We start from the raw sequence: 115,394 nt of genomic DNA, 5'->3' as shown, positions 1-115,394 counted from the left end.
CAGCTTCAGAAGACGTCCGTCCCCATTCCCAGTTGCCCCAATGCCACCCTATTGTTATGCCACCTAATATCCAAAAGAAAAAGCAAGGGTCATATCTGAATAGATCTTTTATGTTGGCATAATATTTCACCTTTATATAATAAATATCTCAAGATTCTTGTCTACCTCCATAACTCAGTGGGGAAATGCATCTTATTATGTGCATACTTGTGTTTCTTGGCCACCTAAAGGTGGGGCTTGGGCTTAATCCAGGCTCTAGCAATCTAGTAACAGTGTAACCTCACCTTTAGATTCGAGCTCATGAAGATCTGAATATTGAGCCTTGCAAAGTTGTTACCCGAATAAATCCAAATGTTCATCCCTATCAAAAACATATTTAAAATGTATGATGGACTGTTGCTCAAGAAAGATACTACTCATAAGCAGGAAGGTTATAAACATTTTAGATCCAAACCCAATTACATGGTTAAAAAAACAATTAAATTTGATCCAAGGGAAATTTGCATAATTGAATCATTTCGACATTTTCACAAAGCAAAGTCCGACATCATGTCATTGAATAAAGCAGCTGTAAAAATTTAACTTTGATTTACGCAAACGTATTCCATCCTAAACTGCATATGAAGAACAGCAAGGACTGCACTTACACCAGTTATTTCCTTATTGGGTCAAAGATCAGCAATTTAGTCTCAGATAGCTTTATCAGACACGCAGTGCGCAGACATTTTAAATGAGCTATTGCAAAAAATTAACCTCTATATAAAGAAAGAACAAACTTGCATTTGTATAGTGTCTTATATGTATAACAGTGTAGTCACTGTTGTAGGGAAATGTGGCAGCCAATTTTCAGAAAGCAAGGTCCCACAATCAGCAATGAGATAAATGACCAGATAATCTGTTTTAGTAATTTTAGTTGAGGGATAAAAGTTGATCTAGACACTTGGAGAACTCCCCATCACTTCTTTAAATAGTGTTATGGGACCTTTTACGTCCATCCGAGAGGGTAGATGGAACTCCGACAATGCAGTACTCCCTCAGTATGGGCATTGAGGGGTCAGCCTAGATTATGTGTTCAGGGCTCTGAAGTAGGACTTGAAACCACGGCCTTCTGATTCAGGGGTGAGATTGCTACCACAGATCCAAGGCTGACAAATGTATCAAATATACTATTTAACAGTTTGAATTGTGATTATGCTTTGCTGGTGATGTCCTGCAATTAATATTTCTCAATCTCTGTTGCCATAGAATTAAAAATGAGAGTTCTTAAATAAACTACAGTTAATGATAACTGAAAAATTTACCTTGTATATGTATTATACTTTTCATAATTTCATATATTTTTATTCAGATTTGTTAAGGCTTCCTATTTACATTATAAATTGCTGGGATATTGTATCACTCCCTCCGCAGTCAAAGGCTGCCAGTGCTCGCTGTCTATGCCCGTATACGAAGAATGGGCAATTGGGCAATGTAACAAAGGGTTGCAAAAACCATTGCAATGTTGCATGTCACTGCCTCCTGGACAGGAGGAAGAAAAAATGTGAAGAAATTAGGTCAATATTACCAGTTCTTGATTAGACTTCAGATTTTCCTTGCAATTTTTGCTGTGTACTTCCTTGTATACACACACACAACTGAAACATTCAAAGAAAATTATATTAAGTTAACTGTCAAGATACAAAGGAGCTACAGAATAAAGCTCTACAGGAAAAGTAAACTTTATATATAATAGAGCATTTCTTTATTTGCACCTTTCTTGCTTTCGATATTCCTGTTTTGTTTCTCAATCTCTTTTTTTGTTTTTCTCTCTTTCTTATCTTTGCATCTTCTTGTCTTTCTTTTTCACTCTTCGTTGCCCAAATTGGAGACCCCACAGGAAAGCCGTTGGGGCTCCAAATTTCCTGAAAACTTGCACCATATCTACAGCATGCGTCATTATTATAGCACAGGTTTTCCTGGAAATTATGGTGTAAGTGACTTACACCATTACTTACGGCACACCAAAAAATTCCTGGGACCTTCTACGCCGCTCCACCGTCACCCTAGCTGAAACAGTGTGAATTTACTTATCATAGCTCCGTCCCCCTCAATAAAATCCATGGCGATGTCCAACTTGCTGCATTCACGCCACTTCGATCGCCGCTGCCACTTCGACTTCGACTGAACTAAAATGGCACTGGTGACCTGGCAGTGACGTGATCTGTATTGAAGAATGAAAACTGCAAAATTTCATTTGAAAACTTCAACAAGCTCAGAAAGGCACTGGCTTAGTAAGTATTACGGCAATATATTTAGTAGAATAAACACCAAATTATCGATAAAAGGCAGAAAGGCTAATCACAATCAAGGGTAATACAATTAACTTTGGTTTGTGATGGTCAGGGTTCTCTGGGACTGGGATAGCAACAGTAATACTGGTAACACCCTCCTGGGTTGAGTAGACTTCTCTGGGACTGGGGTAGCAGCAGTAATGTAGGGTACGCCCCCTGGGTAGAGTAGGCACCGGTGTAGAAGGTTGGCCCGGTTGGAGCACCCTGTAGTCGAAGATGCTGGCCAGGTAGTAGGTCTCCAGGAATCTCCTGGCTGCTCTTCTCGATCAGACTCTTAGGGAGTGATCTTAAACCCCAAGAACGGGTGGGTTGGTGGCGGGTGAGAGTTGAAAATAGTTGTTTTTTGGGTCGTGACCGCAACCCGGCTTTATTTCTGGGTTTAACGTCGGCGCGTAAAAGGACAGGCTTCCCACTGGGAATGCAAAGTCCAAAAATTTTGTGGTTGCGACCCAAAAAAACAACTATTTTCAACTCCTACCCGCCCCCAACCCACCCATTCTTGGGGTTTAAAATCACCCCCTTAGAGTTCACAGAGGATCCTCTATCCTCAGCTTTGGACATTTTAACTGCCTACCTGCCCAATTTCTGCCTGGTGGGTAGGGTTGAAAAATCTTCCCCCCTCCATTTCCTTTTAAAATTAAGGTAAGTGGAAAAAGTATGCAAATACATTTTGTAAACTACATTTGCTCCTCAAGAAGGGTATCCTTTGAAGAGGCTATAGGCCAAGCAAAGATACCTTCTGCAGCAGTGACTTGCTGGCGGAGCTTCCAGCAATACATTATTCAGGCTATAAACTTTCAATGTTACCTGGGTGTAGTGAATTGTAACAACTCCCAAAAGATTATCTGAAATTAGCTTGTTTTATGATCATGTGGGGGCGTGACAATCACTGTGGACTTCAAACTGTTCTTAAACAATGCACTCAGAAATCCATTTTCATTCCAGTGGAGCGTTGGTAGAATTATACTGTAAAGTGTAAGGATAACAATGTTGCCTCTCCGTGTTGTCTTTACAGTCATTTTGATGCTGTTGGCTAGTGCGTCTACTGAACAGACTTCGGAGTCTCTGCCTTCAGACCTCAATATCAAGGACAATAGAATACCAGGTGAGTACTCCGCCAATGTCAATATTGTAGGACAGATGTACAGCATTAGTGTAGAAAGTGTTTTTTTTTCCATTAAGTATCACTGGAGAGCTTTATTATTTGCACAAGTTTCAGAATGTGAGGTGCACAAAAAAGTCTATGTTAAAATAGGTCCTCCTGCTCCTCCTGCACCTCACAAGGATAACTGAGGGTCTCCACTTCTTCCCCAACAGCTTTTACTGAGCAGAAGGCCTGTGGTAGGTGCCCCTCACAACACACCATTAAAATGCCATCTGGGTCCTACGTACATCATCGGACCCCAATTAGTATACAATTAATGAGGCTTCCACCTGAGACCTGAGACAGGCGGGTGCTTCAGCCATCGGCAAAAACCAGCAGAGCTAGACCTGCTGTGGGGAGTGGAGCAACAAACAGAGCCACTCGATTTCAACTCCCGTTCTGCCCGGTTTCTGCTGGGCAGAGGGAGTTAAAATTCCACTTCCAGTCCCCAAAGCATATTGAGTATCTCTGGTGGCGTGACTTGAGGTTGGGAATTCACTGTGTGGGCATAATACAGGCACAAACCCACATTCTACCACACCGTGGCATAGCACTCTGCTGCCTCACTGCGCTGCTGCCATTATGCCAACTATTTGTTCTGAGATTAGAAAGAGACTGAATTCCTTCACCTAAGAATAAAGGGGGTAAAGTACAACTTCAGCGGGGGCGCAAAATGGGCAGTAGCGGCTCTGCCTCGTTGAAGTCAAATGGAAAGGAAAATCGGACTGAGTGAATAACGGCCATCCAATCCATTACCGCCCATTTTGCACGCCCACCGAAGTTGAACTCCACCTCCAAAATTTCAAGTTGATGAATCTAGGGGCTGTTGTATTCTTCATAACTTTTTAGGAAGCTGTTTTTTTCTAACAACATTTTTCTCTTCTTTTCATAATTTTCATTCAGAAACCTGCAAAAATGTTCCTGACTATTCACCATGTTTGAAGAATACATGCTCAGACTATATGCCTTGCTATTGTAAGGAGGAGAAAGAATACTGCAGGTAAATATATACTTCTAAATGGTTATCAATAATAAGACAAAATATTTAATGTTGTAAAGCTCCAAAATGTTCTTCCTCATGAAGAAATGCAATGTGAATATGTGTTAATGTTGGCATTAGGTCATTTAGATTATGATTTGACAAAATATCCGGAGCGCACTATGGGTAATGTTACCATGGGCCAGATTTTGCTGAAAAAGTAACGGCATCTGAATGACACATGCCGTTATTAACGTGCAAATCGGCCAGCAACTTGTAGCCCCATGAATTGCGAATCGCGACAAGTTGCTGGCCGATTTGCACCACTCCACCATTAGCTTCGCGAAAACGGCATCTCGTGCTTAACCTCCCCGTGAATTTCATCAAGTTGCTGCATTTGCACATTAATTGCCCATTACATTCTCCACAGAAAGTTAGGTCTAGTAATTATCAGCGTAAGTACCCTTTCAACGACATGATAATTGTTAATGACTCCAATCAACCTCTCTTGCCCAGAAAGTAAACAATTATAAGTGTGGAGTTTCATTCCTTAAGGTTGTGAATTGTTTTAGGGGATTTTAAAAATGTCAAATTTTAAATTATAATTTTGTTTTTCTTTCTTTTGCTTTGTCACTTTTTTCTCTCTCTCTTAATCCAATCTTTCCTTCCCTCTCTTTACTTCTCTTTCTGTACCTGATTTGACTCTAATTCACCCTTCCTCTCAGTCCTTCCTCTGTTTATTTCTCAATCCTTATATCTCGTTGGTTAAGGAGATGGACTGTTTGTCCCATTGTTCACCAAGGTCCCAGATGCCCCATTGCCCTCCCTGTCCCGTTATCAGCTCACACTTACAGCAACTTCATGGGCAAAAAATTAAAAAACCTAAACATGCAGGGACAAGTCTAGCTAACGGGGCGTGCTGGCTCAATATATTTGCTGCTGAATGTGATATGTTACAAATGCTGGTTATCCAACAATTAAATACCAATATTTCCCATTTTCCATGTAAGATTTCTATTAATCAGAGAAGCTGCACAGTGCTCTGGTCAGATCTCACCTTGAATAGTATCTTCAGATAAGGCCATCGAGATACATTTAATATTTAAGCTCTAAAGGCAGTACAGAGAAGAGCCGTGAAGTTGACCCCAATTGTTAAATTTCAAACTTGCTTCACATACCTCTTCTAGTGTGCAATACAGGTGAGCCTTCACTTCTCATGAATCGAAATGAATAATCTAGGATCGTCTGCCCCAGATAAACCCTTCTTTTGTTACTGGACAAACTGTAGGAGTTTCATTACATCCCAGGTTACTTCAGAAGACTGGTAATATCAGCCACGCCAAACACATTTTGTAACAGACTAAACTATTAAACAGGTTTACTCACAGAAGCAGCAGTACGGCTAACATGTTAGCCCCGATTTTAACCCAGCTCACCCAACGGGAACAGTGCGGGTGGGGGGGTTAAAAAGGTGACCGGGCGGAAGCCAATGTGCTCGCGCAGCGTTTCTGCCCCCAGCCATTTTAACCGCCGGGATTCTGGCCTTGTAACGGCAGCCCTCCACAGGCAGGTGGGGGCCTAATTAAAATGTAAAAGCCATGGTCCAATGACATCATCGCTACCGTGCTGCGCTTGTATCTTAAAGTAATGGGAGCCCCGCACAGCGTCAAAGCCGCCAGTGAAACCTGGCTCAAGGCGGCAGCATGGTCAGAAGAGGTCAAGATAGGTAAAAAAAAATGTAATTTTTTGAAGGATTCCTTGGGGGCCAGGCGGAGCATGAGTGGTCCTCCGAGCCCCACAAGGAATTTCTTGGGCCTCCCCTGCCATGACTTTGCCTTTCCCTCCCCTGACCGGCATTGGATCTGCAACCCTACACCCAGCAGTTACCTAATGACGAGGACCGTTCCCTTAGGTCCCCAGCAACGGCCGGCTCTTGCCCAAATTCCCACCGGCCTTGATGTCATTCCTGCTGGCTTCAGGCGGGAGACAGTACAGACACATTTAAATGAGGCCAGGGAGTTAAAATGGCCCAGGCCTCATGCCAAGGAGTTCGTGGGAGACCCCCCGCCTGCTCACTCACCATGAATGTACCCCGAGTTAAAATAGGGGCTGTTGAATTAATTTAAATATAATAGTCTGGAGCCAATTCATGAAGGGTTAAACAGACAAACAGATGGGAGCCTTTGAAAATGTCCTTGTAGAACCTGTGATAAAACAAATGCTTTTCGGAGAGACAATTGTCCGGTTCCTTAGTGAACCAGCAGAATGTGGTATTTGCAGGATTTAAATATGAAGCTAAATTCTGTCAAGTCCCGCATCATTGGCAGAATCCTTTTGAGAGAATCTACTGACCAAAGGATCTGATTCTTACCTGTGTGAATTTTTGTGTTTGTTAAGGTCAGACTTTTTAAATCTACCTCAATTATTACCACTTTGTAGAATATCCATAGCTTCCTTACTTACTTCAGTCAAGTCCAACATCTAATATTTGCCTTGTCACATATATTAGCTCACTAGTTAATTAAGGATGAGAAAGACCATTCAACACATCCTAGCTCATTTATCTAGTAATGGGAAAAAGACCTTTTCCCACTTTTGTAACCTCCCTATTCTCTGCCCCAGCAACATATCTTATTCAATCCAGAAAAGAAGTCTGTGTCTTTGTATTGTGAAGGAGCACACACTAAGAACTTGATTAAAGCTTCCTAAAATTATTTCAAACCCTTACAGCTGGCAGAGGGAAAGGATTATTAACCCATCACAGTGGTCGGGGTTCAAACACAGGGCCTAGGGCTCAAAGGAGAGTGTTTTAACCCGCTGCCCATTGACTATCTCAATCCTTCATGCCTGATTGCTATAGCCGAACCACTATTAGTCAAGGTGGCTGCACAACATCGAATTGTATCGAACTGATTAGTATATTTCTACAGAGACAAGAGAGATCCACTTACCCAAATCACCAGGTTGTCACCCAACAATATATTTATACTATTGTCTGATGACTCTAGAGCCCCCTGGATGTCAAGAAGCATTCAGGGTAAGAGAAGACAGAAAAAGAAAGCCTATGATAGACACTGGGAACTCAATACTATGGAAAGCTTAGAGGAGTATACAAAGTGCAGGGGTGAAGTTAAAAAGGAAATTAGGAAAGCAAAGAGAGGGCATGAAAAGATATTAGCAGGTAAAATCAAAGAAAACCCAAAGATGTTTTATAAATACATTAAGAGCAAGAGGATAACTAAGGAAAGAGTAGGGCTTATTAGAGACCAAAAAGGTAAACTATGTGTGGAGGCGGAAGATGTGGGTATGGTTCTTAATGAATACTTTGCATCTGTCTTCACAAAGGAGATGGATGATGCAGGGATTGAAGTTAAGGAGGAGGAGTGTGAAATATTGGATGGGATAAACATGGTGAGAGAGGAAGTATTAAGGGGATTAGCATCTTTGAAAGTGGATAAATCACCAGGGCCGGATGAAATGCATCCCAGGCTGTTAAAAGAAGCCATGGAGGAAATAGCGGCGGCTTTAACAATCATTTTCCAAACTTCACTGGATACAGGCGTAGTCCCGGAGGATTTGAGAACGGCTAATGTTGTACCGTTGTTTAAAAAGGGAACAAAGGATAGACCGAGGCCAGTAATTACGGGCCAGTCAGCCTAACCTCGGTGGTGGGCAAATTATTGGAATCAATTCTGAGGGACAGGATAAACTGTCACTTAGAAAAGCACAGGTTAATCAAGGATAGTCAGCATGGATTTGTTAAGGGGGGGGTCGTGTCTGACTAACTTGATTGAATTTTTCGAGGAGGTGACAAGGAGGATTGATGAGGGTAGCTCAATTGATGTAGTCTACATGGATTTTAGCAAGGCTTTTGACAAGGTCCCACATGGCAGATTGGTCAAAAAAGTAAAGGCCCAAGGGATGCAAGGGAATGTGGCAAATTGGATCCAAAATTGGCTCAGTGGCAGGAAGTAAAGGGTAATGGTTGACGGGTGTTTTTGCGACTGGAAGGCTGTTTCCAGTGGGGTGCCGCAGGGCTCGATACTAGGTCCTTTGCTTTTTGTGGTATACATTAACGATTTGGATTTAAACGTAGGGGGCATGATTAAGAAATTTGTGGATGACACAAAGATAGGCCGTGTGGTTGATAGTGAGGAGGAAAGCTGTAGACTGCAGGAAGATATCAATAGACTGGTCAGATGGGCAGAAAAGTGGCAAATGGAATTCAATCCTGAGAAGTGTGAGGTAATGCATTTGGGGAGAGCAAACAAGGCAAGGGAATTCACAATAAATGGGAGGATAATGAGAGGTGTAGAGGAAGTGAGGGACCTTGGAGTGCATGTCCACAGATCCCTGAAGGTAGCAGGACAAGTAAATAAGGTGGTTAAGAAGGCATGTGGAATGCTTTCCTTTATTAGCCGAGGCATAGAATATAAAAGCAGGGATGTTATGCTAAAACTGAATAAATCATTAGTTAGGCCACAGCTTGAGTACTGCGCACAGTTCTGGTCACCACATTACAGGAAGGATGTAATTGCACTAGAGAGGGTGCAGCGGAGATTTACGAGGATTTTGCCAGGACTGGAGAATTTTAGCTATGAGGAAAGATTGGATAGGCTGGGGTTGTTTTCCGTAGAACAGAGGAGGCTGAGGGCTGATTTGATTGAAGTGTACAAAATTATGAGGGGCCTAAATAGAGTGGATAGGAAGGACCAATTTCCCTTAGCAGAGAGGTCAATAACCAGGGGGCATAGATTTAAAGTGATTAGTAGGAGGATTAGAACGGAAATGAGGAAAATTTTTTTCACTCAGAGGGTGGTGGGGGTCTGGAACTCACTGCCTGAGAGAGTGCTAGAGGCAGAAACCCTCAACACATTTAAAAAATACCTGGATGTGTACCCGAAGAGCCATGACCTGCAGGGCTACGGACCAAATGTGGGAAAGTGGGATTTGGCTGGATGGCTTGTTTCTCAGCCGGAACGGACACAATGGGCCGAATGGCCTCCTTCTGTGCCGTAAATTTTCTATGATTCTATGACTCGGAGTTATGGAGTACATGCAAATCAACATCAAGGCCCTAAGGCCGAATATAATAGCATGGGATACTATTCCTTAAATATGGAGGTTGTATAAAATTCAAAGAATAAAATTATAGAATCATAGAATTACACAGCACACAAGAAAAGCATTCGGCTCATTGTGCCTGTGCCAGCTCTTTGAAAGAGCTATCCAGTTAGTCCCACTCCCCTGCTCTTTCCCAATATTTTTTTTCCTTTTCAAGTGTATATCCGAATACTATAGATTCCTACCAAATTCACCAGCTCGCTTCAAAATTACCTTATTTTCAGTCAGTTTGTTTTACTAAGGTCCCTTGGGCAAGCGGATAGAATGAGTGGATGGATTCCTGGTTGTGGTTTGAAGACATGGCTCTTGACATCTGATTCACAACTCCAAGTGCTAGAGGAGCACAGATACCATTCGGCAAAATGTGCAAAATAAAATAATATTGGGCATCCTAAAACAAAGGTCCTGTTGCTTGGATCACTCGGAAGGTACCTTACCCCATCTGCACTTCAGGCTTGCTGTGTATTCTGTTACCTGTCCATACTGGGCACGTAGAAACAGAGGCCCCGATATTACCAGGGAGGCGGGATGGTAGCGGGGGGGGGTGGGGGGCGACTGGGCACGTGGGTAACCCGCCCAGTAAAATCGGTCCATTCCCCGCGCGATTGCAGGTAAATTGAAGCCACTTACTGGGGCTTCCGGGTTTCCCATTGTCAACCTGCGCAGCGGGTGGACTGCGCACCCACATCACAGGCTGTCAGCTGGAGGAGCCCTATTTAAAGGGGCAGTCCTCCATTGCTGCTCCTGCAGCAAACAACCAAAATTATAGAATGGAGCAGACCAGGGGAAAGGCTGCTCCCAGATTTAACATGCTGAGATATATGAAAACCTCACCATTAAAGATCCTTGGATCCTTGTTAAAAATAACTACACCAAAAATATCACAGCCTAATTTCCAGGCTAAAGAAACCAACAGATACAACAGCAAGGAATCACGGCTAGAAGAAAATTAAATTTTAAAATGGAGCAAGTGATTTAGAGAATAAAATGATACTCGGGCAATAAACAAGTATGAACAAGTACCAGTTAAAGTGACAGAGATTTAAATTGTAGTAACAATTAGGCTCAGCGGTAGAATGATTGGTTGCTGATATAACCATTTTAAAATGGTATCCTAAGGTTAGTGCATCAAAATTTTACAACACTGTTTAACTGACTACAACCTATAGTTTGCTCTTCCTACGATCCAATGTTTGTTGTCAAAACATTGGACACAAAAATCTACACTGACAATCCAGTGCAGTAATAAGGGAGTAGTGCACTGTTGGCGGTGCCGTCTTTCGGATGAGGTGCTAAACCGAGGTCCTGTCTGCCCTCTCAGGTGGATGTAAAAGATCCCATGGCACTAATGAAGATGAGAAGGGGAGTAATCTCCGATGTCCTGACCAATATTTATCCCTCAACCTACATCACTAAAACAGATTATCTGGCCATTATCAATTGCTGTTTGTGGGAGCTTGCTGTGCGCAAATTGGTTACTGTGTTTCCTACATTACAACATTGACTACACTTCAAAAAGTACTTCATTGGCTGTAAAGCACTTTGGGACATCCTGAGGCCGTGAAAGGCACTATATAAATGCAAGTTTTATTTCTTTTTCTTTTAGCCTGTGCTTGTTAGACAACATTTAAAGATTGAATTGCTACAGGATTACAAAATATTCCGTATGTGTTTCCTAGGTGTACGAATTTTAAAGGTCCCTTGGGAGATTACTGGAATTTGGGCTCCAAATGTGACCAGCAGTGGAACACCTTGGATCTGATTCTAGTGGCCGTACTTCCTGGTGTTTGCCTTGCTGTAATTGTTGGTGTCAGTATGCACTGTGTCTACAGTTACAAGAAATGGAACTATCTTGCAAAAGCCAACAAAAGGTGAGTCATGTATCATTAGTTGTGCATGCTAATCAAGAATTAGTGCCAATGTTGGGAAAATTCCCAAATCAATTGTATGACCCACATAATCAAATCTGATATGTTCAAATAGCATATAATGTAGTTTGAAGCATCCCTTTTACAGTCCTAATATTGTAAGGACATTTGTTAATAAGTATAGAATTGCATCTATGCAGTAAGCTACAACATATTCAGGAAAAATTTCTCCAGACTCACCAGGAAGCCCTTCGATCTGCTCATCTTGAACACCAGGTGATTGAAACTAAACAGGGTGGGGAAAAAAATTCAGCCAAAAATGTAAAAGCAGCCCCCCCCCCCCCCTCAAATAATGTATGAGGGGGATGTAACTTCAGCACCGCTTATATACGCGGTACATTGACTCCTCATCATCACACACGGGGAAATCAGGAGAGGAGTCAGGGAAGTGGCTGGAGTTAATCCCTCTGATGGAGACATCTACATCATGTAGAACCCTCTAACCCCCAGGTTGCCAGCATTTCAAATGAGAAGATCAGAAAGCAGGCGTTCAGGTTGGAAGCAGGACAAACGGACTTTTCTAGTACTGCACTACAAAAGTAATCCGTGGATCATAAAACGTTTCGAGTGAGGCAGGAATTGATCCTGGAGTATACTTTGTTTTTTTATTACAAACATTTATATAATAAAATTGTCTACTGATGCTCCAATGCAATCATTGCTTTGCTATGTTTATATACCTCGCACCCTCCAAACTTGAATATCAGGGACACAGACCTTAAAAACTAGGCACAAATGACCAAAAAAGTATCATGAATATTCAAATTTTTTTGTTCTTTTATTTATGTATTTTGTAATGGGTTTTGTTATGGTTCCCACAAATTTCGGTACAAATTAAGAGAGTTTTAGACTGGTATATGCATAATTTGTTTTTTCCTGCCAGACCTCTCAATCAGAGGGATTAACTCATTTGGGGCCGATTGTCACTGCCTTTGCCTGGTGTTAACAAGTTTCAACGGCCTCCAAATGGGGTCAGTAACTTTACCCTCCCCAAGAGGCCTCCAGCTGGGTGTGCATTTTGCCTGCCTCGCAAAAATAATCTGGGCCGCTGCTGACTCGGGACCCCTCCTCCTACCTCTGCAACTTACCTTTCTACCCAGCCCGATCTAGAGGCCTCAATCCAGCGAGCTGATTGGCACCCCACAGCTCACATGCCAAATTTAAATGGAGCTGGAGTTTCAAAATGGCGGGGGCTTCTTCACCACTGGAATGGTCGGTCGCCCAAAAGTCAAAATAGACTCTGAGGTCTTTGGAGGTGCTTTGACACTGGTGTTTATTCAGTTCAGATTGCAGGAGCTAGCATGCTCATTCAGCAGCTTTCCATGTTTACACTACTAAATCCAACTTTGTTATCCCAGCTGCGATATCATCTGTGGGTCCACTGTACTGGGATAAAAGAGCCAGATGTAGCATTGTATATGCAGGGAGCTGGCACATGGGCGTCTGTTTCTGGTGATCCAAACTAAACAAGTGACAGTGTAATAGTTCCTTGGAACAACAGTTTTAGGCTTGGAAGAGATTTAAAAATTTGCAATTGCAGGACATTGGGAAAGGATTGTAATTGAGCTGTAAAATCGGAACCTCTCGATTAAATTGAGAGGTATGCTTAATATGTTTGTGTTTCAATTTTTAGTTTCTTTTTTCGTGTTAATAAATGGTTATCATTTTTATGTAAAATGAAAATTTACTGACAGAAAAGAAAAATCAACTGGAAGTAAAACCAAATCTATGCATCCTGTGAAGGTCAGCAATCACCAGAACAAAGCCTTTGTGAATGATGAAGGTTACTACCAAGAACCGAATGATCAACAGCAAAATACGGTAAAGCTTCAATGGTATTAGTTCAGTCAGTTTAAAGATTTCTTCCAAATGTACTGGGAGACACTTAGAATCAAATTATTTTAACACATTGGCTGGGAATTTCCTCGGAGCTGTTCCTGCTCCGCCACCGTAACCTCATCGGAAGTGTGACGGAAATATTTACACATGTAAACAGGGTCACCGGCGTACTTGTACAAAGTTAAAGTGGTGGAGCCGGGGCAACGCCAAGGAAATTCCTGTCCATTGTATTTGAATGGCACGTAGCTTAAGCCTTTTAAACTGCCAGTCAAAATCATATAACATTTAAATCCGTACTTGCAGTGTTATCATGTGTTAAAAACAGACACAGGATTCCTGATAGATGATTGCTGCTGTTGTGTGACTAAATTTCGGGGAGTATTTCATAATATTGTGAACTCTTTAAAATACATATGGACATTCATACAAAGCTAGACCTGATACAAGCATTATACTATGGCTTGGTTCCACGGGCCCATTAGGTAACACTTGTTAAAAATGCCTTTGGTGTTACTATTCCAATCACCTAAAATGGGAATGCAACTGTGAGAGAAATTTAAAATGACCTGACAGATGTGATATCAGCTAGTCGAAGAGGTAGGTTTTAAAGAGATATTTTTTAAGATTTTGAAGGTGGGGAAGAGGACCAACAAGGTGATTAAAGGAGAGGGTTCCAGGGTATTTGGCAAAATGTTTGAAAACCCTGCCTACTGATGGTAGAATGGAGGGAGGGGAATGCAAGGTAGAATAAAACTGGAAGAATGGAGGGAGCAGCAAGGCATAGCATTGGAGGGCGTTGATGAGGTAGGAAGGGATGAGGCTATGGACGGATTTGAAGACAAAGATAAAGATTCTAAATTGATATGTTGGGGGTCTGGACGTTGGCAGAAATGGGGTGATAGTTGAAGAAGATTTTGTGCAGGTAACAAAGTTCTGGATGAGTCAGAGTTTATAAAGGGTGAAACTCGGAGAATCTCCCACTTTAGTGTCAACAGGAAACACTCTCATCATATACATTGCTTATCCAAACAATGCACAAGTCATGACTATCATTTCAGGTAGGACTCTGACGTGAATCATAGAATCATAGAATCTTACAGCACAGAAGGAGGCCATTTGGCCTTTCATGCCTGTGCTAGCTCTTTCAAAGAGCTAATTTAGTTCCACACCCCAGCTTTTTTCCCATAAATCTGCAAATTAGTCCTCTTCAAGTACATGTCCAATTGCCTTTTGAAAGTTCCTATGGAATCTGATTCCACCACCCTTTCAGGTATCACGTTCCAGATCTTAACAACCCTCTGTGTGAAAAAAATGCTTCTCATTTCCCTTCTAGTTCATTTGTGAATTATTTTAAATCTATGACCTTTGGTTACCAACCCACTTGTCAGGGGAAACAGTTTCTCCCTACTTGCTCTATCAAAATGCCCTCATAATTTTGAATACGCCTCCCCTTAACCGTCTCTGCTCTAAGGAGAACAATCCCAGCTTCTCCAATCTCTCCACATAACTGAAGTCCCTCATCCCTGGTATCATCCTGGTAAAACTCCTCTGTACCCTCTTCAAGACCTTGACATGCTTCCTAAAGTGCAGTGCCCAGAATTGTACACAGTACTCCAGCTGAGGCCTAATCAGTGATTTGTAAAGGTTTAGCATGACTTCCTTGCTTTTGTATTCAATGCCCCTATTTACAAAGCCAAGTGTCCCATACGCTTTCTTAACCACCTTATCAACTTGCCCTGCCACCTTCAAAGATTTGTGAATATGCACCCCCAGATCCCTCTGCTCTTGCACTTCCCGCAAAATGGTACAATTTAGACAATACTGTCTCTCCATGTTGTTCCTCCCAAAGTGCATCACTTCGCACTTATCAAGCATCTTCAGCTGCTTCATCAATGACCTTCCCTCCATCATAAGGTCAGAAATGGGGATGTTCGCTGATGATTGCACAGTGTTCAGTTCCATTCGCAACCCCTCAGATAATGAAGCAGTCCGAGCTTGCATGCAGCAAGATCTGGACAATTTCCAGGCTTGGGCTGATAAGTGGCAAGTAACATTTGTGCCAGACAAGTGCCAGGCAATGACCATCTCCAACAAGAGAGAATCTAACCACCTCCCCTTGACATTCAATGGCATTACCATCGCTGAATCCCCCACCATCAGCATCCTGGGGGTCACCATTGACCAGCAATGGACCAGCCACATAAATACTGTGGCTACAAGAGCAGGTCAGAGGCTGGGTATTCTGCGGCGAATGACTCACCTCCTGACTCCCCAAAGCCTTTCCACCATCTACAAGGCACAAGTCAGGAGTGTGATAGAATACTCTCCACTTGCCTGGATGAGTGCAGCTCCAACAACACTCAAGAAGCTCGACACCATCCAGGTCAAAGCAGCCCGCTTGATTGGCACCCCATCCACCACCCTAAATATTCACTCCCTCCACCACCGGCGCACAGTGGCTGCAGTGTGTACCATCCACAGGATGCACTGCAGCAACTCGCCAAGGCTTCTTCGACAGCACCTCTCAAACCCACGACCTGTACCACCTAGAAGGACAAGGGCAGCAGGCACATGGGAACAACACCACCTGCACATTCCCCTCCAAGTCACACAACATCCCGACTTGGAAATATATCACCAATCCTTCATCGTCACTAGGTCAAAATCCTGGAACTCCCTTCCTAACAGCACTGTGGGAGAACCTTCACCACATGGACTGCAGCGGTTCAAGGAGGTGGCTCACCACCACCTTCTCAAGGGCAATTAGGGATGGGCAATAAATGCTGGCCTTGCCAGCGACGCCCACATCCCATGAACGAATAATAAAAAAAAACTTCCATGGCACTATTTGAAGAAAAACAGATAGTTCTCCTGATACCATGGCCAACATTGATTCTTCCACCAACAGATCATCTGGTCTTTTATCTAATTTTCTGTTTTTTGGGACCTTGCTGTGCGCAACTTGGCTGCTGTGTTTACCTCTAAAACAACAGCGACTATACTTCAAAAATGAATGGATTGGCTATGAAGTGTTTTTGGATGTGAAAGGTGCTAGATAAATGCAAGTTCTTTCTTTCTGTACTGTGTTTTTTGTTTCATTTAAATTAGCTACAGAAATTCTTAGAGAACATAGGATTAGAACGACATCAGTGGTCACTCTAACAAATGGGTTCAAATGTTAGGGTGGGGAAGAGCAAACTCAGCCAGAAGAGGGAGTGAAATGGGGGGCATGAAAATAAGAAAATGAGAGAGAAGCAAAAGGCAATGAAAGCAATGGAAAGTGAATGGACAAATTTATAAATATTTTATGTTCTAATCTTGGAGAAAAATATCTTAACATTTTCATGGTTTCCATACTGTTCTTGGTGCAATCAAATGTGTAAACAGAAAATAATCAGGAAAAACATCAAGGAAACGCAAAGAAAAAAACTTGAAATATGCAAGAAAGATCTGTTTTTGATGTTGAAACCTGATTAGAGATCAGTTTATTGCAGAATTATTTTAAGTCAAATGCAATAGAACTGATTGCAGCTCTGAAAATCTGCACTGGTCTGCTTTTTCTCGCAAAACACCTGCAGATTGGGTTTCCTGTGGTAATGCTGTATGCAAGAGCAGTCCTGAAAGGGTTAAAACATATCTCTACCAGACAACTAGGGTTTGGAGTATAGCACAGCTCTTCGACAGCTGCCCACTTTCACTCTGGTCCAGTGAACTCTTGTAACAAGTAGTCTATGGTACACCAACTAATATCGCTGTTAGAATTCTAATGTATGCTTATGAAAACCAATATCGCTGTTAGAATTCTAATGCATGCTTATGAAGGAAAAAATATTTAAAGCCCTTAGCAGATTTAGACTGCAGGTGTGAGTAGGGTTTACGTAAAAGGGTTGCAACACCACATAACAATTCTATAGACCCTGTGATCTTTGGTGTTATGGAGCTTTTCTAATTTGGAGTAGTTTATGATGAGCAGGATTGTCACTCAGTTTGAATATACTCTCATGGCCAAGCCTTCCTTAACCACCTTCCCCCCTCCCCCGATAGGGGTGCATCCATGGTTGGCCAGGACTTCCATCTGCCCGGAGATGCCCTGCTGACCCCAGATGTATTTTCAGCACTGGGGTCATTTATATATGGGAGGTGGGCTCCCAGACCTCTGATGGGAAGTCATGACAGTATGGGGCACAAGATTTGCTGCAGCAGGCCACAGCAGAAAAAAGAGATAGCCAGCATGATTCCTGTCTAAAAATATTTTTTTTTACCTTTTCAATTTCTACTTTCCATAATAGCGTTAGCTCCTTCAATGGACCCTCTGAACACTGCACGCCAAGGCCTAATAGACTGCTCCTGAGTCCCACTTCCAAAGAGGTCAAAGAAATGGTAACATGGCAAAGGCTGTGCTTCCCTCATTTGCATGTCTTTACCATGAGCCCACCCACACATGCACAGTTTCTCCAACCAGAGGTAGGAATGCAACAAGGCATGTCCCCAAATTGCTTTCCGTCTCCACCCACCAGATCTACTGATGGTGAGGGGATGCAGACAGCCTACGCCACATTCATAATTTGAATTTGCATGGTACAATATGGTTGGCTCAGAAAAGATTTCTGAAATGCAATTGAGGTGGGGGCTTTGAAGGAGACTGTGCTACAAAGGTCACTGATACCGCACTGAAGCACATAGATCCTAAGTCACTATACTAGGAACCAGAATGTAACAGCTATCCCATCATGGTCTTCCTTATTTTTCCACAATGTTTCTGAAGAGGCATTTTACTGTGCTATTCATTAGTCCTTTGGCTCAGTAATTACTGTACTAAGATGCATTTGTGAAAAAATTACTGAATGTGGCAAACTCAAGTTGTTTGATGTTTCTTTTTGTCACAAGTTTTACCCTCAGAGCTTGCCAAAGGTGAATATTACTCACACAGGCCAGATGGAACATGTCCATGATGCACAAGTGATGTATGTTCCCAAAGCCATCTACAGGTTTGGAATTTTTTTTTCTGCCCTGTTTGTCCTTTTTTATGCAAAATTAGATCAAAAAGTGTAACTATTTGCCTCTGCATCAGCTGCTGTATAAACATTATAACAGTATAATGCACAATGAATTTAGAGCAGGGAATCATTATAAGTATGTGGTCATCCTATTACACAGATAAAGCATTTCATTCTGAAATGTAACCAAGAAACTAGTGCAGTTTAGTCACTTTGGTACTGGAGCTAAATCCCATTGCCAAAATAGGACTGCGAGGCCTGGGAATTTCTTGTGTTATTGTTGTAATCACCAGGGACTAAAAGCCTCACCATAGATCCTCAATTACTCAATTGGGGATCATGCTTTTGCTGTCATTAACACTTTTAACCGTGATGCCTCTTTCTTGTAGTTTTTGTACTTTAGGTAATCCAGACCAAATTTTAAAACAGGCTTCAGATGGTTTATGATCATGGAGTATATTGCCATTTTCATTCTGGAAGCCTGATGCTGGAAGGAATTAGTTTATCTAATTTGAATAAAGACAATGGGCAGGTTAGGCAGGAATGGATGCCTTAATTTAAGTATAAATGATGACTATGTTATACAGGATCTGATCTCTGGAAACCGACTACACCTAGGATTCAGAGTAATCTCAGTCACTGTAAATAATTGCCCTCTAGTGGTGAATTTCTGCGCAACACTAACAGATTTGAGACCGCAGAATATAATACAGCACCATTGTCGGCTGCATTTTCATATATATAATTAATAAAGAACATTAAAAGCATCTTAAAGGAAAATTAAATATGTTTGAATAAATGTGCTGCAGTAAGCCTCATCTTTCACATAGAATACAGTACTTACATTAACACTATAGCCCAATGATATCTTAGAACCTAAAGGAATAAAGTGTCATTTAAAAAATAATAACACTACTTTCTTTATTAGTCACCTTCAGCCTGAATTGAATAGAGTCAGAGAGAATTTTTCACCTCCGATGAGACATGCAAGTTCTTCACACTATGAAGGTCAACCTTCCATCTCACCATTCTGCCCAGTAATTGAATATCCTGAGGAGGATTATGGAACACCTCTTGTAACATCCAATAGGAGGCCTGAGGTAAGCAGAACAAATCAATCCCTGCAACAGCATTGTGCACCTAAACTGTTTTTAGCCAATGTTCCTGGAATCTCCTGCATCATCATTGAGCAATACTGGCATTTGATATACATAATCAATCCTACATATATAGATGATGCATTTCCTGGGTGCAACGCATACTTCCTATTGAAAACAGAATTCTCTTTGTTTTAGCTTTGCTACCTTCAATTTTAAACAAATGCCTTTAGATGTCGAAGCAATATCAGTAAACTGCGATGCAAAAATCATGAGATAATTATAACAATTGAGGAATAATTAAAGTACTATACGATAGGCTTAGTTCTAAAATGCTTGTAAAACTTTCACTTCATGAAACTTTTAGATTCACTATTTAATCATTTGAATTATTTCTTCAGAAGTAGTGAAAGGCAAAGTACCTAATGAGCTTAAATCAAAAGGCCGTATTGCTCTGAAAAGCCACGTCATGTTTTTGCTTTACAGGTAAAGGGGATTCAAGTTTTGCCTCCATTGGGACACAAACAAAATTTCCAAAGGGAACAATCATATGAGCACCCAGGTAATCAGCAATTCTACAATCCTGTCAGACATGGAAAGCCTCAATACTATGGAGCGGAGATACCATAAACAAGGGAATCTGACCTCTTTGAAGTATGGTCACTGCCAGGAACCTTTGCTCAGTTAGCAAAATAATTCAATTAAAAAATCAATACATAAATGAACCATCAATAAATATTGCTGTAGTGAAAAGAAGTGCCATCATGGACTAGTGCTCTCTACTGAAGTGAATTGTGACAAAATAAAGATTTTCTGCATGTTCTGCTTTTGAAAATTTGTGCTCATATTAGGTGCTCATATTATGAGGGAGTTAGCACAGAGTCTCTATCCCATTTCAGGTACAGAGGCCCTGATTTTAAATCACAGTTATGGGGGCGGGGGCTGAGGCGGACAGGAAACCATCCACCTCACCATCAAACCCGGTGGGAAGCGCAAGCTGGCTGGCGGGCGGCAGCAGGAGGCCGCCACCAAGGACCTGAAGGAATGGTCCCTGGCAGTCAGTGGTAGAACTCTTGCCTCTGAGTCAGAAGGCTGTGGGTTCAAGCTATGCTCCATGACTTGAGCACACAATCCAGGCTGACACTTCGGTACAGCACCGAGGGAGTGTTGCATCGTTGGAGATGCTGTCTTTCAGATGAGATGTTAAACCGAGACCCCATTTAGATGAATGTAAAAGATCCCATGGTATTGTTTGAAAAAAAGCAGGAGAGTTCTCCTGGCCAAAATTTAGTTATTAACGTATGCTACCAAAAACAGATTGACTGATCATTTATCCTGTAGCTATTTGTGGAACCTTGCCACGTGCAACTTGGCTGTCGTGTTTGCCTATGAGACAACAATGACTACACTTCAAAAGTAACCCATTTGCTGCAAAATGCTTTGTGATGTCCAGAGCATGTGAAAGGCGCAGTATGAATGCAAGTCCTTCTTTTAATGAGACAGTGAGTATCAGCAGGGAGATAGTGCCCCCCTAATATGTTTTCAAAAAGCATTTTTCTCATTCCTATTGCGTTATATTAGGGTGCATTTACAATGCAAATTCAGCATCTGCTTCAAAGCAATGCTAATATTGTAGTGTAAAACATACAAAAATGACAGACAGTAAAAGACCAACTGGTCTATTTAGCCTGTCCCATATAGTTGTGACAACTTATGCATCATGATACAGACACTCCTTACCCACCCGCAGCCATGTAGTCTCCTGGCACAGGTGAAAAACCCGATTAAAAACCCATGTAAATGTGGAATCAGAGCCTGACCCGACTCCAGAAAGAAGCTGTGGGAGAAAGGGATCTCGTACTGCCCCCTGTGACATCATATTGAGTGTAAATCCAAGGTGATATCAAATCAGGTGTATAAAGTGGATGTCTTGGACACTTTTTACACCTACCTACAATGAATTTAAATGTTCAGTAAATGCAGGGACTGCCACCCACAATGTCTAAATTAATAAAAATTAAATACTGGGAGAGGAGCTCTGTGCGCCTGCGTAAAACCGCTTGTGTAGAGCTTTCTCCCGGGCAGGAGAAAACTCAAGTCACACCTAGGGTACAGCTGGGCTGAAATCTAAACTGCGGCTACTGGTTTCAGGATAGTAGGTGTAGCGTAAATGGACCTCATAGACACTAGTAAAAATCAAAACAGAAATGACAGAATACACAGCAGCTCTAACAGCATCTGAAGAAAAGAAAGGTGAATGTTTTGGATAGAGACCCTTCATCACAGCCTGAAACATTAACCTGTCTTTTCACATTTCTGATTTTGACCTGCTTGTATTCCCAGCATTTTCTGTTTCTCTTTCAGAATTCCAGCCTCCAGCAAAGAATATTCACAAACAGTTTAAAGAATCATTTAGTAAATAAAATTGGATTCAAGGCCGGGAATGAGTACTATATCTGTGTAACTCATTTTGCGGAGTTGTGGCTGGATTTTGGAGGAGCTTCTTGTTACAGAATATTGCAATGCTGTAATTTAATAAGTGCTGCATGTTACCCATGTTATTTCCCGAAAACCAACTGTTTATTACCAACAAGTTTTCAGTGGCTGTTACCTGGCACCAAAATAGCATGCAATGGCTGTTGATATCCACGCAGAGAATTGGTGTTGGGGGTGGGGGGAATATTTGATCCAGAACTTCCTGGAGTGATATCAATCCTGTAATCTTATCTTGGTATCCAGATGAATGTTGCAAACTGAGGTTTATGATGTCATAAACTCTCAATTAAATTACTGCCTTCTAATCATTTCCTACATTATGGGCTCGATTTTAGGGTCGGGTTTCCTGTGGGTTTCCAGCGGGGGGGGCCCTGAAAATCCCGATATGCGGTCACGTGACCGGATCGCGCTGCGATCTCGACCACTTCCGGGTTCCCCGATGACGTGCGGGGCTGCGTGCGTGGCCCCCACTGGTGGGAATCCCGCAGGCAATTAAAGCCAGCGGGGTTCCACTTGAGAGTACTTACCTTGCTTGTTGAGGTCAGTTAATGAGCTGAATCAGCTGTCAAAAGAGGAAGTGTGGGATTTTACCTGCATCGCAGAGTGTTTCACACACTGGGGGAAACAGTCTCCCTCCAACCAGGCGTGTTGCAGCCAGCAGCCTGTGGCAGGTGCCAAGGTGCACTCCACGGGGGAGAGCCCTCACCCACGCAGGAGGCCACCGTGGGTGAGGGCTCTCCCCCGTGGAGTGCACAGCAGGAGGGAGGGCTACCGCAGAGAGAGACGCATCGCAGAGGGCACTACCCTCGCCACAGGGTCCACAGACCGAGGCTCAGCTCCCCGGACCTCTCCGAGCAGCAGTGCACACGGAGGCGCAGATTCGCTCGACATGTAGTCGTGGAGATCTGCAGGCTCTTTCATGCCGAGCTGCTCCTGGCTGGCCCCAGCACCAACTGCTTACCTGTCGCTGTCAAAGTCACCACTGCCCTCCACAACTTCTCCTCCGCATCCTTCCAGGGTGCAGCCGGCTACACCGCCGATGTCTCTCAGTCGTCTGCGCAGAAGAGCCCTGGAAATACACCTGCACCTACTCTGCAGTAACACGATGGGTGGCATCAGTGGTGGGTCCTCATAGTGATACCCAGGAGCGGGCATTATTGGACACAACAGACAGGATTCGCGGAGACATGGCAGTGGTGGTGCCAATATAATGTGTGCTGTTTGTTGCTCTGAAATTCAATATAGGTAACACCCATGGCAAACCCTCCGACACCCTTGTGCACCCCCTTCATGCTCACGAAACATTTGCCTTACGCTGCCTACTGCACATATGTGATGCATGCCCTGTGGCTGCAGCACAGGTGATGGCAGGTTGAGTGAGGCTGGCCGTGAGGGAGATGCACGAGAGGGTGAGTATGGGATAGAGCCATGAGATGGTATGAGGATTGGGTCGCGTGTTAGTGGCAGGATGAGTACTGGCGAGGTGAGTAGGTGGAGGTAAGATGAGGATGGGGTTTGAGTGGGTATGAGGGGTGATGTGACAGAGTAGTGTTGGCGGTGCCGAAGGAGATGTGGGGTTGGGGCAGTGTTGTGGCAGATGGAGTGTAGGGGAAAGACTTCGTGTTCTCACTGTGGCTGACCTACTGAGGTCATTGCAGCGCCTCCTGCACTGTATGCAGGTGGGCGATATGTTGGTGGCGCAGGTGACCCCCTCTGCCACCTCGAGCCAGGCCTTCTTGGTGGCAGAGGCTGGCCGCTTCCTCCCGCCCGCCGGGTGGAAGATCTCTGTCTTCGCCCTCCTCCTCACCCAATCTGATGATACCTGGGGTGAGGCATCATTAAACTGGGAGCAGCCTTCCCCTTGGGCTGCTCCATGCTGTAATTTGTTCCATTGGTTGCAGCATCTGTCAGTGGAGGACTGCCCCTTTAAATAGAGCGCCTCCAGCTGACAGATCGTACTGCGCATGCGCAGCCCGCCCGACGCGCAGACCAGCAGCGCGGACCCCGGAGGAGCAGGTAATTGATTCCTATTAGTGTGTTGCCTGCTACGATCGCGCGGGCAACCCACTAATTTCACCGAGCGTGTTGACCACGCTCCCGAAACCCAACCCGCCGGAAACCCGCAGGCCTGGTAAAATCGAGCCCTATATATTTAAGGCAGTGAATTTTCCTGTAATTCATTATCAAACAATGGTCTGTTAATACTGCATGTCCTATAGTACTAATCAAAGATTCCTTTACATAATGCACCATTAAGTCAATATTCATTAAGGTCCTAGATCATATGTTACCTTGAAATGACAACTGAAATGCTACATCACAAATGCAATAAAAATTGTAAAGGAACTGCAATATCGTCAGTAGTTTAAAAAAAGGTAACAGATTCTTGCTGGGGAATTCAGGGCAATGACCCAAGCTCATAGTTCAGATGGTGAATGTAAGCTGCTCCATCTTCACTGATACTCTGCTATGGCATCTTAACCCCTCGTTTGGATTGCTGCCTTGCAGTTCAGTAAGAGGTATCCATTATCCTGTGTTTATCAGTATATCAGTAATATGGTGATGGTCCTACTGAAGTGAATTGGAACTGTCACAACTTCTCAACCATGCAAACTCCAGGAACTGATACTTCACATGACAAGACATTCTGGTGCTAAGATCCTAATGATGGCATTTCACTCACCAAAAAATGACCTTCGGTTAGACAAAATATATGTAACTGTAGAATTAATTGAAGTTTTAACAATATGGCAAGTTTATGGATTGAAGTAATTCTCACCAGGCTGAGTTTGATTTAGCTTTTTTTCAGAAGCCTGCATGCCCAGTGTTTCAATGACATGGAAAAGCAGTTGCACTACTGATTTGTCATGTAACAATCAAAGAATAATTCATTGTTTACTTCTTTAAAAAAAATCGCTTAATAGAAAGAGAAGTGAACGAGATATTTCAGGAAAAGTAAAACATGTCTTTGGGGTGCTGGGGTATTTCTGTGGTGAACTATTTGTAGTAAAATCATAAAGGTGAGCATAAAGAACACTTCACAATTTTGCAATGAATATTGGACAATGTAAACCTTCCCCACGTCAACATGCTGTGGTCAGTCGGGATCCAATTTCACAAAGGGGCCTGAAACATATTTCAGGAAGGTGTTCTGGACAACTACAGAGTACCTTAATCAATATGGTGTGTGGCGCACTTCCGGTGTGTATTGAGCCCACATTTGCTGCACACTATATTGGGCTCTGCAGCACCTGTTTTTCGCTCAAATAATGGTTGCTGCACAATTGAATTTCTAAGCCAGAATTTTTTGTGCTCATATAGCTTTCAGCCCTTCTTTCACTGCTGCAGTACAGGTGTAATTCCATGATCCCGTGCTTCCATTAAAATGCTGGTTAGATAGGGTTGCAACATTGTGCCTCCAATTCTGCAAACCACACTCCGATTGTGGGATTGTGAAATAACTCTTTGTATGTAAAAAAAAATTACTCCAACGGGATAATAAATCTAAATATTTACTGGAGGTTTCAGGCAGTAAGATAAACCATTTCCCTTCTGGTTACTAAAGTGGGCGTGAGTTCTGCAAAGCAATCACAAGATAGATATGGTTGAAAAGACCATTTGGTCCATTCTAGCTCATCCATCCAGAATAAAGTTATTATTGCCCTTCATCTCCCATCACAGCCTCCAACTATTAAAGGATTCCATGTTTTTGACCCCCACTATCCTATCCAGAAGTTCATTCCAAATGTTGATTACCCTTATGTGAAGAAGAATTTCCTGATATTACTCTTAAATTTGCGACTCATCAGTTTAAACCTGTGCTTCCTTCTCTTACTGATGCAATTTAATTTGAAGAAGTGCTCTGAATTTACCTTTCTATACTTGTACTATCTTCTCTACTTCTAAGAAGTCCCCTCTAAGTTGCCTCCTTTCAAGGCTGAAGAGACCAAGTTTCAACATTCTTTCCTTATAATTCAATCCACTAATGCTGGGAATCATTCTAATTTTTCTTCTTTGAACCACTTACAGGGCTTAAAATCTCTCTTGTGTTTCCTTGACAAAACTGGACAAGGTGCTGTCTGAACAGAGCATTACATAGTTTTAACACAACATCCTCAAACTTGATTTTGTTATGTATAGTTCAGCATTCTGTATGCTTTGTTGATTACTGCTCTGCAGGGACTGCTCATGCCAAACACCAAGTTTACTAATACCTCTAGATCTCTTTCAATGTCACCTTTAGCCATTAGTTTACAAATGTAACAGTTATAGCATATTCATTGTTCCTCTGAAATTCTTTGAGTAATAATCTGCAATTAACTTTATGCAAATCTTTACTAAAATACTATATATATTACATATACTGATCTGACTGTGTGTGTATACTATAATTATATCTAGCATTGCATGTCAAATTAATTTGTAAACAATATATTGCTCTACAGCACAGATCCCAATCTTCTAAATAATAAATAAAATGAGAACATACTACACAAAATATGTCTACCTACACTGTCGCCTCTTGTTTGCCATTAATATTGAAAAGAGATCTATCAGTTGTTCTAGCGGATGAACCTTGAGATCTTGTAGAGGCGGTCTCTTTGTAATACGTCCAGGCCTAGGGAAGTAGGCAGTAAAAAAATCAAAGACCAAAAATCTCATAGGGTTTAGTACTTGAATAGATAATGCCAGTCAAATAGACAGTTCGAAAATAAAAATGAAATGTTAAGTAATGCATTGCTACTGAATGTGTTGCCTAGGCAATAAACTGCAATAGGATTGACGAATAATTACTTTGTCAGCAGTATTACAAAATGTATTGTTCACTCATGAGGTCTTAAACATTATATGCATGGCAAGGTTGACAACACAGTCTTCAGGAGTGATCTATCCGGGTGATGAAACTTGTATCAGCACATGTAAAGGTACAGCAGGTAAATGCAAGGATTATAATCATTGTTTATTTGAAAAATGAAACATGTAAATACAAAGCAATACTTAACAACTATGTTGGCTGAAGGAAATCAAGTTTGTTTCTTTGTAAAATGTAATGTATCGACATTTCCTACACTCTCCCTCATATGCCCTGGTAAATCCTATTTCCTCTCGTTCTATATGTCAAATAACATACATATTGTACTAAAGTATTTTACATTACATTCACAATTTAAATTTCAATGGACCGACTGTAAGTATATCTGTTATTACTGGCTACATGGTATTTGAGATGCCACAGTTACTTGTTTAAATGAAAAGCTCTTGGCCCACAATTTGCTGTAACAGAGCAACAAACAGCATCCGCCCTTAGACTTGCCCTTGCCCGTTTAATCTCAATGAAATTTTGCGCTGCAAGTTGCTGGAGGTGTAAGATGGAAACGTCGCAGCGAGGGAATCAGGGCATCTGGGATCTGAGTGAACAGGGCAAGCAACTGTATATTTCCTTAACCAATCAGATTGAAGGATTGTGAAATTAACAACGAAAGGACTGAGAAGGAAGTGTAAGTTAGAATTGGTGAATTCAGTGTTAAATCAAGTACAGAGAGATTGGATTAAGAGAGAAAAAAAAGCAGAAAGGAAAAGTAAAAACAAAAAATTTACTTAAATTTAAAACAAATCTCTAATAACAATTAAAACCTGAATGAATGAGACTCTACATTTGAAATAGTTAATTTTCAGTGCCAGAGAAGTTGACTGGCAGTAATTAACACTTATCGCATTGTTAAAAGGATACTTAGACTTGAAATGACTTGACGTAACTTTCTGTGGTGAGTTTAGTTCATATCTAAAGCACAAATACAAGAACTTCATGCCGTTCAATGCATTCAATAGTGCGGCAGACAGTGAGATACTATTTTCGCAAAGCTAACGGCGGAGTGGCACATTTCGGATAGCAACTTTTGGATTTCCGCTTTTGACTAAAAAGTCAAGTTGCTGTACCATTTGCGCATAAATAATAGTGAGCGCCATTAGCCTCACTGTTATTTTGACAGCAAATTCTGGGCCCTTATGTTTTGGAGAAGTGATTGGACAGTTTTGCCCATGGTGGAGTTGGTTTTCCATCCTACAAATTGAGATTCATAGGTCAGAATTTACGTCGAGCATAGAATTTATGGGGGTTAAATTGGTTTACCCCCGCAAACGGGCGTGGGCATCGCATTGCGCAATTAACCCGCCCACGGTTGACCCGTCACAGGTGCTACCAGAGAACGTACCTCATGCATGTGAAAAAACCAGGCCTTCGTATGACATTCACACTTTCCACCAGCAGCTGGAGCCCGAATCTCTTAAAGGCAGGCTGTATCCCTGGCAGGCATCCTGCATCTCTTAAAGGTAGCCGATACTTATGATTTGCTAAAAGTAAGATACGGGTCTGCACGGAGTCTGAAGGGAGATCAGACATTGCACACATAAAACACAAATGCAGGTCCTACATCCTCAAATCTGCATGCCAGACCTCACCAATCTGCCGGTCCGAGTTGGTACCAGGCCTGCGAGAGTGCGTGCACCATGGTTGTCTGCTGATGCTCTAGAGGCCTTGGTGCAAGAGGTAGACAGAAGGAGGGGCATCTTATATCCGCAATGGGTGGGGGGGGGGGAGGGGAGGGAAAGAGGCCCTCCAGACATATGCTCAAAAGGCAGTGGGACGCAGTAGGGGATGCAATCAATGCCAGGCTCACAGCACCACAAATATGGATGCAGTGCAGGAAGAAGTTCAATGCTTTGTCACGAGTGGTCAAGGTGAGTGAGGTCAACTGTCAAGTGACATCTCCTACCAACTGCACCACTAGCCGCATCCACTGCTCCATGCACTATACCCCCCATCACCCACATACTAACTAACTCTTTCAATCAATACTCAAGTCTTCCAATCAGATGCTTCCTCTTACTGTCACACATTACCACTGTTGCAAGCCGCACACCCACAACTCACAGGCCACACACACTGATGGCGATTTAACCATGACAGGCACATCACCCACACAAACTTCTTGCTTCCTTGCAGGAGAAGGTGGCACATAACAGGAGGCAGCAAGTGGCAGTGACATTTAGCCCTCGAGCCTGTTCCACCATTCAATGAGATCATGGTTGATCTGTGACCTAACTCCATATACCCGACTTAGCCCCATATCCCTTAATATCCTTGGATCACAGAAATCTGTCAATCTCAGATTTAAAATTGACAATTGAGCTAGCATCAACTGCCATTTGCAGAAGAGAATTCCAAATTTCTCCCATTCTTTGCGTGTAGAAGCGTTTCCTAACTTCACTCCTGCATGTCCTGGCTCTAATTGTTAGGCTATGTCCCCTTGTCCTAATATTCAAGTATAGGAGACCTCCAAAAACAGTTACAAATGCATTGGCAGCTAGAAGCAATAATTCAGCAACTAACCTGTAAATCCTGTATGGTCTCTTTAAATAGCGCTGGTGGGGGTCCTCAAGGCACTCTAAGGTATGTTTGGATGGTCGTGGTTAGAACAGTGCGTTGAGTGGAATGTTAAGTGCCAAAATGGTGCCTATCATTTTAAATCAGCGTTGCACACTGATCGAGTGCATATTCTCCTTATTTTACATGATGCCAGCGTTTGTTCTCTGTGCATGTGCTAAACCCTTTACCAAAATGGTGTCCGGCGCTAGAAGCATGCATGCGCATCCAAGATGCCATCTTGGATATTCGGGAGCTCAGGTAGTGCCGAAACAACGGGTTCTACAGGACCAATTTAGCGCCCTATATTTCTTGAAACTATCTTTGTGTGTACATGATGTGAACCCAATTAGATCAATTATATTTACCAAATTAGTCTCCCCTTACAGGGATACAGCAGCATGGGTGGGGGGAAGTCATTCTTTTAATTGATGCAGAGAAACTGTATTAAACCATTTGATGCTCCCCATTGCACTGATTGCTGCCTCCAGAATATTTCAGGAAGCAAAGAAACTCCAGGTCCCAAGAGTCTCAGCTCAGTCTCTGCAGTGTAAGCAATGGTCCTTCCCAGTGTTGCAGTTTGGGATTTTTTTTTTTACTCCTGTAACAATGGCGGTTTATGACCTACTCAAATCTGTAATATAAATTTTACAGATTAATGCACTCAATATGGTCTCAGATTCTTAACCAGAAGCACAATAAGACTGAGCCAGATGTAGCTGAGAAACTCTTAAGTCCTACGATCTAAAGAGAGCTAACGTGGTTCAGGGTGACATCTGGCTTGTGAAGCCCAACACTGTACGATTCATGGAAACAAAAAATGCAAATGTTCTCTGACAATCCAACATAATACAATGTTCCTGGAAAACTAAAACTATTGAAGAATAACAATATGAAAATGCAACCAGAATGAATGACTCTAAACACTTTACATACTTAACAAGATCATATACAATAATCACCACACGGACTGCAGCGGTTCAAGAAGGCGGCTCGCCACCACCTTCTCAAGGGCAATTAGGGATGGGCGATAAATGCTGGCCTCGCCAGCGACGCCCACATCCCATGAACGAATAAAAAAAAAATGTCCTTCATTTTATACTTATTTTTACCAGAGTGTCACACCATCGGTTTGTACCCGCCATCAATAATAGAGTGGCCTGCTACTTGGCTTAGAAGCAACTGCTGAACAAAAAATGAGAAATAAATCCTTTTCTGCAATAGACTTCATGGCCCCAATATTTCATGTGGTGAGTTGCATCAGATTTGCACCAATGAGTCCAGAGTTACACTACCAATGCTCTGCAGAGCTGATTCCACCACAATTTCCTGGGCCAGCTCACTTGCATATCCATCGGAGAACCTCCAGCGTAAATCCTGTGTAAAAGAGGAGCAATGTGCTGGAAATTAGAGTGCAGCCTTTAAAAAGTCAGGTCTGGTTGAAAATTGCAGCAGCAGGCTGGGGGAGTAGCAGGTAAGTGGGTAAGTGTTTGGATATCTGAGTTCACTGTCAGGTAGCTGCCCTGAATGGCTCGTGTATGGTTTTGTCATAATTTTCAAGAATGTCTACCACTGGAGCATATGGCACAGACAGCTGTGGAAAAGGAACAAGGAGGAACAAAAGAAGAGCTCATTGTTTCAGTGAGACTGACCTCCAAGCTCTCCTCAAGAGACCTCCCTGGGTCTGCAGGGGAAGAAACCTCCAAAAAATGAGCCTCTTGTAGCATAAAAGGCCAACCACCTCTCCCGATATTGGCCGTTAGGTTGCAACTGGGAGATGCAGACTAGGAGAAAGAAAGGCATGTTTAAACACCATGGGGACATGCAGTGTCAGGAAAGAATAGGTTGGCTTTTGTTCACTTTGGAATTTGTTCTATTAAATAAGAATGTGGACTTATGTTTTTCTCTGCTATCCAGGGAGGTTAGAGCCATACAGGAAAGGATGCACTTATTTCATGCTGACTCATTTACTCAGCTGATTATTATTGGCATGGTTATGTAGGGGCAACAAAGTCTGGTGTGCTGTAATATTCTAGGATGGTTATTGCATTGAATGGTTTGTCCTTTATTCGAAGGTGGGGAGAAGGAGATGTTGACAAAGGTAGACTGTGTTATTTGATAGCTGTTTCCATCGCAAAAACAGTGATTCAACACAGTAAACTCAATTAAATCACACCATAAAATTTACAGAATGCATTATAGAAGTTAACAGATTTGTAGGAATGATATCAAAGCTGCAATCTAATTTCAGAACTTTCAATTGTGATTTTAAAATACTCAAGCATCACTCTTATAGTTTATGTCACTATTTGAAATCCTGAATCACCTTATTGTCTTATGATCACTCTGTGTAACACAATCTGGAAGTTCAGTTGACTTTACAACCAACTAATAGTATTTGTTATGTCTGAGGTCACTCAACTGTGTTACAGCCGTAACACACCACCCTATCATTTTTTTCTACAATATATATGAAATTTAGTTTGATTTATAGTTTATGCAATGTCACTGATTTGTGGCTTTCACAGAAAAATGAATGGAATCAGAGTATGATTCCCAAAACAGTAATAAAAATCTGCAATCATCCCATAATCTCACACAATAAAAATGAAATTTGACTCCATAAATCAATGGGCCTAATTATAAATGGAAGGAATCATAGAATATAATTCTCAAAACTGTAGTAAAAATCCCAGAAACCCATGTAACAAAATGGAATTTGCCTTAATCAATTACCATAAACCAATGGTCCTAATTATATGACACTGACTTAATCAAAGTATAATGGCCATCCCCACACCTCCACTACTCGCCTTTAAACAGCCACCCAACCTCAAACAGACCATCGTTCGCAGCAAATTACCTAGCTTTCAAGAGAACAGCGTCCACGACGCCACACAACCCTGCCACGGTAACCTCTGCAAGACATGCCAGATCATCGACACAGATACCACCATCACACGAGAGGACACCACCCACCAGGTGCATGGTTCATACTCCTGTGACTCGGCCAACGTTGTCTACCTCATACGTTGCAGGAAAGGATGCCCCAGAGCATGGTACGTTGGCGAGACCATGCAGACGCTGCGACAACGGATGAACGGACACCGCGCAACAATCGCCAAACAGGAGGGTTCCCTCCCAGTCGGGGAACACTTCAGCAGTCATGGACATTCATCCACCGACCTTCGGGTAAGCGTACTCCAAGGCGGCCTTCGAGACACACAACGCAAAATCGTCGAGCAGAAATTGATAGCCAAGTTCCGCACCCATGAGGACGGCCTCAACCGGGATCTTGGGTTCATGTCACGCTACACGTTACCCCACCAGCGAACAAATGTTATCTGTTTTTAATATAATGGGTCATTTGCTGGCTTTCTCTGCCTTCCGGATGTTTCTGCCTCTCTCTGTTTTTTTTCTCTGTTTTTTTTTCCCTGTTTGTTTTTTTGTTGAATGTGTATTCGGGGGTTCTGCAGGTGACACCTCTCTGTCTGAACACGGTGATTGCCTTGGCAACGGGCAGTTGCAGGGGCAGTCTGTAAACACCATGTATTGTTCTATATGTATAAATGCGTAGGCTTCAAGGAGCTCCTGAACATTTACCTGAGGAAGGAGGAAGTCTCCGAAAGCTTGTGAATTTAAAATAAAATTGCTGGACTATAACTTGGTGTTGTAAAATTGTTTACAAAAGTATAATGTGTTGCCACATGCAAATGTTTTCAATTAAATTGAAGTATCATCAATAACAGTACTATTTAAAAATGCTTAGTGATTTAAATTGTTAAATACTGTTGCATTTCTGAAATTAAAACAGAAATGCTGAAAATACACAGTAGGTTCATCAGTATCTGAAAACCAAAAAGACAAGTTAGTACTTTAGGTAAAAACCCTTTGTCAGATCAAAGGAGCTCTGACAAAATGTCTTTACCCAAAATATTAGAGTCATAGAGTCATAGAGTTATACAGCACGGATAGAGGCCCTTCGGCCCATCGTGTCCGCGCCGGCCATCAAGCCCTGTCTACTCTAATCCCACATTCCAGCATTTGGTCCGTAGCCTTGTATGCTATGGCATTTCAAGTGCTCATCCAAATGCTTCTTGAATGTTGTGAGGGTTCCTGCCTCCACAACCCTTTCAGGCAGTGAGTTCCAGACTCCAACCACCCTCTGGGTGAAAAAGTTCTTTCTCAAATCCCCTCTAAACCTCCCGCCTTTTACCTTGAATCTATGTCCCCTTGTTATAGAACCCTCAACGAAGGGAAAAAGCTCCTTAGTATCCATCCTATCTGTGCCCCTCATAATTTTGTACACCTCAATCATGTCCCCCCTCAGCCTCCTCTGCTCCAAGGAAAACAAACCCAATCTTCCCAGTCTCTCTTCATAGCTGAAGCGCTCCAGCCCTGGTAACATCCTGGTGAATCTCCTCTGCACCCTCTCCAAAGCGATCACATCCTTCCTGTAGTGTGGCGATCAGAACTGCTAACAGTACTCCAGCTGTGGCCTAACCAGTGTTTTATACAGCTCCATCATAACCTCCTTGCTCTTATATTCTATGCCTCGGCTAATAAAGGCAAGTATCCCATATGCCTTCTTTACCACCTTATCTACCTGTTCCGCTGCCTTCAGGGATCTGTGAACTTGCACACCAAGATCCCTCTGACCCTCTGTCTTGCCTAGGGTCCTCCCATTCATTGTGTATTCCCTTGCCTTGTTAGTCCCTCCAAAGTGCATCACCTCGCACTTTTCCGGGTTAAATTCCATTTGCCACTGTTCCGTCCATCTGACCAACCCATCTATATTGTCCTGCAGACTGAGGCTATCCTCCTCGCTATTTACCACCCTACCAATTTTTGTATCATCAGCGAACTTACTGATCATACCTTTTACATTCATATTCAAGTCATTAATGTAGACCACAAACAGCAAGGGACCCAGCACCGATCCCTGTGGTACCCCACTGGCCACAGGCTTCCAGTCACAAAAACAACCTTCGACCATCACCCTCTGCTTTCTGCCACTAAGCCAGTTTTGTATCCAAAGTGCCAAGGCACCCTGGATTCCATGGGCTCGTACCTTCTTGACCAGTCTCCTGTGGGGGACTTTATCGAAGGCCTTACTGAAATCCATGTATACCGCATCCACTGCGTTACCCTCATCCACACGCCTAGTCACCCCCTCAAAAAATTCAATCAAATTAGTCAGACATGATCTTCCCTTGACAAAGCCATGTTGACTATCCCTGATTAATCCTTGGTTCTCCAAGTGGAGACTAATTTTGTCCTTCAGAATTTTTTCCAATAATTTTCCTACCACTGATGTTAGGCTCACTGGCCTGTAGTTCCCCGGTTTTTCCCTACTCCCCTTCTTGAATAATGGTACTACATTAGCGGTTCTCCAGTCCTCTGGCACATCCCCTGTCTTTTCTCAATTTAGGCGCTGATGAGGAGAGATTTCATTTCTTAGACCAGATTTCAAACTTTTCCATTTTTTACTCTCACTACTGAATTTCTGCTTTGAATTTGTAATTTGAGTTAATTACATATGAACATATGAATTAAGAGCAGGAGTAGGCCGTTCGGCCCCTCAAATGCTCTGCCATTTGATAAGATCATGGCTGATCTGATTGCAACCTCAACCCTACTTTCCCGTCTACCTACTATAACCTTTGACTCCCTTGTTAATCAGGAATCTATCTAACTCAGCCTTAAAAATATTCAATGACCCTGCCTCCACCTCTCTCTGGGGAAGGGAGTTCCACAGGCTGACGACCCTCTGAGAGAAAAAATTTCTCCTCATCTCTGTCTCAAATGGGAGACACCTTATTTTTAAACTGTGGCCCCTAGTTCTAGTCTCTCCCAAAGGGGAAACAGCCTCTCAGCATCTACCCCTTCTAGTCCCCTCAGGATCTTATATGTTTCAATAAGATCACCTCTCATTCTTCTAAACTCCAGTGTATACAGGCTCAATTTATCCAACCTTTCCTCATAAGATAACCCCCTCATCCCAGAAATCAGTTGAGTGAACCTTCCCTGAATCACCTCCAAAGCAATTATGTCCTTTCTCAAATAAGGAGGCCAAAACTGCACACAATATTCTAGATGTGGTCTCACCAACGCCCTGTACAACTGTAGCAAAACATTTCTACTTTTATATTGCATTCCCCTTGCAATAAATGACAAATTCCCTTCCTTGTGTCAGGTCTGTCACTAATGTAAGGTAGATCCCCTCCAGAAGCTCTCTTTTTGAAGATTTGATGGGTCTTGCAATAGACTGTGGCCTTATGCAATAAACACAGATGCAATTGAACATTGGAAAGGAAATGATAAATTTCTGATTCAGTGGGGAGCAATGTAAAATGATAGGACCAGACCCTGAAACGGGATCTAGTTGGAGTGATATGAAGGAATAAATTACTTGTGCCTAACTTTTTATAACGTTAAAACAAGTTTTTTTTTCTTAAACTGCACACTGCTTTATTTTGGGGATTCATTGTAACCACTATGTCCCATTTGGGACATGGTGATTACAATGAATCCCAAGCAGGTGTTCAAAACTGGGTACTTTGGAACATGCAGAATTAAGAGTTTGAAGAAGCAGCATCACCTCAGAGGTTTTGAAAAAAATATATGGGCGGAAGGAATGGTTACACTTTGAAACAAAGAATTTTGATGTTGTCTGATTAATGGATAATTGAAGAAATCAAGACAGCATGAAATACATTGCCAAAATCAATGAGTCATAAACCTAATCATGCATTTATTAGGATCCAACTGTAAAGCAATACTTTTCTGATCCATTTCTGTGTTTGCCTACTGCCTCTCTCTGCTCACGGTCATCACATTCTCAACATCCATCTATCAGCCTCATAGGTCATTACTGCCAAGTCACTTACTTTAGACCATCTGGTTACATTTTTAGCCTGTTTTATTTAACTACCCCAAATTGTAAATTCTCAGTACATTCCACATGCAATACTGTTATTATTTGTTACCAAAAACAAAACATTTTTATTTTGGACTATGAATTGATGCAGGTACTGAGCCATATTTATTAACATTAAAGAGAATATTCGTGGTTGAACAATAGGAGGATATAATAGCTACTTTACACTGGAGTTTCCAGTGGCCTTTTTCTGGGAGCAGAGCCTCTGTGCAGGTTAGAGTATTATGTCCGTTTCTGATCAATGAGAAACAATGGTGCCATTGAAGCCTCGGTGGTAATTCGTACAAAAATCACAAGACTGATCCCTGGTGTCAAAGGGTTGAATTTTGAGGAAAGACCGGTGAAACATTGGCTTCATATCCTTGAAAGGAGATGACTAAGAGGGAGCTTCCTATAGGTATATAAGACAGTAAACACTATAGAAAAGGTAAATCCAGAACACCACTTCAAATTAAATGATGACAATAGGGCTACATTGCAACCGCGACTATAGTTCAAAAGTAATTTACCGGCTGTGAAACATTTTGGGACATTCTGAGGACATGAAAGGCATTATAAAAATACAAGTTCTTTCTTGCTTCTTTTCTGGGACAAACTACCAAAAGGCATATTCAGGGCATTTTATGAGAAAGTTCTTCACACAGAGTAATCAACATGTGGAAAGCACCTCCACCTAAGGTAGCAGAAAAACCTAGGGGTAGATTTTCCCCATGATGCAGACGTCAGGTGACCATCTGGCGGACCGCGCCCGCAGGCCGCCTGATACTCTTGGCAGGAGACCCAATCCGTTTTTGAGAGCCCAGCCTCATTAGCATTTGGCCCACACCTGTCGACGGAAAATGAGCCCAATATAGGATGGCCCGGCCGGCCTCTGGGCCAGTAGAAAATAGATTCATGGGTGGGGGATCTGATCTTGGGAAAGTGGGGGGACTGAAAGCAGCGGCCGAAGTTGGTTTTGTGCAGCCCGGAGGAGTATTTCTGCTTATCCCGGCACCACATAAATATTGTAAAACTTACCTGCTGGACTCCTCTTCGGCTGGACTGCCAGCTGATACTGGACAGAGTGTGTGCCGTGCACAGTACTGTCCTAAAATGGCAGAGTCCTATGTACATTATATAAAAACTGAACCCACATCAAAAGGTTTCCAAAACGGATCACCAATTTGCATTTTAAAACTACCCTACTGCCTGACTGAGGCGGGCACTCCAGCTGTCTAGCAGTAGGTCTGATGGAAGATTGCAGTGGCCACAGCGATGGCGGCAGCAGGGCTGTAAGTCATTCTCCATTATTTTCAGGGCGCTACCACTCTGTTTCTGCTGGGTGGGAGGCCTCAAAATCTCCCCATCCATTATCATTTAAGAAACAGCTAGATACTGCAATGGAGAGACTGCAGGTCCTTTCTGGGATTGATGAGCTAAGATGGGCCTTCCTCATCTTGTGGTGTGGTGACAGCCACATATAACCAGTTTTCCATTTCTCTTCCAGTAGTAGTAATTTAGGTTTTAATTCCAGAATGAATATCTATGCAGAATGAGAAGATTGTTACGATGCTACACATCACAGCATTGGTATTTTATTATGAGCAGGAACAATGACACTGCATGCACATTTAACATTTGGAAGAGAAACAATTATGTCTATGTCCTTGAAGAACTGGATGTTCTGAATTCTTGGGCTTGATGTGTCATTTCCATGCAAATGTGAGTATTATAGATTATTATGTCTGATTTCTGTAAATAAAAACTACTCTGTTATCAGTTTGCAAGCCTGGCTAAATGATAAGATCATTTCTTGGATTACTTACCATGGAAGAGTTCCGATAACATTTCCCAATTGTGTCTATAATATACTATGGAACATAGTTACACGAGATTAAAATGTTTTACTTTAAGTAGTTTTACTCACACTTTAACTAATGGTACAATATATTCTTGTGACAAAACAGATTTCTAAATTCAATAAACATATATCCATCACTGTTTCAACATTATTGGGAAACGTGTGACAGATTCATGGGACATCTCAGTTATAAAAACTGAACCAGCATCAAAAGGTTTCCAAAACAGGACCCCAAAATTGTTTAATATTTAATATTTCCAAGTCTCCTTCATATAAACTCCTCCATTGTGGAAGATAGGGTAGTCGTGGCTATGGATTCCCTCATGATTGCTATCAGCACCTACCATATGGTGATTTTCAGCAGACATGATTCCAGTGGACCAAATCAGATTCTAAGTTTCTCTAACAAGCTAGAAAACTTTGTCAACTTTTCACAGTTCAGGTGTTTGGCTCTGAGGTAATGTAAGACTAGTGATCTTTTCTGTTCTTCTCAACTGATAGCAGAAGTCTTACCAATTCTCAACTTAGAAATGGCATAGCCCTAGCCACTTACAGGCTTATTAAAAACTACTAAACCCATATGTCTTTTTACTGCTGTTAGTGTTGGTTGTGCATCATGCACTTAAATAATACTTAGTATTGTACATTTTGCCATCCATTTTGTGTGTTAATACCAAGTTAGGATTTTATAATTCATCTGTTTTAAATTACCAAAATAGAGTTACATTTTTTTCCGGAAAACATGGAAAATATGGCTGCAGCAAAAGAAATACACTCTGAGCTGGAATAAAAACATTTATTTTATCCAGTTCCACCAATCTTGTATTATATAGTTAATTGGTAATTCCTACCATGTTGAGTGAATCCTTTAAAAGGGACAACTAAGCATATATGTATTACAATTTTAGAAATTAAGACAGAATTGGCACTGTAGATTAGAAACATTTCCTCTTAGTTAGAAAATTCATCAACAGAAAGGAAGATAAAATGTTCACATGTTTAGAGGAGGAGAGCAGACCCACTCTCACCTATAGTATTATGCACCTGCCATCCAAACAAGGTTTTTATTACTTGGCTTGGCTTTTGGATGATGCCACAGCTCTCCATATAACTTTATAAATTGCCACTCAATCCTCTTCAGAAAAATTGGCATAATAAATTGAAAATGAACTCAGATTTATTTCCACAACCTAGCTGTCCCACCAGCTTGAAATCAGAATCACATTTTATTACTGCTTGCTGTTTGGTTTGTGAGATTACCAGTCTTGTATATACGACCTTGGAGATGTTTCTCATTTATCAGTGAGTAGAGCATTGTGTTTAGTGCAATATAGTCAACGTATGTTTTTTGGTTTGCTTGGATTTTATTCATATTTTTTCCTTTTTGCTTCTCCTCTTAGCCCTGCTAACCTGAAGGCAGCCAATTTTGCTAAGGTACAGTGCCACGGATGGTGATGTCCATCTGGTACCTTCTTCTGGTGGCCAATTTTAATCTGTGACCCAAGAAAATGAATGACTGAGGTATTATACAGGCCACAGAGTTGAGCATCCCTACACCTGCACAAATTTATTTCAGTACTGGTACAAGTGTAATCAGTTAGTGCTGCATGAATGCCCAGTATCTTAATATCGGCTTGAAGCATTTACAGGGTAAATAGTCTATGTAACATTCCAGTAAATAAACAATATAATTTCAGTTGTCATCATGTGGTACAATAGATTAAAACTTAAATCCAGATTGTGATTCTATTGCAGGGATCTACCGTGCATTGTCTGTTACCAAAATCATTGCTGGCAACCCTCTCTCCCACAGACAATATATTTTGGGGTCTAAGAGATTCAAATAACATACAAATTACTTTTAACAAACATACATGCTAACCATTGCTGTTTTAAGCTGACAGTCAGCATTTCAGTCTATGTAGACAATTTTTTAAAATGGGATTGGAGATTATCAATATCAACCAATTAGATAGGTTGGAGGATGAGACAGAAACCAATGAATTGGGCCATACTATTATATTTTCAGGCTTCTTTTATCTTTTTTCACCCTAAATATTTTTGGCTTCTTTGTTTCAGATTACTCCCATAAGTGAGCCCCAGCTATAAGTTCCAAGCATGGTTTCATTTGTCCCAAAATCTAAATAAAATTTGTAGCATGCTCATACAATGAATAGAGAACCCTTTTTACATTATTTCAGCACTAGTTCTGTGCCTTCATGAGATCCTTCTTGTCTTCGCAGCAGAATAGTAATATACTATACTTTATCATAGGCTGTAACTGCCAAACAAATTTATTAGACAGTACTAGAATAAGTGAATGGTAGCATACCACAGCATATATTTTTATAGTAGGTAAGTTTAGTTACCTCCTTGTTTTAGTAAAAAATGCATAATAGTTTACAACTGCTGTGCTAAGCTAAGTTATTGGTATTTTTTCTTACATAATGGTTCTTTTTTTCCCCTTTTCTCAACAATACCTCTTTTTGAAGATTCCGGACAGAATTACTTAAAAGACTCCAGATAGATTCAATTATTCAAAAATTTCACAGCTAATAATAATATCACACTGGGACTTAACATACTTTAAATAACTGTGGTTACATTCTAAAAAAGCTACCTATGGAAAATATATTGGAATAAAGCACAGAATGTTTGTATTAGAATTGAGAGGCTTGCCTATCTCTGCCCCATCCCTCCCTCTCCCCTCATGTTAAGATGAGTTGACAGTTTTTTTTTAAGTACTGTAGTTTCTTTTTTCCCACACCTCCAGTGGAGAGTCTCAGATCTGTAGTTTTAGTGAGATAATGAAATAAGGGCTGTAGTGGTATTTTGTGGGTGCTCATATCTGAATTTACAGTACTGATTAAAGTTGTTTGACTTACTTCCAACATATAATCTTTCTCAGTTAGTGGTGTTACAGTTTATGTTTTGATGAAAAGTAGTTGATCCTTGCCTAGACTATCACTATTCGGACATGTCAATATTGCAGAAATGTTAAGGAGTGACAAAGCTTACAAATCCCATCTTCCTCACCTTCCAATTTCTCTTGTTCGCAGATGTGTCCATTTAAACTTTAGGGAACTGATTTTATTTTTTTTTAAATGCGACACAAATCAAAAGAAGTCACTTTTTTTTTTAAAAACCCAGAAATAAGTGGAAAATTGTAATCGATGAGATACTTTTGGTGGGCCTGCTGTATTTTTACCCCCGGAATACAGCGTATGTATTGAAATAAATCGTTTGCCTCTTCCTTTCGTTGTAGTTGGTATCGCACCTTTTCCCTTTTTCTAATATTGCGTTATTTTGTTGCAGTTGCTGCAGATTTTGCCCGATGCCCATGTTTTTTTGCAGTGCATTGCCCTGCCTGCGCTGTACCCTGCGGCTCGGGCTGCAGCTCCTCAGCTGTCTTGCTCTGACGTAACCCCGAAAAGCCGGTGCGGGCGGGCGCGCGCGCTCAGCCCGCCGCAGCCGCCGCCAGATCGAAGCCTAATTGGCGGGGCCTGGATCCGGGGAGCGCTCGGCCCTGGCAGCAGACGGCACGGAGCGGACCGGACCAGACCAGCCGAGCCGGGGAGAGGAGGGAGAGAAGAGACTGCACACAACAGGCAAGTCGCCGGGTTACAGTTAGCGGGCCGCCTACCGATCGGTTACAGGAAGAAGGGAAGAGGAGGAGGAGGAGGAGGAGGGGCGGGCGGAATGCAAGGGCGCGCCGAGGGCCCTGCAGTGAGGTAATTCAAGAGAGTTAGGCCGGGCTAAGGCCGCAATTAGGCCGCGGCCTTGCCCCCCGACATAAGGCCCGAAATCTCAACGGTCCAAGAGGAAGAAATACAAAGAGATAGAGGGACGGGCGAGTCCTCGGCGCTCGGCCCCGGACTTTCGGTTGTGGAGAAGGCGGTGGCCTGAGGGAGAGGCTGGAGTGAGTTTGATTGTTGTGCGCGGCCGGGTTTAGTGAAATTAAAATAAATAAATAATATAAAGTACTGGGAGGGACGGCCCGAGCTGGGCTCAGGCCGGGCTCTGGGCCCGAGCCGGCGGTTTGTGTTCAGATAATATCCCCGTGACGGCGAGGACAAGCTCTGGGTACAGGGAGCGTAATATGGCGGAGAAACAACATGTCGGCGGCTGGGCGGGCGATTGGTATCTGACTCCGGGGGAGGAGGAGGAGGAGGAGGGGGGAAGAGGGAAAGCGGCCATGATCGACCTTCCTTCATTCCCCGTGTGTAAACTTCACTGCAACGGAAACGCCGTCCTCGTCTTCTACAGGGGCCATGGCATTGCTGCAGATGGGAAATTGTGATGTGTGTGTGCACATTCATCCAGGGGATTTGCAGCAAACGTTAAATGTTCTGACCCATAATAGTAACACGCACAAATTACCACTCAGTTATCGGTTATAATTTTGGATTGGCAGTTGTCTTCACTGAGCGAAATGCCACTAATAACTGCCCATTGTAAATCATGCGATGTTACTGTATCCCGGTTTAGCTTGAAGAACTGACCACTTAAAAATGAGTTCTTTATTCATAATGGTTTACACGCACGTCTTCAGATTAAAATACAATGTTAAATTACATATATTTACCACAACGTGAAATTGACGAACATATCGGTTAATAGCACAAGCGGTTTTATCTTAAATTTGTCAAGGCCCCTTTTATCTCCACCCACCTTGTGTGTCAGGGTGACAAAACTGACGTTTTGCCCACTTCTGACGTGATCTCGTGTGGCTTCCCACTGTACCTGTAATATGTTTGTTATTTTTCAGTAGAGATGGTACCTGTGGGAAAATGCATTCAAGGAAAAGTGGTTGCTCTTTCATTTATTCTGTAGTGCAGATTTTTAATATGACCCTATTCAGAATAATATTGTAAATGAGCACTTAAGAATGACATTTTGTAGAATTCATTGCATTCCGCCAGCAGCATTCTCACGGACATGTCCACCAGGAGCTAATGTAGTCGGAGCTGTTTTTGTTTTAATGCAGTCCCTATGGAATTTGTGTTTAGTTTGTTGAGAATGCAGCAAATCTTAGTGGGATATACTTCAAAAAAAGAACGAATGCCTCCCCGGTTGGAGTAATTGTAGAAATAATGCTATAATGAATGCTTCTTGGTGATCATGTTCATTGAGCATCCCTTTTTGTGAGATCAGTAATGCCCATCCTGTTCCTGTGTCCTCTTTGTGGTAGCCCTTCACAGAGCAAAAGCTTAAATATGCAAGTGAGCCAACTACACTACAGAAAATGCTGGAAATACTCAGCAGGTCAGGCGGCATCTGAGAAAGTAACAGAGATAACGTTTCAGGTCGATGACCTTTCGGCAGAATTGGAAGAAGTTAAAGATTTAAGTTTTTAAGCAAGTTCAGAGCTGGGCAAAGGGGGTGGAGGAAAGAACAAAAGGGAAGGTCTGTGATGGGGTGGAGGGCAGGGGTCATTAAATAACAAAAAGGATGATGATGCAAGACAAAGGGGGTGGAAAATCAGAAAATGCTGGAAATACTCAGCAAGTCGGGCAGCATCTGTGGAGAAAGAAACAGGTCGATGACCCTTTGTCAGAACTGGAAGAAGTTCTTAAGTTTTTAAGAAAGTACAGAGCCAGGGGATGGAGGAAAGAACAAAAGGGAAAGTCTCTGATAGGGTGGAGGCCAGGAGTGATTAAATGACAAAAGGGATGATGGTGCAAGGCAAGGAGATGAGACAAGTAAAGAAACAAAAGGTGGGCCTAGAGGAGCTGTAAATGGCAACAGCAGAACCATTACTAGCACCTGCTGCCCGAAAAATGGAAGCAGTGGTTATGATCTGAAGTTATTTCAGATTTCCAGCATCTGCAGTATTTTTATTTTGTTTTACACTGTAGAATATGCCTGATACACAATCATTATGCTTTGACCCGGTTAATTATTACTAGTCTAGATAACTATCAATTCACATATGCACAGTGCTCTGGAGATAAAACTGCTGATTGTAGCATTTAACGGGGTTTTGATATCAAGTGTAGATATGACCAACCTAAGAAATTGTAAATACAGGCAGTAGGTTGGGGCTATTTATAATTGGATTACAGTGCAGCAGCCAATGAATTGTCGACCATTCCTAAAATCAAAACTATTTGCTATTACAGACACACATAAATAAAGTTTTGAAGCCTTTTACATACTCCAACAATGATAGTTTATTTTTGTATTCTTCTTGACATTTCTAGCCTGAAAATCTGTTGTGGGAGATTTACTTTCTTGACCGAACTCTAATTGTCCTAAATTGCATAAGGGCCAGATTGTTCTGTACACTGAGTGGATAATGGTAATACGGTACTATATATTGAGGCAGGTGTTACAGATAAAATTCAGTAGTAGGCAAATTGCTGATCTTCATTTCAACCAATCAGTGATCTCATTGCCTCTATCAAATGTGAAGTCTGTTTACCTCCTGTATAGTTTCCTTGTTTTATTTTGCTTGTGAAGAAATTTTAATTTCATAAAGCTGGTTATTATACTATACAATGTCAGTTTATACAGAATAATCATGTTGCATTACAGTATCCAATCATCTGCAATTTGAATCAAATCAATTGTACTATAAAATTATGGGATTTGTTTTTAAAAAAAAACCAAAATGCTAAACTTACATTTTGAATTTTCAATGAATTAAGATGTCAGCCATTTAAAAAAAAACACACTATGTCCTTACACTGGATCTGAAAGGCTGGTTAGAGATTTGTTGATGACAAAGCATGGTGCTGACATTGCTTCATCTGTGTCACCTTGATAGATCAGATTTATCTTTTTTTCTTGACTTTAAGTGCTGTTTTCAAAGCGAAAATTGCGGGGGAAGTGCAGCTTTTGAAATTCAGCATTTATTCTTGGTGTATACAATAACATTGTACACTGAAGTATTTAGATCAACAAATTAAAAACTATTACTTTCTTTTCTTTTGGAACTAGTAAATAGCAACTTACAGTATCTAAGCTTTCAAACAAGTGAACCTTGGAAGAGCAGTCTTACATCCAGTTCTGGTGTGCTGAAGCAGTTTAACATTGAAATGTTTAGATGTAATAGATAATGTCTTATCTGTGACTTTTAAAAAAAAAACAAGTTATATGTCCCAATTTTAAGTATTTAATTTAACCAGTAAATGCTAGACAAGATATTAATGGATTTATTTCCTCCATTTGCTAATGTGAGGCAAAATGAAGGTTTGAGTATAAAATAGGTTTCTAACTTTTTTATGCTAATGACAGGAAGGCCATATACCTACCAACAATGAATAAAGAAACACAATTGAAGGGATTCCATTATTATAGCAGTTGCAATAGAAAACCACTTGATGGAAACAAGAACTAATTTTGGGAAATACTGCTAAATTGCTAGCATCTTATGCCAACATCCTCTTCTTAGAATTGCATCCTAATAATGGACCGTGGATTGGGATTTTATTTTACCATGTGATCTCAGGAATTGTATACAATGGGAGTGAATGATCAGTGGTTTGAGGATGAATTCTATATTTGAATCAAAATTATGCGTAGTTATGTAATTACCTGAAGTTAACGGTACAGAAAAAGGTATTGCATATTATGCTGAAGACATATCCATTTACATCTCAAGTACGGATCTCTTTGGAGTGCTGTATCCCCCCCCCCCACTAAATTCCCAATCCAGATCTCATGCAGACAAAATAATTGGTTTTAAAATCTTTTTAGTGAAAAATACTATTTGCAATAATTTATAACATTTGCATGGGACTCTATGTAAGTTTTTTTTAAAAGAAGTCTTATTTTCTTGGGCTACCAAAATACTCAAGAGTCCTTGTTTTCCCATGTTTCAAACTTAGTTTTTGTCACAGATAATTCTATTATAATTATCTCCTTTTAAAAGTTAACATAGTCCACTTGTAATTTCATAGCTTGTTAGCTATCCGATCAGCACATCCTCTGGAAATAATTATCCTATGGTCTACAGTCGTTTGATATGTATGTGTGTGTGTTATACATATGGGTGGCTGTAACACACTCTGGAATTCCATCTGCCTCTCCTCCTTAAAAGCCATTTAGTTGCCTCGGCATCCATTTTTTTCTGATTACGCCTCTGTGACGTGCCTTGAGACATTTTTCTACGTTAAGGGCATTATATAAATGCAAGTTGCCAACAGAATTGGGTGAGAGATTTCAGAAAGTTGCTCTACAGCACCTCAGTTGCAGATGCTTTCAGCTATATAGTGATAGTTGACATAGCAAAATTGAATGCTAAATGTTGACAGAAAAGTGTGACCAAAAATCATGACAAGAAGTGTGTGGCCTCTGCAAGATTTTAATGGTATATATAGATATAGCACATCCTCTGTTTCACTGGTATAATGTTGCATTTATGATGCATTGATGAACTGGCATTACTCAGTGGTGCTCTACGACTGTAAAAATACTAGAGTAGTTTTTTCATTGCATTTAAAAATTTTGATCAGGGTCTTCATTCAGTTTGCACCTTGCATTTTATTGCCAAAATTATGATGATCTTTATTTTCACATAAATGTTCCATTTATCAGGAGTTGAACAGATAATGGAGCAATATAAGAATGATTCAATCCATGCCATCAGCAATAGAAAATTTCATTGGAAGCAGGAAGTCAGATCACTTTAGGTTGGCAATGTATTTTGAGTTTGGAATTGATCTAGGAGATGCTTTTGAGGTAAAGTACTCTTTCTCCCTTAACCTCAGTTAACAAACAAAAGTTTCTTCTGTTACTTCTGATGTACAAGAAATTAGATTCTTTTTAGACTTTTAGTAGCTTCTTGGAGATTTATAATTTTAGCCCTCCAGTTTTATAGAATCCACTGTTGACCTGCATGTATTTCAGTCCCGGATGGTAATCAAGAGGTGTTTAAGACTTGAGGTTCAGTCTGAGCTAGATGCCCTTTGAACTGAATTTTCTGTTTCTTCTAGTACCATTCCAATTGATATCTAGGTTTGAAAGGGAGGTTGATTTTCCTTTTGCCTTTTTGGGTAGATATAGGTTCCATGGTATGATACAAAGAAAGGAAAGGAGTTCTCCCAGTGTCCTGGCTAAGATTCCTCCCTCAACTAACATCACCAAAAACAGATTAACTGATTGTTCTTATTGCTGCTTATGGAGTCTTGCTGTGCACAAAATGGTTGCCATGTTTGCCTATCTAACAATAGTCACTTCACCTCAAAGTAATTCTATGTGAAGCACTTTGAAACATCAGGATGAGGTGCTATATAAATGCAAGTTTTTCTGATCACTGTGGACCTCATAACTGATGTAGCTGTGCTAGGTTTGAGACCCCAAAATATTGTCTCCAGGCGGCTCTAGAATCATAGAATCGTTACAGCACAGAAGGAGACCATTCGGCCCATCGAGCCCGTGCCGGCTCTTTGTAAGAGCAATCCAGTTAGTTCCATTTCCCCACTTTTTCCCTGTAGCCCTGCAAATTTTTTCCCTTCAAATATTTATCCAATTCCTTTTTGAAAGCCAAGATTGAATCTGCATCCACCGCCCTTTCAGGCAGTGAATTCCAGATCATAACTACTCGCTGCGTAATAAAGTTTTTCTCGTGTCGCCTTTGGTTCTTTTGCCAATCACCGTAAATCTGTGCCCTCTGGTTCTCAACCCTTCCGCCAATGGAAACAGTTTCTCCTTATTTACTTTATCTATACCTGTCATGATTTTGAACACTTCTATCATATACTATGATCACTGTTCCCTAAATGTTCCCCCACTGACATTTGCTGCACTTGACTCACCTCGTTCCCCAGAACCAGATCCAGCAATGCCTCCTTACTTGTTGGGCCGGAAACACACTGATCAAGAAAGTTCCCCTGAACACCCCCCCCCCCCCCCCCCTTTGCCCTCTACACTATTACTCTCCCACTTTATATTAGGATAGTTGAAGTCCCCCATTATTGCTACTCTATAGGTCTTGCACCTCTGTAATTTCCCTGCAAATTTGCTGCTCTGTATCCTTCCCACTAGTTGATGGCCTATAGAATACACCTGGTAGCGTAGTGGGGCCTCTATAGTTTCTTAACTCCAACCAAATAGATTCTGTCCTTGACCCCTCAAGGGCATCCTCTCCCTCCAGCAATACCATTATTAGTAATTATTTTTAAGAATTAAACTCTTATGAGGGAATGGCACTCACGCGGTGTAGTGGATTTAGCACACTGTCAATACTTCTTCGATATGTGTGTGCATCCAACCATGATTGATGGGATGTTTCAACCATATTTCAGCTATGTAAAGAATTCACAGTACAGAAATGCCTGTAATTCAGTGCAAACCTGTAGATCTCCTGCGATGATGCACGTAGGTAGCAGTCCATTATTTTGAGTGTAGTTTTTGATGTTTACCGAGGTCCTGCTGTAACCTAAATGCAACATGTGCCTCATTTTATAACACAGCAGATTTACTGAAGCAGTATATTGCCAGGCAGAATAGAGTGTGTAGGGGGAAATTGAAAAAGGATATAAGACGGGCAAAGAGAGAGTATGAGAAAAGATTAGTGGGTAACATAAAAGGGAACCCAAAAATCTTTTATAAACAAGTAAAAGCATAGTTAAAGGAATGGTGAGGCCGATTAGGGACAAGGAAGGAAATCTTGTGGAGGCAGAGGGCATGACTGAGGTACTGAATGAGTAATTTGCATCTGTCTTCACAAAAGAAGAGGACGAAGTTAATGTTGCAGTAGAGGAGAAGGGAGTAAAGATATTAGATAGAATAAAAATAAATAGAAAGGAGATACTAAATAGGTTGGCATCACTCAAAGTCCCACGGTCCAGATGGGATGCAACCTAGGTTGCTGAGGGAAGCTAGAGTGGAGATAGTAGAAGTGGTGCTAGAGGACTGGAGGATTGCAAATGTTACACCTCAGTTCAAAAAAGGGGCGAGGGAAAAACCTGGTAACTACAGGACCATCATCAAAGACAAAATTAATTCTCACTTGGAGAAGGATGGATTAATAAGGGATAGCCAGCACGGATTTGTTAAAGGCAAATCGTGTCTGACTAACCTGATTGAGTTCTTTGATAAAGTAACAGAGAGGGTTGATTAAGATAGTGCAGTAGATGTTGTATAAATGGACTTTCAAAAGGCATTTGATAAAGTACCACATAACAGACTAACACAGAAAATCGAACTATATGGTATTGAAGGGATGGTGGTAACTTGGGTACGTAATTGGCTAAGGGATAGGAGGCAGAGAGTAGTGGTGAACGGATATTTTTCTGACTGGAGTGAAGTATGCAGTGGGGTCCCCCGGGGGTCAGTATTAGGACCATTGCTTTTCTTGTTATATATAAACGACCTGGACTTGGGCATAGGAGTACAATTTCAAAGTTTGCGGATGATACAAAACTTGGCAACATAGTAAATAGTGAGCAGGATGGTAGCAGAATTCAGGAGGACATAGACAGGTTAGTGAAATGGGTAGCCACATGGCAGATGCAATTTAATGTGGATAAGTGTGAAGTAATGCACTTTGGGAGGAACAACATAGAGAGGCAGTATTATCTAAATTGTACCATTTTGAGGAGGGTGCAAGAGCAGTGGGATCTGGGGGTACATATTCACAATCTTTGAAGGTGGCAGGGCAAGTTGATAAGGCGGTTAAGAAAGCGTAAGGGACACTTGGCTTTGTAAATTGGGGCATTGAATACAAAAACAAGGACGTCATGTCAAACCTTTACAATCACTGGTTAGGCCTCAGCCGAAGTATTGTGTACAATTCCGGGCACTGCACTTTAGAAAGGATGTCAATGCCTTGGAGAGGGTGCAGTGGAGGTTTACCAGGATGATATGAGGAATGAGAGACTTCAGTAATGTGGAGAAATTGGAGAAGCTGGGATTGTTCTCCTTATAGCATAGAAGGTTATAGGGAGATCTAATGGAGGTATTCAAAATTATGAGGGGCTTTGATAGAGCAAATAAGGAGAAACTGTTTCCTCTGGCAAGTGGGTCGGCATCCAAAGGTTATAGATTTAAAATAATTGGCAAAAGAATTAGAGGGACAATGAGGAGAAATTTTTTCAGACAGAAGGTTGTTAAGATCTGGAACGTGCTACCTGAAAGGGTGGTGGAAGCAGATTCCATTGGAACTTTCAAAAGGCAATTTGGACATGTACTTGAAGAGGACTAATTTGCAGGGGTATGGGGAAAAAGCTGGGGTGTTGGACTAAATTAGACAGCTCTTTGAAAGAGCCAGCTCTGGCTTGATGGGCCAAATGGTGGCCTCCTGTACTGTAAGATTCAGTGATTGATGCCAGGTAAAAATATTAAACACTACTGGTACTGAAAGATACAGGCCTCACACATATTTGTAATATTGTTTACCTACCCCTTTACAAAACCTGCTTAAGATGCAAATAATTTTGTTCTTTCCACTCTAAAATCTCTTCAGTTATTAATTTTTTTGTTGCTGTACCTCCCACAGTACATTTGGCATATTTACTTAAGACCCAAGTACTCTGTTCTTCTCTTCTCCCTCCACAAAATCTTCCTTTTTTTTTTAGTTATTTACAATGAAAGATTTTTTGTCTCTTCCTGTCTGCATTGTTTTGTAGTTCTTGATGACGCTGTTATCAAGTACTGCTCCACAGAGGGTTTTCCCACGGTCACCAGTGATCAGCATCTTGAACAGATAGTTGTTCACTCTGGTTTGAGCCTGACTGGCTCCACCGCAAAGTCCATGGTTAGTTCAGTGGTCAGTATCAAAATGTCTCATTGACATCCCTTCACTGGCTCTGGTGCAAGGATCAGCCCCTCAGCAACGGACAAAACATCCCAACTTCTCTGTTAGCTCAGAATTTTTTTTTGATGGCTTAATCTGTAGAAATCCTTAGTTTCTTTTCCATTACTCATGCCTCACTTTTTTGTACATTTGCTGCATGATTGTCATGTGACACAGGCCATCAGGTATGCTCCATGTAATCTATTTCCACAGGAGCATATTGAAAAGTGCAACTCCCTTGATATCGTGTTCTCTTGTGTGCACTCTCACAATTTATCAACAAGAGCTCTAAGCCCCAGGCAATTGAAGGATCCTGGTTGTCATGTGATGGCTATTGTGGTGAATTCATCATATTAGTTTCACAAGATGAGGGTGAAAACTACAACTGATTATGCATCTTTTTATGAACATAAATGTTGTCACGCACAACAACTGGAAATCCCCAGTGAAATTTCCAACTCTAGAAGGCCTCAGGCAGAAGAGCAGAATTGGGGAGGATAAACCTCATGCAGCTATTTCATTAGATGACCAATTTTTGGTTTAATGATTTTCTTCTTAGAATTGTGCATTTTTTGTGTTGAACTATAAATGTTATTTTTAGCTGAAAACAATGTGAAGAACTTATTTGAACAATTTGATTTGTTTTGTGGTAGTTGCTGGTTCCAGATTGGTGGGTTTTTGGTGCTTCCTAATTGCTGATTGAAATGTTCCCATCTGTCCAATGAATGAAAATGGTTTTTGATTGCTTTGCAGTAGAATATTTCAGTTAGTCAGCATGACCTGTTTGAGAGGTGCAACACTATGGATACGTGCTACATGCAAGACTCTTAATTATATAGATAGATAAATTAGCTGTCTTCAGATCACTTGTGTGAAAAGTGAGGGTAAGCTATAATACGGGTACACTAGAGGTGCTTTTCTGAGGTTGAAATAAAGATGCATTATTGGGGTAAAATAGAGGGAAGTTTACTTTGCATTTATCCTCTGCTGTACCTGCTGTGAATACTTGACGCTGACACTAGATACCCATCGGCTTTCAAAGCATGCATGCACTTACCTGTTCTTTTAATCAAACTTAATTAGTGCATCACTTAGTGCATCACCTACTGTGCTTTTGTGGCAAATTGGAATGTTGGGACCTCCGTTTGGTAAATATATCCAGGGATTTAACTTAGAATATTGAAACCATGTAGAGCTGGTCATCATGCGCCCAGTACCAGTCTCAAAAATGTCTATTTTAGCCAGTCATCTCATTGGCTAACTTCCTTGCAATATTAATTCTGCCCTTTTCCGATCATTATTAGCTAGTAAACACTTTTAGGTTGAAGAAAGTAGGCCACAGGGACCTCCAAAAAGGGCTGGAAGACGCTATGGGAATAGAAATAAATTCAAATTTGAAACATGCAAAAATGCAATAAAGTGAAATGAGTGACATTGAATGCTAAAATAATAAAACAAAAAGAAAAAGACTGCAGAATAATGTAAACAACAACTTGTATTTATAAAGCGCCTTTAACATAGAAAACCATCCCAAGGTCTCAAAAGTAAGTACCATTATTTTGTGTATGGGGGAAAAAAGGGGCAGATATTACTGGCACTGTGAAATGTCATTCAAGATTCATACGCATAACAGCAAACAAGAGAAAGCATAGATGACAGCTGCAATCTTAAAAGATATTCCAGGTACACACACTCTCTCTTTCTGAGCTCCCCTTAAGAGATTCGTGTCCCATTCATGCCCCCCTTTAAAATGGCAAAGTGCAATCCTATTGATACTAAAAACTGGGGGGAAAATTGAGAGAAGTTCAAATGCACCAGAAGCTGCTCCAATTGGCCCAATTGGACATCAGCTTCCACTCCAGCTTTTGGGATAGGAATGGATTGCACATTGCCTTGGGTGAGAATTGCAATTCCCTTACAAACCTCTACAGCTTAAGCAGACTTATGGTGGTGCAGTTCTGAGATCGCCATGGTCTTCTCTTTCCTGTAGACATTCCTCTTGAGTCTCCCTTTTTTGGGACATTCATATCTGATTGGCCTATGATAATCATGTGATTGACAATAGAAGAATAAGTAAATTGTTACCACAGGCTAGTAAGAGGCCTGAAAACAAATAGGCAAATCTATTTTGTAAAACCCTCTAGCTGCAACAGTTAGTGAATCTTTGTAGTTGTGTCCATCACAATGGCTTTATGTGTGGCTGAATATATAGAGAAGACATATGACTAAACATTTACTTAACAGAGGAGAGGAGTTCTACCGTACAATTATGTTTTGTATTGCAGGATGGCATATTTAGGTCTGCCTTAATTAAAATTGAGGTGCACATTGGGTGGGTGAGAAGAAGGTTTGAGATGTATGTAGGGCAGATGGAAAGGAGTGTTTGAACTTGACATTAAACAATCACAATTGGAGATTGGACACCAGTGGCTTGGACTGCTTCCAATTTGTATAGTCGTGAATGCTGATCAGGCTCAGTCAAGCTACTGTGGGATGTTGCTGAGTGGAGGCCAGATGCTTCACTAAAGAAAATCAAAGGAAGAGTTTTTGCTGGCCAGCTGTCGCCAATCACATTCTAAAGCCAAAGCAGCTCATACATTAAATGTGTAGTTGGGAACTGTGGAAATATATGGAGCATCTGCCATAGTGTCCCAGATTCTCCTAGAAAAATAACTTGATATTGCAGCATAGTGCTAATCATGCGATGCTATACAACTAGAGCAACTGTATCATTATTATCTTTCGTGTGCACCATTTCTACTGTATTTAATATTTGTAATGCAGAAGGGTTCAAAATGTTATTTTCTCCAAGAGAATTATAAACGACATTAGAATAACACATGCCTTGCAGTGATTTGTTTCATGAAATAATTCAGTCTCTACTGATTGCAACTGTTTTGTGGAGAATATTGAAAACACACAGCCATACACTAATTTTCCTAAATGCATCTCATGTAACCTTTGAATTTTCAGTGGAATTTTAGAGTTTATGTGCATTTTAAGCACAAATATATGCCTGCTAAAATTTGCTTTGACAAATTTATGAAAATAAAACCCATTATTACTTTTCAGTTCTGTTGTAGTATTACTGATATGTTTACTATTTTTGCTACTTGACCAGAATAGTGTACTTGTACTCTACTGCATTGAGATGAAATAGTTACTACTGCTTTTATCATATGGCAAACAATGATTGATTTCTTTTTGCTCTATGTCATGTTATTGGTTTACAAATTCATACTGGTTCAATATTTTGCTGGTAAATTATTTTACATTTGGACTTAGTGAACCTGTAAATTTTCAAAATGCTTTGCAATGAGGTGAAATAATGAGTGCCAAATATTTGTCATGTTCAAAACAGTTTCTATAGAAATTAATTATTTTAAAAATCCTTTAACTATATCAAGGTGAATCATGAGACAAACTTTGTAAGACCAACCATAGCTCTCTTCAGGTTGAGAAAGGGCTACGGTGGTGTAGTAGTGATGTTACTGGACTAGTAATCCAGAGAACAAGTTCTAATCCAACCATGACAGTTGAGACTTTGAATTCAGTTTTTAAAAATCTGGAAATATAAAGCAAGTATCTGTAAAAAAAAAGTGACCATGAAGCTATTGGATTGTCGTAAAAACCCAACTGGTTCACTAATTTCTTTTAGGGCAGAAACCTACCATCTTATGTGTCTCCAGTCCCACGCCAACGTGGTTGACTCTTAGAGTCAAAGCCTAGATATGTCTGTCCATGACAGCATTAGTCAGAGGGACGATCGCACGGTCCTCGTGGAGACTAAGTCCTGTCGTTGGACTGAGGACACCCTCCATCGTGTTGTATGACACTACCACTGTGCTAAGTGGGATAGATTAAGAATAGATTTAGCAGCTCAAAACTGGGCATCCAAAAAGTGACCCATCAGCAGAATTGTATACCACCACAATATAGAACCTCATGGTTTGGCATATCCTTCATCACCATCATGCCAGGTGACTGAATGAGGAGTGTAGAAGAGCACGCCGAGAGCAACACCAGGTGTACTTAAAACAAGGCACTAACCTGGTGAAGTTACAATGCAGGACTACATGCATGTTAAACAGCAAAAGCAGCATGCAATAGGCAGAGCTAAGTGATCCCACAACAAGCGGATAAGGTCAAAGCTCTTCAACCGTACCAAATCCAGTCATGAATGTTGATGGACAATTAAACAACTAAGGGGAGGAGAAGGCTTCGTGAATATACCCATCCTCATAAAACATTTTGAGTCCTTCTACATTAGACATACTGAGTACAGTAGAAATGGTGCATGACATGAAAGATAATAGTGATACAGGAGCTGAAGTTGTATGGTCTTACATGATTAGCACAAGTCCCGCATGTGCAAAATACAGGGCAGAAGTGTTTGTAGCCATCTTCAACCAGAAGTGCCTAGTGGAGGATGATTCTTGGTCTCCTCCTGAGGTCTACACCTTCATAGGTGCTGTATTCAGCCAATTTGATTCTTTCCACATGACATCAAAAATGACTGAGTACACTGCATACATCAAAGGCAATGGGTCCCGATAACTTCCAGTAGTGCAGAAGACCTGTGCTCCAGAACTAGCTGGAGCTGGTACCAGTACTGCCACAACACTGGCATCTACCTGACGTTCCTTAGCTAAACATAATGGAATGTGCTGAAAGTTTTACGCAGCTGTAGTTATTTCTTTTTATTCACATAGGAAAATCCTGTACTAAACAAGCATCTCTTCATGAACATGTTGGCGCCAATAAAGAGACCTGAACCAGCTATTTAAAGCTGTGCCTTTAACCACAACTAGCAGGGATTTCGCCAAGATTAAAATTTAAAGTAAAGCTTTATGGATATTTGGCCAAATTGCTATAAATGGGTTTGCAGTTGTAATATAGATGTCCTATATCCCCTACTGTTATTTACTATAGTACTTTAATTTCTACTTCTGGACTTCTGAATGATTTCTAAAATTTCAGTTCCCACAGGTTTTCTTTCTGTAATGGTCATTCCTATTCCTTGATAGTGTAAATGGACAGTTAACACTCAAACTCAGAAAGCAACTATGTTCTTTTGACTTTTACAGTTATATATAGAAATATATAATTGTCAAAAGATTTGAGGGTTGGAATTAAGTTAGAATGCTTACTCTTCACTTTTGCGACTTGATTTTGAATCCAACATCGACAGATGGAACACATATCTCTTTGGCAGCTATCAAGTGTTCCGGGTGAAATTAATTTGGGGTGGTTTCACTGCATTGAGTCCACGTCATAAAATTGCTCATAGTTTATCATTCTCACTCAGGGATGTAAACATAGTGTATGAAATAAAAATGTCACTGTGGTACAGCACTGAAAGCTATTCTGGAGTTGGGATAAGATCTATTAGGCAGTGCAGAGGGACCTATATTTTGCATGTAATTTGTCATATACAGTATGGTCAACCGTCCTTGATCCTGGATGCAAAGAGGAGTGGCAAGTGGATCAGTAATCAGAGGTAATAGATTTAAAATAATTGGCAAAAGAATTAGAGGGGAAATGAGAATTTTTTTCACACAGAGGGTTGTTAAGATCTGGAACGCACTACCTGAAAGGGTGGTGGAAGTAGTTTCTATAGGAACCGTCAAAAGGCAATTGGACGTGTACATATAGAGGACTAATTTGCAAGGTTATGGGGAAAAAGCTGGGGAGTAACACTAAAGTGGACAGCTCTTTGAAAGAGCTGGCACAGGCACGAAACGCCGTATGGCGGCCTCCTGTGTTGCATGATTCTATGAAATGTAATGTTCTGCAACAACGTCCTTTGTCCAAAATTCAGCATTTAAAAAAAATATTCATTGTGTATGTCTAGTACACAGTTTCTATTAAATTTGCTCTTTTGAATTTCTGAAATTGCACGGTGTATGCCTTCATTATAAATAGCTATTTTCCTGACCCCAGTATTTGTTTGTTCCATATATAAAACTCGTAACTCTGTCAGCTTGGCTCAGTGATCAAAGTCATGGGTTCAAGCTGCACTCCAGGACTTAAGCACATAATCTAGGCTTACACTTCAGCGTAGTACCAAGGGAGTGTTGCATTGTCTTTTGGATGAGACTTTAGACCGATGCTGCTTGCCTGTTCAGGTGGATCTAATGGATCCCCTAGCTCTATTCAAAGAAGAGAAAGAAAAGAACGAACTTGCACTTATATAGCGTCTTTCACGACTGCGGGACACCCAAAGCGCTTTATAGCCAATGAAGTACTTTTTCAAAGCTCTCATGGCATTATTTTGAAGAAGAGCAGGGTAGTTCTTCCAGTGTCCTGGTCAACATTTATCCCTCAACCAACACCACCAATGCAGGTTAACTGGTCATTTATCTTTCATGATATTTGTGCACAAATTGGTGTTTGCGTACGTAACAGTGACTACACTTCAGAAAGTGATTCATTGGCTCTGAAGTGCTTGAGATATGAATGGCACTATATAATTGCAAGTTTATTCTTTTTCTTTTTTCCTTTTTGTTTTTTTACCTTCTTCCTGCCTCCTACCTTCCCTTTCTTTGTCTTTCCTTTTTCTTTCCTTTCATTTTCATTGTCATTTCCCTTGCTTAAAGGAAAGGAGAGAAAAGGAGTCAACAGTATGAACAAATTAGAAAGAGTAACAGAAAGTGACCATGGTCTAGAAAGGATAACAGAATAAGCCACCATATAGTACCACATTTTGATATTTCAAAATTTTGCAAAAATTAATTTCACCTGGAATTTTCCTTAATTATAGAGAAACTGTGAAACACTGCAAAATTATAAGTGCATTTGTCGTCAAATATGCTGTACCATGGGGCAGTAGGATGTGATTTTGGATCTGGAATTCCCAATGTGATGAGATCCAAATCTCAGCATTAATATTTATTAGAATAGTAAAAGCTGATGCTGTTTGCAATCTCTGAATTTGAGCAGTTCAAACTACTGCACTTTTCACAGACAAAATACTAAGGGAACATCCCCAAAAGCAAACAAAAGGAAAAAAGCGGGAAATCTGAAACAAAAACAGAAAATATGCAACAAGTATGCTTCAAATGTAAGACATTTCCTCAGAACTGATAGTTGAAAGATTAATAGAGGTAGTTAATAAGTTGAATGACCAGCAGACTGCATAATTAAAAAAGCAAAAGCCTCTTGGATGGTATTAAAAAACAATCTTGGTAAGGCAATAAAAAGACATTCGAAGAACAAGACAATATTTAAATAGCTAAAATGGTGAACAGCACCAAGAAAAAAAGCAAGAAGGTGGAAAAATAAAAAAAAATGTAGGAGGTCTGAAATTAAATGAGGAAATACTGGAAACACACAGTAGTTTCACCAATTCCTATCTCCATTCTCTGTCATATCTCCCCTAAAGCCTTTTCTAAGCTTATTCTGTCTATAAAACCCACCTCCTGCTTCCATTAAACTGCTGAGCACCCAACTTCCCTTACTGGCCCATCATGCCACCTGATGCTGTAAATGGTTTCCTCTGTTCAGGTTCTCTCCCTTTCACTTTAGAAACCACCATCATCACCCCCCACCTAAAAAAAAAACCCATCTTTGACCCTCTGTCCTTGCCCCATCTCCAACCTCTCTTCCCTTTCCAAAGTCCTTGAACATGTAGCCGCCTCCCAAATCCGTGCCCAACTTTCCTGTAACTCAATGTTTGAATCTCTCCAATTAAGTTTCCAACTCTACCACAGCACAAATGACATCCTCTGTGACTGTGGCCAATGTGCATTAACCCTTCTTGCCCTTTCTGCAGCCTTTGGCACAGTCGAGCACAGCATCCTCCTCCCAATGCCTTTCAACTTTTATCCAATTAGTGGGATTGCTGTTGCTTGATTCCACTCTTACCTATCTGATCATAGCCAGAGCTGCTTTTTTTTTATTCGTTCACGGGATGTGGGCGTCGCTGGCGAGGCCAGCATTTATTGCCCATCCCTAATTGCCCTCGAGAAGGTGGTGGTGAGCCGCCTTCTTGAACCGCTGCAGTCCGTGTGGTGACGGTTCTCCCACAGTGCTGTTAGGAAGGGAGTTCCAGGATTTTGACCCAGCGACAATGAAGGAACGGCGATATATTTCCAAGTCGGGATGGTGTGTGACTTGGAGGGGAACGTGCAGGTGGTGTTGTTCCCATGTGCCTGCTGCTCTTGTCCTTCTAGGTGGTAGAGGTCGCGGGTTTGGGAGGTACTGCCGAAGAAGCCTTGGCGAGTTGCTGCAGTGCATCCTGTGGATGCTACACACTGCAGCCACAGTGCGCCAGTGGTGAAGGGAGTGAATGTTTCGGGTGGTGGATGGGGTGCCAATCAAGCGGGCTGCTTTTTCTTGGATGGTGTCGAGCTTCTTGAGTGTTGTTGGAGCTGCACTCATCCAAGCAAGTGGAGAGTATTCCATCACACTCCTGACTTGTGCCTTGTAGATGGTGGAAAGGCTTTGGGGACTCAGGAGGTGAGTCACTCGCCGCAGAATACCCAGCCTCTGACCTGCTCTCGTAGCCACAGTATTTATATGGCTGGTCCAGTTAAGTTTCTGGTCAATGGTGACCCCCAGGATGTTGATGGGGGATTCGGCGATGGTAATGCCGTTGAATGTCAAGGGGAGGTGGTTAGATTCTCTCTTGTTGGAGATGGTCATTACCTGGCATTTGTCTCGTCCGAATGTTACTTGCCAATTATGAGCCCAAGCCTGGATGTTGTCCAGGTCCTGCTGCATGCGAGCTCGGACTGCTTCATTATTTGAGGGGTTGCGAATGGAACTGAACACTGTGCAGTCGTCAGCGAACATCCCCATTTCTGACCTTATGATGGAGGGAAGGTCATTGATGAAGCAGCTGAAGATGGCTGGGCCTAGGACACTGCCCTGAGGAACTCCTGCAGCAATGTCCTGGGGCTGAGATGATTGGCCTCCAACAACCACTACCATCTTCCTTTGTGCTAGGTATGACTCCAGCCACTGGAGAGTTTTCCCCCTGATTCCCATTGACTTCAATTTTACTAGGGCTCCTTGGTGCCACACTCGGTCAAATGCTGCCTTGATGTCAAGGGCAGTCACTCTCACCTCACCTCTGGAATTCAGCCCTTTTGTCCATGTTTGGACCAAGGCTGTAATGAGGTCTGGAGCCGAGTGGTCCTGGCGGAACCCAAACTGAGCATCGGTGAGCAGGTTATTGGTGAGTAAGTGCCGCTTGATAGCACTGTCGACGACACCTTCCGTCACTTTGCTGATGATTGAGAGTAGACTGATGGGGCGGTAATTGGCCGAATTGGATTTGTCCTGCTTTTTGTGGACAGAACATACCTGGGCAATTTTCCACATTGTCGGGTATATGCCAGTGTTGTAGCTGTACTGGAACAGCTTGGCTAGAGGCGCAGCTAGTTCTGGAGCACAAGTCTTCAGCACTACAGCTGGGATGTTGTCGGGGCCCAAAGCCTTTGCTGTATCCAGTGCACTCAGCCGATTCTTGATAACACGTGGAGTGAATCGAATTGGCTGAAGCCTGGCTTCCGTGATGGTGGGGATATCGGGAGGAGGCCGAGATGGATCATCCACTCGACACTTCTGGCCGAAGATGGTTGCAAACGCTTCAGCCTTGTCTTTTGCACTCACGTGCTGGACTCCGCCATCATTGAGGATGGGGATGTTTGCAGAGCCTCCTCCTCCCGTTAGTTGTTTAATTGTCCACCACCATTCACGACTGGATGTGGCAGGACTGCAGAGCTTTGTCTCCAACAGCACTGTCTCCAACAGTGGCTTCTCTTCCCATCCCATCCCTGCATCGTTACCTTTGCAGTCCCCCCCAGGCTCTGTCGTTGGCTCTCCTCGTTCTCAACTACATGTACAGACCGGACGAAGCTCAACAGATCTGGGACCAATATCCTCGGGAGGTTCAGTAGTGCTGTGGGGGAGGATTTAAACTAATTTGGCAGGGGGATGGACACCATGATGTTGAACTGGAAAGGAGAAATCAGGTCCACAAAGGATTGGGAGCGACAGATAGCACTAGAATAAAAAATAGTACAGTATTAAGTGGGATCAGACTGGGAGAATACAGGGAGGTCAGAAATAGATTTAAAGTGCATGTGTGTAAACACACGAAGCATGGTAAATAAGGTTGGTGAGCTGTAAGCGCAAATAGCCACGTGGGAATATGATGTGGTGATAACGGAGAACTGGCTCAAAAAAGGGCAGGATTGGGTACTAAATATTCCTGGATACAATGTGTTCAGGAAAGATAGGGAAGGAAAGAAAGGAGTGGAGGGAGGTGGCAGTATTGATTAAGGAGAATATTGCAGTGCTGGAGAGAGAGGATGTCCTGGAGGAGTCAAGGACAGAATCTATTTGGTTAGAGTTAAGAAATAAAAGAGGTGCCATTACACTACTGGGTGTATTCTATAGGCCACCAACGAGTGGGATGGATATACAGGAACAAATTTGCAGGGAAGTTACAGAGGTGCAAGAACCACAGAGTAATGATAATGGGGGATTTCAATTATCCTAATATAGACTGGGATAGTAACAGTGTAAAGGGCAGAGATGGGGAAGAATTTCTGGTGTGTTCAGGAGAACTTCCTTGATTACTATGTTTCCAGCCCATCGAGGAAGGACGCATTGCTGGATCTGGTTCTGGGGAATGAGGTGGAGCAAGTGCCAGTAGGGGAACATTTAAGGAACAGTGATCATAGTATCATAAGGTTTAGATTAGCTGTGGAAAAGGACAAGAATCAATCTAGAGTAAAAATAATTAATTGGAGGAGGGCCAATTTCAGTGGGTTGAGAACGGATCTGGCCCGGGTAAATTGGAATCAAAGATTCGCAGGCAAAATTGTAATCGAACAATGGGCGGCCTTTAAAGAGGAGATGGTTCGGGTACAATCTAGGTACATTCCCATGAGGGGGAAAGGAGGGGCAACCAAAGCTAGAGCTCCCTGGATGATGAAAGAGATAGAGAGTAAGATGAAGCAGAAAAAGGGGGCATATGGCAGATGTCAGGTTGATAATACAAGTGAGAATCAGGTTGAATGTAGAAAGTTCAGAGGGGAAGTGAAAAAGGAAATAAGAGGTGCAAAGAGGGAGTATGAGAATTGACTGGCAACTAACATAAAAGGGAATCCAAAAGTCTTCTATAGGCACATAAATAGTAAACGGGTAGTAAGAGGAGGGGTGGTGCCAATTAGGGTCCATAAAAGAGACCTCATGGAGGCAGAGGGCATGGCTGAGGTACTAAATGAACACTTTGCATTTGTCTTTATCAGGAAGATGTTGCCAAAGTCACAGTAAAAGAGGAGGTAGTTGAGATACTGGATGGGCTAAAAATTGATAGAGTTGATACTAGAAAGGCTGGCTGTACTTAAAGTAGATAAGTCACCAGGTCCGGATGGGATGCATCCTAGGTTGCTGAGGGAAGTGAGGGTGGAGATTGCGGAGGTACTAGCCATAATCTTTCAATCATCCTCAGGTACAGGGGTGGTGCCAGAGGACTGGAGAGAATTGCAAATGTTATACCCTTGTTCAAAAAAAGTGTGCAAGGATAAACCCAGCAACTACAGGCCACAGTTTAACCTTGGTGGTGGGGAAGTTTTTAGAAACGATAATCCAGGACAAAATTAACAGTCACTTGGACAAGTGGGGATTAATTAAGGAAAGCCAGCACGAATTTGTTAAAGGCAAATCGTGTTTAACTAACTTGATTGAGTTTTTTGATGAGGTAACAGAGAGGGTTGATGAGGGCAATGCAGCTGATGTATATATGGACTTTCAAAAGACATTTGATAAAGTGCCACATAATAGACTTGCAGCAAAGTTGAAGCCTGTTGAATAAAAGGAGCAGTGGCAGCGTGGATACGAAATTGGGTGGGTGACAGGAAACAGAGTAGTGGTGAACGGTTGTTTTTCCTGACTGAAGGAAGGTCTACAGTGGTGTTCCCCAGTGGTTGGTACTGGGACCACTGCTTTTCTTGATATATATTAATGACTTGAACTTGGATGTACACCGCACAATTTCAAAATTTGCAAATGACACAAAACTTGGAAGTGTAGTGAACAGTGAGGAGGATAGTGGTAGACTTCACGAGGACTTAGGCTGGTGGAATTGGTGGACACGTGGCAGATGAAATTTAACGCGGAGAAGTGCAAAGTGATACATTTTGGTAAGAAGAATGAGGAGAGGCAATATAAACTAAGGGGGTGCAGGAACGGAGACACCTCGGGTATATGTGCACAAATCTTTGAAGGTGGCAGGGCAGGTTGAGAGAGGTTAAAAAAGCATACGGGATCGTGGGATTTATAAATAGAAGCATAGAGTACAAAAGCAAGGAAGTTATGAGGAACCTTTATAAAACACTGGTTCGGCCGCAGCTGGAGTATTGTGTCCAATTCTGGGCACCACACTTTAGGAAGGATCTGAAGGCCTTGGAGAGGGTGCAGAATAGATTTACTAGAATGGTTCCAGGGATGAGGGACGTCAGTTACGTGGATAGACTGGAGAAGCTGGGATTGCTCTCCTTAGAGCAGAGAAAGTTGAGAGGAAATTTGGTGGAGGTGCTCGAAATCATGAGGGGTCCAGACAGAGTAGATGGAGAGAAACTGTTCACATTGGCGGAAGGGTCGAAAACCAGAGGACACAGAATTAAGGTGATTGGCAAAAGAACCAAAGGCGACATGAGGAAAATCATTTTTGCGCAGCGAGTGGAATGTGCTGTCGGAATCTGCTTCCACCGCCCTTTCAATCATGGCTTTCAAAAAGGAATTGGATAAATACTTGATGAAAAAATTTGCAGGGCTATGGCGAAAGAGCGGGGGAACGGGACTAACTGAATTGCTCTTACAAAGAGCTGGCATGAGCTCAATGAGCCAAATGGCCTCCTGTGCTATTACCATTCTATGATTCCATGTTGCCCCATGGCAAATTCATTCACAGGAGATCAGCTTCCACACGTATGCTGATGACAGCCTGCTCTACCTCTCTCAATCTGTCCACTGCCTCGATGTTGTCAGATATCCAGTCTTGCGTGAACCACAATTTCCTCTAGTTAAGCAATGGGAAGATTAAAATCATTTTCGGCCTCTTCCACAAACTCTATACCCTTAACACCTAGTCCGTCTCTTTCGCCAGCCTTTGTCTCAGGCTAAACCAGACTGTTGGCAAATTTGCTGTCCTAGTCAACCCTGGGCTCAGCCTCTGATTGCATGTACTCTGAATCACAAAGACTGACTCTTTCCACCTACATAATATTGCGTGCCTCGCTACCTACCTTAGCCCATTTGCCATTGAAACCCTCATCCATGCCTTTGTCACCTCCAGACGCAACTATTCCAATGCTCTCCTGGTTGGCCTCTTGTCGTCCACCCTCTGTAACTGTCAGATCATTCAAAATTCTGCCTGTATCATGTACTGCACCTGACCTGCTCATCCATCACCCCTGTCCTTGCCAATCCATGTTAGCTCTTGGTCCTCCATGCCTCAAATGTAAAATTCTCATAGAATCATTTGGAGGAATTTTAACCCCACCAGGATGGGCGAGACAGTGGTGTGGGGGTTATTAAATTGATAAAAATGGGAAACCCGACCCTGACCCACAGTGAATGCGCCTACTTCCAGTTTAACTGTGGCGGGTTGGAGGCTGGCCGAGTAGCCCACTGTGGAGAGGTAGGTCGGTTATTATAATTAAATGAGGCTCCATGCCTCTGATTTTGTCAGCGATTTGTATTTAACGCCTCCAGCACGGGTTTACCAGGGCTCGGGAAACATGGCAGCTAAGTTGAGGTGTGAACCACCAGATCCAGCAGTTAATTGCTTTTCCAGCACTGCTTGCGGACCAGGAGGACCAACAGGGCCCCGCCACCTCCAGCAAACCTACAGGGACACCCCCCCCGCCTGCAGTCTTCTGAGACGCTCCGCGCCCCCCCTCCCCCCCCCCCCCCCCAGCCCTGCGCGCGGTCTTCCTACGCCCCCCCACCCCCAATAGTCAGAACATGGTCTGTCCATTTTGCGAAGATTTGGGAGTATTATTTGAAGTGCAGTCGGTTTACAGGTGACATGTAAGAGACTGAAAAATACTCGCTCTGAAAGAGCCCTGATCAAGAATAACCTAAAGGGATGTGTCACTGAAATTTCAGTGTTTTAACATTCCGTTATTCTAGCCTAAATATTATGCTTTAGTTGATGTGTCTTAAATTGTTTGCGTTCATCATTAAACTGAAACAGCTAGGTTTGGACAGGATCGCTGTTTATATTTGGGTCTCCTACAAACCAATTTTTTAATTTAAAGAAAATTATTACACTCCTTATCAAATAATCAAAAATAATTACTAGGCAATTTTCACAAAATCACAGTGTTTTAAAGTATATGAAACAATTAAATATTAACGATAAAATATAGCTAACAAACTAAACCAAGCATACATATTCTGATCACTGGTTGTTTTATAACAATCTGATCTGGAAATCTTGTCAAATGAGAAGTACGGCTAAACTTTATTAAACTTACACTGTGTTAAAAGTTGAAAATAATCCTTCCTAAAAGATTTAAAAGGAATTACATGCCCTTTATTTTGGGGTCATTCATGTTTACACAATGCTATTAATGCTTTAAAAAACAGTATAACTGCTGAATATTTTACCTCCGGACAAGTGAAGAGTCAGTTTAATGAAGGGAAAAAATAAAGTTCACTTTCAAATTGTATTGGAACCTTTGAAGCTAACTCCGAACACAAGAAAGAAATGATTATGCCTGCTATCATTTTATTTGTGAATGAAATGAAAATTGTTTCCCCACAGTTTGACATTCTCACCGAGTACAGATTCTGGCCCAATGACTTCTAAATTTTTAGTTCTGCCCAAGATCACAAAATAGGGAAATTCACTCGATCAAATGAACAAACACGTAGCACATCTCTTTTTTAAAAATATAATTCCATACAAATATATTATTGTTAGGGCTTTAAAAAGTTACTCAAGATTCTCACAGTTATGTGGTATTTTGGTATTCAGTGTGCGAGTGCAATATGTCTCGGTATAAACTGTGGTGACCTTTTTAAAACAAGTATTCAAAAATATATAATTGCTTTGTAAATATCTGGAATATGATTAGTAGTGAGTTGTGCATTATTAGCCTATGCTTCTCCTTTTTATTCATTAACAACAGGCAGTTGTATGAAGCGGGACAAAGGGTTAACACACTTTACTGTGCCCAGAGCTAACCATTGCAATCATTATTTACGTTTATCAACGACACTGGAATGAATCATATGTTGTCTTTGTCTCATACCAGATGTTCTGTTATCGATATTTTTTTTTAAAATAAACTTTTTTTTCCGCTTTTACTGATTAGTGTTTCTCTGGGGCACCTCACGGCTTACAGCTCTCATAGCTTTAAAGGTTTTATTCAAAACTTTAAACGGGCATCGCTGAAAACAGTGATCCAACTCACTACTTAGCTATATTAGAATTTTCGTGAGTGGCCATATGATAACTAATATTTTCAATAAGCTGTTTAAATTTGTGAAGAACTTGGCACCTGTCAAGGGGGACCGAAAAGTGTCAGGACTGTTGGTCTGGAGCCGTAGGGGCAATTGAAGGAGACACTTGGCCGGTTTGTGAGAGTCTGCAAAGTACTAAATTCAGGGGTTGACAACCGATGTGGTTCACTCGGAATGTAATAGTCCCATTTTGCCTTTTCTTTTTCGTGGCCACTGCATGTTGCTTATAATCCAGCTTCCGGCGGCCATGTTATCAAGTGACGTCATTAGGAGCACCCTATATTGCAAGATGTTGAAAACGGGGAGCCATGTGATAAAATCATCTGATAAGGTTGCATTAACCTAACTGGCCCAATTGACCATATGTTTTTATCTGTTTTATTACCTCTCAAAAATTACACGGCGCATGGTGGGTAGAGTGCCTTGTTCATGTTGCATAAGGCATCACAACTGTCTGGGACAGGCAAGGTGGACCAGCTGGTATTTTCTTGCTGGTATGTTGCTTGCATTAAACAGAAAATATATTTGGCTTAAGTTGTATTTTTACCGTGTAGGTAGCATAAAAAATGAATTTGTGGTAGAAACTAGATTGTACATATTCTAAATAGAAGTTAATTGGATCCTATAGTTTTCCTTTAATCATGGACCAACAATGGGGCTTTGCAGCCATAATACAATAAAAAGATGTGGTTAGCTTGAAGAATTCACATGTATGTTCGTGAAAACATTTAAAATGCTTACTTAGTTTAAAAGCTAATTATTACATACATCTTTTGTTTAGACACAGATGAAAACTGTACATCATGGATCAAGGAGGGGGAGGACTTGAGTTACATTCACAGGAGTCAAAAGTCTCTCATGCTATGATAATGCAGGACTTTGGTAAGTAGTTTACTTATTTAGAAGTTTGTAGTGCAAAAAGTCAAGTTGTGAGCTTTATACAGTATAATTCAATACTTATCAATAAAAGGTTACATAATTGATCAATATATTTAAGTAGAGATTTAAAGGAGGGTTCAAAAGTAGCAACATTTGGGACTGTTCCACCAACTTGGGCCTGACCTTTTCCTGACAACTGGGCGGATTTAGTAAAAAGGGAAATAATATTTCGGTATTAGAGACTAATGTTACCATAATGGGATATGGTTTGCGTGCCAGGACCAGGAAGAATGTGGATCCGTTTTCAGTTTAACGGCAGACATATCTGTTATATATCTCATTTATCCAGGTGAGAGATTCAATATGGTTATATAATTCCAAGTGAATTGTATATTTATTGAGTTAAAATTATGTTTTATTGAATAATCCAACTCGTCTAGATTGTTTTTTAACTAGTATATGTTGTCCTGTTTTTGGTGCATTTGAAAGCTAGTAATAATGCCCAAACCTATAATTCAGTCTCTGTTTTGCTATTTTAGTATTATCTAGTGTCAGCTGTGGCTCAGTGGGTAGCACTCTTGCCTCTGAGTCAGAAGGTTGTGGGTTCAAGTCCTACTCCAGGGACTTGAGCACAAAACCCAAGTTGATACTCCAGTGCAGTACTGAGGAAGTGCTGCACTGTCGGAGGTGCCATCTTTCGGATGGGTCATTAAAACAGAGGTCCCCGTCTGCCCTCTCAGATGGACGTAAAAGATTCCATGGCACTATTTCAAAGAAGAGCAGGGAAATTCTCCTGGTGTCCTGGCCAACATTTATTCCTCAACCAACACCACTAAAACAGATTATCTGGTCATTATCACATTGCTGTTTGTGGTAGCTTGCTGTCCGCAAATTAGCTGCTGCGTTTCCTACATTACAACAGTGACTACACTGCAAAAAAGTACTTCATTGGCTGTAAAGCGCTTTGGGACGTCCTGAGGTCGTGAAAGGCACTTATATAAATGCAAGTTTTTCTTACTTTCTTTTCTCAATAGTTGCGTACAACAGGATCTGCATAATCACATTGTGTGTGGATATAAAATATACACACACTATGCCTTATGCAACTTGACCCCAGAACAAATAATCAGTAAAAAGATTTTTTTAATTAACAGAAAATGTTACTAACTGGCACAATCCTAATCTATTGTTTGTATTGTAGTGACTGGAATGGCTGGTGCAGCCCACATTGATGGAGACCACATTGTTGTATCTGTGCCTGATGCAGTCCTGGTCTCTGATGTCACTGGTGAAGAAGTTACACTCGAACATGGTCTCACAACTAATATTGTCGAAGTTGTGCAGGGTCCAGATATTATAGCTGAAAGTGATGTTGTTACAGAAGGAGTGATTGTCTCGGATTCGGTATTAGAGACTAATGTTACCATTGAAGAAGACTTGAACACCAGTTCGGTTCCTGACCATGTTCTGGCTTCAGATCTTATAACTGAGACTGATCAAGTACTAGTGTCGGACCTTGTTTCAGTGCAGGACGAGGAGCATTTTGAACACGTGGTCCAAGATTCAGTTACAGATGTTCTCTCTCCTGGGATGGTCTCGGAAGAAGTTATGGAAGTAGATGCTGTGTCAGAGACTGTAATACAAAACCATGATTTAGTAGTTCAAAATCAAGAGACTGTTTCTGGCCCAACCATGACTATTGAAGCCCAGGTAGATGGAAAAGATGCATCTGAGGATTTCTTAATGATATCCTGTAAGTGGAAATTGAGAGTGTGGCTTTTGTATTTATATTATTGTTGGGATATTGGAATTTTGTATTTGTAATTTTATGCCTGTCAATCTACTGTAGAAACTTGCACAAAAAATTAAGGCATATGCCGTACCAAGTTTCTGATAATGGGCAATGTAGGAGTGAGGTACAACATTTATAGAGGCAAGAAGTTCAGATGATGAATTAAACCACGAGAGCCAACCCTGAAAACTACCGTTAATACATTGCGTTAAGTTGCATCGATGTATCAGTTGTTCTTATTTTATAATTGTTTTAGGAACCTTAGTTGTTTTATAAGTCAACCACATTTTATACTTACAATCAAATTTTATGGTCTTAGTATTTTGCCTACAATAACATATTGTAGAAAAATATATAAGCTAGTACTACATTTGCTACTTGTATAGGAATATAAAAATGTACAGGGCTGGAAAAGACCATTGTGCTCCATCTGTGTCTCGGAAATATATCCCACAATACCCCTCTATGAAGTTTTTTCTCCACAGACTTATCCAACTTTCTCTTGAATTTACGGACACAATCAGGCATCCTTGTCTTCCTTGGCAGTCCATTCCATACATTCACCACCCCCTGCTTAAAGTAGTTAAATCTAAACTTTTTTCACTCTCCCTCGTCTAAGTATAAAGTTTTATGCCCTCTTGTAGAATTTGTGACTAGTGTTAAACGTGGACTTTTATCTTGTCAGTGCCCTTTAAGATCTTGAATACATCCCTTAGGTCAACCCTGAGCCTAATGTTTCCCATTGTAAACATTCCCAGCTTCTGCAGCCTATCCTCAAAAATCGGGTGCCTAATCCCAGCTAACTGTCTAATTACACCCTCTTCAGTGTCTGGATAGTTTTCTTACAATATGATGACCAGAATTGTTTACAATACTTCAGGTGGGAGGTGGGGATGGGCCAGTGCTCGGGACAAACTCAGAATCACTGCCTGAGATTTGTGCTGTATTCCTTTGGTTTCACAGCCTAAGATCCTATTTCAGTCTTTACTCGTGCCACCTATGTGTTGATGGCTTTAGTGATCTATCTATCAGTATGCCCAAATCCCTCTCCTGCGTGGTGTCCTGTAGAATAATATAATTTAACTTATATTGCCACCCTTTATTATCCTTTCTCAAAATCCGGACTTTGTATTTATTCACATTAAATGACATTTGCCACTCATCAGCCCAGTTTCCCAATCTATCCAGGACTTTCTGTACTTGACCAGACTGCAGATTATTGTTTGCAATCTTGGATAGTTTTGTTTCTATCTCCACTACCAAGTAATATAGGTACAATATAAACAGCAATGACCTCAGCACTGATCTGTAGGGCAACCTACTAATTACCTCCTTCCATGCTGATCCAGCTCCACAGACAACCATCTTTTGTGGTCTCTGTTTCAGCCAATTTTCAATCCATTTCAGAAGCACTTCACCTATACCTTCAAACCTTATGCCACATAAAAGGTTGGGCCACATGCTGAAATTGTCCACGAGGTTTGTTATTTCCTCCAAGAACTCTGAGGGCTGATTTTGAGGTTGAGGTTAAGGCACAGTGAATCTGACCCTTACCTGTAAGTGCTTAATATTACCAATATGCTTTGTTTCTGTCTCTCTCCCTTCTTCACTTTTCTCTCCTTTCCTTGCATCTTTTTGTCTGTCTCTTCTTTCCTTATGTGCATTTCTTTCACCCAACCTCTGATCTTTTTCCTGCCCTCTTACCAGTTTCTGCAATAAATTACAACATTACCAAAAAACAAACTATTGGCCACATTATGAGCATGAATTGCTGCTGTAATGCATTCCAGAATTTCAGCACTTGCTTATCTGCAACTGTAATTCATGTGAAAGACAAATCATTCATGCAAAATTTGCAGAACGAAAAGTACATAAATAATGAACCTTGTACACTCAATTTCATAAAGGCTTTATAACTAATTTCACATTTATTTTAAGATTAATTTAGTCTTGACTTAAATGAACAAGTTTCCATGTAATTACAAAAACAAGTTAAAAGTACAAAGATTTGTGATGTAATAACCATGATTGGATTTCTGGGAGAGATCAGTGGCTATATACTGAAACACATCTTATCATAATTTTGCCTGCATCCTTGTTTTGAAAATAGATTTTTGTATGATATAACAATTTAGCCATTTCAGTTATATATAGATTTTAAGTGGGCAACTGGAAGGCAGTTTTAACGCAGCTCTTGAGCAAGACCTCTGTAGCTCGTGAAATGACGGTGGTGTTCCAGTTTTTTTGCTACCTGACCTGGAGGGACATAAATCCGGATAGATGAGGGTACAATCCCAGATTAGTAAATCTGCCTTTACTTTGCCCAAACAATATGCCTTGATCCTAGAATAGCATGTCCTCCTGCACCAGTGCAATATTTCCCTTTCCACCCAAGGCACCCTGTGGCCTCTGAGTGAGTCTGCACCCACTAAGAACTTGGTTCAGACTGCGCAAACTCATTTCACATAGAAACTTTAATCCCAGTAGAGGAATCCTTCATCCTTTGAGTCTGGACAGGCATAGAACCCAACTTTTAAAAGTGGAAGGATATTTGCTAACCCACTGCACCATCCAGACCCTGTTCTGTACTTTTAATTTGACCAAGGATTAATTATAAGGATTACTATCAGCACGGTGAGCTCTCTAGTCAAGCAAAGTGATTTCACTTCTCTTCAGAGATGTTTAGTCATAATAATGAAAGTCACTTTGGTAGTGTTAAAAATTTGAACTATAGAATTGGAATTCATAGTTTTTTGTTGCGAGCTATACAGTACAAGTAGATGGTGCAGGGGGGTTACAACATTGCCCTTTCACTTCTCGAGGCTTGATTTAAATCCATTTCAAGTTGATTGGATTAATTTACCCACACTCTGGTCACTAAAAATCTTAAATGAAACTAATTTGAATCATATCAATCTAGTTCTTAATATCTGTGAGTCTAATACAAACCTGTCTGGCGGGAAAAAAAGGTTCTGTCACACCAACGTGGTTGAATTTTATGAGGAGGTTATTTCGTGTTTTTTCTTTATTTCAGATTACTAGGTTGGTTGATGAAAGTAGCCTGCTTAACATAGTATACTTGGATTTTAAAAAAGCTTTTGACAAGGTGCCGTGGAATAGGCTAATTTTTAAAATAGAGTCCTTTGTGATTGGAGGGAAGATCCTGGGGTAGATAAGGAATTGGTTTTATTCCTGTAGGAAGAGGGTTGTTATTAATGGTAGTGATTCTGCATGGAGACTGGTTAGTCATGGATTCCCATAGGGATTGGTGTTAGGACCTTGCTCTTCACTATATTAATGATATGGATAAAAGCATTGGGGGAAATTGTCTGCAAATTCGCGGATGACACAAAGATTTGTGCTGGTGTTAGAACCTTGGATAAGCAAAATAGACTACAGTCTGATTTAGATGAAATGGGCCTGTGTCTGGCAGATATTTAATGTAAATAAATGTAATATTATGTACATGTGTAAGGCTTAACACCAAGCATGTATATACTAAACAGGGCTCTGAACTAAAGACTATTGAGAGGGAAAGAGGCGTAGGTGTTATTGTCCATGAGTCTCTAAAGTTTCATGATTAGTGCCACAAGGCTATAGTAAAGACTAATCATAATGTGATGTGTTGATTGGATGTTCCAATATAAAAGAAAAGCACCATAATATCCTTGAAAAAGACTTTGGTTGGGTCTCATCTTGAATACTGCGTTCAGTTTTGGTCCCCTCACCTGATGGGGATATATAAGCATTGGAAATGGAAATTGATGCCTAGTTAAAAAGCCTTAGTTATCATAGGCTTAGAGAGCTGGGTCTTTTTATTCTAGAAAAGTGTAGACTTCAGGGAGATTTGATTAAGGTATTTAAAATAATGAAGGACTAGACTATGCAGTGATTGCGGATTCACTGATAACATTTAAAAGGGAGCAGGGTGGGTTCCGCTGCGGCTGATATTGTACACAAAAGATAATGGGATGTCGCTGATGTGCCTCATGGCCATTGTTGTTTCCTGGAACTTGTTTTGGTCACCTTTTGGGAGATGGAGGGGAATTTCCCAGAATTATTTTTTTCCCGAGTTGGTCTAGGGTTTTTTTTTGAGGAGATTATGTTACTGGGTGGTTGGTGGGAGCCTTGAGGAGCATGATGCTTAATTGTACCATGACTGTATGGGACAGGCTCAGTGGAACAGCTCGTCTTTTCCTGTCTGTCATTTTTGAATGTTAGTAAGCGACATCAAATTCAGAGAAGGTACGAAGGTGGAATGCGAGAAAAGAAATTCTGATAGTTGTGCAGTAGGGATGCTTTTCGGAGGTTGAGGCGCAGGTACACTGGGGCAGTGTAGGAAGATCTCCACAATGAACCTATCGTATCCTATGCCTGATCTGTTACTGCTTGAAACTACCAGATCAAAATGGAATAATACTCCATTCCCCAGAACATTGCCTGTTAGCACAAAATTCACTAGCATGAGTTGAGCAAGAGAAATTAACTCTGTGTTTCACTCTGAGGTTTATGATATCAGCATTTCAGGGAAAAATGTGGAATTCCATTTCACTTAGTATATAAATGTTTAATGTGAGGAGGTTGAACATTTTCATTAGACCTGTGACCTGAGATAAGCATCCGTTATTTAGGCCTTCAACAGTTCAAATGATTTTGACAAAAATCTCTGTTTAAAATGGATTGAGTCACATTGTTATTGTGGGGCTAGCCATATAGAATTAAAAAAATTATATTCCAGGGTAACAGATTATACATGATTTAAGATAATGGTGTAAAAATTCCCATTATGATTATTGTGTTTTTTTAATAGTACATATTTTAAATATGTTCTGCAAAATGATTACAAAGTGACCTGGAACCATTTTTAGGAGACTCTTTTCCTCAGAATTTTACTGCAGTTTTTTAAAAATTGTAGTCAGTTCCTTTTAAGTGAATAAGATGCTTGTCATCCAGTTTGATTCACGTACGTGGAGGAACTGGGATCTAATAATTTTATTATTAGATGTTAAGGCCACAAATAATATGGCAATACAGGATTTTGGAAAAACAGATTTTGAAGTTATAAAGAGTTTTAGGAAATACTAATTGGGAAACCATACTTAAAAATAGACTAACAGACAAAATAATGTACTTAAGGTATAGGATGAGGAAAGTAAATATACTCCTTTTAAAAAAAAAGAAACAAAGCATGATTTTAGACCATAGTGGTTTAATAAGGAGGTTAGGAAGGAGATTTAAAAAAAGCAAAAATACTTTTAAAATAAAACAAAGGATTGGGATACAGACAACTGAGGATAGCTAAAGAAAGTATTGGAAAAAGTAAGAGAAAAGTAGAGAAATTAATTGCAGAGGACAGCAAGAGTGACCCCAAAAAGGTTTTACGATGATGTTGATAGTTGAAGGATGATCAAAGCACAGGTGGATCTGTTGAAGGATAAACCAAGTAAATAAAATTTGCAGTTGACCATGATATTGCAGATTCAATGGATTGTTCACATCAATTTTCACAAAAGAGGACTGTTGACAAATTCCAGACACGAGAAAAGGGGCTAAATGATCCAAAGTACATGTAGAAGTTAGTAAAGAATGTGTTATCCACAAAGCTCTTTCGGCAGAGCTAGAATCCTTAAAGAATTAAGAGGAAATTAGTAATGCTTTGATTGATATCTTTTGGTGCTCTAACTACTGGAGAAGTAGTTGAGGTCTGGAGGGATGGCAAATGTAGTTCTAATATTCAAAAAAGGATGAAGGCATGAACCTGATAGGCCATTTCTCGCATCCTTAGTAGGAAAAATGCTTGTGGGCATTTTATGGGATACCATTAGAGTATTTAAAGGACACAAGTGTTATAGGGAGCAATTGCCATTGGTTTAGAAGTAATAGGCCACGACTTACAAATGTACTAGAATTCTTTGAGGGAGTAACTAAATTAGTGGACCAGGGTAATCCAGAAGATGGGTTTACTTGGATTTTCAAAAGGTGTTTGATACAGTACCTCATTTATGGCTAGTAAGGAACATAAGGCTTATAGAATATTTGACAGATTTTCTGGATGTTTTGAATATTAATGACCTGGACTTGGACATAATTTCAAAGTTTGCAGATGACATGAAACTTGGAAATGTAGTAAATAATGAGGAGGATAGTAACAGACTTCAGGAGGACATGGACAGACACATGTCAGATGGAATTTAATGCTGTGAAGTGGTACATTTTGGTAGGAAGAATGAGGGGAGGCAATATAAACTAAATGGTACAATTTTAAAGGGGGTGCAGGAACAGAGCGACCTGGGGGTGTATGTACACAAATCTTTGAAGGTGGCAGTACAAGTTGAGAAGGCTGTTTTAAAAAAAGCATATGGGATCCTGGGCTTTATTAATAGAGGCGTAGAGTACAAAAGCAAGGAAGCTATGTTAAACCTTTATAAATCACTGGTTAGGCCTCAGCTGGAGTATTGTGTTCAATTCTGAACACTTTAAGAAGGATGTCAAGGCCTCAGAGAGGGTGCAGAATAGATTTACTAGAATGGTACCAGTGATGAGGGACTTCTGTTATGTGGAGAGACTGGAGAAGCTCTCCTTAGAGCAAGAAAGTTAAGAGAAGATTTGATAGAGGTATTCAAAATCGTGAACGGTTTTGATAGAGTAAATAAGGAGAAACTGTTTCTGGTGGCAAAAGGGTCGGTAACCAGAGGACACAGATTTAAAGTGATTGGCAAAAGAACCAGAGGTGACGTGAGAATTTTTTTTACACAGCAAGTTATTGTGATCTGGAATGCACTGCCTGAAAGGGTGGAGGCAGGAGATTCAATAGTTTCAAAAGGGAATTGGATGAATACTTGAAGTGAAAAATTTAAGGCTATGGGGAAAGAGCAGGGGAGTGGGACTAATTGTATAGCTCTTTCAAAGAGCCAGCACAGGCACGATGGGCCGAATGGCCTCCTGCACTGTATCATTCTATGAAAGGAGGCAGACAGAACATAATGAAAAGTACTCTGCCTGGGAAAAAATAACCATGTGTTCTGAGACTCTTACTATTTACAATATTTGTGAATGATGTGGAACAGGATGTGAATCGTATTAAATTTGCTGAGGGCACATAGGGGTGTGGGCAAGTAATGAGTAGAAAGAAGATTGGATATCTTTAGAGAGAATTGAACGTGTAGATGAGCTGAGATACAGCAGATGGATTTTAATGTGGATAAATGTAGTACTGCGTATTGGAACAGGCAACATTAAACATGGGTGTAACATGAACGGATCTTTGTTGGCAGAGCCCATAACGGAAAAGGATTTGAATGATTATACTCAAAGCAAATTGGTCAATGTGAGGTAGTTATTCGTTAGACAAATCGGGTACTGGATTATATCTGGAGGGCATTGATCTACAAGTCAGAGCAAGTTATGCTGACAAATTAATGGTGATGCCAATTCTAGAGTATAGAGTTCAGTTTTGGCCATTTTAACTCAAAAAGGATGCAGATGCATTAAAAATGGTTCAGAGGAGAGTGGCCAAGATGATTCTAGGCCTTGGGGACTAAGTCTTGAAGAAAGGTTCGAATGACTAAACTTTGCTGAAGACGACTCATACATGTCTTCAAAATAAAGGTAGCTGTAGATGAGGTGAAATTAAACAAGCCATTCATTTTGGACAATGAGCGTATGACGAGAGGACACAAGTACAAAATTCATGAGCGTCAACAAGGCTACAGATTAGATTTCTTTTCTCACAGGATATGTGGAATGAACTCCTAGAAAAGGTAGTCAATTCATGGGTAGTTAGCACCTTTATAAAGAAACTGGATCAATATCTATTGAGAAGCAGGATTGAGAGCAATAGAGCTATTTAACAATGCTGCTGGACTTATTTTTTTGGGGGGTGGGTGGGAGAGGAATTAATATTCCCTAAAGTAGGCGATCAACAGATGGTATGGGAGGGAACTCCATGATAGCATAATTATACATGTGCTCTGAAGTGGGCTTGATGGACAGAATGCCCCTTTCTCTCTCCGGATCTTATGTTCTTACATTATCAGACATTTACGATGAGGTATTAGCAAGAATTGTTCCTTGGATTCTTTTCTTTTTATTACTCTTTAGATATTTAATGTTCTTTCTTTAGGTCTCTATACTCCATTCCCCATCAAGAAAACATGCAGGTGACTTGCTCCCAGGCCTCTGCCAATGCCGTTCTTGATCTGGCCACTGGGAGGTGAGTGACGGCAGACTGGGGTGACATCCTGTGATTGTTCCTTTCTGAGGAAGCAGTAAGCCTCCTGTAGGCATCCCTCCCTGATGGCATGACTGAGATTGGGAATTCACCATGTAGGAATCGTGGGTGCAGATCCATGTACTACCAAACTGATACTGCACTCCTTCACCTGTTTGCATGTTTTTAATTGTAATGAAAGTTTTTCACAATATAAGCTGCTTTTGGCCTTGCTGTAGATTGTACAAATCGTGCAACATATTGTACTTATGGTATCTATAAACTGGGCTGTAAATATGGTAAAATATATAATGGTGGCATATAATATTCACTGAATTGTTATTTACAGGTCAGTCAACAGAACTGAATATAGAAAATATTAATATTCTGAACAGAAATATTTCGGTATAAGGAATTCATATGTGGAATTTTGTATTTTGTGGCAACAATGGTTTTGATACTGCAATTAATTTTAAACATGGACAGAAATGTATGAGAAGTAAATTCTTAAGTGGAATGTGTCCTGTTTTCCAGTATTACAGTATTTCATTTTTAATATTTTTGTTGGGGAGGTGACTACTTTCATCTTACGATTTTGTTGATTACGTTTTGTTATCTCTCTCTTTAGTTATCTTGTGTTTATAAAATGTGAGGGGGAGACTTTACGCAGCTGTAGATCAACAAAAGGCGCCTTGTATATCGTTACTTATTAGTTAGCTGTTAGCGACTCAGATTGCTGTCAAATGTTTCACAATGTGAGTTAGTGTTGGGGTAGAACCTGAATTGTTGTAGCTAATCTGTGGAATTTAATAAGTAACATGTTGCCGATGTATTGCCCAACGTAGCATTGATTTTTCAAATCCAGGGTTTTTTTTTCCTGTTATAACCCAGATGTAATTTTGCCCACATTTTGATGCAAGTCACCTTAAACTGCAATAAAATTGTATATTTTGAAAAATGTTGTTCAGTCTGAGCGGGTCTTATAATTAGTATCAATTTGAAAAATCACAGTAAAAAGCATGCGATTTCCATTAATATTCTCTTGGTTTCATCTATTTTCATTGATCTATTTGAATATGTATAGTTAGTGCTGATGACATCATTGAAAGAGTTGCTAAGCCTAGCAGAATTAGGGAGCTGAATTAACACACACAGTTTGAATGGCAAAATTCACTGAAATGCCATAGGCTGTACTGATAATCCTGCTCCCTTACACAGTCAGGCTCAGAAAGCCAGCTCCCTTGATGTCATTGGTGCTCATTCTTTGTCAGCTGCTGGCACTGAAGCCTTAATTTCACATCCTTTTGATTTTTGTAGCCCAAGTAGCCTAGCTAATAAAGAATACTAAAATGCATCAAAGCTTTGGCAGTGTGTATAACCATGGTAGAAGGAAGCAAGATCAGAGTAAAGAAAATCAAAATTTGGCCAGCAAAATGGATTTAGTTGAAATCATTTTGCAGTTGTTGGGGGTTGGGAAAGAAGAGGAATTGACATAAAAGGCCCAGTCTCTCTCAAATATTTTCAAGGTCGAGAAATTTATTGCAACTCGGAGATAATGGGTAGTAGACCCAAGAACTTACAGAAGCTTGATGTTTCCGATGTGCTATAACTGTTTATATAACTGTTTTATGCAGTAGATGATGTCGGAGAGAAGTTGGACCAGATGGGAAATGCACCAATAAAAATAAGCACTGATATTGAGCAAGATGATTCTTCTAAAGAAGATGGGTTTGGAGCTGAGGTCATAAAAGTGTATATTTTTAAAGCTGAACCAGAAGATGACGTGGAAATAGGTAAATATCATGGTTTAATAGCATGTGTAATGCGAAACATTTTTAAAAATACACGAGTTTATCCCCTATATCAATTTTACAATGGGCAAAAGATCCATTTTACAGTGTGAAAGTCTAATACATTAAAGTGGCTGTTTAGCACATTAGCTAGAGACATTACATTGTTTAATTTAAAGAATGCAAACCATAACTGGACATTTTTTCAGTTTTCATGACCATTATAGCCAGAATGATGTACAAATATATGGACAAAAGTTTCTTTGCTGGAATTGCTCGTACTGCTCACTTGGTTATTCCTTGATTTAATTGCACTGGAATTAAAATCTGCAATTCATTTATTTTCCATTGGCAGTCGCAAGTCTCTATCAGAAGTTTTTCTCTGATTTCAATTACATACTGTGGAGAAACAAAAGTCCTGAGTGGTGAAAGCCCTGCTCTGCTATCCTTGATTTACTAATATGAGTACAAATGATTTGTAGACTGAGATGCTGTGATAATCTTCAGTATTATCTATATATGACTTTGAACTTGAATTTCTTTATTTGTTATCCTTTGTATACCATGGGTTGTCTGGAAAAATAACTAAGGAAGCTGGTTTCTCTAGGAATTTTTATTTTTCCTATACTGCTTAATTTCTGTTTGGAAGATTAGAAGAAAGCACAGAACAGGAAATGGCAATACAAGCCTGTTTTTTTAATGCCAAGTTTGCACCATTTATACTGCAGAATTGATTTAGCGACAGTAAACTAACTGCATGTCCAAAATTTGATACAGATTAACTACAATTGCTACGCAGTCAGATTCATGACTTTAGCATTCTAGCTGTATACCTTTCTCAATGTTAAGGAAAGGGTCAGATAGGCCAGCAGTGTTACATACACTTTCAAAAGCAAAATACTGCGGATTCTGGAAACCTGAAATAAAAACAGAAAATGCTGGAAATACTCAGCAAGTCAGGCAGCATCTGTTACATACACTTTGTTCACCAAGCTGCTTGTGGTGAACTCCAAGGATGAACCAACAGTAGTTGTTCAGCTTGGCCTCCAAAATTGGTCAGAAAAAGTACCTCTGAGACACATTTTGATATCTCCCAATTGTTTGTTTGTTGTCTGAGACAACACTGCAAAGTAAATGCAATATAAAAGATACCTACTTTCACTTAACCATTAGTGAAAACCATAGAAAATTTCTTATGTTGCTAGTTTGAGTGTAGAAAGCTGCTTTCAGCCCACAGAGTCTTCACACAGGTACATAATCAAAGCAGTATATCGAGGGGACTCTCCTTTTACTCATATCTGGACACCCATTTAGTGAGTGAACTATCCATGAGCACAAGTCAAATAGATGGTCTCAACTTTCAGACAGTTGAACTTAGTAATATACACCAATATATTCTCAGTGAAATCCTGGAAATTCTTTTGGACATTCACAAGAACCTTGCTAGGCCTTAGAACCCTTATTCAGATGACAGTAGTTATCTTTTGCTATCCAGACTCTAGACTTTAGAACTGAACCTGTTGGTACAAGGGCACCTGAATCTACATTATTGCTGGTGTGGATAGATACTGCGCCTTCAGTGACAGTTACGCAAAGACAGCTTGTGTTCTGATGAAGGTCAGAATAAAACTGCTTTTGTTTTCTTTAACATTCACAGCAGATGCCTTCTTGATTAGCTGGGAAGTGCAGGATACAAAGTTTCTTCAGTGGACACAGTGAAACATAACTTGATTAGAGCTAAGTGTTTGCAAGGAAAATTAACTTTGAATTGGATTTGGATTTAGAACATTAACTGTGCTACATTTCATTCTCCCTTGGGGTGATCACTTACTCAAGGAACATCTAAGCTTGAAATTTCCAATGCCCTCGCCCAGATTTGTGGGTGACAAACAGCAAATGGCTCAGAGATCCATAGTGATGGATCTTCTCCAAAGTGATGGAATACGATGTTGTGAACAGTCCCATCATTGTCTGTTTAGTTCAGATATAAAGCAGGGCCTTTTGGAATTTTTGTTTGGAATGGTGGAAATTAAACCAAATTATTTCTCACCGTAGCACACTTGCCCATGTTATTGTTTGGGGCCAGAGATACTAGCTCGACAACCTTGGCCTATTAGGTTTTATTTATCAATATTATAAACAGAAGCTGACCTCGCCCCGCCTAAGCTAGCATCTCTTTAGATCGTTGCATGAATTGCTTTCCCCTGAGACTCCAAGAGAATGAGATCCTTTCAGAGTGCAACTCAGAGTTGTAGTTAAAAATTCATTTGAAAGTATATGGTACAGAAATATATGATATAATATGGGGTGGAGCCTGTGCCTATCACAATATGATCATTTGATTGAAAACTGTTACTGTCCTAGCCTTTATTAAAAGAGGAAATTAAATCCTCATTTTGGGTTCCCTCGCATAAACTTGAACTGACAAACACTCTTGGTCAAAACAACTGAAGATAGTGAGGAGGGGCATATCGTATGTTTGTCACAAAAAGTAGTCTTATGATGAACTGTGAAAATCTCTTAAGAGAAGAGCATTGCTGGTGATTTTTGCTTGTGTACCAGCAGCATATGGAGGATAACAAAATGAAGGAAGAATACTATACTCAGAGATGAGTAATCTGTCTTTAACAGCCCTACCAATTCTCATTTAATTTTCTAAAGAGAAATAATACAGTGCATTTCTTTTTACGATTTGAGACTTGCCTCACTAACAAACTACACTGAAGATTTAATACTTATTAAAATTAAAGTAATGTTGAGCCGATATACTGATTGTGGTGGCCAGTTTATTTTATTTATGGTTGCCTGATGAGCAAGCCTTTAAACCAATATGTTCAAAAGAATTGTGCTATTTTTGAAATGTGGGGTACTTTACATTTACTAAAATGAAAATTGAGCTTGTCTTTTCCAGAGGATGTTTGTGTCCATTAGAATTTTGGGAACCAAATTGTGCAACTTATAACTGAAGAACTCTTTCCACATTTTGCAATTGATCAAATGGTCACTGAATATTTTTTGCATCTAAGTGGCCATTGTACTTGACAGTAAAGTAATTAAAGAAAGTTGATTTGAGTTTTTCTTAAAGTCTGATTGTTTTCTTATTTAAAGGTGAAACTGAAGTTATCGCAGAGAATGATTATCAGAATGGTCATACCATTCTTGATCAAGGGAATGTTGGTAGACTGCCTCGGGAAAAGATGGTTTACATGGCAGTCAAAGATCCCTCTCAGGAAGATGACATTAGTAAGATATTCTATGTACGGTTTCTTTTTTTAGAGTTCATTGAAAGGAGAACTATAACTTATTTAGAAATAGTGAATTTAGCCATGTTACTTACTAATACAATCCTGCCTCTAGAATCCATGGAGAAAACCGATTATAGACAGTTTAGTAATTTTTCAGAAGGAAATGACGTTTGCTTTTTCTGTATGCAGTAGTGTGGAATAAGGCAAACCCAGTAGTCTGGGTATTATGTCCTTCCTTAGACTTAAAAACCCCCCCGAAAAACCCAGGTACAGTAAGTCAGCAAACTCTAGAGGTGGAAGAAATGGCTTTTTACGAAAATTGTAATGTGATAGTATACGTAGCAACAGGAATTAAAATAGTAGGATAGAAGATTGTACTAGTTGGGGAAAACGGTCTAAATTTACCAGTTTCAAATAGAGTTCACTTTTAAAATGCACCATTAAGCTACATGACTGACTTGCTATGCAGCTTGATTTGTTTCAATTTAATACAAATAAAATGAAATGCAAATTATTAGAATCTGAAAATGTAAAATATAGGTTGATGTTTCAGGTAGAGACTCTTTGTCAAAATTGATTTATATAACTCGGTTTACTGCTTTGGATTAAGAGAAAAAAATCCTAAATCATGTTTTTAAGTGGGCACCCTATACTTCGGACTTATCCGTAAGAAGCATTTAATTTTCTGGGAGTTTATAGAGCATCGCGTGTAAACTAATCGTCACACTGTGTGAGCGAGTTAGTTTGGCACTGACTGGATTTTTAGTGGAGGTAAAAAAAATTATGAATGCTGGAAATTCAGTGTAGGTCTGAGCATGTGAAGAAGTAAAGACATTTCAGGTGGATACCCTTTATCAGAATTGGTATAGAGCAGGTAACTTTGATGGATTGACGGAAACAAAAAAAAAAGACACCGCAAATGGATTTAACGGTTTAGAAACCGATTTAAAAATTCTGGGAAAAGGTTTGACATGTTGCCTGATATACAAAGGCAATCTCAATTAATTACTCTTTAGCTACTTCTTTATAAAAGTAGTTAGCATATTTATAATCTTAACCTGCCCCTGTACTTTCCTCTCCCATTGTATTGGCCAGTCCTTATAAAGGACTCTGCTGCTTAATTATACCATTTCTATTGAAGGGTCTCCATCCAAAATGTTAACATTCTTCTCTTTCAGATGCCAACAAACTGGCTGTATATTTCCAATAATTTGTTTTATTTTAGTTTTTAGTAGTTTTGTGTTTTTTAGTCTTTATTCTCAAGCTATTTATTCTTTCACATATGGATCTTAATTGTTTCTATTTTCAAAAAAGAGCCTATTGCAATATAGCATACCTCACCAGTTGAGGTATTGGGTTATGCCAGCAGACTGAATTTGTGAGAGACCGTCCAAACAGTAGTGAGTGGAAGATATAATAGACCAATGGGAGAGGCATAATAACCTGGATTTTTCAGAGTGTGTTTTTGGTAATGTTACTAAACCTGATTGATTTAAATGTGTAATTACATTACATCTAGGAGAAGGACATTTGTGACATTTATTTCTTAGTTATGAAACCATGTGAACTTGGAGCAACACACTTTAATCTGTTACTCTAAACTCCTACAATGGTGTCAAGTACTCAGGTGTAATGTAGAGCTCTCCCTATATACCCTAACTACATTTACAAAAATGACTTCCAGAAGAATACCTTCTACTGCATCAACATGCCTTCCATTAACAAATTAAACTACCTATTTTAAATTTACAGTTGTGCTATTTGTATTGCTTTTTAAGAGAGTTTGGTACATAATATTTTCATCTAATTCTGTAGATTTGATGATTCTTCAATGAACTGTTTTAAAAACTTGAATCACTTTTGTCTAAAGCACTATTTATACTTCTTTCAGACTGTGCTGATATTGCTGATGAAGTTTACATGGAGGTCATTGTTGGAGATGAGGAGGCAACAACGGTCCATGAGACACAGATTGAGGATTCTGGCATTAGTAAAGCATTTGTACCTGTTGCATGGGCTGCTGCATATGGTAAGAAACTGGCAGGACTTGTGATTTACATTTAACATGGTTTCAATGTCAAGATTTCTATTTAGAATTGTAGAATGAAACATTTTTTTTTCTTGATGTGAATGTTAGAATGTATTACCGGCAGTTGTGATGGCTCAGAGGTAAAAGTCTGAGCTATATAGTCCAGGAAGGTCCCAGATTTGATACTATGTCTGAGTTAGCTGACTTCAGCTGGAGCAATGATAGGGGTGTTAAAATTGTCTGACTAAATCAGACATTGTGAAACCTTAACTTCTTCTTTGACCTCAAGATGAGTGTTAAATCCCACTTCCTATCCATCACCAAGTTTGCCTGTTTCCACCTGTGCCACATTGTTCACCGCCTCACTACCTCAGCCTCTCCACTGCTGAAACCCTTATCCATGCTTTTGTCACCTCTAAGCTCAATTATTCCAATGTTCTCCTTTAACACCTGTTATTCATCACAAACTCCAATTTTCCCAAGCACAGCCACCTATATCCTGTCCTGCACTAACTCCCACTAGTCTATCACCACCATCTTTGCTGACCTAAACTGGATCCCTGTCAACCAACGTACTAAATTTAAATTTCTCATCCTCGCCTTATCCACAGCTTTGCCCCACCCTATCTTTGTAACCTCCTCTAGCCTTGTGTTTCTTCACCCCCTAGGTCCTCTGACTGGCCTTGGGAATATTCTCCTTCTCTTTACCCCATCATTGATAACAGAACCATCAGTATCCTTAGCCCCATTCTCTGGAACACTCTGCTAACCCCCTCCACCTCTCCACTCATTTTTCCTCCTTTAAGAACCACTGTAAAATCAATTTATTTAACTAGCCTTTTGGTCACCCCTCCTAATCTCTTTCTCCATAGTCCAGCATCCAATTTCCCGTCTATTTCCATTTGTGAAGCACCATAGCAAGTTTTTCCATTAAAGGTGCTATTTTAATGCAAGTTGTTCTTGGCTCTACTAGGTTACGGAAGGTTTCTGCTTCTGAAATGTTATACAGTGCAGTGATCCCTACTGACAGTGCATAATTGTAGATGCTTGGTGAGGACAGGATCAGGTTGGGTTGTGATATCCTCCACAGTTGCATGGCCTATTGGTACTCATCCTTCTGGCTCTTGCTTGAATAATGGCCACCTCAGTAAGATACTGGAGGTTGTCCAGTGACACTGCAACCATACCTCAGTGAATGAATACATCCCAGGAGAAATGGGGTTGGGAGAAAATTTAAAGGTAGTAAAAAATCTTTTAACTCATTGGTTTGAGATCTTATAATGTAAATGATTATAGCTATTTGATTTATGACTTTTAATCTCTTTAATTACCTTAAGAACTTTAATCTCTTCTCCCATTCCCTCCCCCTAGCTCCATGGCTCAGTGCACTCTGTGACATTGAACTGTACAGACCTGAAATCTGAGCTTAGGTGTAGTGTAGATCGTACGCTTGACCTTAGCAGATGGCTTCAAGCTGGGCCCAGATGTTTCTTTGCTTCGCCCCTCCTCCACCCACCCACACATGAAGAATGTGAGCTACTAAAGGACCACTGAAATCTGTATCCCGGTTCCATATTTCAGACCTCCTTACACAAATAGAAATTGTGGCTCCAGGTAATGTCGTGGATTAGCATGCTGTCCTGATGTTTGCAAGACCTGGACTGATGGGATGAAAGTGTCCTGTGCCTACTGTATGAAATGAGTTTAGGCAATCTTATTTCATTTCCTTGTGGATGCAGACCCAAAGCATAAAACTGCCCCTAATTTGGAAAGTCTCTTTTAAAGAGGCACAAGGCTGACTGGTGCGGAAAATAGAAATGTCATAGTGGTACATTAGAAAACTTAGAATCAAGTTAGGGGAAAAGTAGCCTGATGAGTAACTTTTCAACCTTTTTCCCTATATGTGGTGAAACATTGGAGAAACAAGTCTTTTGTTGGATCAGGAGTTGATTTTGAGGAAATTATTTTTATACTTTGTAACATTTATTGTTAACATTTTCTTTCAGTTACACTGAAAACAAATCTGAAAATTTCATGCAAAGATTTGTTTTGAAATCCATGAGAACAAATTAGAATTTGAGAAGTTTTGCAATAAAATTGATAAATTACTGCTTTACATCTGACCATGCCACATTTGTAACCATCATTGTGCCACTGTTAGGATCTGGATAGCTTCATCTTTGTCTTTGTTGTTCCCAGTCATTTCTTGGTTCAATTCAGCAAACAGTTAGGATAGCTAGTGGTATTTTGGCCTTTATTGCAAGGGGGTTGGAGTACAAGTATAAGGAAGTCTTGCTGCAACTGTATAGGGCTTTGGTGAGACCATACCTGGAGTACTATGTGCAGTTTTGGTCTCCTTACCTAAGGAAGAATATACTTGCCTTAGAGGCATTGCAACTAGATTGATTCCTGGGATGAGAGGGTTGTCCTGTGAGGAAAGATTGAGTAGAATGGGTCTATATTCTCTGGAGTTTAGAAGAATGAGAGGTGATCTCATTAAAACATATAAGATTGTAAGAGGCCTTGACAGTGTAGATGCTAAGAGGATGTTTCCCCTGGCTGGAGAGTCTAGAACTAGAGGATATCATCTCAGGATAAGGGGTCGGACATTTAGGACTGAAGTGAGGAGGAATTTCTTCACACAGAGGGGTTGTATTATTTGGAATTCTCTACCCCAGAGGGCTGTGGATGCTGAGTTGTTGAGTATGTTCAAGACTGAGATCGATAGATTTTTGGTCTCTAAGGGAGTCAAGGGAAATGGAGGTCGGGCGCGAAAGTGGATTTGAGGTTGAAGATCAGCCATGATCTGATTGAATGGCGGAGCAGGCTCGAGGGGCTGTATGGCCTACTCCTGCTCATGTTTCTTATGTTCACAAAGCTTCTAGAAGTATACAAAATGTGTTCCTCAAACTTGCTTTTTGGAAGGAAATGCCACCAATGCAAAAAAAAAATTATTTTTGGTACTAATATATTTTGCATTCTAAAATGTTTGCATATATAAAGCACTGCAAAATTATGAAACTTTAATTAATATCAGTCATTCAACTTACATTCTTTAAAAATTGTATTGTTTTGCGCAAGGTAACAATTTTGAGGCAAAGATAGAAAATAAGAATGGCACTTCGAGTCAGTTCCTACAAATAAGTGACAGCACAAGCACTACCAGAGCGCTAAAGCAAAAGGCCAGGAAGAAGAGGAGGGGTGAAGGCAGACAGTGGCATACAGGTAAGTGTAGCTAGCCAGTAGAAATCAATGGTATTTGGTAGCATTGGAAACAAATGTCTGAGAGTGGAATTTTTTTCTTCACATAGTTCAATAAGAATGAATATGTTTCAAAGTGCAATGTACAAAATCAAGAACCAATATTTACTCATTAGTCTTAACACTGATATTTATTAAAGAAGAATGTGGGAACTGTTTGTTAATTGTATGATTTGTATCAATTAGGGTTAATTGTATTCAGGTGGTGGCTATCGATTGAGGACTCTTCTGGATCCTTTTTATAGGAGAGCTTAGCTGGGGGTGGGGGGGGTGCAAGAGGAAACTCTGAATAAAGGCTTGGAAGCAACTAAAGACCAAGCTCTAGTATTCTTTCCCTCACCACATGGCTATCCAGTTTTAACATTACTAATGTACATTTAGTAGTGCAGAGCAATATGACCAGTCAATTACCTGAGACTGGGTCTTCAGGAAATGAAGAATGTGAAGTGGAAGAAATGGAATTGAGCAAACTAAAGTACTAAAGCTTAAAGAGGAACTAGTTTGTGGACAGGAAGAAACACTTACAGTGCAAAGTACTGGTCTGTAAGTTTGTTTTTAAAGGATATATATACATCCATCTTTGTGTCCTGTATCCTGCACACACCTCAGGAATTATACTGAGTACAAATGTTCTTCACAGGGAAAAATTGAGAGGATGTCACACTATGGTATTCTTAATGTATGACACTATTGGCATTATCCAGAAGGCATTGCCCCCATTCCTGTGCAGTATATAAAGCATGCTCCCCATGAAGACTGTTAATTTGACTTTTCCAGCTGGGAAGCATATTCATTGACATTCCTTGCATTTTCTTGTGTGCCAGTGAACAGATTTCCATAAGACCTTCCTCTACAGCCTCAGCAAGCACTGAATATATCTGAGATTCACTGATTTCCATTTGGCACTTTCCAGTTTTTTGGGCTTCATGCAAGGTGATCATGCAAGTTGTGTGGGTCAGGGAGACCATCAGCCAGGCTATTTTAAGTTGGTTTCATTTTATAGAACGGTTTATTTCAGTATTCAGAGACCCTAGAATCCTAGCAGTTATTTCAGTCTTTTTTCTGTTTTTCAAACAACAAAAACAAAAAAAAAAAGTAGCATTTTTAAGTTATAGAACATGCAAAGGTTAAGAAAGCTTACTGGATCAATGCTATTTTTTCTTGTTTTAAAGCTGTCATCATAGGTCCTGATGGACAACCCATAACTGTTTACCCATGTCACATCTGTGGGAAGAAGTTTAAATCCAGGGGCTTCTTGAAAAGGCACATGAAGAACCACCCTGAGCAGAGCACTAAGAAGAAGTATCAGTGCACAGACTGTGACTATACAACAAATAAAAAAGCAAGTTTTCATAATCATCTAGAGAGTCACAAGCTCATCAACAAAGGAGAGAAAACTTATGAGTATAATGAGTATGGAAAAAGATTCACTCAGGCAGGAGCATTGGCCGCTCAAAAATTGGTCAATACGGAAAAAGAAACTAAAATGCATAAATGTAAATTTTGTGATTATGAGACAGCTGAACAGGGTCTGCTCAATCGGCATCTGTTGGCAGTGCACAGCAAGAATTTCCCACACATCTGTGTGGAGTGTGGGAAGGGATTCCGTCATCCATCAGAACTCAAGAAACACATGCGAACTCACACAGGGGAGAAACCATACCACTGCCAGTACTGTGAATACAGGTCTGCTGATGCATCTAACCTGAAGACCCATGTGAAAACCAAGCACAGCAATGAGCTGCCATACAAATGTGACCACTGCCCTCAAACATTTTTGGATGATAAAGATCTGCAAAAGCATGCCACTTTATTTCAGGCACATAGGACCCATCAGTGCCCACATTGTGACCACAGAAGCTCCAATTCTAGTGACCTTAAACGTCATATAATATCTGTGCACACCAAGGAATTCCCACACAAATGTGAGGTGTGTGATAAGGGATTTCATCGTCCATCAGAGCTGAAGAAACATATGTCAACTCACAAGGGTAAAAAGCTTCACCAGTGCAGGCACTGTGATTTCAAAATTGCAGATCCTTTTATACTTAGCCGCCATATTCTTTCAGTCCACACCAAGGACCTTCCTTTTAAATGCAAAAGGTGCAAGAGAGAGTTTCGACAACAAAGTGAGCTTAAGAAGCACATGAAGACACATAGTGGAAAGAAAGTTTACCAGTGTGAATATTGCGAGTATAGCACTACTGATGCTTCAGGCTTCAAGCGCCACGTAATATCTATTCACACAAAGGACTACCCTCACCGATGCGAGTTTTGCAAGAAAGGCTTCCGTAGGCCATCAGAAAAGAACCAGCATATAATGCGGCATCATAAAGAGGCTATAATGTGATGTACAGGCGGGAAAATGTTTTACACAAAAAAACTTAATAACTGTCAGTTAATTGGCACAGCTCGTGAACTGTTTCTCCTGGTCTCAACTTGAGTGTTGTTTCTCAACCTACCTTTCATTCTTTGTATTATAAGTTTTTAAAAGGTATGAGAGTTGGGAGGAGGAGTCAATTGTACAAATGTTTTGGTTTCTTTACACAATCTGAATAGTAGTGTCCTGGGGTTGCCATAATTGTGAAGCCATTCAGCGAGTTCTCTGTTCTTTTTAACAATTTCAAGTGACTCAAATTTAATTCACATGCAATTGCAAAATATTGTATTCTACAGCTACGCTATAAAACTCGCAATTAGACCCTTTAAAATTGTTTCCATTTTATTGTTAATCCTGGTAAATATCTGATTCGTGGGAACAGATGTTAAAAACATCTATTTTTAACTTTTTTTAATCAAAAATAAACCCCAATAAATAGTGATTTGTGACAAATCGCCTAACAGGTACAGACCGCTTTTCAAAAAGCGTCATGAAAAGACTGGTTCAATGGATGTGATGGAAATTTTTTTGGTTCACTCCTTACAGTTGCTGCAGCTTGTTACAGACTTGCATTTTAATACCAAAGCAAGTGTAGCTCTATGCAGCCAGTGTGGATTAGTGCCATACTGCTGAGAGTTGGACTGTTTTTTATTATAGGGCATGTGTGGTGATTCTATGCATCCCTTTGCAAATACTTTTGATCTGTAAGTTATATAACACGGAGTACTTCATGAATCAAACAAGTTGGTTCAGGGCTATTTAATGGATACAGATCTTGTTTTGACATTGTTATGCATATAATGTATAGGAAGTGGTATGATGGATATAGTTTTTTAGCTGGTTACTGCTCACACATTAAATGGTTGTTCACTTTGTGAATTTTTAACTTTATTCATTGTGTTGTGGTAGTTTTTGTGTTTTTTCAAATGTTGTCAATTTTTGTTTTGCACCAGATGAGAATCAGTTGCTCGAGAATTCAAAATGTTCTATTTCCAAAATTCAGAATGTTAATTTAGCAATGCCTCTTAGATTAAAAAACACTTGTGTTTCATGTGGCTGTAAAGGTTGTACACTCTGTAAAATAAGAAATCTTTTGTCACTGTTCTGTGGGATTACTATTTCTAAATGTTCTTAATGTGATGAGTATATCAATAAAACTGCATCTGTTGCACTGAAAGTTACTTCTTGGTCAATTTCCACTTGCCCAGGCAGCCCAATCGCATTACGGTTTTGGCAGATGCTTTCCAGACAGTTGTGTTGTTAATTTATGTAATTCCTGTTAGCTGCACTGCTGCAAGCATGCACCTTATGTTCGCAGATTATACAGCAGGATTTGTGATGATCAAAGAGAAGTCATCAGTCTGGACTAACCCAATGAGCTGAAGAAGCCTGCATGAAGATGAAGTCACATGAATATTTTATTCCTGGTAAATATCTGATTCTTACTACTTTACTCCTTTAAAGTGAACAGTTATTTAACTTGTAATCAGAAAAATTAATTCAGTTTAAGTTCCTATGAAATAAGTAATGTAACAATTTTGGAATACTTCTTGCATGGATAACATTTATGGATTTTTAAACAAATGTTTGTTTATGCAGGCCCCCACCATTGGCTGATTTCATCCTCATATACCAAATTTCTCTTTCCCCATCACCTGAGAGAGTCAAAAGAAGTCCACTCCGGAGTCCTCTGTCAAAAATTTGTCTCCGACCCTTCATGGTGATTAGGTAATCCCCATGGGGTCATAAACCCATTAATTATTATCCAGAATAATTTTCTCATGTTGTGAACTCCTTTTCTAGAAGGCTATCTACTACCTTCTTGAAGGGCTGCCTCCTCTGGACTCCTGTTCTACAGGTTGATCACCCCCTCTGAACAGTAGAGCTTCCAGACATCCAATCCACCCCTGGCTTCTCAGTTTATATGGATGGCCCCTAGTTCTACCTATCCCCAAGACTACAAACACAATATCTACTATTATGTTGTCCTTGCCTGTAATAATCTAAATACCTGGATTAGATTATTTCTTAAATCTCCTTCTCTTCAATAAGAACAAATTCAAGGTGTCAAGTCTTTCTATAGCCCAGTGCTTTTAGGCCAGAGATCATTCTTGTTGGTCTTCCCTCCTTCTCCAGATTCACATAATCCTTTGAGGTGGGGAAACCAAAACTGTACCCATTACTCTAAATGAGGTCTTGCTAAAGCCTTATATAACCTATTATTGTGGTCCTAGTTTTGTAATGTATGGTCTACGCAATGTAGCCCAAGAACTCATTTGCCTTGGACACAGTCTCTTGACTGTGTTGAAACTTTGAGAGCATGGTGAATGAACACTCCCAAGTCTTTCTCCCTTTCTATTACTTTTAACCAACAAGCACTTGTTATATTTCACGCCCTTATTAAGTGCACGTAAGTGTGTAACTGCACACTTGTCTATTTTGAAGACAATTTGCTAATCTTGGACCCACTTTCCCATTCTAACAAAATTCATCTGCAATCTATTACCCTCTTCTAAGCTCCTGAATGGTACATATTGGTGTCATAAGCAAATTTAATTACTGTTCTGTCAATGCCCTCCTCCCAATCATGAATGAATACTCTGAACAGAAGGAGACCTAACATTGAAACCTGGGGCACCCTACTTGTGATCGATCCCATTGGGAAGCTACCCCATCCTTTGTTTATGGTGCCTTAGCCAATTTGTTATCCATCTTCCCATTTTAACCCCACAGCATGAAACCTAATTTCTCCATATGTGGCACCTTAATAAAAGCCATTTGAAAATCCAAGTAGACAAGGTCTGCCAGCTCTCCTTGATCCACCAGTGTAGCCACTTCTTGAAAAAGCTGGATTAGATTTGTCAAACATGTCCTCCGTTTTCTAAAGTTGTGTTGGATAGCCCTTCCAACTCCTGTAAGGTCTACATGTTTATTTATAGTATCCCTTATAATACTTTCCAATGGCCCAGAAATTACTCACCAGAGGACGCTGTTCCATAATGGCGTCCTCTCCAACCACCGGCCAATCCATGGAGTAAGTACGTGAATGCGCACATGTGCATTAAAACCAGGAAATCGCAAACTTGCTCCCATTGGTTCACTATCGGTTTGACAGGTCCAAATTAAAGGGCCACCCACGCTAAAATCGAAGAAATTGTTAAACATTCGTAAATTTACCCATCTGCCCAGCTGGAACGAAGATACGTACGCCACCAAAAGGTACGCTGGAAAATACCAGCCCTACACTACTTTTTAAAAGCACGGTGACTGTTAATGACTGTGAGGCAACAAAAAATTTAATTTTAAAAATGTGGAATGTCAAATTACTCAATATTTTTTGATCATTAAAAAAAAATTTTTAAATTTAATTTTTTTTTTACTTTCAACTTCTGTAATTGTCATTAAATTAAATCATTTGCTTGGCTTTATAGAATGTTAAATTTTTATTTACATTAACATAGAGAAATTCACTTTAAATGAATGAGTTTTACTTGCCTGTTTGTAGGTGGGTTTCCATTCTCGGCCATTTCCCATGCTCATCAGCCCATGCTATTCAGAGGCTGATGAGCATATACATGGGCTCAGTTTATATGGATGGCCCCTAGTTCTACCTATCCCCATTGCGTAGACCATACATTACAAAACTAGGACCACAATAATAGGTTATATAAGCAAGACCTCATTTAGAGTAATGGGTACAGTTTTGGTTTCCCCACCTCAAAGGATTATGTGAATCTGGAGAAGAAGGGAAGACCAACAAGAATGATCTCTGGCCTAAAAACACTGGGCTATAGAAAGACTTGACACCTTGAATTTGTTCTTATTGAAGAGAAGGAGATTTAAGAAATAATCTAATCCAGATATTTAGATTATTACAGGCAAGGACAACATAATAGTAGATATTGTGTTTGTAGTCTTGGGGATAGGTAGAACTAGGGGCCATCCATATAAACTGAGCCCATGTATATGCTCATCAGCCTCTGAATAGCATGGGCTGATGTTTTTGCTCATCAGCCCATGCTATTCAGAGGCTGATGAGCAAAAACATGCTATTCAGAGGCAATTCTTTTCAAATCTTCCAATTCACGCAAGTGGATGCCTCCAACCCGCGCAAAGTAAATTGGTACCTTTTCTTTGTAGGAGCTGCTGCAGAGGATGCCACGCCGATGTGCGCAATTTCCAACCCATTATCTTTCCCTCTACAGAGGTTAGACTCGCTAGTCTATAGTTCCCCAGATTTGACTTTAATCCCTTTTTGGATAAGGAGACCATTTGTGCTTTTCTCTAGTCTTCTGGCACTACCCCAGATCTCGGTGAGCCAAGGTGTCACATAAGACTTCCACCATTTCTTTCAGCACTTTGGATAGGTTAAGCCAGGCTTTGCTGCATTGTATGCTTTGAGCTATTTTGATTTAGCTACTACCTTTCCCTTTGTAATCTGCAAACAACCTGTCTGGATTTTAGTACTATCTACCAAGCAAGGGGCAGGTCCAGTTTTCTCAACAGTTTAACAACAAATACAAAGTATCTGTTCAATTCTTCTGCCTTGTATTTATCATTTATAATTGACCCTAAGTCATCCTATTTGTTCCTTAACTGATCTTTGAGTCCTAAAATGAGGAAATGTCCTCTTCTCTGGATTTATTTTAGCTATTCTAATATTTTTTCTAGTCAACACTAACTTTTTTAATACTTTTCTTTATCTGAAGGGTTATTACTCTGTTTATAACTCCTAAAATATCTCCCCTTGATTGCCAGTTGTTGAATTAACTCCCCATGTAGCCATTGTGGCTTTCTATCATTCTATACTGCTTTCCTTTAATGCTTTTCATTTCAGGATTTTCTTCTTCAAACATTGTGGTTATTTACATCCCACTCACTGTCCCATTTAGCCACTGCTCAGTCTCCTTATTTTTGTAAACTGAGCCTTTTTAAAAATGCAATAACAGCGCAATGTTAAGTATCATAATAGTGGTCTGAATCTGCAAGGCGCTCTGCCATCTCTAGGCACTCTATCAGTTGTGACTCATTATTAAACACTAAAGCCAATAGAATGTTTTCTCTAGTCCTTGACTTTACAAGGAAGTAATCATTGTATCAATAAATGTCTCCAGGGCCTCCCATCTCTTGTGTCATCCCTGGTATTTCTGCTAAACTCCATTTGGAGCCATAGGGTTTCTCTTCTTTCCCCCCACACGCACACTCAATTACATTTATCCCTTTCTTAACGAAAATGGCCACTCCTCTTCCCTTGCTACTCAATCTATATTTCCTAAACAATGCATACCCATGCATGTTATATTCAGGCCCATCCTCAAGCACCAGCTGTGTGTCTGTGAGGCTCATCAGTTAAGGGTTTCCAATACCTTTCTATTTCTGCAGTTCTGTCAAATTATTGCTAATGGTTTTGGCATTCATGTAAGAGCACTGAATATAAACTCCCCAGATAATTTGAAGCAATTTTGTCTCCTGCTAACTTCCTTTCTTAGTAGGTCCAACTGCAGAGGTGAGTTAAAATTCCCAATGTCTACAATGGCACTCTGGACTTCCACCGTTACTCAGTAGGATATGTTTCTTTCCCTCCTGGTTTTATTAGTTTAAAGAAATTCTACATTGGCAGCAAATAGTTTGATGCCTACCTTACTTTGGTTACCTCCATCTTTGTTGAATAGCTCCGGTCATCCTACAAACTGGCTCCGGATGTTAATGTATTCCAACCCCTTCTTGCTTGCCCAGTACAACAACCACAAGTTGGAAGTCCATAATTCTATTGTTCTGGTTGCTATTCTGTTGTGATTCAGTTCCTTTTATCATTGGCAGTGGTCTTCAAATAACAACCTGAACACTGTTTAAAGTTATGGACCATCTTTCAGTTCCTGTGCTTCATGATTCCTGACTGGTTCCTTAATGTCTTTTGTCCCCACATGAACAGCAACAGTAGTTCCCTTGAGTGTACCCCCTTTAGCACTCCCTTGAGCCTACCATCCATGTCTGCTATCCTAGCGTTGGAAAACATATCATGGTAGCAATTAAATCATTTTTCTTACAAAATTCTCTATCAGAAAATCTAATGTTAGAGCCCCCCCCCCCCTCCACCACTGCTCAACAAATAAGGTGGTTCCACTTGGCTCTGCTAGTCAATACTTTAATTTTCTCACATTGGACATTGTGATAGTGTTGGATTGACAACCGTACTTCCTAATTCCTTTCTGCTTTAATTTCTTCCTCCACTGGTGCAGGTGTTCTGTCCTCTAGATGTTCTCTGGGTGGAACCCTCATCTGCATGCTGAAGCCTCTGTTTAGCTTAGCAGCAGATAAAGGTTATCAGTGTCAATATGAAACTCAACTACATCCTGTGTGGGAACAAGTGCAGCAAGGCCAACCTTGTGCTTGAAACCCTCATACTCTGTGAAAAGGTCACTTACTTCCTTTACTTATCTTGCAACGATTCCCTCCAGTGTAGTCAGCGCTCACACTTGTTGCATGTGAAGGACTTTCAGTGCCTCCTTTGGAGTCCTTGTCTTTCTCTGTCATATATATCTATCTCTATCTATAGTCACCTGGAATGTGTACAATCCCAGAAGTTGGACATCTCAGCTACCATTTTCTTAGTTCTAATGACACAATCCCCTGTGTACCTGTAAAGACAAAAAAAAGAGATGGGGGAGTGAAAAATTACCAGTTGAATATTCTAATGTAACCTAACTGCCATAGTCACAACTCCCCTGACATAGCAAAAGGCTTTCTTGGTCTGCCTAACCCTCCCTCCAACTGAAATCATGTGGTTGCTTTTAATCTGTGGTAGATTGCCATGTCAGAAAATTGTACCATAGCCATGTTATCTGGATTAAAAAACAAGACTTGCGAATAACACAAAAGCACAACCAAATGTATTAATTTAACAAATTAATGAAGTTCCCTGTGTTCCTTTAGTCTATGCAGTAGGTTGTATTAAATATTTATCACACTATATGCAAATTGTTTTTATACTTTCAACATAGAATTTACAGCACAAAACAGGCCATTAGGCCCAACTGGCCTATGCTGGTGGTTATGCTCCACACGAGTTTTCTCCCACCCTACTTCATCTAACTCTATCTGCATATCCTACTATTCCTTTATTCCTCATGTTTTTATCTAGCTTCCCCTTAAAGGTATATTCGCCTCAACTATTCCATATGGTACCAAGTTCTACATTCTAGCCACACTCTGGGTAAAGAAATTTCTTCTGAATTATTTAGTGTCTTCTCTTGTTCTGGATGTACTGAGTAAGATATCAAAGCCACCTAGAAGAGGTCCTCCACTAGGAAAAAAGATTGCTCTTTGACACATCCATGGCAGTTTCTGCCAAAACATGAAGCTGAAATGGCTGCTGAAGACAAAACTTGTTTATGGTGAATTTGGTGGCATGGATTCCTAATTTGTGCCACGCCCTGTGCAAATGTCCATGTGTCTCACGTATTCAACCATTTGGACTAATGATTTGGTGTATCATACCAGATCATAATTGAAACACAATTGCCAAATCGCCATTCAGTTGTGAGTAGAGATGGCACAATGGACTAGGTAGGTTTAACTTGGTCACAAGCAAGTCCCTGGACTGCAATTTACCGTGAGATGGATAGGACAAATCAGCAAAAGATCAAAACCTGGCACCTCTTAAGAGTTTCTGTAAACCCTGCAATTTTCTTTGGCGGGCAAGTAGAGTAGCTGTCGGAATGCTACAAACACCATTTACAGCAATTCTGGGCCATTTCTGGACTGGCACCATGGGAAGAGTCTCGATGATTGAATAACTGTCCCATTTACACATCTACACAGGGAATTCAGAAGGAACCCTTTTTTAATTTTGGCTGGGGATTCAGGGCAGTGTGCCTCTATGAAGTATATCATCTCAACTGCCAGTTTTGCACCCAAGACACACTGATGGACACCTTCCTCCCCAACCCACAAGTGACTAGGGTAGGATTGGTAAATTTTGTAGTCATGTGGGAGAGGATCATGACACATGCTTGGGTAGCGAAGGTCAGGAGCAAACGATATCCTGTACAATTTTGAACCAACCCCATGTTTTCACATGCACTACAGTTTCATCTTCTGAGGGATCCTTAATTGGTGGATATATCGATGTAGATAGTTCTTGTCATCTGTGCTGATACAGCTGGTTCATAAAGATCAGAAAAGAAATGGCTTTTACTCATGATACTTTGTGTTCCCAAAAAGGTGGGAAGATAATGGCTTATTCTTAATCTCAAAGCACTGAACCTGTTCCTTTGCAAGGAATGATTCAAAATGGTGATCCTACCTCAAGTTATTCAAGCAGTCTGTGCAGCAAACTAACTGGCCACATTTGATTTACAAGATGCGTATTTTCACGTTGCCAATCAATAGTGTTATCAAAGGTGGTACTCGTTCGGTTTTCTTAGTTGCAGCTACCATAAAGGTTAAAGCCCTTTGCCCTTTCCACTGTCCCCCATGGCCTTTACTAAACATCTATTTCTTGTCACAGTGGACATCAATGCAATGCTTGCAGAGCAACCATATTTTAACCAAGCTTTTAGTCACCCCTAGTGGTGCCAATCCCTCGGATTGTTTTCTGCTTCCTTCCTAAGGTTTACCAACTATGTAGCATCAGCATAGAGTTCAGAGTGGCACCATAATTGATCATGTACTTGTGAATTGCTTAGCATTGTTCTCCTATTACATTGCTCGATGTTGCTGGGAAAATGTAGATTTAAGGGTTATCTTCTTCATCAAGAAGGCAGCTCTCAGCTATGTTGGGCAAGACACTCGCCTCACGACAGTGAGTGGCTGATAGCCTCTGTTCTACAAGCAATTGCACCAAAGCTCTCAGCCACCAATAATGCCCTCTTGTGACCAGGGTTGCCAATCCTCCACAATTGTTCTGGAGTCTCCAGGAATTAAAGATTGATCTTGTGGACACTGCTGTGAGCAACCTGGGATAAAATCATAGGGGCATTAAAAGAAAATGTTTTCTTTGAACACTTTTTCTTATTGGTTATAAAAATATTGGAAATAAGCAGGACGACTGGACGCAGAAGGTCATGGGAAGTGAACTCCAGGAATACATCCAACCTGAGTTGGCAATTCTACATGTGACCTAAACCCAATATTCGTGTCTTGCGCATGTGAATTTCTTCAGTCTCTCCAAAGGCAGACTGAGCAAATCCTTGGCGAGGCTAGGCTTGATAAAATCATTAAGATGCTTTATTTCACAGCAAATGAACATAGAGTAACACTTATGATCAAATTCATTTAGTTCAGTCGGTACAACTTATCTTTATATAAAGAACACACCATGCGTCCCAACCTATTTGACTTAAACAAGCTGTTTTCTAACCTCCAGCTTTTCTAACCTTTTTACAGCTTTTCCTTTAATAAATCTGAATCCTAACAGGTAGCTCTTTGTTTGCCTCTTTTCTGCCTCCACAGGAAGTGGGGTTTCGTTCCTGCTGGGGATTGGCTAGATTAGCTGTTAATTAAACCTGTTACCGTACCTTTGAAATAATCTCCACGCTACATTCAACATGAAAGGACAAACCATCCCCCTATGGTGCAAATGTTCGTTGGGAGCCCCAGTTTGAGATAACCAGTCCTCTATTGTTTCTGATTGTCCTGGATAACAGCATCAATATCTAGCCTTAATACACATTTTGTAAATGCCTGCAACCTGTGGCCTTCCTTTTTAAACCTGTGCAAATCCTTTTTTAAACCCAACATTCAAAAGTAACTCTTTTATTCCAAATCTTTTTTTGTGAGAAAATGGTCAAAATAATCCTGAAACGTGACAAGTGCCTACCATGATTGGGTTATAGAGATACACAAAGCCAACACACCCGGACGTCCTATCGTATCAGGCAACGGAACCCTGTGTGAGAACCTCTCTGGATGCATCGAGGGCATCCTGAAACCCATCGTACAGGGAACCCCCAGCTTCTGTCGTGACACTACAGACTTCCTACAAAAACTCAGTACCCACGGACCAGTTGAACCAGGAACACTTCTCACCACGATGGACGTCTCGGCACTCTACACCAGTATCCCCCACGATGACGGCATCGCTGCAACAGCATCAATACTCAACACCAACAACAGCCAATCTCCAGACGCCATCCTACAACTCATCTGCTTCATCCTGGATCACAATGTCTTCACCTTCGATAACCAGTTCTTTACCCAAACACACGGAACAGCCATGGGGACCAAATTCGCACCCCAATACGCCAACATTTTCATGCACAAGTTCGAGCAGGACTTCTTCACTGCACAGGACCTCCAACCAACGCTATACACCAGATACATCGACGACATTTTCTTTCTATGGACCCATGGCGAAGAATCACTAAAGAGACTACACGATAACATCAACAAGTTCCATCCCACCATCAAGCTCACCATGGACTACTCCTCAGAATCAGTTTCTTTCTTGGACCCGCGAATCTCCATCAAAGACGAGCACCTCAGCACCTCACTCTACCGCAAGCCCACGGACAACCTCACGATGCTCCACTTTTCCAGCTTCCACCCTAACCACGTCAAAGAGGCCATCCCCTATGGACAGGCCCTGCTCAGACGAGGAGGAACGCGATGGACACCTACAAACGCTGAAAGACGCCCTAGTAAGAACGGGATATGACGCTCGACTCATCGATCGACAGTTCCGACGGGCCACAGCGAAAAATCGCACAGACCTCCTCAGAAGACTAACACAGGACGCAACCAACAGAGTACCCTTCGTCGTCCAGTACTTCCCTGGAGCGGAGAAACTACGCTATATTCTCCGCAGCCTTCAACATGTCATCAATGACGACGAACACCTCGCTATGGCCATCCCCACACCTCCACTACTCGCCTTTAAACAGCCACCCAACCTCAAACAGACCATCGTTCGCAGCAAATTACCCAGCTTTCAGGAGAACAGCGTCCACGACACCACACAACCCTGCCACGGTAACCTCTGCAAAACTTGCCAGATCATCGACACAGATACCACCATCACACGAGAGGACACCACCCACCAGGTGCATGGTTCATACTCCTGTGACTCGGCCAACGTTGTCTACCTCATACGTTGCAGGAAAGGATGCCCCAGAGCATGGTACATTGGCGAGACCATGCAGATGCTGCGACAACGGATGAACGGACACTGCGCAACAATCGCCAGACAGGAGGGTTCCCTCCCAGTCGGGGAACACTTCAGCAGTCAAGGACATTCAGCCACCGACCTTCGCGTAAGCGTACTCCAAGGCGGCCTTCGAGACACACGACAACGCAAAATCGTCGAGCAGAAATTGATAGCCAAGTTCCGCACCCATGAGGACGGCCTCAACCGGGATCTTGGGTTCATGTCACGCTACACGTAACCCCACCAGCAAACAAAAGTTATCTGTTTTTAATATAACGGGTCATTCTCTGTCTTTCTCTTCCTTCCGGATGTTTCTATGTTTCTGCCTCTCTCTTTTTTGGTTGTTTGTATATTCGGTGGCCCTGCAGGTAACACCTCTCTGTCTGAACACTTTGATTGCCTTGGCAACGGGCAGTTGGAAAGACTGTCTGTAATCATCAGGTATTGTTCTGTGATTTATAAATGCGAAAGGTTCGAGGATTTCTTGACATTCACCTGAGGAAGGAGGAAGCCTCCGAAAGCTTGTGATTTTCAAATAAAATTGTTGGACTATAACTTGGTGTTGTAAAATTGTTTACAATTGTCAACCCCAGTCCATCACCGGCATCTCCACATCAGGGTTATTGAGAAGCAGAGATGCTAATGAAGCACAGCACCTTCAACTGTTCCAACCACATTTTGAGTATGGTGTGTATGTGCCTATGTTGTGGTCAAGAAGATGGTGATCCTGATTATAAAGTGTTGAACAGTATCTGCTCATTCGCACAGTCCACAGGAGTGACTTCTCTCAACAATCAAGTCAGATTCTCCAATGGACCACCAGACTTCCAATTGACGGGCTCTCTATTGAGAGGGGGATGATATTATACTAAGATTATCTTAGTTGGTAATCGGTGCATTGTTGTCGTCTTGTAAATTATCTAATACTCAGGCTTAGAATATATGCAGCATTTCAACTTGCTGCTGAAACTTTGCTTCATCTATATTCATATAACTGGAATCTCAGCTTTTCATGATTCTGTTCCAGGTTCATTAGGAGAACATCCTCTGATCTCTCGGTTCATGGAATCAGACAGTTCACCTCTAGTGCTAAACTGGGCTTTGAATTTGCTAATGTGCCAATCAAATGGATGTACACTTTATTTGAAACCTCTTATAATCTGTGATTTGAAATATCTGTCATGGAAAACTGCACTGTTGGTAGCTCTGGTTTTCAGCACATAGGTTATCAATCAGCCTTACCTGATTTGGCATACTGCTCGTGCAATACTTAGGCTTCCTACCAAATGTTGTATCCCGTTTTCAATGCTGTACCCCACTTTTAAGAAATTGTGATTCCTTCATTTTACCCTCCTTCAGAAATTGAAGTTAGAAAAAGATTGTCACTCTGTAGATGCCCACAGAGCTCTGGTTTATTATATGAATTGCACCAAATCCCTCCACAAATCCCAGCAGTTATTTGTTTTATATAACTCTAATGGCCATTATTTCTGTCTCAACGTATGATTTATATGAATTTTTTGCATTTCAAAGTGCCTGGTGTGGTTTAACGACAGTATCAGCCTTGGCTTAGCGGTAGCACTCACCTCTGAGTTATAAGGTTGTGGGTTTGAGCCCCATTCCAGAACTTGAGTGCATAATCTTCTCTGACTCTTCAATGCAGTATTGAATGAGTGCTGCATTATTGGAAATGCTGTCTTTTGGATGAGATGTTAAACTGAACCCCAATCTGTCCTCTGGGTGGATCTGAAAGATCCTGTGGTGCTATTTGAAGAAGAGCAAGGGAGTTATTGCCACTAAAACAGTTGCTGTTTGTGGGACCTTGCTGTGTGCAAATTGGTTGGCACATTTGCCTATGTAATAGTGAACTGCATTCCAAAAGTAATTCACTGGTTGTAAAGCACTTTGGGGCATCCCGGGAACTTAAAAAGCTATATTAATGCAAGTTCTTTCTTTGTGTGACTTCTATGGATGCAATTTTTTTTTGAACAAATGCCAATATTATACTGAACCTTAATTTTTGCTACAACCAAATGTTTCAAGTACCATAAAGATACCCTGCAACATTCCATTTTCAACTTAAGCTTTGTGTGCAAAAACCCAGGGTTACATTGTGCCACTCTGCCTCAACCCAATGCTGTAACCAATGCTGTTGGCATCTCTGTGCCAATGGAGGCCACTGAAGGATATCAGCTTCATCTCAAATTTTCAGTTCAGAGAGCTAAGATGCAAGATGTCTATATTGGTTGAAGCTGAAGCCCAGGGAGGAGAAATTTGTTCTCTGCCTTTCTCCCAGGAAACTGAATACATTAACTTTTGAGATTCTGGCTATTACATACAATTAAATTTGAAGCCAAGTTATCTGAGTGCATCTTGAATCTATCAGTGTTCCATTTTCTGAGAGAGATTCCTTTGTGCGTTTCATTTCATGAGAGGACAGTCAAATCCAACCCCATTTATTTTTTCTCCACTGCTCCTTGGGATCTGAATTTAGTTCTTTGTATTTTTGATCTTTACATATTCTGACATTAAAGTTTCTTGGAAAACTGCACTGATAGCATTACTGTCAGCTGGGTGAGTCCCTGGTAGATTACCAGCCACACTTAATAACCACAATGTCCAAGCTTTCCTTAGGCCTCAGCCTAAATTCCTTCAATTTAATTTACAAAAGGTAATTACCATTCGCTTTGTCTTTTCAGCTCAGGTCAGAATTGGCATAAGCTTTATTGTGTGGGTGTCCAAAATTCTTCAATGCAAGCAGAACCAAACTTATTCATGAGACTAGGTAATCCTTTGAGTTTTATGAGCTATATTCTTTTGGATTCACTATTTTCAAACAAGTTTGGCAAGATAACACGTTGAATCTATTTTAGACTGCTGCTGCCTCATGGGCAGACACAGGTCATTCCAGTAAATCTAGCTCTTCCCCCTCACCCCCCAACTCAGGTTGTGTTAAGTCCAACTCTTACTGTTTGTGGAGGATGTAAACAAAGATTGATTATAGAGTCTTTCTCATTCTTTGAGTTAAGCATTCTCCGCATACCAAGATTTTCACCAACTCATCTGTGTCCTCTCCTGGGGATAAAATTTGAATATAATTGTTGCATTCATATTAATCATGTTCCACCTCCTTGTTTTTGAAAAACAGCTGTGTTGCAGCCCAGGAGAAGGTGTCTTTAAATGTTGCAGAAAGGAAGATTCACATGTCCTATCTCAAGGTCAAAAATGTCTTGCAAGAGCTATATCTCATTTTCTGGTTAGCAACCTGGCCTTACTCCTGCATTATATAAGGAATGCTTCATTGAAAGAATAAGGAAGATCATACAAGGTAGGTAAAGTTTTCTTTCCATAGAAGAATAGAACCACAGAAATTACAAGACAGGAATGGCCATTCAAACTCATCAAATTTATATCTAGCTGTTCTGCTGAAGCTCTTACTGCCATTTCCCACCCCTTTTCTCATATGCTTTTATATTCTGCCTTATCAAATAAATATCTAATTCCATTTTAAATGATGTTATAGTTTATGCCTCAATAATTACATGTGATAAAGCATTCCATGTTGTAGTACTCTCCATTGTGAATAATACTTTTAACCCTACTCTTTGCTCTTTTATTGATAGTCATAGGTCTATGCGTCCTTGTTACTAATTGACCAAATGGTGCAAACAATCTTTTACCCTCAAAATTTTGAAAACCTCTGTTAGATTCCCCTCTTAAACATCTCTGTTCCATGAAAAAACAATTTTTTGAGCCTTTCTTCAAAAATATAACCTTTCATTCCTGGTACAATTCATAGAATTATAGAAAGCTACAGCACAGAAGGAGGCCATTCAGCCCATCGTGTCCATGCTGGCCAAAAAAGAGCTATCCAGCTTAATCCCACTTTCCAACACTTGGTCCGTAGCCCTGTAGGTTACTGCATTTCAAGTGCACGTCCAAGTACTTTTTAAATGAGTTGAGGGTTTCTGCCTCTACCACCCTTTTAGGCAGTGAATTCCAGACCCCCACCACCCTCTGGGTGAAAAAATTTCTCCTTAGCTCCCCTCTAATCCTTCTGCCAATTACTTAAAATCTATGTCCATTGGTCACTGACCCCTCTGCTAAGGGAAATAGGTCCTCCCTATCCACTCAATCTAGTCCCGTCATAATTTTATATACCTCAATTAAATCTCACCTCAGCCTCCTTTGTTCCAAAGAAAACAACCCCAGCCTATCCAATCTTTCCTCATAGCTAAATTCTCCAGCCCTGGAAACATCCTCGTAAATCTCCTCTGTACCCTCTCTAGTGCGATCACATCTTTCCTTTAATGTGATCAGAACTGTAAGCAGTGCTCTAGCTTTGGCCTAACCAATGTTTTATACAGTTCTAGCATAATCTCCCTGCTTTTATATTCTATGCCTTGGCTAATAAAGGAAAGTACCCCGTATGTCTTTTTAACCACCTTATCTACCTGTCCTGCTACCTTCAGGGATCTGTAGACGTGCACTCCAAGGTCCCTTCGTTCCACTACACCTCTCAGTATCTTCCCATTTATTGTGTATTCCCTTGCCTTGTTTGCCCTCCCCAAATACATTACCTCACACTTCTCTGGATTGAATTCCATTTGCCAATTTTCTGCCCACCTGACCAGTCCATTGATATCTTCCTGCAATCTACAATTCTAGCAAATCTTCATTGTACTCTTTCCACGTCTTCAATATCCTTTCTACAATGGGATCCCAAAACCCCACGCAATACTCCAAATGTAGCCTAACCAATATCTTGTACAAATTCAACATCACTTCCTTGCTTTTATTTTCAGTGCCTTGATACATAAAATTGAGATTCCTATTTGTCTTTTTTATGGCCTTTTCTCATTGTACTCTCACCTTTGAACATCTATGGAGTTTCGAAAGGCGTTTGATAAAGTGCCACATAATAGGCTTGTCAGCAAAATTGAAGCCCATGGAATAAAAGGGGCAGTGGCAGCATGGATATGAAATTGGCTAAGTGACAGGAAACAGAGAATAGTGGTGAACAGTTGTTTTTTGGACTGGAGGAAGGTGGACAGTAGTGTTCCCCAAGCGTCAATACTAGGACCGCTACTTTTTTTATATATATATATATTAATGTCTTGGACTTGGGTGTACAGGGCACAATTTCAAAATTTGCAGATGACACAAAACTTGGAAGTGTAGCAAACAGTGAGGAGGATACCAATAGACTTCAAGAGGACATGGACGGACTGGTGGAATGGGCAGACACATGGCAGATGAAATTTAGCGCAGAGAAATGCGAAGTGATACATTTTGGCAGAAAGAATGAGGAGATGCAATATAAACTAAATGGTACAATTCTAAAGGGGGTGCAGGAACAGAGAGACCTGGAGATATATGTGGACAAATCTTTGAAGGTGGCAGGACAGGTTGAGAAAGTGATTAAAAAAACATATGGGATCCTGACTTTATAAGTAGAGGCGTGGAGTACAAAAGCAATGAAGTTATGTTGAACCTTTTATAAAACGCTGGTTCAGCCCACAGCTGGAGTATTGTGTCCAATTCTGGGCTGTGCACATTAGGAAGGATGTGAAGGCCTTAGAGAGGGTGCCGAAGAGATTTACTACAATGGTTCCAGGGATGAGGAACTTCAGTTATGTAGTTAAACTGAAGAAGCTGGGGTTGTTCTCCTTAGAGCAGAGAAGGTTGAGAGGAGATTTGATAAAAGTGTTCAGAATCATGAAGGGTTTAGATAAAGTAAATAAATTGAAACTGTTTGCATTGGCAAAAGAGTCGAGAACCAGAGAACAGATTTAAGGTGATTGGCAAAAGAACCAAAGGCGACATGCGCTGCCTGAAAGGGTGGTGGAAGCAGATTCATTCGTGGCTTTCAAAAAGGAATTGGATAAATACTTGAAGGGAAAAAATTTGCAGGGCTACGGGGAAAGAGTGGGGGAATGGGACTAACTGGATTGCTCTTACGAAGAGCCAGCACTAGATTGATGGGCCGAATGGCCTCCTGTGCTGCAACCATTCTATGATTCTATGTATCTGCACTCCAGACTGGGAAATGTCCCCTGTAGCAGACTGAAAGGAGCCAATGGCAAAGCAAGTTAGGGCTGTGGTGACTTTGAGAGCCACTGTCAAAGCATAGCCCCCTGGTCCCGCAGGCAGCGCAGGAGACTGCAGAGGTCTGCAACAGCCTGCCTGGAGAAGTGCAGCCACCTGATGCACCGCTCTTCAGATATATCCAAGAAAGTGACTCTTGGCCTGTGCATCCTGTGTGCTGGGTATAACCTCCTGTGAACAGCTGCCTTTACCTGCTGTCTTCTAATCGGCCTATCTGCTGACTCTGCTGGTTACTGAGGCTGCTGCTCCTCTTCCTCTAACTCTCCTTCATAGAAATGAAACTGGCAATAATACCACCCATGATAAGCAGATAGATCTTACTGAGGGTACGTAAGGCAATACAATGTCCGAAAGAAGCAATTTGTAAGCTGGAAACCCTCCTGGCAATCTGAACAGCACAATAGTACACTGATTCTGTGATCGAATTACCTGTAGGTGAGTGCCCCTTTAAAAACTGCTTCGGTGGCTCTGAAAGACCATTTGGAATTGTGTCTATCTTCACTTTTTTTCATATTCACGTTTTTTCAGAATTATCTCATTGAAGCAGATAGCCAAGAAGCCTCAGTTAACCATTGTCACATTATTTTATTCTTACTCTATCTTGACAATTAAAAATTCTTGTATAGAAAAGATTTGTAATATTAGAACACCACAATTTACACAGCTATTTTTGTTAATCTTCAAATTCTGGCATCAGGAAGAACTATCTGATAAGATCAGATGGGATGGTTGACTTGCATGCTAAGGTAAGCAGCAGTAATCAGCACTGCAAAGTTTAAAACATTTTGCTGCATTTTAAAGAAAAAACATTTAATTTGAATTTTTCTCAGTATAATCTTCATTTGGAGAGCCCCATTGTGGTGGAAATCATACAACTTCAACTCAAGTAGATGCTTATTTGCTGTGCTCTTAGGACTTTGCATTGGTTTGAATTCTACAAATTAAACTTGATGCAGTAAGAGCACCAAGCTGTGCAATACTTCTACTTGCCACAAGGTGGGAGACTTCCAAAAAATGCTCATTCGCTCCACCATGTGGCAGAGGGTCTAATTAAAAAATTAGGAATATAATATTGGAAAACATCAGTGTGTGGCATTGAATTATTTTAAATGAGAGCAGCATCTGTTACTGTCACAAAAAAGATATACCACTTGCAATTAGTCAAGACTTTAGAACAAACATAAATTGAAATCTTTTTCTGGATTTGGGAAGGGTTTCAATTTACCTCAGCACTCAAGTTTTAAAAATCAGTTTGAGAAACATCTATAGATGAGGTGCTGTGTGAATGTAGTTTTGTTGGATGACCACTCAGCATGCACATCGTTTTGCTTAGTAGGCACAGTGCTTCAGACATTGTCTTCGGTCCCCACCACATACTCCATTCCCTAGCCACCGATTTCATCCCTCTTCCTGGCCGCTATCTGAGGCTGAACCAGACCGTTCACAACCTTGGTGTCCTCCTTGACCCTGAGATGAGCTTCCGACCACATATCTGCTCCATCACCAAGACCACCTAATTCCACCCTTGCCTCTGCCCCGCCTTAGCTCATCTGCTGCTGAAACCCTCATCCATGCCTTTGTTACCTCTAGACTCATCTATTCCAATTCTCTCTTGGCCAGCCTCCCATCTTCCACCCTCCATAAACTTGAGCTCATCCAAAACTCTGCTGCCTGTATCCTAACTCGCACCAAGTTCCGTTCACCCATCACCCCTGTGCTTACTGACCTACATTGGCTCGCGGTCAGGCAACGCCTCGATTTTAAAATTCTTATCCTTGTTTTCAAATCCCTCCAGCCCTGGAACTCTCCGAGATCTCTGCGCGCCTTCAATTATTGCCTCTTTCACATCCCCGATTTTAATTGCTGCAGCAATGGTGGCCGTGCCTTCAGCTACCTAGGTCTGAAGCTCTGGAATTCCCTCCCTAAGCACTGCACCTCTCTCCTCCTTTAAGACGCTCCTTAAAACCTACCTTTTTGACCAAACTTTTGATCACCTACCCTAATATCTCCTAATGTGGCTCGGTTTCAAACTTGGTTTGATAACACTCCTGTGAAGCGCCTTGGGACTTTTTACTACGTTGAAGGTGCTATATAAATGCAAGTTGTTGTTGTTTTAGGGTCTTTATATACTCATACTTTTGTTCCTGGAGATTTGGGAAACTTTATGGACTATCAAATGCCAAACCTGCAGTGCCTACAAATTCTGAAGAACTTGGGGTGTTTGGGTTATGTTTTGTCTTTGCTTAGCACATAAATTCATTTGCTTGGTCTTGATCCTCCAACTCCCTTTCTTAATTAAGTACATTTACTGCTTTAAATCTAGCTGACAGATCATTAGATGAAAATCTACCTCTCTAATTTTGTGATTCAGTCAGTAGGAGATGTACATACTATAAAGTCACCAAAAGGTGAGTATGACATTCATAGAAAAACTATGGACAAGTCTGTTAATATAATATTAATGCTATACACTGATGCCACAGTAACAAAATCATCTATCAGTGCTGCTTAAAATGAGACTAAAGTAGTGAGGAGCAGTGCAATTGGCATCTTATTTTGTTCTTATAATGTTTTCTCTTACCTCACTGAGATGATCTTTGCTATCAACTAACAATTTGTATTGGACAGTTTGCAGGCCATTCAATCCATTAACATTGTCTCTATGATTGGAGTTTCTGTTTCCCCACCCCCAGCCCCCATCTTTATTTCCAACCTCACTTAAGGGGTTTGCTTATCCTTCAGTTTTCAGTTCTGGTGATTAGTTACACCCAAAATGTCTTTTCTTTTCACAGATGTTGACTGACCTGCTGTGCATTTCCAGTGTTTTCCAGTGACTTCCAACATATTTTCAGCTTTTTCTTTTAATATGTACTTAATAATAATGTGCCAGGCAATGACCATCTCCAACAAGAGAGAGTCTAACCACCTCCCCTTGACATTGAACAGCATTACCATCGCCGAATCCCCCACCATCAACATCCTGGGGGTCACCATTGACCAGAAACTTAACTGGACCAGCCATATAAATACTGTTGCTACAAGTTCGGTCAGAGGCTGGGTATTCTGCGGCGAGTGACTCACCTCCTGACTCCCCAAAGCCTTTCCACCATCTACAAGGCACAAGTCAGGAGTGTGATGGAATACTCTCCACTTGCCTGGATAAGTGCAGCTCCAACAACACTCAAGAAGCTCGACACCATCCAGGACAAAGCAGCCCGCTTGATTAGCACCCCATCCACCACCCTAAACATTCACTCCCTTCACCACCGGCACACTGTAGCTGCAGTGTGTACCATCTACAGGATGCCCTGCAGCAACTCGCCAAGGCTTCTTCGACAGTACCTCCCAAACCCGCGACCTCTACCACCTAGAAGGACAAGGACAGCAGGCACATGGGAACAGCACCACCTGCACGTTCCCCTCCCAAGTCACACACCATCCCGACTTGGAAATATATCGCCGTTCCTTCATTGTTGCTGGGTCAAAATCCTGGAACTCCCTTCCTAACAGCACTGTGGGAGATCCTTCACCACACGGACTGCAGCGGTTCAAGAAGGCGGCTCACCACCACCTTCTCAAGGGCAATTAGGGATGGGCAATAAATGCTGGCATCGCCAGCGACGCTCACATCCCATGAACGAATAATAAAAAAATAATAATGTGCATTAGTTGCAGCCTTACGTAACTCAAATGCTCATTTGCAAGAAAAATTGGGTATAATCATGACATGGAGTAATATTTGTATGTATTATAGAGTCACTATTTCAGGAAAAACTCATTTTGTACATTCATCATGCTGTTTGAATTTTTTGATGAAATTTTGATTGACATGTAACAAGGCTAATTAGCTCTTAAATAAGTATAGAGAGCATCCTTAGAGAGGAACACGTAAAATATGGACTCGCCAGAATGTCGTCGTCAGAAAGAATGGTGATCATTTTAGTGTGACTTGAGGGTGGATTGTAATGATCAGGTTGCCGGCCAGCTGGCAGTGGGTGAGCTGGCTGTCCAATCCCTCACATGGGAGGCCCGGTCCATTTCGAGTACCGGGCATCGTTAAAAATGCATTTGGCAAGCTGCACACCCCGAACATGTGTCCTGATGCAAAGCAATTTCAGATGCCTCAGAGGCCAACCCAGCAGGAGAAAAGGTAGATCCGGGGAAGGGGTGGGTGTTTGGAATCGTGGTGGTGGTGGAGGAAACATAGGGCAACAGCAGCCCGCATTAGAGCCTGAAGGAGCACTCCCACTCCTGGTCGCCCAGAAAAATAATTTTAACACTTATCTTTTCAGGCATCTCCTGTTGTACCCCCAGGTTTTACTGAACAGACTGCCCACGACACATGTTCCGTCCATTAGGGCATTAAAATGGCATTGGGGTCCTATGTACATTATAGGACCCTGATTTGCATGAATTCATGAGGCTCTCGCTTGATTCAGACAGGCACCACCGGAGGGAATATGGCAGTGGACGGGAAGAAAGATCCACCACTAGGATTTTAACTCTGTTTACCCGGTTTCTGCCAGGTAAAGGGAGTGAAAATAGATACTTCGGAATCCTGTCCTGGACAAGGCTGTATCTTTGAGATGTTCTTAGTGACTTTGGTTTTAGAAACTGTTGGATTTTAATGTTCTTTTATATACTTAATTATTTTTAAAATGTTAAATTTATTAATGAAATATTAGTACTTGACCAATTGGTTTATTCAAGATCAGGTGTTAACCAATCAATTTTAGGGGTGTAGTTACTGATAGTATTTAATCAGCCTTTATAGTAGTGAGTGGTATCAATGTATGGTCCTGAAAAGTAGGAGGAATACAGCTCAAGTAATGTATCAGAAAACTACAGTGAGAGGATTAATTCCCACATTTATAGTACTGGTACCTCGTCTGGTATCATTTTGTTTCTATAAGAGGAAACAGTCCCGTTTGTTATATCGTGTCAACGTCAAGCATTCCCAAGTCAATGGGGTTGTGAAGTAATGTTCATTCACCTCTGACCCAACAAGATGCCTTAACCCCAACCTTTGAAAAGCATCGCCTGTGTGAAATCTTGCACTTCCCACACCAGCTATCCTTATGAGCTTTGAGTATATTTGCAGTTTAGTGCCGGTCTGTGACAAATTGTGAGTCATGTTGACCAATGCCCACTAGGGATTGGGTTGCAACTGCACAGACTTGTTCTCTTAAGACCTTATAGCAAGCAGAGAATGGAGCCTTCGATCCCTCACGTGGACTGGATTCTCAGGTAGATCCCAAAGGTTAAAGAACAGTATGATATCACACTTGCCACTCAGTCCCTTTCTCATCATCTGATATGCACTTTTTTGTACAGAAATATCCTCACTAAAAACATCCCTACTCATTCTTCAACAATATGTTTCCTATCATGCAAAACAATAAAAATCCAAACTCTTAGTTTGTTATAGACTGCAGTCTATTGTAGTTAAACCAGTGCTAACTCAGAGCTGTGATGTTTATACATTTTATACATTCATTTTGAGACACGCCCATAAATATGAGTAGAATTACTGCATTTTGCATTTCCAAACTGCCAGCTCTGTAACAGTTCCTTAAAGTTTCAATTCTGACACTATCACAGCCATGAGAAAATTATTACTTAATACTTAAATCAAAACTATTCTTTTGCAAGAGAAAAATAAAACTATATGCTGTGTAAGCATAGCCAGGGGGATCCATGAGATAACTCCTGATGTTTAGAGGTTGGTAATTTTACACTGGGTGTCTCGCTAGGTGATTGTAACACTAGACTTTATAGTCAATTAGCATCGTGATAAGTGAAATATGAAAAACAAATTGGCTGGAGGCCTTAAGATGTCACGCAGTTTGTTAAAGCAGCTCTAGTAAAACCAGTACAGCATGTTATTTGAGAATCTGCTGTCAAAAAATATCTACAAAGGGTGGAGTAAGTCAATTATTTCTCAATATTTCTTCAAAATCTTTAGGCAGGTTAATTTAACTTAGCTGAACAACTTCTTTACAATGAGGTGATTCAGCAAGATTGAGATGGGCAGAAGTGATCATGTAAATTTATTTACAAATTACAACAGAGTGATTGTAAGCTGATGGCTTTTGTGTGCAGAAAAAACGAATATATGCAAATTTGTGAGAATTTATTTTCTTGGACAAGATATCAAGATTAATATTGTACACTCAGACCTGAAAGGCCGTGCCCAATCTGACTGTGAATGACTAGCTGTAATAGTGTTGGATAATGGGCCAGATTTTGCTGTGAGTGGCAAACAAACTGCGCTAGCCGTTTGTTAGACTTGCACTTGCCCATAACTTTGTGGGCATTTGCACGGCAAGTTGCTATCATCGGAACAGCCAAATGGCGTGCCGCCTTCTACAGGGCATCAGGGACCTGTGTGAACAGGGCAAGCAGCTGTGTATCTCCTTAACCAATCAGGTTGAAGAATCATTAATGAGCAGTGCAAAGACTGAACCAGGAAGTGTAAGTTAGAATAATGAATTCAATGTCAAATCAGGTACAGTAAGTGAAATAAAGTGAGGGATTAAGAGACAGATAAAAGGGAGTAAGAAACATATTTTTTATTTTCATTTTTAAAAAAATGTCCAACAATAATTAATACCTGAAGGAATGAGACTCCATATTTGTAAAAGTTAATTTTCGGTGCTGGGGAGGTTGTTTGGCAGTACCATGACGTTAAAAGAGTACTTACACTGGAATAGACAAGCCCTAAATTTTTTTGCCGAGTTTAGTCCGTATCTATGAGACAAGTACAGGAACTTCACACCGTTCAATATATTTGAATGGTGAGTCAGATGGTGAGATGCCATTTTTGCGCAGCTTTTGGAGGAGCAGGGCATCTTGGACAGCAACTTCTGGATTTTTGCGTTTAACTGCGCATGTGTGGTCGCTAGAAGTTACTGTCCAATTTGCGCATAAATAATAGTGAGTGCTGTTAAACGCACCGTTATTTTAACAACAAAATCCTTCCCATTATCTTTCAGCTATATCATAGAATCATAGAATGGTTACAGCACAGAAGGAGGCCATTCGGCCCATTGAGCCTGTGCCAGTTTGTTGTAAGCAATCCAGTTAGTCCCATTCCCCAGCTCTTTACCTGTAGTCCTGCATATTTTTTCCCCTCAAATATTTATCCAATTCCTTTTTGAAAGTCATGATTGAATCTGCTTCCACCACCCTTTCAGGCAGCGTATTCCAGTTCATGACTACTTGTTGCATAAAAAAGTTTTTCCTTATGTCACCTTTGGTTCTTTTGCCAATCGCCTTATATCTGTGTCCTCTGGTTCTCCAGAATATATTTGAATGGTGAATCAGTTGGAGAGATGCCATTTTTGTGCAGCTTTTGGAGGAGCAGGGCATCTCAGGCATCCAGTCGTGAATGGTGGTGGATAATTAAACAACTATCAGGAGGAGGAGGCACTGTGAACATCCCCATCCTCAATGATGGCAGAGCCCAGCATGTGAGTGCAAAAGACAAAGCTGAAGCGTTTGCAACCAACTTCAGCCAGGAGTGCCGAGTGGATGATCCATCTTGGCCTCCTCCCGAGATCCCCAACATCAAAGAAGCCAGTCTTCAGCCAATTCGATTCACTTCACATGATATCAAGAAACGGCTGAGTGCACTGGATACAGCAAAGCCCTGACAACATCTCGGCTGTAGTGCTGAAGACCTGTGCTCCAGAACTAGCCGCACCTCTAGCCAACCTGTTCCAGTACAGCTACAGCACTGGCACCCAACAAACTGGAAAATTGCCCAGGTATGTCCTGTCCACAAAAAGCAGGACAAATCCAATCCAGCCAATTACCGCTTCATCAGTCTACTCTCAATCTTCAGCAAAGTGATGGACGATGTCAACAATGCTATCAAGCGGCACTTACTCACCAATAACCTGCTCACCGATGCTCAGTTTAGGTTCTCCCAGGACCACTCGGCTCCAGACCTCCTTACAGCCTTGATCCATGCACAAAAGAGCTGAATTCCAGAGGTGAGATGAGAGTGACTGCCCTTGACATCAAGGCAGCATTTGACTGAGTGTGACATCAAAGAGCCCTAGTAAAATTGAAGTCAATGGGAATCAGGAGGAAAGCTCTCCAGTGGCTGGAGTCATACCTAGCACAAAGGAAGATGGTAGTGGTTGTTGGAGGCCAATCATCTCAGCCTCAGGACATCACTGC

The 115,394-nt window shown here is 40.8% G+C and overlaps 1 protein-coding gene across 4 annotated transcripts; it reads left to right on the top strand.

Annotated features, from left to right (window-relative positions):
* The first annotated feature begins 41,531 nt into the window (after positions 1-41,531).
* On the top strand, positions 41,532-91,130 carry znf711 (zinc finger protein 711). 4 transcript variants are annotated; one of them, XM_067996905.1, is made up of 8 exons: positions 41,532-41,745; positions 67,150-67,250; positions 68,449-69,000; positions 78,886-79,041; positions 82,147-82,281; positions 84,175-84,312; positions 87,394-87,537; positions 88,746-91,130. In XM_067996905.1, the coding sequence occupies exons 2-8, from the start codon at positions 67,172-67,174 to the stop codon at positions 89,921-89,923; spliced, it is 2,382 nt and encodes a 793-aa protein (XP_067853006.1). In that variant the 5' UTR covers positions 41,532-41,745; positions 67,150-67,171; the 3' UTR covers positions 89,924-91,130. The 4 variants fall into 4 exon arrangements, with proteins under 4 accessions (XP_067853006.1, XP_067853007.1, XP_067853004.1 ...); XM_067996903.1 differs by having other exon boundaries at positions 41,533-41,745; positions 78,883-79,041; XM_067996904.1 differs by lacking the exon at positions 41,532-41,745 and adding an exon at positions 41,871-42,056 and having other exon boundaries at positions 78,883-79,041.
* Positions 91,131-115,394: the final 24,264 nt, after the last annotated feature.

Source organism: Heptranchias perlo, chromosome 15 (assembly GCF_035084215.1).
Source record: "Heptranchias perlo isolate sHepPer1 chromosome 15, sHepPer1.hap1, whole genome shotgun sequence".
Taxonomy (NCBI): Eukaryota; Metazoa; Chordata; class Chondrichthyes; order Hexanchiformes; family Hexanchidae; genus Heptranchias; species Heptranchias perlo.
Note: the sequence above shows the minus strand (reverse complement) of the source record. Positions and strands in the feature narration are given on the sequence as shown.

What these genes read in the sequence shown, in the direction of transcription:
- znf711 (XM_067996903.1), top strand. Translation starts at nt 67,172, where the DNA reads ATGGATCAAGGAGGGGGAGGACTTGAGTTACATTCACAGGAGTCAAAA. An exon ending in GGATTTCTTAATGATATCCT is followed by an intron (nt 69,001 to 78,882) that starts GTAAGTGGAAAT and finishes TGTTTTATGCAG; the next exon opens with TAGATGATGTCGGAGAGAAG. An exon ending in CTCTCAGGAAGATGACATTA is followed by an intron (nt 82,282 to 84,174) that starts GTAAGATATTCT and finishes TACTTCTTTCAG; the next exon opens with ACTGTGCTGATATTGCTGAT.